Raw genomic sequence first — 144,179 nt, 5'->3', positions numbered from 1 at the left:
AATTAGTATAGGTTTAAGGGGCCTTAGTTCCCAAGTTACATTTTTCTGTTTAGAGTGAGGATGCCTCCTTACTTGGCCCTCCTGGTTGTTGCAAATAGGGGTTACCTGTCCTCTTGTTTGTCCCACGTCCTCCGACTCTCGGGCTGTGTGGTTCCCTGGGGTGGAAGACTTGCTCGGTCCTCGTGTACTGGCTCCCCTTGTCGGTCTGCCCATCCACACTGGTGTGGGGTGGGGTGCTGATTCCCTGGAGTCTTGGGTCGGGGAGGCCGTGGGGGTGGCGGGCTGGGGTTCCCCTGCTCCTAGGTTGGATTGCGTCTTCTCCGAGGGGCTCATGGCTGGGGAGGGGCTCACCTGGCATCTTCTCTGTTCCTGTGACTGGGGCAGTGGGACCGCATCGGCGTCGAGTTAGTTAACTAGCTCCAGCGCCCTCCCGTGGACGATACCGGAACTCCTACTGCAGGCGTCGGCGCCGAGAGGGCTGACCAGCTCCAGCGCCCTCCCGTGGACGATACCGGAACTCCCACTGCAGGCGTCGGCGCCGAGAGGGCTGACCAGCTCCAGCGCCCTCCCGTGGACGATACCGGAACTCCTACTGCAGGCGTCGGCGCCGAGAGGGCTGACCAGCTCCAGCGCCCTCCCGTGGACGATACCGGAACTCCCACTGCAGGCGTCGGCGCCGAGAGGGCTGACCAGCTCCAGCGCCCTCCTGTGGACGGTGCCGGAACTCCCACTACACGCGTCGTTCTCAGGACCTGTTGGCCTGAGACAGTCCCGCAGCGCAATTACCGGCCACAACTTCGTTTTACTCGGCGCCGACGGACGGGGTGCAGCGTGGGCGGTCTTTTTCCGGGGCTCGGGTGTGATACGAGTCCGGTCACGGCTGACCCAGAAGCCGTCCCTGAAGGTTCCCCTCTCCCCCTTGAAATGCGGTTTCCATTGTCCGTGAGACAACCTAATGCACTACTGAATGCTACATACTTTTCAAAGACTTGTGAACGTCAGAAGCAATATAGCAATGCAAAGGGCCTTAAGAATAAGTTGAGGGTGATATGAAGGATCTTCCAGCAATGGAACAGAAACAAAAAGAATAAAGCTAGATCAAGTCCTTTGAATAACCATATACTTAATTTCTTCAACAATTTTCCAAATTAAACAATGAATATTGTGGATAGCAAATTGATTTTGGAGTAGTATATACATAGAACTTTCTTATTTCCCTAATCAAAGACTGGCAGGACAGTCAAGGTAAGAAGGTATAACAATAATCTTACCTCTAGTTTTTTATTGAGTCTGGCCTCCTGTGCCTTCAATCTCTCCTGATACTTTTCATGCACTTCCTTCAAATTGTCTACAATAGATCTCTTGTCAGATGCTGTCTCTGTTAGGGATGCAATCAAATCAAAGTTATAATAGGTAGTAGCTTCCAATTCAACCAATTATTTATCATTCAAAATATACACCTCAGCAGGGAGAAATCAACTAACAATTTTATTTAGTTTCTATTCATTTATCGCTACCTGAAGCTTAAGTTTCCAATTAAAATCCATCTGATTCAATGCAGTAATATCTGCCAGAATTAAATGGAAACTCTCACATACCATTTTGTTTTGTTTATCACACATGTACTGAGAGCCCCAGTCTTAGAACACATACCGACTAACACATGTAGGGTTCTTGGTAATGTTAACTGCTAAGGCTAATGAAATGGCGTCTCTGTAATGCTAACTGCTGATGTAATAGTTTCTCTGTAGCTGCAATATTTGGGTTTTAACTACACATTATGTTGAAATTCTATAAGACAGTAGTAAGACACATTATTCTATCTTGTTTGTCTGGGAACCGAGCTTTTGCAGTTTTTCGGTCGAGGCGAGTGAGGAGGTGGAACGAGTGCGGGAAGTGCTCGGTGATCACTGGACGGAGTCTACGGGAATTCGAGGGTCTGGAGGTTGGCAACGTTTCGGCGGAGGTCATTGAGGAGGAACACCGGAGGCGTGAGCTCCAACGATTTTTGTGCACAAACTGTTAACTTTAACAAGAGTGGCGTCTTTGTCTTTTATATTTGGTTTCTCTACTAACCACACAACAAAATAAGAGATATAAAGTGTAATCATTTAATAGCTGGATAGAATTGGGGACCACGTGAAGTGATGGAGAGATTACAGACCAGATAATGTTCTAAGTGTCGGTTGCCAGAAAACCATTGGCAAGAACTCGAGGAAGAACACTTCCTACTTCTTTTTAAAATTAGGACTACATTATTTGTTACATTGCTAAAACAAGACAGGCTTCCGAATACCATTGCATCTCTATTGGTAGAGTAATCCTTCAATACCGTACCATGTGAATAGCCTGGATTGTGGGACTCCAGGTCGGTCTTACAAGAGATATAGTTAAGCCTGGAAAATTGTAGCTATGGAGGAAAGATTGGATAAGTTTGGGTTGTTTTCTAGTCTTGAGATGTATAAAATTGGGAGGATTAAATGGCAGAAATGAGAAGGACTTATTTCCCGAACGGGGAATAAAAAAAAACTGAGGAGCATAGTAACTGCTGGTAGTATTAAAAGTATTTTCACTCAGAGGATTGTAGAGGGATCTGAAATACTTCCAAGGCATGAATTCCACGCATATTTAAAAAGTAGATGAATATCTAAAGAGCTGTGATCAACTGGGCTACAGAGCCTGAGGTAGGACGTGGAATTAGAATGGGTAGCTCTTTTCTCGACCATCCCAGATACAGTTTTTATGGTTCTATGAGCTTGGCTTAGAAAATAGGCAGGTAAGTTTTATTTTTCGAAACACAATTTAGTTGTTCAATTAATTTTTAAAAGTGTTTATACTTGTAAACTTTCAACTTAAAAAACTTTCTTTTATCAAGTTTTTTTGGAATGTGTCATCTCAGGTGTTTACAGAGAGAACATTTTGAGATGCAGATGTACCCTTTTTAACAATGCAACTCAATGACACATTAGATCCTTCACCCTTTCCAGCTCTTTGCAGATTCAGTCCTGAAAACAAAAAGCAGAAAACTAATTTTGAGCTTAAGAGCTTGGCAGATAAATATCATATTGTCTTTGGAATTTTGCAGTGACAAAGGATCGCAGATCGACATTGTAGACTGCTTTTCTTTTCACAAATTCTGCCTGATTCCGTGCGTGTTACAGCAAGCTACTCACAACATTTCTGAGCCAAATCCCACAGTCTCAGAAGCACAGCAAATTTTACAGTTTATCATTAAACTGCAGAATAGAATGAATTATGTCACTGGATGGAACAATCAGCTATTGAAAGAAAACCTGCTAGAAATTTAGGTAAACTTTTTGAAAACAGAAATCAAAATATCACAGATGCTGGAAATGTAAAGAGAATGACAAAATATTCAGCAGGTGAAGCAGTGTCTAAAAAGAGAGAAACAGAATTGCTGAAATAATATTTCAAAAGTCACTGTCATTGTTTCATGCTCCACCTCCTCAGTAGAAAATACTGTACTACTCATTAAAGAAGTCTGCTAAATAAATGAACAACAGTCACGTGCAACCTAATTTTAAAATAAGTACTTTCAATAGGGGAGAAGGCATCCCATTATGTTTAACTTATAAAACAGTGATACTACCAATATTCTGAGAAGTCCTTTTCCAACTAAGGCTGTATTGCCCAGTGACATTACCTTTGTAGAGAAAGTGGTTTAACCTTGGGCTTCTCAGCAGCAATGGAGGAAGGGGTTTTGATTTGTGGTTTGGTGGAACTGGACACTTTGCTTAGTTTTGCTTGAGTCCTTTTAATCGATTCATCACAGGACTGGTAATACAAGAGAAAGAAAACGGTGAAATGTTCAAAGGTTCATTTTATTGTCAAAGTATGCACGTACAACTCTGATATTTGTCTTCTCCAGATAGTCCTGAAATACAGAAAGACCATGAGAGTTGATGAAAGACACCAACTCTCCCCCACCATCAGTATGAAAAAGAAAAGAAACAATAACAATCCCTGACTCCCTGACTCACAGAGAAAAACAGCGACAATAACAATCTGCAATCCCCTGACTCACAGAGAAAAACAGCGACAATAACAATCCCTGACCTGCTCACTTGCAGAAAAAGCAGAGACAATGGCATTAAATCCACACTGCTCCCCCACAGGAAAAAAAATTACAATAACAATCCCCGACCCCCTCACCTGCAAAACAGACCAATGACAGTAACATCAAAACCCCCAACCCCCACCTTACACACAAAATATTTACAGCTCACCCACCCACCAACCAGCCACAATTAACAAAACACCAAAAACCTGAAGGAAACCAATATGAAGTACAGTCCAAAATTCACATATGTCTCAGAATATTGGAAACAGCTTTCCATCGGCATACGAAGGCAGTGGCTGCAAACTCAACAAATCAGCAAAAGCATTTTCAACTTAATAAATCCAATTTTAGTTGGTCAATTAATCAAGGCTGACAACTGAAAATATTCAGAGGATGGCAAATCAATTTGGCTAAATGCTGTAAAAAATAAATTGTAAAGACTGCAACAATCCAGATTTCTCCAAACTTTCAGAAAGCGTTGCCTCCTGCTGCTTTAACATAGCAGATACAAAGCAGGAGAATAGCAGCAATTGAGGAGAGACAACCGAACACACTATTGAATGCTGCATACATTTCAAAGACCTTTGGAAGTCAGAAGCAATATAGCAATGAGTTGAGGGTGATATAAAGGATTTTCCAACAATGAAACAGAAACAAAAAGAATAAAGGTAGATCAAGTCCTTTGAATAATCATATACTTAATTTCCTCAAACACCAGGAAATCTGCACATGCTGGAATTTCAAGCAACACACATAAACGTTCACCAGCAAACTTTATATGTTACTTAATTTCCTCAACAATTTTCCAAGTTAAACAATGAATATTGTGGAGAGCAAATTGATTTTGGAGTAGTATATACATACAACTTTCTTATTGCCCTCATCAAAGACTGGCAGGGCAGTCAAGGTAAGAAGGTACGACGATAATCTTACCCTTAGCTCTTTAATGAGACTGGCCTCCTCTGCCTTCAATCTCTCCTTCCGAAGCTTCTGCTCTTTCTTCAATTTGTTTACAACAGATTTATGTTTCCTCAGATCATCTTTCAGTGCATGAATCCTGCCCTCAATATCACTCTGCTCAGATACTTTCTCTGTTAGGGATGCAATGAAATCAATGTTATAATAGGTAGTAGCTTCCAATTCAACCAATTATTTATCACTCAAAATACATATCTCAGCAGGGTGAAATCAACTAACAATTTTACTTAGTTTCTATCCATTTATTGCTACTTGAAGCTTAAATTTCCAATTAAAATCCACCTGCTTCAATGCAGTAATAGCTGCAAGAATTAAATGGAAACTCTCACATACCATTTTGTTTTGTTTATCACACATGTCCTGAGATCCCCAGTGGCAGGAAATGCATTTTGATTTTGACACTGTCCTCCTGGTACCATTCTCCTGTAAATATAATCAAAAGCTGTCACTGTACAGTGCAATCAGATCCATAACTCACTAAATGCACTCTTAAAGCTCAGAGTACTACTAACACACAGCTGAGCAAAGCAATAGACTCTTAAATGTCTTCTTAATTGGCCCAGTAAGCCGACAGATGAAGGGCAAACAGGGAAGGAAAGAAATACTGATATCCCCCAAAATACCAATTACGCACATAAAGCCCCAACCTCGTCGGACACTGACCGGCCAGAGTCACGGCCTCGTTGGAGACGTGGCTCACACTCTCAACAGCAAATACAGTTGTGGACTCATTGAGATCATAAGCAGGGAAACATCAGGAAACAATTTAAATATAAAATCAGATTTAAAAAAAATGGAAGCTAATGGTGAGCATTGCATCAATAGGCAGAGAAACACTTGCTGCAAAATAGATTACATGCAACATTTCACTAACCAAAGCTAGAACTCACTGACCACTGCTTTTAAACCTTTTCCTTTGTGTGGTACAAATCTTGCCAGTGTAGTTTTCACGTTGATTTCCAGAGTTCAATTTGATTTGGGCTATTTAATCCCACACCCTGTCAAATACAGCCTCATTAAAGGCAGTCACTCAAATCACCTGTAAATACTGCACTAACTCTGACCATGGAAAGTCAAAATGGGCATGGGGGAACAGATTACTGAAGAGCAAATGCCCCTTAAGAGCACTGTTGGTGACACCTCCCATTACTTTTATGATTGGACAGTAATTAGCCAGATCGGATATACTCTGTTTTTGGTGGATAGAATGTAACTAGGGACATGTAGTTGCCACTGACAGACCTGTACTGGATACGCTTGGTATGCTAGGCATTTAGTTCTGAAGTGCAACTTTAAGCACGGCACATCGGAGGTTACCCATTTTCATTATTATTGCTGTTCCTGCTACTCGCTCATTCTTTGATTTGGCTGAAAACTACCATTATAACAGTGAGGACTTTGGGAGGAAGCACAGATGCATCATTCACTCAGTTCTTCCAGTTGAATATAGTTTCACAAAGTTCATTCCAGGCTCTGGTTTAATTGAAGGTGGGGATCTTTACTGGAAAAGTGTCCTCATGTTAGCTAACCTATCACCATCACGACTGTGTGAACCAGGGTGGCAGAACTTTGATCAGATCCATTGGTTGGGGAACTGCTGAACTCTTCATTGAAGATGAGAAAATCTGCAGATGTAGGAAATCCAAAGTAATACCCAGAAAATGCTGAAGGAACTCAGCAGGCCAAGCAACAGCTACGGAAAAGAGTTAACAGTCGTGGAACAGTCCATGTTTCGAACCTAAACAGGCATCACTCCACAACTCTTCCTACGCTACAAAGATAACTGCATTGGTCCTGCTTCCAGCACCCATGCTGAGCTCATCAATTTCCTCAACTTTCTCCAATTTCCACACTGCCCTCAACTGGCCCATTTCTGACACCTCTCTCCCCTTTCTCGATCTCTGTCTCCATCTTTGGAGACAGTTTATCTACTGATACTCTTTACAAACCCACTGACTCTCACAGCTCTCTGGAAAAGTCATCTTCCCACCCTATCACTTGCAAAATTGCCATTCTCTAGCCTCAGTCCTCCATCTCCACTGCATCTGCTCCCAGAATGAAGCTTTTCATTCCAGAACAACTGAGATATCCTCCTTCTTCAAAAAAAAGGGTTTCCTTTCCTCCACTATCAACACAGCCCTCAACCACATTGCACAAATCACCCTCAACCCTTCCACCTGCTGCCACACGAGGGATAGGGTTTCTCTTGTCCTCACCTATCACCACACAAGCCTCTGCATCCCGCACGTAACTCTCTGCAACTTCTGCTATCTCCAAAGGGAGCCCACCACCAAGCACATCTTTCCGTAGGAATCACTCCCTACACGACTCCCTTGTCCACTCATCCCTCCCCACTGATCTCCCTCCTGGCGCTTATCCTTGCAAGCGGAACAAGGGCCACACCTGCCCCTACACCTCCTTCCTCACTACCATTCAGGGCCTCAAACAGCCCTTCCATGCCAGGAGACACTTCACCCGTGAGTCTGTTGGGATCACCTATTGTATCTGGTGCAAAATGCCAGGTTGTACAGCTGGATCAAAGGCTCGTCTCCACTAGGAAAGTTACAGGCACAGATTGCAGTGTCATTGCCCAGAACAAGAGTCTATTAGTAAAGTAATTGATAGTTGTTTCTGCTGCCAGAAAGTTGTCACGGTGCTTCACCAACAACATCTTAAACCGGATGGAAAAGACAAGAATGAGAATTCCCAACCAACCTTTAACTTTGTTGGCCCCAGCTGCTCGCACTTCAGCCTCCCAATCTTTCAACAGGTTTTGGAAAGCAGGAACCAGATCATTTTCCGCAATTTCAGGACCCACGGTTTTCTGAAGCTTTAAAGGCAAGAGAAAGTAAATGAGTAACAAAGATAGAGCGGGTTTCAATAGCAGCAATCTGTGCATTAACACGTGAACAGAGGAATCACAAAGACAACACCATCTTTCTTTTCCACACTCGTCTCGCTGCTGCCATCAGGTAGAAGGTGCAGGAGCCTCAGGACCCTCACCACCAGGTTCAAGAACAGTTACTAACCCTCAACCATCAGGTTCTTGAACAACAGGGGATAAGTACACTCATTCGATTGAGATGTTCCCACAACCAATGATCTTACTTTAATTACTCTTTATCTTGTTATTTCATACTCTTGTTATTTATTGCTATTTATTTATATTTGCATTTGTACTTTATCTTTTATTGATCCTGTTCAGTTACTATTCTATAGAAATTGCTGAGTATGCCCACAGGAAAATGAATCTCAGGGTTGTGTGTGGTAACCTCACTGTTACGAAAGACCTAGATTAGTACCCTGTTTTCGCTTTCAGAAGGCGTTTTCACTGTTAAGAAAAAAAAATCAGCGGGCGATAAAAGGCAGCAGTCGATAAAAGGCAGCACACGATCTGAGTAGCTGCTCTCCCCCGGATTCGGAATGGCATTGCTTAAACACGAGCCTGTGAGCAGCCATTTGCAAGATGAGTTCTAAGGTATCGGAAAAGCCTGAAAGAGCTCGTAAGGGTGTTACACTTAGTGTAAAACTAGACATAATTAAGCGTTTCGATGGTGGTGAACGAAGTAAGAACAACGTGAGTTTGGCTTGTGGAAGCTGACGGACATGATGTTGAAGAGGTTTTGGCATCCCATGACCAAGAACTGACAGATGAAGACCTGATGCAATTGGAAGAGAAAAGGATAACAATGGAAACCGAATGAGTAATGATAAAGTACGACTTTAATTTTGAAAGGGTACGTCGGTTTAGGAGATATTTGCAGGATGGTTTGAGTCCTTACAAAGAACTGTGTGATAGAAAAGTGCGCAGGGCTCAGCAGTCAAGCAAGCCTTCCACATCAGCCACAGCAGACGACGAACCTCGACCTTCGACACCGAGGCGGGCAGAGGTAGAAGATGAGCTGCCCGCTCTAATGGAAACAGACGATGATGAGATGACACCCCAGTATCCCACCACCCCAACCCCCAGGCCACGGACAGATATCGATTTGTGGAGAATGCAACGGTAGCTGGGAGGCACACAGCACATCTTTAAGAAAGAAGCCGAAATAAACAAGCTAATTAATTAGGTGCCAGCAACACGTAATTGCCGGCCCAGATCAGAGATGACGCAATCGGAAATCGGCACTGATCTGGGCCAACAGTTACATGTCGGGCGGCACCTAATTAATTAGCTTGTTTATTTCGGCTTTTTTCTTAAAGATGTGCTGTGTGCCTCCCGGCTACTGCTGCATTCCTGCCTGCTTCGCAGCAATGTATCGCTCTGCAGATTGGAGGGTGGGGGCCACTGCACCATCCAAACTCTGACTCAACCTAACACACCATCATCAGTGTGCTCGGCGCTGCCTTCCCGATTCTGGTAAGTAATACTACACTGTACATACATTATTTCTCCTTTGTATCGGCTGTGTATTTTTATGTGTTATTTGGTATGATTTGGCAGCTTCATAGCTTAAAGGTTAGTGGAGAGAGTGTTTTTGCCAACAGCACTTGCGTGAGATTTCCTGCCGATGGCGCTTGCGTGAGATTTTTGCTACGGAGAACACTGCCGGCAATGATTGTGGAAAGGTATTTCTACTTTATATAGGCTGTGTGTTTATCATATCATTCCTGTTTTTACTATATGTTACTGTTATTTTAGGTTTTATGTGTTATTTGGCATAATTTGGTGGCTATTTTTGGGTTAGCAAACGCTCACAAAATTTTCCCAAATAAATAAATGGTAATTGTTTCTTCGCTTTACTACATTTCGGCTTACGAACCGTTTCATAGGAACGCTCTACCTTCGAATGGCGGGGGAAACCTGTATGTACTCTGAAAATAGCAACTTCAAAATTGAAAATCTGAACTGTACTTTAGCTACGGACTTCACTGCAAGATTAGTTTATATGTGGTCTTGAGCATAGAAAGTGCCTTTTGTTATGGTTTGTCATTAGCAATGATAGCAGAACATTATAAATACAATAAACTCTGTACCAGTATAATGCAATTGTTTTCCAATAATGGGTTGGTGCCAATTTCACAAGTGCTCTGGCAACCCTTATCTTGTTCTGGCATATTCCCCCTTCCTTTCCAGTCCTGATGAAAGGTCTTGGCCCAAAATGTGACTGTTTATTCACTTCAATAGATGCTGTCTGACCTGCTGAGTTCCTCCTGCATTTTGTGTGAACCCTTTCCCATGAACTTTCCTTCAACTATCACTTTCTAGAATATTCCCCTTCTCCTCTTCCCACCCCCCACCGACGTTCTTGTTCTGGCATCTTCCCCCTTCCTTTCCAGTCCTGATGAAGGGTCTCGGCCCAAAACGTCGACTGTTTATTCACTTCCTTAGATGCAGCCTGACCTGCTGAGTTCCTGCAGCATTTTTGTGTGTGTTACCTTACATAGAGCTTATTTTTGAACACGGGTTAGTTATCTTATAAAGACAAACAATATAAAGTCTTTGCCTGTTCCAAGGGTAACAATCCTAAGCTGACAAAATGGCTGTGTTTTCTGTGTCCTTTTGAACACCGGTCCATCTGTAATTTGCTTTAATTTTCGATCAGGTTTACAGTTTTGAATTATGTAATTTTATCATGGGTGGCGGGGTGGAAATACATCTCTACCAAGAGAGGTGTAAGGCGTTCCTTCCCTCCGCTAGCCTGCAGGTCACCCTTGGGCAAGGTGTAGCACCTGCTTAGCCAACCCCACCCCCCCACCTGCAATCAGGGTCACGTGAAGCCATGGGGTAAGAGGAAAGAAACCCAGAGAAATGTTGCCGTTGTGTTCAGATGTTTATCAATGATTGGATACCTCATGCTCTGGTAAAGAAATAAATGAGAGGGGAGAAAAAGGGAATGGTTAGATAAATGATGTCCATTTAGAAGTAGTATTCTTTAGTGTTACCCAGGTAAAACATAGTCACAGTCATAGTCATACTTAATTGATCCCAGGGGAAATTGGTTTTCATTACAGTTGCACCATAAATAATAAATAGTAATAGAACCATAAATAGTTAAATAGTAATATGTAAATTATGCCAGTAAATTATGAAATAAGTCCAGGACAAGCCTACTGGTTCAGGGTGTCTGACCCAAGGGAGGAGTTGTAAAGTTTGATGGCCACAGGCAGGAATGACTTCCTATGATGTTCTGTGCTGCATCTTGGTGGAATGAGTTTCTGGCTGAATGTACTCCTGTGCCCACCCAGTACATTATGTAGTGGATGGCAGACATTGACCAAGATGGCATGCAACTTAGACAGCATCCTCTTTTCAGACACCACCGTGAGAGAGTCCAGTTCCATCCCCACAACACCACTGGCCTTACGAATGAGTTTGTTGATTCTGTTGGTGTCTACAGCTGTAATGATCTATCCTTGATAATATATCCACAGATAAACCAGCTGCTTCAGTACAGATTTTACACTCATAGAGAACAGAAAGATTTAATCTCAATGCCTTGGGGTGGGACCGGAATTTTCTGGCCTTAAGAGACGGAATTTTAAATTTTTAAAGAAAGGCAAAGTTGAGAAAATATTGTCGTTGATGGCTCTGAATTCGAAAGTATGGTACACAGACAACAACGTGGGCAATTGTAATCAGCCAGTTTCTCAGGTCAAAAAAACAACTAAATAATGTTATTTAATCATTAAACAATGTTTCTTGATTGTTAAATAATATTAACCTGATTGTTATTGTTTGCAATTAACCTATGTAGGCAATGTGCCTTACCTTGAAGATTTGGATTACACTGCGGTGAGAAAAGCACGTTGATTTCAGTAGATCCGAGTGTTTTCCCAGGCTGGGAAAGTCTAAGACTAAAGGGCATAGATTTAATTGGAGACACAGAACGCAACAAGCTGTTCCGGCCCTTCAAACTGCACCGCCAGTAAGCCACCAACTTGTGCAACAATCTACAATGACCCTTTAACATACTAACCGGAATGCTTTTGGACTGTGTGAGGAAACCGGAGCACCAGGAGGAAGCCTGAGGCAACAAGTTTTATACTGAGAACAAAGACCATCTGGTTCAAAAACTATAAACACACAGGAGATTCTGCAGATGCTGGAAACCCAGCACAAAATACTGGAGGAACTCAGCAGGCCAGGCAGCATCTATGGAAATGAAATAAACAGTCGATCTTTCAGGCCGAGACTGCTCTTAAGGGCTATAAATCTGCCGATGACACAACTATTGTTGGCAGAATTTCAGATGGTGACAAGGAGCCGAAGAGGAGTGAGATAGATCAGCTGGTTGAGTGGTGTGGCAACAATCTGGCACTTGTCAGTCAGACCAAGGAACTGATTGTGGACCACAGGAAGGTGAAGTTGAATCACCACCTCCCTACACCATACCTGGTCTGTGTGAAGTCAGCAGTGGGAAGGAACCAGCAAGGTCCAGTCCATCAAAAGCTTTAAGCAGCATTTAATTAATGCACTACATCACAAAATTTACCACAATGACAGTAAAACCAAGGAACTGATTGCGGACCTCAGGAAAGGGAAGTCAAGGGAACATACATCAGTCCCAATCAAGGGGACTGTGGAAAGGGTGAGTAGTTTCAAGTTCCTGAGTGTCAAAGTCTCTGAGGATCGTCCTGGGCCCAACATATCAATGTAATTACAAAAAAAAACGCACAGAAGTGGCTACATTTCATTCAGAGTTTGAGGAGAATTGGCAGGTCATCAAAGACACTCTCAAATTTCTAGAGGTGTACCACGGAGAATGTTCTAACTGGTTGCATTGCTGTCTGGTATGGAGGGAACACGACACAGGATCAGAAAAGGCTGCAAGTCGTTATAAAATCAGCCAGTTCCATCACAGGCATTAGCCTGTCTGGCATCCAGACGCTTTCAAAAGGCAATGCATCAAAAAGGGGGCATCTATTAAGGGCCCCATCACCCAAGATATGCCCTCTTCTCTTTGCTACCATCAAGGTGGGGGTACAGGTGGCACACTCAATATTTCAGGAACAGCTTCTTCTCCTCTGCCATCAGATTTCCGAATGCACAATCAACCCATGGACACTACCTCAGTAATTTTTAAATATCTACACATTTAATATATATGGTAATATTTTAAAATTATATACTGCTTTGTACTGCTGGCATAAAACAACCAAATTTCACAACGTATGCCAGTGATATTAAACCTGATACTGGGATGAGGTGAAAGTAAGGAAATAGCACCCTTCGTGGAGGAGATAGATGAAAGAGTTGGAGAGTTTGCAGAAGATCTCAATGAGAGGCTGTTGGAGATTCAGAAAAGGAAGCGAAGTGTCAGAATAAATTTGTAAATCCAGGTAACTCTGCGGCAAGATAAAAGTTGGTGACAAAGGTGATGAAAATGTTGGGCTCCACACGAGAGTATGAAGCAGCCCTGATATTATTGATGCCAGGGAGAGGAAGGCGAAGGTGTGTACAGGGATATGTTTGGACAACCAAAAGATAGCTGCAGTGAAAGCCCATGTGACTGTATCCTTTTAGTCCCATTACTCCTCAGGCTTTTTTGAAAATTTGTTTAAGCTTACTACTGGCTTTTCGACCTTTCGGCTCATTTTTAAACAGAACTGAAGTTCCTCTTAACTTCCTCCAGTCAAAAGTAAAAAATATCAGTGTCATCAACCTGTGCACGTGCTGAATCCCCAGATCCCTGGCACTAGGCCAACAAGTTTGTTCTAAACCCTTGTCACAGGATTATCCTTCAGATACACTGAAAAAGATCTGAGCTCAATTCAGACCAACTTTGTTCTATTTCACATCCATGTTTAAAAACAAGATAATTAAATGAATCTGGAAAAAAAAATCTCAGCACCTTTTGGCATGTCAGTCAAATAGCTTTTATATTAAAAATACACAGGTGCTTGACTTAATGATTTTTTTAAAACTATATTAGAGGAACTAAAACAACAGGAATTCTGCAGATGCTGGAAATCAAAGCAACACACATCAAAGTTGCTGGTGAACGCAGCAGGCCAGGCAGCATCTCTAGGAGGAGATGCAGTCGACGTTTCAGGCCGAAACCTTTAGTCAGGGCTAACTGAAGGAAGAGTGAGTAAGGGATTTGAAAGTTGGAGGGGGAGGGGGAGATCCAAAATGATAGGAGAAGACAAGAGCGGGAGGGATGGAGCCAAGAACTGGACAGGTGATAGGCAAAAGGGATATGAGAGGATCATGGGACAGGAGGTCCGGGAAGAAAGACAAGGGGGGGGGACCCAGAGGATGGGCAAGGGGTATATTCAGAGGGACAGAGGGAGAAAAAGGAGAGTGAGAGAAAGAATGTATGTATAAAAATAAGTAACAGATGGGGTACGAGGGGGAGGTGGGGCATTAGCGGAAGTTAGAGAAGTCGATGTTCACGCCATCAGGTTGGAAGCTACTCAGACGGAATATAAGGTGTTGTTCCTCCAACCTGAGTGTGGCTTCATCTTTACAGTAGAGGAGGCCATGGATAGACATGTCAGAATGGGAATGGGATGTGGAATTAAAATGTGTGGCCACCCTCTGAATATACCCCTTGCCCATCCTCTGGGACCCCGCCCCCCCGCTGGCTTGTCTTTCTTCCCGGACCTCCTGTCCCATGATCCTCTCGTATTACCTTTCGTCTAACACCTGTCCAGCTCTTGGCTCCATCCCTTCCCCCTCCTGTCTTCTCCTATCATTTTGGATCTCCCACTCCCCCTCTAAATTTCAAATCCCTTACTCACTCTTCCTTCAGCTAGTCCTGACGAAGGGTCTTGGCCTGAAACGCCGACTGCACCTCTTCCTAGAGATGCTGCCTGGCCTGCTGCGTTCACCAGCAACTTTGATGTGTGTTGCTGTTATTAGAGGAACTAATTGTGTTTTCATGGCTTTTGACAGAATCAGAAGGGATTCGAGCTGGAACAGAAAACCTAAAGACTAGTTTTAAAACATAAATGCACCATATCATCATACCAAAGAGATGCACTTTGTGCTGTAGCAATAACACGTACTTCAGAAAATTTGTCTGCCACCATATAGCAAACACGCCAGGATTTACAATCCACTGCCTGCCGGAGGGTCGGCATCACCAACGCTTCCAGGTCTTCCTGGGGCAGCAGCTGGGCTGTGCTCACACAACCCTCAACTGCCAACAGCCTCACCAAATCCTGTGAAAAAGATGTTCAAACCGGGTTTGAGCTGGTTCTTCATTAAAAAACAAAATTAATTTACTGAAGTTAACATTAGGAAGAACTAATCTCATCAAAAAAATCATAAAAATAAATACTGACAATATAACAATTGTTTCCCAGATGATATCCATTCAGATCACCTAGAAAGTAGCAACAGGTTTCATTACTTTGCAATGTGTGCTGGAATCTTCCCAGGATACAAGTACTGGAATGGAGATACTGAACTTGTAAGTTATAACTGCTGAAAAGGCATGTTTAATTGGGGCCCATGCAACTGTCCGAGGCTACACCTTTAGTTTGGAGAAAGTGGGAGAAACCTAAGTCAAACTTGAGAGTAAGAACTAGTTCTACCAGGTGAGGAAAGATGGTGATGAAGGGGAACTGATAAGGTCTGTTGTCTAGAAAGAAGCAGAACTTTAAGGACTTCCTGGAAGGGGATGAAAACGTATAAACACTAAATCCACAGTGAAAATAAAGTGATCTGGGCCAGGCAACTGTAAGTGACTGAAGTGATGGAGAGATGACAGACCAGATAATGTTCTAAGTGTCGGTTGCCAGAAAAACATTGGCAAGAACTCGAGGAAGAATACTTCCTACTTCTTTTTAAAATTAGGACAACATTATTTGTTACATTGATAAAACCAGACAGGCTTCCGAATACCATTGCATCTCTATTGGTAGAGTAATCCTTCAATACCGAACCATGTGAATAGCCTGGATTGTGGGACTCCAGGTCGGTCTTACAGGAGATATTGTTAAGCCTGGAAAACTGTAGCTATGGAGGAAAGATTAGATAAGTTTGGGTTGTTTTCTAGTCTTGAGATGTATACAGTTGGGAGGATTAAATGGCAGAAATGAGAAGGACTTATTTCCTGAACGGGGGATTAAAAAAAAACTGAAGTCCATAGTAACTGCTGGTAGTATTAAAAGTATTTTCACTCAGAGGATGGTAGAGGGATCTGAAATACTTCCAAGGTATAAATTCCCCTCATATTTAAAAAGTAAATGAATATCTGAAGAGCTGCGATCAACTGGGCTACAGAGCCTGAGGTAGGATGTGGAATTAGAATGGGTAGGTCTTTTCTCGACCATCATAGATATAGTTCCCATCATATTTATTCTTATGGTTCTATGAGCTTTGCTTAGGAAATAGGCAGGTAAGTTTTATTTTTTATTTTTAGAAACACAATTTAGTTGTTCAACTAATTTTTAAAAGTATTTATACTTCTAAACTTTCAACTTAAAAGACTTCCTTTTATCAATTTTTTTGGAATGTGTCATCTCAGGTGTTTACAGAGAGAACATTTTGAGATGCAGATGTACCCTTTTTAACAATGCAACTCAATGACACATTAGATCCTTCACCCTTTCCAGCTCTTTGCAGATTCAGTCCTGAAAACAAAAAGCAGAAAACTAATTTTGAGCTTAAGAGCTTGGCAGATAAATATCATATTGTCTTTGGAATTTTGCAGAGCAGAGGATCGCAGATCGACATTGTAGACTGCTTTTCTTTTCACAAATTCTGCCTGATTCCGTGCACGTTACAGTAAGCTACTCACAACATTTCTGAGGCAAATCCCAGAGTCTCAACAGCACAGCAAATTTTACAGATTATCATTAAACTGCAGAATTGAATGAATTATGTCACTGGATGGAACAATCAGCTATTGAAAGAAAACCTGCTAGAAATTTAGGTAAACTTTTTGAAAACAGAAATCAAAATATCACAGATGCTGGAAATGTAAAGAGAATGACAGAAATATTCAGCAGGTGAAGCAGTGTCTAAAGAGAGAGAAACAGAATTGCTGAAATAATATTTCAAAAGTCACTGTCATTGTTTCATGCTCCACCTCCTCAGTAGAAAGTACTGTACTACTCATTAAAGAAGTCTGCTAAATAAATGAACAACAGTCACGTGCAACCTAATTTTAAAAAAAGTACTTTCAATAGGGGAGAAGGCATCCCATTATGTTTAACTTATAAAACAGTGATACTACCAATATTCTGAGAAGTCTTTTTCCAACTAAGGCTGTATTGCCCAGTGACATTACCTTTGTAGAGAAAGTGGTTCAGCCTTGGGCTTCTCAGCAGCAATGGAGGAAGGGGTTTTGATTTGTGGTTTGGTGGAACTGGACACTTTGCTTAGTTTTGCTTGAGTCCTTTTAATCGATTCATCACAAGACTGGTAATACAAGAGAAAGAAAACGGTGAAATGTTCAAAGGTTCATTATATTGTCAAAGTAGGCATGTACAACTCTGATACTTGTCTTCTCCAGATAGTCCTGAAATACAGAAAGACCATGAGAGTTGATGAAAGAAAAGACACCAACTCTCCCCCACCATCAGTACGAAAAAGATAAGAAACAGTAACAATCCCCGACTCCCTGACTCACATAAAAAAAACAGCAACAATAACAATCTGCAATCCCCTGACTCACAGAGAAAAACAGCGACAATAACAATCCCTGACCTGCTCACTTGCAGAAAAATCGGGGACAATAGCATTAAATCCACACTGCTCCCCCACAGGAAAAAAAATTACAATAACAATCCCCGACCCCCTCACCTGCAAAACAGACCAATGACAGTAACATCAAAACCCCCAACCCCCACCTTACACACAAAATATTTACAGCTCACCCACCCACCAACCAGCCACAATTAACAAAACACCAAAAACCTGAAGGAAACCAATATGAAGTACAGTCCAAAATTCACATATGTCTCAGAATATTGGAAACAGTTTCCATCGGCATACGAAGGCAGTGTCTGCAAACTCAACAAATCAGCAAAAGCATTTTCAACTTAATAAATCCAATTTTAGTTGGTAAATTAATCAAGGCTGACAACTAAAAATATTCAGAGGATGGCAAATCAATTTGGCTAAATGCTGTAAAAAATAAATTGTAAAGACTGCAACAATCCAGATTTCTCCAAACTTTCAGAAAGCGTTGCCTCCTGCTGCTTTAACATAGCAGATACAAAGCAGGAGAATAGCAGCGATTGGGGAGAGACAACCGAACGCACTATTGAATGCTGCATACTTTTCAAAGACTTTCGAAAGTCAGAAGCAATATAGCAATGCAAAGAGCCCTAAGAATGAGTTGAGGGTGATATAAAGGATTTTCCAGCAATGGACCAGAAACAAAAAGAATAAAGGCAGATCAAGTCCTTTGAATAATCATATACTTAATTTCCTCAAACACCAGGAAATCTGCAGGTGCTGGAATTTCAAGCAACACACATAAACGTTCACCAGCAACCTTTATGTGTTACTTAATTTCCTCAACAATTTTCCAAATTAAACAATTGTGGAGAGCAAATTGAGTTTGGAGTAGTATATACATACAACTTTCTTATTGCCCTAATCAAAGACTGGTAGGACAGTCAAGGTAAGAAGGTACGACGATAATCTTACCCTTAGCTCTTTAATGAGACTGGTCTCCTGTGCCTTCAATCTCTCCTTCCGAAGCTTCTGCTCTTTCTTCAATTTCTTTACAAAAGATTTATGTTTCCTCAGATCATCTTTCAGCGCATGAATCCTGCCCTCAATATGACTCTGCTCAGATACTTTCTCTGTTAGGGATGCAATCAAATCAAAGTTATAATAGGTAGTAGCTTCCAATTCAACCAATTATTTATCATTCAAAATACATACCTCAGCAGGGTCAAATCAACTACAATTTTACTTAGTTTCTATTCATTTATTGCTACTTGAAGCTTAAATTTCCAATTAAAATCCACCTGCTTCAATGCAGTAATAGCTGCAAGAATCAAATGGACTCTCACATACCATTTTGTTTTGTTTATCACACATGTCCTGAGATCCCCAGTGGCAGGAAATGCATTTTGATTTTGACACTGTCCTCCTGGTACCATTCTCCTGTAATTATAATCAAAAGCTGTCATTGTACAGTGCAATCAGATCCATAACTCACTAAATGCACTCTTAAAGCTCAGAATACTACAAACACACAGCTGAGCAAAGCAATAGACTCTTAAATGCCTTCTTAATTGGCCCAGTAAGCCAACAGATGAAGGGCAAACAGGGAAGGAAAGAAATACTGATATCCCCCAAAATACCAATTACGCACATAAAGCCCCAACCTCGTCGGACACCGACCGGCCAGAGTCACGGCCTCGTTGGAGACGTGGCTCACACTCTCAACAGCAAATACAGTTGTGGACTCATTGAGATCATAAGCAGGGAGACATCAGGAAACAATTTAAATATAAAATCAGATTTTTTAAAAAATCGAAGCTAATGGTGAGCATTGCATCAATAGGCAGAGAAACACTTGCTGCAAAATAGAGTACATGCAGCAGTTCACTAACCAAAGTTAGAACTAATAATACACTAATCTTGCTCAAAATGTTGAAAAGAATGTTTCATCTTCAACTTTATGATTTTTGGAGATCAGTTCATCTTCTACTCACTTAACTATTCACAGTAACAGAAATTTTGACCAGGGGTGCCCAAACGTTTTCCTGCCACTGTATGTCAATTTAGGCAGCTGCAAGTACCATGATGTCTACTTCTGCATAGACTGCAAGTCAACTTTATTTTTTTTTCAATAATATTACTGGTATTGTGAAAATGGTATTCTTCACCATCCACTTCAAGGTTCGACATGTGTGTTTAGAGGTGCTCTTCTGCACACCACTGTTGTAACGTGAGGTGATTTGAGTTACTGTCACCTTCCTGTCAGCTTGAACCAGTCAGTTGTCGTTTTGGGCCAAGATGCTTCATCAGGACTAGAAAAAAAAAGATGAGATCAGAGTAAGAAGGCGGGGGAAGACGTACAAGGTTGTGGGTGAGAGGAGAAACCAGGAGATGGGGAGTGGTGAGGTAAAGAGCTGAGAAATTGGTGAAAGAGATAAAGGGCTGGAGAAGGGGGAATCTGATAGGAGAGGACAGAAGGCCATGGAAGAAAGGGAAGGGGGAAGAGCACCAGAGGGAGGTGATGGGCAGGGAAGGAGAAAAGGTGAGGGAGCAAAATGGGAATGGGGAATGGTGAAGTGGGGGGGGGGGTCTTTACCGGAAGCAGGAGAAATTGATGTTGATGCCATCAGGTTAGAGACTACCCAGACGGAATAAGGAGTTGTTCTTCCAACCAGAGAGTGGCCTCATCGCGGCAGTAGAGGAGGCCATGGACCAACATGTTGGAATGGGAATGGCAAATAGAATTAAAATTGGTGGCCACCAGGAGAAGTGCCACACCTGCCCCTGGATCTCCTCCCTCACTACCATTCGGGGCACAAACAGTCCTTCCAGGTGAGGCAACATTTCACCTGTAAGACCTGGCCCAGATTGGGAGACCACTTTGACGAGCGCCTACAGTCCATCCAGCAGAGGACAACAGGACCTCTCGGTGGCCACCAATTGACCTGGTTGAGGAAGTGGAGGGATAGGTTAGTAAATTTGCAGATGACACAATGATTGGCGGGGTTGTGGATAGTGTGGATAGCGGAACATTGACAGGATGCAAAATTGGGCTGAGAAGTGACAGATGAAGTTCAACGCAGATAAGTGAGAGGTGGTTCATTTTGGTCGGTCAAATATGATGACAGAATATAGTATGAATGGTAAGGCTCTTAGCAATATGGTGACCTTTTATCCAATATTTTCATTTAATTATTTATTACTCTTTCAGTCTTTTTTCAAAGTTTTAGATTTGATCAGAAAGTCTTTCTTTCTTTCTTTTTTGATTGTATCCTCAAAATGGAATGCCCAGTCCTTTTTTTTTTGTTTTGTTTTTTAGTGTAGTGGGTTTTTTTTCCTTTTCATTTAAAACCCAATGATTTTCCCTTTCTCTTCATAAACTGCAAAGAGAATTGTTATTTTCATTTTTTTATTATATATTTTATACTAGTTTAACAATATCTATGATTTTGACAATGTCTATCTTAACCTTGGATTATATTGTTACTGATATATATATTTGAATTAATTCTCTTCTTGATTGTATTTATGCTTTTTTTAAATCAATGAAAAGATTAATGAAGAAAAAGACTCTTGGCAGTGTGGGGGATGAGAGAGATCTTGGGGTCCGAGTCCATAGGACGCTCAAAGCTGCTGCGCAGGTTGGCTCTGTGGTTAAGAAAGCATACAGTGTATTGACCTTCATCAACTGTGGGATTGAGTTTCGAGCCCGGGGGGGTAATGTTGCAGCTATATCGGACCCTGGTCAGACCTCACTTGGAGTACTCTGCTCAGTTCTGGTCGCCTCACTATAGGAAGGATGTGGAAACCATAGAAAGGGTGCAGAGGAGATCTACAAAGATGTTGCCTGGATTGGGGAGCATGCCTTATGAGAATAGGTTGAGTGAACTCGGCCTTTTCTTCCTGGAGCGACGGAGGATGAGAGGTGACCTGATAGAGGTGTATAAGATGGTGATTGATTGTTTGGATAGTCAGAAGCTTTTTCTCAGCTAACACGAGAAGGCACAGTTTTAAGGTGCTTGGAAGTAGGTACAGAGGAGATGTCAGGGGTAAGTTTTTTATGCAGAGAGTGGTGAGTGCGTCAAATGGGCTGCTGGCGATGGTGGTGGAGGTGTTCTAAGAGTAAACCTAAGAGTAAATTGCTAGGTTCTAAGAGTAAACCTAGCCATTATCGGCTGTGAGTTTGACATCACTGGTGGGTAAATTAATGGAAAGTATTCTTAGAGATGGTATATGTAATTATCTGGATAGACAGGGTCTGTTTAGGTACAGTCAACATGGATTTGTGCATGGAAGGTCATGTTTGGCAAATCTTATTGAATTTTTTGAAGAGGTTACCTGGAAAATTGACAAGGGTAAAGTGGCAGATGTTGTCTATATGGACTTCAGTAAGGCCTCTGACAAAGTTCCACACGGAAGGTTAGTTAGGAAGGTTCAATTGTTAGGTATTAATATTGAAGTAGTAAAATGGATTTAACAGTGGCTGGATGGGAGATGCCAGAGTAGTTGTGGATAACTGTTTGTCAGGTTGCAGGCCAGTGACTAATGGTGTGCCTCAGGAATCTGTACTGGGTCCAATGTTGTTTGTCATATACATTAATGATCTGGATGATGGAGTGGTAAATTGGATTAGTAAGCATGCAGATGATACTAAGATACGTAGCATTGTGGATAATGAAGTGGGTTTTCAAAGCTTGCAGAGAATTTGGGTCAGTTAGAAGAACGGGCTGAAAGATGGCAGATGGAGTTTAATGCTGATAACTGTGAGGTGCTACTTTTTGGTAGGACTAATCAAAATAGGACATACATGGTAAATGGTAGGGCATTGAGGAATGTAGTAGAACAGTGTGGTCTAGGAATAATAGTGCATAGTTCCCTGAAGGTGGAATCTCATGTGGATAGGATGGTGAAGAAAGCTTTTGGTGTGCTGGCCTTTATAAATCAGAGCATTGAGTATAGGAGTTGGGATGTAATGTTAAAATTGTACAAGGCATTGGTGAGGCCAAATTTGGAGTATTATGTACAGTTCTGATCACCGAATTATAGGAAGGATGTCAACAAAACAGAGAAAGTACAGAGGAGATTTACTACAGTGTTACCTGGGTTTCAGCACCTAAGTTACAGAGAAAGGTTGAACAAGTTAGGTCTTTAATGTTTGGAGCGTAGAAGGTTGTGGGGGGACTTGATAGAGGTATTTAAAATTATGAGGGGGATAGATAGGGTTGACAAGGATAGGCTTTTTCTATTGAGAGAGGGGAGATTCAAACAAGAGGACATTAGAACAAGAGAGTTAAGGGGCAAAAGTTTAGGGGTAACAGAATGGGAACTTCTTTACTCAGGGAGTGGTAGCTGTGTGGAACGAGCTTCCAGTAGAAGTGGTAGAGGCAGGTACGATTTTGTCATGAAAAAAAAATTCATTAGGAAAATGGACAGGAAAGGAATGGAGGGTTATGGGCCAAGTACAGGTAGATGGGCCTAGGTGAGAGAAAGCGTTCGGCACGGACTAGAAGGGCCAAGATGGCCTGTTTCCATGCTGTAATTGTGATATGGTTATATGGAAAGCAGGAGATTGCAGCTGAGAGGAAAAATGGATCAGCCATGATGAAATGGCAGATCAGACTTGATGGGCCAAATAGCCTAATTCTGATCTGCATCTTATGGTCTTAACCACATTCTCTACTACCCCTTTATGATCCCTCCCCAATCCTATCGCCCTCTTTCTAATCCCACACCACTTCCCCACTACCCACAACACAATTGCGTCGTGTTCTGGTTGCTTCATGATTGGAAAGGTGCAGAGGAGGTTTGTAAACGTAACTTTGCTGGATCAAAGAACAACAGTACAAAAAAGATCGTTACTTATCTTTCCACCCGTTTATTTCTTCGAGCTCAGCCGGCGAGTGAATTGGGACCCGACATCAGGGAGAGAACCTTTCTGATCTCCCCGGCAGTTCAACACATTCACTGCCTGATGTCAGAATTGTCAGAAGTTATAAGGCCACCGATACAAAAGAACAATCAATTTGATAATTATTCCAGCCAAGTCAATGGACTATTGATACAAAGAATAATCAGCTTGATAACCATTCCGGCCAAGTCAATGGACTACTGATACAAATGAACAATCAGCTTGATAATTATTCCGGCCAAGTCAATGGACTATTGATACAAATGAACAATCAGCTTGATAATTATTCCGGCCAAGTCAATGGACTATTGATACCAATGAACAATCAGTTTGATTAATTATTCCGGCCAAGTCAATGGACTATTGATACAATGAACAATCAGCTTGATAATTATTCCGGCCAAGTCAATGGACTATTGATACAAAAGAACAATCAATTTGATAATTATTCCAGCCAAGTCAATGGACTATTGATACAAAGAATAATCAGCTTGATAACCATTCCGACCAAGTCAATGGACTACTGATACAAATGAACAATCAGCTTGATAATTATTCCGGCCAAGTCAATGGACTATTGATACAAATGAACAATCAGCTTGATAATTATTCCGGCCAAGTCAATGGACTATTGATACCAATGAACAATCAGTTTGATTAATTATTCCGGCCAAGTCAATGGACTATTGATACCAATGAACAATCAGTTTGATAATTATTCCGGCCAAGTCAATGGACTATTGATACAATGAACAATCAGTTTGATAATTATTCCGGCCAAGTCAATGGACTATTGATACAATGAACAATCAGTTTGATAATTATTCCGGCCAAGTCAATGGACTATTGATACCAATGAACAATCAGTTTGATAATTATTCCGGCCAAGTCAATGGACTATTGATACCAATGAACAATCAGTTTGATAATTATTCCGGCCAAGTCAATGGACTATTGATACAATGAACAATCAGTTTGATAATTATTCCGGCCAAGTCAATGGACTATTGATACAATGAACAATCAGTTTGATAATTATTCCGGCCAAGTCAATGGACTATTGATACCAATGAACAATCAGTTTGATAATTATTCCGGCCAAGTCAATGGACTATTGATACAATGAACAATCAGTTTGATAATTATTCCGGCCAAGTCAATGGACTACTGATACAATGAACAATCAGTTTGATCGACACCCCAGCCACCTGAATTAAAGTAAGGAATGTCCTACCTGGTTTGCTGGAGCCACAACATAATTACAAAGATAAGTCAAATTTGTGTTTTAATTAAGAAAGCAATGTTCTGTCTAATTTCCATCAGGTACTGCTTTTTGTCAAAATCAAAAGGTGTGAAAAGCCCAGAGACATCTTCTGTGGATCTGGACGAACCTTAACCCTTATCTTGCTCCAAAGAAAGCAGCTGTGAGACATTATTCAAACACACTGCAGTCACAGACATAGTCAGTACCGAGTCCATTGTTTACAGGGATCTGAGAATCCCCCATTCCCTTAAACTTTATCAGGTTTACCAGGATGCTCCCCAGATCAGACAGCATGTCTTTATGGGAATGGGTGAATGAGTTAGGGCTTTTCTCCTTGGAGCGAAGGAGGGTGAGAGGTGACTTGATGGAGGAGATGAAAAAGGCATAGATCAAATGGGCAGTCAGAGACTTTTTCCCAGGTTGGAAGTGGCTAATGGGGAAGGGGGGCATCATTTTAAAATAATTGGAGGGAAGTATAGGGGGGATGTCAGAGGTAAATTCTTCACACAGAGTAGTGAGTGTATGGAACACCCTGCCAGGGGTGGTGGTAGAGGCAGATACATTAGGGACATTAAAGAGACTCTTAGATGGGCACATGGATGACAGAAGAATGGAGGGCTCTGTGGAAGGGAAAGGTTAAATTGACCTTAAAGTAGGTTAAAGATTAGCACCACATCGTGGGGTGAAGGGCCTGTACTGTGCTGTCAGGTTCTATGTTCTGTCCCTCCACAGCTATATATTCTTACCATCATTAAGGACCCCCACCACCCAGGACATGCCCTCTTCTCATTGCTACCATCAGGGAGGAGGTACAGGAGCCTGAAGACCCACAGTCAATGATTCAGGAACAGCTTCTTCCCCTGTGCCACCGGATTTCAGAATGGACATTGAGCCCAGGAACACCACCTCACTGTTTCTTGCAGTCTTTTTGCACTACTCATTTAGTTTAATTTTTAGTATGTTTCCTATTGCAACTTACAGTGTATTTATGTCGCAAGTTTCACAACAATTTTCCCAATATATGTCAATGATGTGAAACCTGATTCTGATCAAGTGTGCTGATTCATCACTGGTGATACGGAACAGAATCAGAATTTGGTTCATATCACTGGGGTACGTCGTGAAACTTGTTGTTACGTGGTAGCAGTACAATGTGATACATAATAAACAAAACTGTGAATTACTGTATATATATATATATATATAAAATAGTTAAATTAATTAAGTAGTGCAAAAAGAGGGGGAGAAAAGTAGTCAGCTCGTGTTCATGGTTTCATTGTCCATTCAGAAACCTGATGGCTGAGGGGAAGGAGCTGTTCCTGAGTTGTTGAGTTTGTGCCTTCAGGCTCCTGTACCTTCTCCCTGACGGTTGTAGTGAGAAGAGGGCATGCCCTGGGCGATGGGGGTCCTTGATGGTGGAGGCCGTCTTTTTGAGGCATCGCTCCTTGAAGATGCCCTGGATGCTGGGGAGGTTAGTGCTCATGATGGAGCTGACTGAGTTCACAACTTTCTGTAGCTCCTTTCGGTCCTGTGCAGTGCCCACCCCCACCACCATACCAGATGGTGATGCAGCCGATTAGAATGCTCTCCATGGTACATCTGTAGAGATTTGCAAGTGTGTTTTGCAGACATACTAAATCACCTCAGCTTCCTCATGATATATAGCCGATGTTGTGCCTTCTTTGTAACTGCATCGATATCCTCACAGATGTTGACACCCAGGAACATGAAATTGCTCACTCTCTCCACTTCTGATCCCTCTGTGAGGACTGATGTGTGTTCCCTCATCTTACCCTTTGAGGTCTGCAATCAGTTCTTTGGTCTTACTGACGTTAAAACTAGTGATCTTGTAGTTAGGGACCCTCTTGGAAAGATTGATCACAGTAAGATTTAGTTTCCCATACAAATGGAGGGTGCAAAAGTTTGATATAACACTAGTGTATTATGCCTAAACAATGGAGACTACAATGGGATGAGGAAGGATTTGGTTAGTGTCGACTGGGAACACAGGCTATATGGCGGGACTACTGAGGAACAGTGGAAGACTTTCAAAGAGATTTTTCATGGTGCTCAATAAAAGTATATTCCAGTAAAAAGCAAGGACAGTAAAAGTGGGGAGAGCCAGTCTTTGATGACTAAGGATATAAAAGAAGGCGTCAAACTAAAAGCCTGTGAATAGAAAGCCTCCAAGAGTAGTGGGAAACTGGAAGACTGGGAAAATTTTGAAAAGCAACAAAGGGCCATCAAGCAGGTAATAACGAAAGGGAATAAAGAAAGAAAATAAAGAAAATATAAAAACTGAGAGTAAAAGTTTTTATAATTATATAAAGTGGAAAAGGGTGGCTAAAGTGAACGTAGGTTCCTTGGAGGGATGAGAAGTGGGAATTGATATTGGGTAACGAGGAAATGGCAGAAGCTTTGAATGACTATTTTGTGTTGGTCTTCATGGTGGAGGACATGTTTAACATGCCAAAGAGAGATGTTATGGAAGTGATGGGAGGTGAAGACCTCGATACAATAGCTATCTTTAAAGAGGTAGTGCTGAGCAAACTTGTGGGCCTGAAGATACATAAGTCCTCTGGACCTGATGGAATGCATCCTGGGGTCCTGAAAGAGATGGCAGAATTTATAGTAGAGGCTTTGGTGAGAATCCACTAAAATTCTCTGGACTGTGGGCAGGTTCTGGTGGATGAGAAGACGGCGAATGTCACGCCACTGTTCAAAAACTGATGTCGGCAAAAGCAGGTAACTACAGGTCAGTAAGTTTAACATCTGTAGTTCGGAAAATGCTTGAAGCTATCATTAAAGAAGAAATAGCAAGACATCTGGCAAGAAATGGATCCATCAGGCAGATGCAGCATGGATTCAGCAAAGGCAGATCCTGTTTGACAAACTTACTGGAGCTCTTTGAGGTTATAATGAGCGCAGTGGATACAGGAGAACAGATGGACGTTATTTACTTGGATTTCTGGAAGGTGTTTGATAAGGTGCTGCATAAAACACTTATCCATAAGATAAGGATGCAAAGAGTTGGGGTGATGTATTAGCATGGATACAGGATTGGCTAACTGAAAGAAAGCAGAGTTGGGATACATGGGTGTTACTCTGGTTGGCAATCGGTGGTGAGCGGTGGTGCCATACGGGTCGGTGCTGGGCCTGCAACTGTTCACGATATATATTAACCATCTCGAAGAGGGAATCGAGTGTAGTGTATCTAAGTTTGCTGATGATACCAAATTGAGTGGAAAAGTAAATTGTGTAGAAGATACAGAGAGATACGTATAGATAGGTTAGGTGAGTGGGCAAGGGACTGGCAGATGGAGTACAATGTTGGTAAATGCGAGGTCATCTACTTTGGAGGGAAAAATGGAAGAGCAGATTATTATTTAAACAGTAAAAAGTTCCATCATGCTGCTGTGCAGAGGGACTTGGGAGTAATTATGCATGAATCACAAAAGGTTGGTTTGCAGGTGCCGCAGGCTATCAAGAAAGCAAATGGAATGTTGGTCTTCATTACTAGAGGGACTGAATTGAAGAGCAGGAAGGTTATGCTGCAACTCTACAGGGTACTGGTGAGGCTGCACCTGGAGTACTACATGCAGTTCTGGTCTCCTTACTTGAGGAAGGATTTACTGGCTTTGGAAGCGGTGCAGAGGAGGTTCACTAGGTTGATTCCAGAGATGAGGAGTTTAGACGATGAGGAGAGATTGAGTAGCCTGGGACTGTACTCGCTGGAATTCAGAAGAATGAGAGGAGATCGTATAGAAACATACAAAATTATGAAGGAAATAGATCAGTGTGACAACAGACCAAATTATCAGAAGATTGATGCCAATAAGAGGACAATGGGGGAACATTCAGAAATGTTAATGGGGGACGAGAGATATTAACAAAAATTTTCAAGACCGGTTGCTTTGAAACTGAACTGTTTGAAGTTTGATGGACAGACAATACCCCAGCAGGGAGATAAAAGGGACAGGTTCGCTAAGGCAACAGACACACCACGACACCACGAGGTAACGAGACCCGGGAAGCGGTGTGCCCCCACAAGTTGGTGAAAGTTTTGGAGGTCTGCTCGCGGGCCCAGCCATAGACGCGGTACGGTCGGCGGGAACCCGGTGTGTGTGTCCGCCCTTGCCTGGGTGCTGGGCTCACCGCAGAAGAACGATCGTATCTGGAATGGAGGGGTCACAGTCGGTGACCTCAGAAGACATTACAAAGGGCTCGCCCAAAAGCTAACTGCGAGGAATATCGAAGGTTTGTTTGGAATCCGATTTGCATATTCATTCATTCTCTCTCTCTCTCTCTCCCCAACGGCACAACAGCGATTACTGAGAACTGAACTAAATTGAACTGAACTCTGTGTCACTTGAGACTGATCATTTTACCCCTAGACTGCGATAGAGCTTGATTGATCCTATTATCCTAGTTCTGTGTACATGTGTGTTTTATCATTGCTAACCTGTTGCATTTATATCCTTATGATTAGAGTACTGTGTTGCTTATTTCTTTAATAAAACATTCTTAGTTCCAGTAATCCAGACTCCAACTAAGTGGTCCATTTCTGCTGGTTTGGCAACCCAGTTATGGGGTATGTAACATCAGATAGAGGCAAGAAAATTGTTTCCACTGGAAGGTGAGACTAGAACTAGGGGACGTAGCCTCAAGATTTGTGCGAAGTGATTTCGGATGGAGATGAGGAGGAAGTGCTTTTCCCAGAGGGTGGTGAATCTGTGGAATTCTCTGCCCAATGAAGCAGTGGAAGCTACCTCAGTAAATATATCTAAGACAAGGTTGGATAGAGTTTTGCACAGTAGGGGAATTAGTCATAGTCATACTTTATTGATCCCGGGGAAAATTGGTTTTTGTTACAGTTGCAATAATAAATACTAATAAAACCATAAATAGTTAAGTAGTAATATGTAAATTATGCCAGGAAATAAGTCCAGGACCAGCCTATTAGCTCAGGGTGTCTGACCCTCTAAGGGAGGAGTTGTAAAGTTTGATGGCCACAGGCAGGAATGACTTCCTATGACGCTCTGTGTTGCATCTGGGTGGAATGAGTCTCCGGCTGAATGTACTCCTGTGCCCAACCAGTACATTATGTAGTGGATGGGAGACATTCTCCAAGATGGCATGCAACTTGGACGGCATCCTCTTTTCAGACACCACCATCAGAGAGTCCAGTTCCATCCCCACAACATCACTGGCCAAACGAATGAGTTTGCTGATTCTGTTGGTGTCTGCTACCCTCAGCCTGCTGCCCCAGCACACAACAGCAAACATGATCGCACTGGCCACCACAGACTCATAGAACATCCTCAGCATTGTCCGGCAGATGTTAAAGGACCTCAGTCTCCTCAGGAAGTAGAGATGGCTCTGACCCTTCTTGTAGACAGCCTCAGTGTTCTTTGACCAGTCCAGTTTATTGTCAATTCGTATCTCCAGGTATTTGTAATCCTCCACCATGTCCACACTGACCCCCTGGATGGAAACAGGGGTCACCGGTACCTTAGCTCTCCTCAGGTCTACCACCAGCCACTTAAAGTCTTTTTCACATTAAGCTGCAGATAATTCTGCTCACACCATGTGACAAAGTTTCCTACCGTAGCCCTGTAATCAGCCTCATCTCCCTTGCTGATGCATCCAACTATGGCAGAGTCATCAGAAAACTTCTGAAGATGACAAGACTCTGTGCAGTAGTTGAAGTCCGAGGTGTAAATGATGAAGAGAAAGAGGGACAAGACAGTCCTCTGTGGAGCCCCGGTGCTGCTGATCATTCTGTCGGACACACAGACGTACTGTGGTCTGCCAGTCAGGTAGTCAAGAATCCATGACACCAGGAAAGTATCCACCTGCATCGCTGTCAGCTTCTCCCCCAGCAGAGCAGGGAGGATGGGGTTGAACGCACTAGAGAAGTCAAAAAATATGACCCTCACAGTGCTCGCTGGCTTGTCCAGGTGGGGTAGACACGGTTCAGCAGGTAGAGGATGGCAGCCTCAACTCCTAGTCGGGGCTGGTAGGCGAACTGGACGGGATAAGTGTGGCCTGACCATAGGCCAGAGCAGCTCCAGAACAAGTCTCTCCAGGGTCTTCATGATGTGGGAGGTCAATGCCACCGGTCTGTAGTCATTGAGGCCGCTGGGTTCCGAGGAAAAGGCAGGTAGGTGGAGATGAGTCGATGGGCAGATCAGCCATGATCTTATTAAATGGTGGAGTAGGCTTGATGGGCCAGATGGCCTACACCTGTTCCTTTTTCCTATTTCTTATGTTCCTATGTAGGAGGTGGCAGTCTGGTGCTTATGGTCTCACTCCAAGGCTTGACTGATGAGAAATTTCCACTTTGTATAAGGTGCTGTTCTGGTCTCGGGGACCCATCTATGTTCTCCTGAATATCAGGCAGCTTTTTGTGTAGGGCATAGAATGGAATCGAGATATAAGGACATGAGTTCAGTGGGGCAGTAGCAGGCAGAGACAACAGGCCAACCCGGAGAGTCCGATCTGTGGATCTTTGGTGGGAGGTAGAAGCGAGCAGTGCAGGGTAAGGGAACTATGAGTTTGGTAACAGCGGTTGGGAGTTCTCCAGAGTGGATGAAGTCAGTGATGTGTCGGAGACAGTTTTCTGATGGTGTGGGGTGGGGTCTTCCTCGAGGGGTAGGTGTGAGGAAGTGTCTGAGAGTCACCGCCTGGCCTCAGCAAAGTAGAGGTCAGTGGGCCACACTACAACAGCATCCCATTTGCCTGCCAGTTTGATGGTCAGGTTGGGATTGGTGCGGGGAGAGCAGAGGGCAGTGCGTTCAGTAGAGGAGTGAAGGAGTGATGAAGTCGAGACGGTTGATGTCCCTTCGGCAATTCGAGATGAGAAGATCCAGAGCAGGCAGAGAACCAGAGCGGGGAGTCCAAGGAGAGGAGGAGGTGAGTGAGGGTAATTTCAGAGATGTGACAGCAGATCTTTTACACAGAGAGTGGTGGGTGCCTGTGGTGGTGGCTGAGATAGATACAATAGAGATTTTTAAGAGATGTTTAGATAGGCACAAGAATGTGAGGAAGATGGGAGGATATGGACATTGTGTAGGCAGGAGAGATGAGCTTAGTTAGCTATTTGATTACTAATTTAATTGGTCTGGCACAACATTGAGGGCCAAAGGGCCTGTTCCTGTACTATACTGTTGTATGTTCTATTAAAGGACTCCTGTCCTCAGCTGCAGGGATATCGTTGAAGGAACGTCTGAGGGTCACGCCAATGGGTCTTTTCACTGCTTTAGCCTTCAGCACAAGCAGGGCTTTGGTTCGGAGGTTGGGAACGTGAGCTGGCTTTCAAGTTAGCAACCAAACCTGCTGGCAGATGTTTGCCCTGGCCAGACAGCTTGGTGTCAGCGTGAGTAAGAGAGAGAGAGAGAGGATTCCAGTCTTTCTGCATGTAAGGATGTAATGCTGAGGCATTATAAGGCAGTAGTGAGGCCTCACCTGGAGTCTTGTGTGCACTTTTGGGCCCCTTATCTCAGAAAGGATGGACTGATATTGGATGTTTGAATAGGCAGCTCAGGCAATGCATCACCAAATGATTAGATAGGGCGTCAGAGGTTAAAGGGAAAATGGGTTTGAGAGGGAAATGGATCAGCCGTGATGAAAGGGCAATGCAGACTCGATAGGCTGCTCCAATGTTTTAAGTTCTTCCGGTCTTTCATATGGAGACTGTCCTCCAGTCCGCTGAAGGAGTCTGTTAATGAGCTAGACCTGGAGGTCCTCCATTGGTCAGAATGGACCATGGATGTTGTGTCCGAGCTGTCTACATGATGTGCAAGCCAGGGAAGTACAACACGGAGAGCAAGTTTTTGCCCACACAGCAGGCTAGCTCTCTCCATGCAGCTGACAAATGCAAAGGAATGGCAGAGATCCACAGTTTGGCACCGGCAATGTCAGAGGAGTTTCCAGTTAGTGCTGAACTCAATGTAGGGACTCCAGCTTCAGAATTTTCCCTCTGGGTTTACTCCTGAGCCTCTCCCCAATCTGGCAAGGTGGTCTTGTTGGACTGTGAGGGAACGGCAAATTGGAATCACCAATTGCAAGTCTTGTGGAAGAATTCAAATGCACTCACTGAATCTGAAGATACTGTTATTCGAACAGTGGCCCCCTGTGTGGCAACGGAGAGGAAGTGGACTCCATCTGAAGCCGTTCAGAGTGCTAAGTCTGCTCTTCACTTCAGAAATGTGGGTGGCCAAGTCCAACATGGGAGAGCCGGGCTCGGGCTTGTCCCAAAGGCTCCTCAATGGCACAGGGCAACACCAGTGCAAAAGGGATGGCTCATGGTGGAGGAGTTGAGAAGACAGGAGGAGGCAGAGCGACACGCCAGAGCCCTCTCAATGACCAAGCAGGACCACTGGACTAATTGGGAGAGCCTGGAAAAGAGGAAACTTAGCTGGCGTGACATCTGGGAGATGGAGGGATCCCGGCTAAGTTTTGTCACCAGAGCCACTTATGACCTCCTACCCACACCCCAGAACCTGAACCAGTGGTGGGGAGAAGACCCCGCTTGCTCTCTTTGTCAAGCACCTGGATCACTAAGGTACATTTTAACAGGATGCACCACGAGCCTCACCCAGGGGCGGTACACTTGGCGGCATAACCAAGTTCTCAGACAGCTGGCATCAATCTTGGAATAGAGGCGAATCACCACAAATGCTCTCCCACAAACATCGGCAGTAAATGTCCACATCACACGATTTGTACCAGCAGGCCAACCTCCAGAGCACCATATAACATCGAAAGATGTAAGCATGCTGCAGGTTGCTCGGGATTGGAAAATGGACATGAACTTGGAAAAAAAGCTTGTGTTTCCCCCAGACATTGCGGCTACAGCACTCGGGCCAGACATGGTCCTGTGGTCCACAACAGCCAAGCTGGCATATGTTGTGGAATTGACAGTACCATGGGAAGATGGTGTCGAAGAAGCTTATGAGAGGGAAAAGACCAAGTACTCCGAACTGGCAACTGAAGCTGCCCAGAATGGCTGGAAGACCAAGATTTTCCCTGCAGAAGTGGGATGCAGGGGATTCGTTGCCACATCTACGACCAGTCTATTGAAGAAGATGGGGGTGAGGGGTCACTCCCTCCAACAAGCAATCAAGTCCTTGTCAAATGCAGCAGAAGAAAGCAGCAACTGGATTTGGATTAAAAGGAAAGACAACAACTGGGCTGCAAGATGAAGACAGGAGGGTATGGAACTGAGGGGGGTGTATCTGGGACACCAGGTAGCACCGTTGAGCCCTCTGGAGACGTCGTGGGCTTATCAACGAAACGTCAAAGGAGAGTGCCCACCTGATGACCCCGATGACGTACCTACCCTCCCCCCTTGTCACCACTCCAAGCCCACTGCCAGCATCGAGAGTGCCAACTTACCATAAAGAATTGAAACATCAAGTCCTAGTAGCTCTACTTCTAATGGAGAGCATTCTAACCGGCTGTATCACTGGTCTGGTATGGAGGGGCCACTGCACAGGATTGGAAACAACTGCGGATGGTTGCAAACACAGGCAGCTCCAACACAGGAAATAGCCCACCCCCCTCCCCCTCAGCATCAAGGACATCTTCAAAAGGTGATGCCTCAGAAAGACAGCATCCATTAATAAGGACCCCCCCATCACCCAGGACATGCCCTCTTCTCATTGCTACCATCAGGGAGGAGGTACAGGAGCCTGAAGACACACACTCAGTGATTCAGGAACAGTTTCTTCCCCTCTGCCATCAGGGGGGAGGTACAGGAGCCCGAAGGCACACACTCAGCGATTTAGGAACAGTTTCTTCCCCTCCACCATCAGGGAGGAGGTACAGGAGCCTGGAGACACACATCCAATGATTCAGGAACAGCTTCTTCCCTCTGCCATCAGATTTCTGAATGGACACTGAACCCATGAACAACACCTCGCTGCTTTTTTTGCTCTCATTTTGCACTCTTTAAATTTTGTATCAGGATCAGGTTTAACATCGCTGGCATACGTCATGGAATTTGTTAACTTTGCGGGAGCGGCACAATGCAATAACAAGTGAATTACAGCAAGTATATGTACAGTATATTAAATAGATAAATTTAAACAAGTAGTGCAAAAAACAGAAAATTTACAAAAAAAAGTAATGAGTTCATGGGTTGAATGTCCATTTTGAAATCTGTGTATATAAGCTATCTTATGTTTTTATATTTATTCCGTTTTTTTTAAATTACAGTGTTCTTTATCTTATTGTGTTGGTTATCTTGTGTTTTTTTTTTGTCCTGTATCAGATCTGGAGTAACATTTATTTTGTTCTCCTTTACACTTGACATTAACCAATCGTGGACTTCTCCTGCGTTCCGAGAACCAATCAGTAACTTCACTGAGGAACGGAATCGACTTGCAGCATCTAAGGTCCCTCTTTTGGGCAACACTCTACGAGCAAGCTGGGTGCATCGGAAGCTTTCAAACTCCCCTTACCTTCGAACGTTACTTGCTGCTGGCGTTCCACCTGACCGACCTCCTTCGGGAGAGGAGCCCAAACAAACGTGCGGTAATCTCCAGCTGTACTCCGTCCAACCTGCGGCAAAACGGAAGGATAGCTAAAAGCCAAAGAACTGTGCAGGCAGATCACAAAACTACAAGACATAAAGCACTGTGCAAAAGGCTCAGGTATATAGTGGGGTGCCCAAGACTTTTACACCGTACTGTAGTAAATTTATGTATCACACAGAATCAGGTTTATTATCACCGACGTGTGTCGTGTAATTTGTCCAATTAGCAGCGACCGTTCAACGCAACACGTAATGAAGAAGAAAAAAAGAAAAATAAATAAGTAAATCAATTACAGTATATGCATGTTGAATAGATACAAAATTGTGCAGAAACAGAAATAATATAGATTAAAAAAGCGAGGTAGTGTCCAAGGGTTCAATGTCCATTTGGGAATCGGATGGCAGAGAAAGAAGCTGTTCCTGAATCGCTGAGTGTGTGCTGTCAGGCTTCTGTCCGTCCTACCTGACTGTAACAGTGAGAAAAGGGCATGCCCTGGGTGCTGGAGATCCTTAATAATGGACGCTGTCTTTCTGAGACACCGCTCCTTGAAGATGCCCTGGGTACTTTGTAGACTAATACCCAAGATGGAGCTGACTAGATTTACCACCCTCTGCAGCTTCTTTCGGTCCTATGCAGTAGCCCCCACCTCCCCCCACCCCCATATCTGACAGTGTCAGAATGCTCACCACGGAAGTTTTCAAGTGCATTTGTTGACATACCAAATCTCTTCAAACTCCTACTCTGTAGCTCTCAATTCTGTACTGCTGCCATGAAGAATAAAATTTCACGACATATGTGAGTGACAATAAACCTGATTCTGATGTGGGTGTCTATTGTGGACTGAGAGTAGAAGGGGGCAGGGAGAGGGGAATCATGGTTGGGAAAAGGGAAAGGGAGAGGGGAGGGAGCAGGAAGCACCAGAGGGACATTCTGTAATGATCAATAAACCAATTGTTTGGAATCAAATGACCTTGCCTGGTCTCTCAGGGCTGGGTGTGTTTGCACCTGCCTCTGGCACTCCTTCTCTGCCACCTGTCCCACACCCCTCCCACAGTGCTCCGTCCTCGCCATTCCCAACGTCCTTTCCTCCCATCGGATTTACAAACTCACTCTCCGCTCCACATTGACAAATACAGTACTGTGCAAAAGTCTTGGGCACCCTACCTATATACAGTACATATATATATACCTATGATTTTTGCACTGTACTGTAGTTAAGCAGCATTTGTAAAAAAAGACAAAACTAGTCAATCTAGATTATTTCATCCTCTCCCCGCCCATCAGACAGATGGATAAAGTGCCACGTGGTTCCAGGTCAGTTTTTAATCTGCTGTTATAGGACTACTGAACGATCCCCTAACAGGATAACATAGACTCTTAACCTCACAATGTACCTCATTGTAACTGTTCACTTTATTATCCGCTGGCGTTGCACTTTCTGAGTAACTGTAATATATTCTGTATTCCGTTATTGTCTTCCCTCAAATGTCGTGTTGGAATGAAATAATCTCTGCGGAGGGCACACAAAGCAAGTATTTTCACTGTCTCTTAGTTCATTCGTTATGGGCCACGTCGCCTGACATCATCATGCGCCGTGTTGCATGACGTGGGCGATCATGGTCTTTCCACGACCATGATTGTTCTCGGCAAGTTCTTCTACAGAAGTGGTTTGCCATTGCCTTCTTCTGGCCAGTGTCTTTACAAGACAGGTGACCTCACCCCAGCCACATTATCAATACTCTTCTGAGATTGTCCGCTGGCGTCAGCAGTCACATAATCAGAACTTGTGATCTGCACCGGCTGCTCATACGACCATCCACCACCTGCTCCCATGCTTTCATGTGACCCTGATCGGGGAGTGGGGGCTACGCAGGTGCTACACCTTGCCCAGGGGTGACCAGCAGGCCAGCAGAGGGAAGCTGCGCCTCACACCTCCTTTGGTAGAGATTCATCTCCATCCTGCCACCCACATGACCCTCAGTACATGTGACAATAGTAAGGGGTGGGACTCCACGGTAGCCTAGTGGTTCACGTGAGGCTATTACAGCTCAGGGCATTGGGATTGGTGTTAAAATCCCGTATCCTCAGTCAGCACGTTTGTGTGGTCTTCCTGTGTGCTCGTGGCTTTCCCCCTGGTGCTCCGGGTCCCTCACACAGAACAAAGACGGGTAGGTTAATAAGTTAATTCCCATTCCCGCATGTCGATCCATGGCCTCCTCTCGTGCCAAGATGAGGCCACCCTCGGGGTGGGGGAGCCCCAACACTCATATTCCATCTGGGTAGCCTCCAACCTGATGGTATGAACATTGATTTCTCCTTCCGGTGAACAAAATTCCCTCCCCCCCCCCGCCCATTCCCAGCTCTGACCTTTCACCGCCCCCCCCATTCCCGGCTCTGACCTTCCCCCCCCCCGCCCATTCCCGGCTCTGACCTTTCACCCCCCCACCCATTCCCGGCTCTGACCTTCCCGCCCCCGCCCATTTCCGGCTCTGACCTTTCACCCCCCCGCCCATTCCCGACTCTGACCTTCCCCCCCCCCCCGCCCATTCCTGGCTCTGACCTTTCACTTCTTCTCAGCTGCCTTCCCTTTCTCCAATGGTCCACTCTCCACCTCCAGTCAGACTCTTCCTTCTGCAGCCCCCTTGACCCTTCCCACCCACCTGGCTTCACCTAGCCTCCCCCCCCACCATTTTATTCAGGCATCGCCCCCCCCCTTCCTTCTCAGTCCTGAAGACGACTCTCCGCCCAAAGCATCACCCGTTTTACTCCTTTCCATGGGTGCTGCCTGATGTGCTGCAGTTCCTCCAGCAGTTTGTGTGGGTTTACAATCGGTGGGGGCTGCTCGAAGGGCTATCTCGTGCTGTGTCTCTAAATCGATAAACCAATTACTATTTTGTATTTGCTGGGTGGGGAGGGAGGTTCTTACCTTGAAAATTCCAATCCAGTCGTTCTTATGGGGTGTGATCCTGGGGTTGCATTTTACAGCAACGTCTCTCGTGTACTGCATTTCTACGTTGACAGAGATTACTCGGACGAAGGTGCTGGAGTACAGTGAAGGGGTGCCAGTCAATGACTCTTTGTTCATGGTGTCCAGACTGAGCAATAAAGAGAGAAACAAAATGTATTTAGCCACAGTGTCTGAGATCTCTTTCCTAGGGGGAGAAAAACACCTTTATGATGCAAGACCACAGACGTAGGAACAGAATCAGGCCATTTGGGACTGCAGTTGGGAGGGTGAGTAGTTTCACGTTCCTCGGTATACACATCACCAAAGATCTCACCTGGATTGTACACACCGGCTATGTGGCAAAAAAAAAAGCACAACAGCATCTCTTCCACCTCAGGCGACTGAAGAGGTTCGGCACGAGTCCCCAAATCCTCAAGACCTTCTGCAGGGGCACCATTGAGAGCATCCTGACTAGCTGTATCACTGCCTGGTACGGGAACTGCACCAACCTTGATTGCTGGTCACTGCAGAGAGTAGTACGGACAGCCCAGCTCTTCTGTGGATGTGAACTTCCCTCCATTGAGGACATTTACAGCAGCAGGTGCAGAAAGGAAGATCATCGGGGACACCAGTCACCCCCCACCCAACCATAAACTGTTTCTGCTGCTTCACTACCACAGCATTAAAGCCAAGATCAATAGGCTACGGGACAGCTTCTTTCTTCAAACTGGTGGTGGCACCCGTTAGTCTCACGAGACTATGGATCCACGCCTGGAAGGTTTCCAGGGCGCAGGCCTGGGCAAGGTTTTATGGAAGACCGGCAGTTGCCCATACAGCAAGTCTTCCCTCTCCACGACACCAACGTTGTCCAAGGGAAGGGCAAGGGCCGATACAACTTGGCACCGGTGTCATCGCAGGAGTTGCCAGAATGAGGTTGAAGGCAGTGTCGGATTGCCTTAGGGACTCCAGCTCCGGATCTGTCCTCAGGATTTACTCTCGAAGCCTTTCCCATGAGTGGGTATGGCCACAAGGCAGCCGAGGTTTGAAAGCAGAGTTTTCCCCCTCTTAGACGGACTGTCTTCCCAGCCTGATGAGCTCGATCTACTTGAAGCACTGGTTTTAAGGCAGTAGGACCCGCCTTCGCCCCTTCTCCTGTCAGTACAAACAGTTCCGCTGGGCTTAGAGGCTAAACCACACGAGAAGGCCAGGAGTTGAACTTGGTTGTCAGAGGCTATTTGAGTCATATGCCGTAAGGAGCACCTTTAGGTAGTGGGAGCTTGTCCCCATTACCACTCCTCGGCTTGACAACCTTAGGAACCAAACTTCTTCAAACTATTAGACTTTTAAATTCACATGTCTGTACACTGCGATAGAGTCAAAGATTTTTACTCCCTCACGTTGTGGGATGGATGCAAGATTTAAATAGAAGCAAATTAAATTCAAATCTCCTCCACCATTCCATCGAGGCTGATATGAACCCAAGAAACAGGAGCAGGAGTAGGCCATCTGGCCAGTCGACCCTGCTCCACCATTCAATAAGATCATGGTTGATCTGGCCATGGACTCACTGACTTTTCCCCATAACCCTTAATTCCCCTGCTCTGCAAAAATCTATCCAACCTTGTCTTCAATATATTTACTGGGGTAGCTTCCACTGCTTCATTGGGCAGAGATTTCCACAGATTCACCACCCTCTGAGAAAAGCAGTTTCTCCTCATCTCTGTCCTAAATCTACTCTCCTGAATCTTGAGGCCATGTCCCCTAGTTCTAGTCTCACCTATCAGTGGAAACAACTTTCCGGCCTCTATCTTATCTATCCCTTTCATAATTTTATATGTTTCTATAAGATCTCTTTTCATTCTTCTGAACTCTCGTCCCAGTCCCAGGCGACTCAATCTCTCCTCAAAATGTATTATTCCCCTCAACCCCATTCCCCTGCCTCCTCCTTGTATCTTTTGACACCCTTGCTATTTACAAGACGGGTGACCGCAGCCATTATCAATACTCTTCAGAGATTATCTGCCTGGCGTCAGTGGTCGCATAACCAGGACTTGTGATCTGCACCGGCTGCTCATATGACCATCCATCACCTGCTCCTGTGGCTTCATGTGACCTAGATCTGGGAGGGTGTGGGGGGGGGGGGGGGCTAAGCAGGTGCTACACCCTGCCCAAGGATGACCTGCAGGCTAGTGGAGGGAAGGAGTGCCTTACACCTCCTTTGGTAGGGACGTATCTCCACCCGCCACCCGGAAAGCGGCAGTGGCAAATTACTTCTGAGGAAAAGTATGCCAAGAACAATCATGGTCAAGGACTGTGATTCTGTGAAATAAATTCCATAGATTCATCATCCTCTGCCAAAAGAAATTCCTTCTCATCTCTGTTCTAAAGGGAGGACTTTCTATTCTGCGGCTGTGCCCACCATGTTCACTCTGTCAAGGCCTTTCACTATCTGACGGGTTTCAGTCAGATCCTCCCGTCTCAACTCTGGCGAGTACAGGCCCAGAGCAGAGCATTCCAATGCTCCTCACACGTTAACCTTCCATCCCTGGGATCATCCCCGTGAACCTCCTCTCTAATGTCAGCACATCCTTGCTCAGATAAAGCTCCCAAAATTGCTCACAATACTCCAAGTGAGGCCTCACCAGTGCCCTACAAAGCCTCATCATCACATCCTTGCTTTCGTATTCTAGTCCTCTCGAGATGAATGCTGACATCACATTTGCCTTCCTCCCCGATGACGTATCCAGCAACTTATCCTTTAGGTAATCCTGTGCGAGAACTCCCAAGTCCCTCTGTACATCGGGTTTTTAAAATTTTCTCCGTTTCGAAATAGCCCATGCCTTTACTCCTTCTACCAAAGTGCATGTCTGTACACTTCCCGACACTGCATTCCATCTGCCACTTCTTTGTCCGTTCTCCTAATCTGTCCAAGTCCTCCCTGCTTCCTCAACACCAACGGCCCCCACTACCCATCTTTGTATCGTCCACAAACTTGGCCACAAAGCCAGCAGTTCCGTCATCCAGGGGTGAGAGCGGGAGAGGTGAGGGAAGGATCTGAACACACGGATTGCTTTTTAAAAAACTTAATCAAATCTGATCCTCATTTATCACCAAAGAAAATGAGACCAACTTGGATCAGTCTGTGCAAGGAAAGAAATTCAAACACAAGTGACATGAAAGGGAATGAAAAAGAAATTGCAGGGAACAAACTGTTTAAAACAGCCAGAAACACTGCAGCAGACCAGCATTCAAGATGGACAATGGTGGCAGACAGGATCTCATGAAAACCTGACATTCTCCTGACATTAATCATTCCGCATCTATTCAGTCAAAAAGTTGGGACTAGGAATCAGACACAGTTTCTCATATGGAGAACAACAGATCTGACAACACACAAGGTGTACATTATGTGTGTGTGTATGAGAGATAGAGAGACACACACACACACAGAGCAAGGGAGGTTAAAAATTTGCAGAACACTGTAGTAATTTTACGTATTGTACTGCACTGTAGCCATACAAAATAAAACAAGTTTCATGACATATATGAGTGACGATAAACCTGATTCCGATGTGGGTCTCCATTGTGGACTGAGAGTGGGAAGGGGGGCAGGGAGAGGGGAATCATGGTTGGGAAAAGGGTGGGAGTGGGAAGCATCAGGGAGACAATCTGTAATGATCAATAAACCAATTGTTTGGAATCAAATGACCTTGCCTGGTGTCTCAGGGCCGGGTGTGTCGGTACCCCCAGACACACCTTCTCTGCCACCTGTCCCCACACCCCTACGGCGGTATTCCACACGCAAAATTCCCAACATCCCTTTGCTCCCGCCGGATTTAAAAGCACGCTCTCAGTGCACATTGACAAACACAGTACTGTGTGCAGAAGTCTTGGGCACCCCAACTATATACAGGCGCCCGAGATGTTTGCACAGACTGTAAACAGCAGAATTAAGCCATTCAGCCCATCGAGTCTGTTCTGGAAGAGGAGAGAAAACAGGGGTACAGTTGAGCAGCGATAGGATCAATGTTCAGGCTGTGATACAACAAAAGGGTGTACATTTCATAGTGTGCCCAACTTGCTGGAACACAGATGGAAAAATCATATAACTCCCATGAACGGAAAATCCACCAGGGTGGGGCAGAAAAATCTGTAGCAGTAAAATTATATCCCAACAACTGCCCAACACATTAACCAAAGAGAATAAATGAAATGTCCAAATCACTTCTACTGTTTTTGTGTGGGGGCGATAGGGGAAGGGGGGGTTGTGGATTGATGTTCAATCTGACGTTTCCCTGTGGACGATCAGTTAGTTTTTGTGTGAGGGAGGGGATTGATGTTCAATCCGACGTTTCTGTGTGGTCAATCAGTTAGTTTTTGTGAGGTGGAGGGGATTCGGCGGGGGGGGCGGGGTTTAGGGTTTGATGTTCAATCTGACAGTTCCATGTGGACAATCTGTTAGTTTTTCTGTGAGAGAGGGGATTGGCGGGGCGTGGTTCAGGGTTTGAGATTTCTGTAATTCAACAAACCCCTCACATTCTTTCTCCTAGTTCGACAACCTCAGCTTTCAACAAACTCCCTCTGCCCATGAATGGGCATTCTAGCCATGCCCAGGGTTTGGTCTCCTACCCGATGTATTCAGTGAGAGGCCACCTCCTGTGTCAGTACATGTATCCATACAGCACTCTATTTCCTCACTATACCAGACATGCATTGCCTGAGTACTCACCTGGATTCAGTGGCCTTCATCCTCTCGGCAGCCCAGCCACTTTCAACAACATGAACAACCTCAGCCTGTTTGGCAAGATGCCTCCAGTTTGTTGTGGCTTCGTCGTGGCAAACTGCCTCTCCAATGCCATGATGAGTCGGACTATGTTGCCCGTCATGCTGCCTCCAGAAGAAAGGCAAACGGATCATGTTTCAGAGCAGCTAAAAGACGTTCCTATCTCTGCTCCCACCAGAGCCTCCTCACCCATGGCTCCAGGGGTGGGCTGAAGGAGATACCCCTCGCCCAGCCGTCAACTTCAGGTACCTCAATAAACTCAGAACCACCAATGCATCTGAAAGCTGCCTCATGTGCTCCAGGGAGTGAAGAGGCAATGAATCTGAGCAAACCAAAGACCTCTTCTGCAGGTCTCCCTGGTTTTCAGTCACTTCGTTACCCACTGAAAAAACAGAATGGGGAGATCAAATACGAATGCAACGTGTGTTCGAAGCCCTTCGGTCATCCATTTAACCTAAAAGTATGTACTTTGTTTACAATCTTTCTACTTGTAGGAACAGGCACAGGCTTGCACTCTCAACTCGGGCTACTCTTTGCACTGGAACTCTCATGTGCTTCCTCACTGCTGCCAGGGGTGGGACATGCAGAAGCACATCACTACTTGTGTGAAGGGCATTGTTCCCTCCTTCCCTCCTCCAAGAAAGGGATTATTTGTGCCTGTTGCACCGCTGCCATTCCAACCCACCATTCCAGTGGGACTCAACTGTCAAACAGCTGGACATCAGCTCCCAGTTGTGGAGTCTTGACTGTCGGTGTGACAGGGGGTGGCTCGTCAAGAATCCTGTCAGGGCTCTCTCTCTCTCTCTCTCTCTCTCTCTCAGTCTTTTCTCCAGAGGGAGAGAGAACGATCAGAAAACTCGGGTCTGACGGGGAGATTTCTCTCTCTCTCTCGCTGATCTTTCGGCAGAATGAAACACTCTCTGAACGAGCTGTCCCGAGGCTCCTCAAAGGAGGATCTTCCAAAAGGGAGTTCGGGGGCTGCGACTGCCAGCCACGGGGAAGATGACTGCGAGACGCCGCAAGACGCTTCCCAAACCGACACCGTAATTCTCTGCCATGCCCGTGAAGGCCGGGCCAAGACAATGAGGCGGAAGAGGTAACGACCAAATAAATGGCAGGCAATCCGGTATTGGGTGGGTGGGGTGCGTCCATTGCCGGTAGTGTTATCGGCGGGTGGGAGGGTGTTTGTGGGTCGGTCCGCTCATCATCCAAGTCGGGTTCTTAAATTTAGCCTCAGAATACACGGTCGACCCTTGGGAGCAGAGATGAAGGAAAACATTTCCACCATGGACCAGATGGGCCAAAGGGCTCGCTTATGCACTGCAGTTCATAAGGAAGCGGGGTTTGGGGTTTGATGTTTAATCTGACATTTCCATGTGGACGATCTGTTAGTTTTTGTATGAGGGAGGGGATTCGGGGCGGCGGTGTTTGGGGTTTGATGGTCAATCTGACGCTTCCATGTGGACGATCTGTTAGTTTTTGTGTCAGGGAGGGGATTCGGGGGGGGGGGGTTGGGGTTTGATGTTCAATCTGACGTTTCCGTGTGCACGATCTGCTAGTTTATGTGTGAGAGAGGAGATTTGGGGTGGGGGTTTGAGGTCTGATGTTTAATCTGAAGTTTCCATGTAGACGATCAGTCCGTTTTTGTGTGAGGGAGGGGTTTTGTTGTTTGATATCAGTCTGACGTTTCCGTTTGGACGATCTGTTAGTTTTTGTGTGAGGGAGGGGATTGGGTGGGGTTTGGGATTTGAGATTTGAAGTTCAATCTCACGTTTCCATGTAAACGATCAGTTCGTTTTTGTATGAGGGAGGGGATTCGGGCGGGGGGGTTGGGTTTGATGTTCAATCTGACGTTTCCGTGTGCACGATCTGTTAGTTTATGTGTGAGGGAAGGGATTCGGGGGGTTTCAGATTTGATTTTCAATCTGATGTTTCTGTGTGGATGATCTGTTAGTTTTTGTGTGAGGGAGGGAATTCGGTGGGGGGGGTTGGGTTTGATGGTCAATATGACGTTTCCATGTGGACGATCTGTTAGTTTTTGTGTGAGGGAGGGGATTGGGGGAGGTTTGGGGTTCGATGTTCAATACAACGTTTCCATGTTGACGATCTGTTAGTTTTTGTGTGAGGGAGCGATTGGGGGGGGTTTGGGATTTGATGTTCAATCTCCCGTTTCCGTGTGGACGATTTGTTAGTTTTTGTGTGAGGGAGGGATTTGGGGTTTGATGGTCAAATCTGAGTTTCCCTGTGGATGATCTGTTAATTTTTGTGTGAGGGAGGGGATTGGGATTTGATGTTCAATCTGACGTTTCCATGTGGACGATCTGTTAGTTTTTGTGTGAGGGAGGGATTCAGGGGGTGTTTGGGGTTCGATGTTCAATACGATGTTTCCCTGTGGATGATCTGTTAGTTTTTTTGTGAGTGTGGGGATTGGTGGGGGGGGGCAGTTAGGGTTTGATGTTCACTCTGACGTTTCCGTGTGGACGATCCGTTAGTTTTTCTGTGAGAGATGAGATTGGGGGGGGGGTTGGGGTTTGATGTTTAATCTGAAGTTTCCATGTAGACTATCAGTCCGTTTTTGTGTGAGGGAGGGGTTTTGTTGTTTGATGGTCAATCTGAAGTTTCCCTGCGGATGATCTATTCGCTTTTGTGTGAGGGAGGGGATTGGGGTGGATTGGGATTTTATATTCAATCTGACGTTTCTGTGCGGACAATTCTATCTCCTGTGACCAGAATTCCTATCTCCTTTACCACAGCATTGGAGAGGGATAGTCACAGACAAGTTAGGAAAACGTTTAATTGGAGTAAGGGGGAATATGAGGCTATCAGGCAGGAACTTGGAAGCAGAAATTGGGAACAGAGATTCTCAGGGAAATGTACGGTGAAGTGTGGCAAATGTTGAGGGGATATTTGCGTGGAGTTCTGCTTAGAGACGTTCCAATGAGACAGGGAAAGGACGGTCGGTAACAGGAACCGTGGCGTAGAAAGGCTGTTGTAAATCTCGTCAAGAAGAAAAGCTTACGAAAGGTTTAAGAAACTAATGATGGAGATCTGGAAGATTATAAAGCCAGCAGGAAGGAGTTTGAGAATGAAATTAGGAGAGCCGGAAGGGGCCATGAGAACTTCGGAGCACCCCGAGGTGTCATGGCGCCTTGCCGTTGGCGGCGTTACCGTGGCCCCCGTTTGAGGTTGCGAGGAGAGCGAGTCCCACCTGACGCGGAATTATTGGGAGCCCTTTCGGTTCCCGAGCCAGGCGCTCGGCCTGTGGCGGAGTCTAACTGGCCGGCCAACCATGCCTGGTGTCGGTGACTGGCCTCGGCCCCATTCGGACCAAAACCGCAGCCGAATCTGTTGCTTTGCCTCGGGTCTGACGGGGAGATTTCTCTCTCTCTCTCGCTCTGATCTTCCGGCAGAATGAGACGCTCCCTGAACGAGCTGTCCCGAGGCTCCTCAAAGGAGGCTCTTCCAGAAGGGAGCTCGGGGGCTGCGACTGCCAGCCACGGGGAAGATGGCTGCGAGACGCCGCAAGACGCTTCCAATCCGACACCGGAATTCTCTGCCGAGCCCGTAAAGCCCGGGCCGAGATGATGAGGCGGGAGAGGTAACGACCAAATAAATGGCAGGCAATCCGGTATTGTGTGGGTGGGGTGCGTCCGTCCGTCGCCGGTAGTGTTGTGGGCGGGAGGGAGGGTGTTTGTGGGTCGGTCCGCTCACCATCCAAGTCGAGTTCTTACATTTAGCCTCAGAATAGACGGTCGACCCTTGGGAGCAGAGATGAAGGAAAACATTTCCACCATGGACTAGATGGGCCGAAGGGCTCGCTTATGTACTGCAGTGCTGCCTGCGGAGGGCCCTGCTCGGCCAGAGGGCGCCGAGTCTGTGGAATGCGTTGTCACAAGATGGCGGACGAGGCCAAGACATTGGGTGTGGCCAAAGCGGGGTTGGTGCCGCCTTGTTGAGTCAGAGCTTCAGAGGTTATGGGGAGAAAGCTGGAGACTGGCGTTGAGAGGGAAAATAAAGGATCAGGGATTAAATATTACGTTTTCCTGTACTAGGAACTTGCTGTGGTGTGTTTGTCAGGACTCAACATATGAAAAACATGCAAAAATTATAAAGAATTGACTTTATTTCTTACATCCTTCACATACATGAGGAGAAAAAAAATCCTTTACGTCATGTCTCCGTCTAAATGTGCCATGTGCAAATTATACACTAATTTCCTGTGCTCCTTACCTGATGGTTGAGGGGTAATGAATGTTTCTGAACCTGGTGGTGTGGGTTCTAACGTTCCTGTCATTCCTTCCTTATGTTTGAGAGGGTAATAAGTATTCCTGAACCTTGTGGTGTGGGACCTGAGGCTCCTGTTACCTCCTTCCTGATTGTTGAGGGGTAATAACTGTTCCTGAACCTGGTGGTGTGGGTCCTGAGGCTGCTGTACCTCCTTGCTGATGGTTGAGAGGCAATAAATATTCTTGAAACCTGGTGGTCTGGGTTATGAAGCTCCTGTACCTCCTTGCTGATGGTTGAGAGGCAATAAATATTCTTGAAACCTGGTGGTGTGGTATCTGAGGCTCCTGCACCTCCTTCACTTCTCGTTGAGGAGTAACAACTGCTCCTGAACCTGGTGATGTGGGTCCTGACATTCCTGTACCTCCTTCCTGATGGTTGAGGGGGTAATAACTGTTCCTCAATATGTGGGTGTGGGACCTGGGGCTCCTGGACATCCTTATTGATGGTTGAGGGCTGCTAACTGTCTCTGAACCTGGTGGTGTGGGACCTGAGACTCCTGTACCTCCTTCCTGATGGTGAGGATTAATAAATATTCCTGAACCTGGTGGTGTGGGTTATGAAGCTCCTGTACCACCTCCCTGATGGTTGAGGGGTAATAACTGTTCCTGAACATGGTGGTGTGGCTCCTGAGTCTCCTGTACCTCCTTCCTGATGGTTGAGGGGGGTAACAACTGCTCCTGAACCTGGTGATGTAGGTTCTGAAGCTCCTGTACCTCCTTCCTGATGGTTGAGGGGTAATAACTGTTCCTGAACCTGGTGGCGCGAGTCCTGAGGCTCCTGTACCTCCTTCCTGATGGTTGAGAGGCAATAAATATTCTTGAAACCTGGTGGTCTGGGTTATGAAGCTCCTGTACCTCCTTGCTGATGGTTGAGAGGCAATAAATATTCTTGAAACCTGGTGGTGTGGGATCTGAGGCTCCTTCACTTCTCGTTGAGGAGTAACAACTGCTCCTGAACCTGGTGATGTGGGTCCTGACATTCCTGTACCTCCTTCCTGATGGTTGAGGGTAATAAATATCCCTCACTCACTCTCCCCCTACCTCCTTCACTCTCCCTGTCCCTCTCTCAATCTCCCATTTCCTCCCTCACACTCCCCCTCCCTCCCGCACTCTCCCTCCCTCCATCACTCTCCCTCCCTCCATCACTCTCCCCTCCCTCCCTCATTCTCCCCTCTCCCCGCTTCACTCTCCCTCTTCCCCTCACTCTCACTCTCCCTCTCCCCCCTTCCTCTCCCTCTCCCCCCCTCACTCTCACTCTGCCCCCCCCCTCACTCTCCCTCCCTCCCTCACTCTCCCGTCACCCTCTCTCCCTCACTGTCACCCTCTTCCACACTCTCCCTCCCTCACTCTCCCTCACTCCCTACCTCACTCTCCCCCTCTCCCTCCCTCCCCCTCACGCTCCCCCCTCTCCCTCACACTCTCCCCTCTCTCCCTCCCTCCCTCTCCCCCCTCTCCCTCCCTCACTCTCCCCCCTCTTCCTCACTCCCTCTCCCCTGTCCCTCCCTCCCTCACTTTCCCCCCTCCCTCCCTCCCGCACGCTCCCTGTCTCTCTCACTCTCCCCATCCTCCTGCCTCCTTCACTCTCCCCTCCCCTTCCCTCACTCCCTCCCTCACTCTCCCCCTCCCTCACTCTCCCCCCTCCCTCACTCTCCCCCTCTCTCTCTCTCACTTTCTCACTTTCTCCTCCCTCCCTCACACTCCCCCCTCCCTCCCTCACACTCCCCTCTCCATCCCTCACCCTCTCTCCTTCCCTCACTCTCCCTCCCCCTGCCTGACTCTCCCACTCTCCCTCCCTCCCTCACTCACCTCCTCTCCCTCCCTCACTCACCTCCTCTCCCTCCCTCACTCACCCCCTCTCCCTCCCTCACCCACACCCTCTCCCTCCCTCACTCTTCTTCCCCCTCCCTCCCTCATTCTTACTCTCCCTCCCTCACTCCTCCCCCTCTCCCTCCCTCCCTCACGCTCCCCCCTCTCCCTCACACTCTCCCTCTCTCCCTCCCTCCCTCTCCCCCTCTCCCTCCCTCACTCTCTCCCCTCTTCCTCACTCCCTCTCCCCTGTCCCTCCCTCCCTCACTTTCCCCCCTCCCTCCCTCCCGCACGCTCCGTCTCTCTCACTCTCCCCCATCCTCCTGCCTCCTTCACTCTCCCCTCCCCTTCCCTCACTCTCTCCCTCCCTCACTCTCCCCCTCCCTCACTCTCCCCCTCCCTCACTCTCCCCTCTCCATCCCTCACCCCTCTCTCCTTCCCTCACTCTCCCTCCCCCTGCCTGACTCTCCCACTCTCCCTCCCTCCCTCACTCACCTCCTCTCCCTCCCTCACTCACCTCCTCTCCCTCCCTCACTCACCCCTCTCCCTCCCTCACCCACACCCTCTCCCTCCCTCACTCTTCTTCCCCCTCCCTCCCTCATTCTTACTCTCCCTCCCTCACTCTCCCCCTCTCCCTCCCTCACTCTCCCCTTCCCCTCTCTCCTTCACTCACCCTCTCTCCGTCCCTCCCTCACCCCCTCCCTCTCCCCCTCCCTCCCTCCCTCACTCTCCACTCTCCCTCACGCTCCCTGCCTCTACCCATCTCGTTCCCTCCCTCTCCCTCTCTCTGTCCCTCCTTCACTCTCCCCCTCCTTCCCTCACTCTCTCCCTCCCTCACTCTCTGCCCATCCCTCAATCTCCCCCCTCCCTCCCTCAATCTCCCCTCCCTTCCTCTCTCCCCTCTCTCTCTGACACCCCCCTCCCTCACTCTCCCTTCCTTCATGACTCTCCCCTACCTCCCTCATTCTCCCCTCTCCCCCTCCCTCCCTCCATCCCTCAATCTCCCCCTCCCTCAATCTCCCTTTCCCTCCCTCTCTCCACCTCTCTCTCTGACTCTCCCTCCCTCACTCTCCATCCCTTCATGACTCTCCCCTACCTCCCTCATTCTCCCCTCTCTCCCTCCCTCACTCTCCCTCCCTCCATACCTCATTCTCCCCCTCTCCCTGCATCCCTCACTCTCTCCCTTCCTCCCTCCCTCACCCTCTCTCCCTCCCTCATTCTCCCCCTCTCCCCCTCACTCTTCCCCCACTCATTCACTCTCCCCCTCCCTCACTCCCCCCTCTTCCTCCCTCCCTCACTTCCCCCTCCCCCCTCATTTTCCCCCTCCCTCCCTCACACTCCATCCCTCAATCTCCCCATCTCCCTCCCTCACTCCCCCCGCCTCCCTCACTCTCCCCCTCCCTCAATCTCCCTCTCCCTCCCTCTCTCCCCCTCTCTCTCTGACTCTCCCGCCCTCACTCTCCCTCTCCCTCCATCACTCTCCCCTATCCCTCTCTCACTCGCCCTCTTCCTTCCAACATTCTTCCTCCCTCCCTCAGTTTCCCCCTCTTCCTCCATCCCTCACGCTCCCTGTCTCCCTCTCCCTCTCTATCCCTCACCTTCTCTCACTCTCCCCTCACTCTCTCCCCCTCACTCCCATCTCTTCCTCCCTCCCTCCCCTCTCCCCCCTCATTTTCCCCCTCCCTCACTCACTCTCCCTCCCTCATTCTCCCTATCTCCCTCCCTCCCTCACTCTCCCCTCCATCTCTCAATCTCCCCCTCCCTCCCTCACTCTCCCCTCCCTCCCTCAATCTCCCTGTTCCTCCCTCTCTCCCCTCTCTCTCTGACTCTCCCGCCCTCACTCTCCCTCTCCCTCCATCACTCTCCCACTTTTCCTTCCTCACTCTCCCACTCTCACTCCCTCCCTCACCCTCCTCTCCCTCACTCAGTCTCTCCGTACCACCCTCACTCTCCCCCTCTCCCTCCCACCCTCACTCTCCCCTGTCCCTCCCTCAACCTCCCCCTCTCCCTCCCTCACTCTCCCCCTCTCCCTCCCTCACTCCGCCCTCTCCTCTCACTCTCACCCTCCCTCCCTCAGTCTCCCCTCTACCTCTCTCACTCACTACCCCTCCCTCCCTCAACCTCTGCTCGCTCCCTCACTCTAACCCTGTCCTTCCCTCCCTCACTTGCCCACCCTCCATACCTCACTCTATCTCCCTCCATTTCCCCCTCTCCCTCCCTCCCTCACGCTCCTCGTCTCCCTCACTCTCCCCATCTCCCTCCCTCACTCTCCCCATCTCCCACCCTCACTCTCCCTCACTCTCCCCATCTCCCTCCCTCACTCACCCCTCCATCCCTCAATCTCTCTTTCCCTCCCTCTCTTGGACTCTCCCTCCATGACTCTCCCCTACCTCCCTCATTCTCCCCTCTCTCCCTCCCTCACTCTCCCTCTCCCCCCTCTCCCTCCCTCACTCTCCCTCCCTCCATACCTCATTTTCCCTCCCTCCCTCACTTTCCCCCTCTCCCTCCGTCCCTCATGCTCACCGTCTCCTTCTCCCTGCATCCCTCACTCTCCCTCCCTCCCTCACCCTCTCTCCCTCCCTCACTCTCCCCCCACTCATTCACTCTCCCCCTCCCTCCCTCACTCTCCCCCTCCCTCCCTCACTCTCCCCCTCCCTCTCTCACTCTCCCCCTCCCTCTCTCACTCTCCCCTCCCTCTCTCACTCACCCCCTTCTCCCTCTCTCACTCTCCCTCGCAACGTGACCTCCTCTCCCTCTCTCAGTCTTCCCCTCTCAGTCCCTCACTCTTCCCGTCACTCCGTCACTCTCCCTCCCTCCCTCACTCTCCCCCTCCCTCCCTCACTCTCCCTCTCACTCTCCTCTCCCTCACTCTCCCTCCCACCCTCACTCTCCACCTCTCCCTCCCTCACTCTCCCCCTCTCCTTCTATCCCTCACTCTCCCCTCGCTCCCTCACTCTCCCCCTCTCCTTCCCTCACTTCCATCTCCCCCACCCCCTCTCTGAGACCACGGACCGTCACATGTCCCCTGACCATATTCCCCGCCCCCCCCCCCCCCCCCGAGACCACGGACCATCACACATCCCCTGACCGTGTCCCACCCCCTCTCTGAGACCACGGACCATCACACGTCCCCTGATCGTGTCCCATCCCTCTCTGAGACCATGGACCAACACACGTCCCCTGACTGTGTCCCACACCCTCTCTGAGACCACGGACCGTCACATGTCCCCTGACCGTCCCCCACCCCTCTCTGAGACCACGGACCATCACACATCCCCTGACCATCCCCCACCCCTCTCTGAGACCACGGACCATCACACGTCCCCTGACCGTCCCCCACCCCTCTCTGAGACCTCGGACCATCACACATCCCCTGACCGTGTCCCGTCCCTCTCTGAGACCACGGACCGTCACACATCCCCTGACCGTGTCCCACCCCCTCTCTGAGACCACGGACCATCACACGTCTCCTGACTGTGTCCGACCCTCTCTCTGAGACCATGGACCATCACACGTCCCCTGACTGTGTCCCACCCCCTCTCTGAGACCACGGACCATCACACGTCCCCTGACCGTGTCCCGTCCCTCTCTGAGACCATGGACCATCACACGTCCCCTGACCGTGTCCCACCCCCGAGACCATGGACCGTCACATGTCCCCTGACCATGTCCCATCCCTCTCTGAGACCACGGACCATCAAACGTCCCCTGACTGTGTCCGACCCCCTCTCTGAGACCACGGACCGTCACACGTCCCCTGACCGTGTCCCGTCCCTCTCTGAGACCACGGACCGTCACACATCCCCTGACTGTGTTCCGCCTCCCCCACCCCATCTCTGAGACCACGGACCTTCACACGTCCCCTCACTGTGTCCCACCCCCTCTCTGTGACCACAGACCATCACATGTCCCCTGACCGTGTCCCACCCCTCCCTGAGTCCACGGACCATTATGACCAGGATGGATTAGAGGACTCGTCTAGGGAGGCTATTTGGGTGTAATTGAGGAATGGAAAAGATTTAGTAACGCTTATAGGGGTGTATTATAGACCACCTAATGGGGAGCGAGAATTGGAGGAGCACATTTGTAAGGAGATAGCAGATGTCTGTACTAAGCACATTGTTGTGATTGTGGGAGATTTTAATTTTCCACCCATAGACTGGGAACCCATTCTGTAAAAGGGCTGGATGGTTTGGAGTTTGTAAAATGTGTGCAAGATAGTTTTTTGCAGTAATGCATAGAGGTACCAACCAGAGACGGGGCAGTGTTGGATCTCCTGTTAGGGAATGAGATAAGTCATGTGTTGGGGAGCAGTTCAGGTCCAGTGATCACAATGCCATTAGTTTCAATATAATTGACACAACAATTGTGGGCCGTATCTCGGGTAATGATGAGTTTGAGTACAGAGAGGAAATTAAGAACCTGGTGGCATGGTGCAAAAACAATAACCTATCCCTCAATGTCAGCGAGACGAAGGAATTGGTTGTTGATTTCAGAAGGAGTAGCGAACCGCACGACCCAATTTACATCGGTGGTGCGCAAGTGGAAAAAGTCAAAAGCTTTAAGTTCCTTGGGGTCAATATCACAAATCACCTGAATTGGTCCAACCAAGCAGAGTTCACTGCCAAGAATGCCCACCAGTGCCTTTACTTCCTGTGAAAACTAAAGAAATTTGACCTGTCCCCTAAAACCCTCACTAATTTTTATAGATGCACTATAGAAAGCATTCTTCTAGGGTGCATCACAACCTGGTATGGAAGTTGTCCTGTCCAAGACCGAAAGAAGCTGCAGAAGATCATGAACACAGTGCAGCACATCACACAAACCAATTTTCCGTCCGTGGACTCTCTTTACACCGCACGCTGTCGGAGCAGTGCTGCCAGGATGGTCAAGGACACGACCCACCCAGCCAACAGACTTTTTGTCCCTCTTCCCTCTGGGAGAAGGTTCAGGAACTTGAAGACTCGTATGGCCAGGTTTGGGAACAGCTCCTTTCCAACTGTGATAAAACCGCTGAACGGATCCTGACTGGATCTGGGCTGTACCCTCCAAATACCCAGACCTGCCTCTCGGTTTTTTTGCACTACCTTACTTTCTATTTTTCTATTTTCTATTTATGATTTATAATTTAAATTATTAATATTTACTTATTTTAACTATTTTTAATATTTATAATACTTAGTATCTGTAATCCAGGGAGTGTGAAGCGCAGAATCAAATATCGCTGTGATGACTGTACGTTCTAGTACCAATTGTTTGGCGACAATAATGTATAAAGTATAAAGTATAAAGTAATTATGGAGAAGGATAGGACTGGACCCAGGGTTGAGATTTGTGATTGGAGAAAGGCTAACTTTCAGGAGGTGCAAAAGGATTTAGAAGGAGTGGATTGGGACAATTTGTTTTATGGGAAGGATGTAATATAGAAATGGAGGTCATTTAAAGGTGAAATTTTGAGGGTACAGAATCTTTAAGTTCCTGTTAGGTTGAAAGGAACGGTTAAAAGTTTGAGAGAGCCATGGTTTTCAAGGGATATTGGAAACTTGGTTCGGAAAAAGAGAGAGATCTACAATAAATATAGACAGCTTGGAGTAAGTGAGGTGCTCGAGGAATATAAAGAATGTAAAAAGAATCTGAAGAAAGAAATTAAAAAAGCTAAAAGATATGAGGTTGCTTTGGCAAGTCAGACGAAAATAAATCCAAAGGGTTTCTAAAGTTATATTAATAGCAAAAGAATAGTGAGGGATAAAATTGGTCCCTTAGAGAATCAGAGTGGATGGCTATGTGTGGAGTCAAAAGAGATGGGGAGATTTTCAACAATTTCTTTTCTTCGGTATTCACTAAGGAGAAGGATATTGAATTGTGTAAGGTAAGGGAAACAAGTAGGGTAGTTATGGAAACTAAGATGATTAAGGAAGAGAAAGTACCGGCACTTTTAAGGAATATAAAAATGGATAAGTCTCCGGGTCCTGACAGGATATTCCCTAGGACCTTGAGGGAAGTTAGTGTAGAAATAGCATGGGCTCTAACAGAAATATTACAAATGTCATTAGAAACGGGGATGGTGCTGGAGGATTGATGTATTGCTCACGTTGTTCCATTGTTTAAAAAGGGTTCTAAGAGTAAACCTAGCAATTATCGGCCTGTGAGTTTGACGTCAGTGGTGGGTAAATTGATGGAAAGTATTCTTAGAGATGGTATTTATAATTATGTGGATAGACAGGGTCTGATTAGGAATAGTCAACATGGACTTGTGCGTAGAAAGTCATGTTTGACAAATCTTATTGAATTTCTTGAAGAGGTTACTAGGAAAGTTGACAAGGGTAAAGCGGTGGATGTTGTCTATGTGGACTTTAGGAAGACCTTTGACAAGATTCCACATGGAAGGTTAGTTAGGAAGGTTCAATGGTTAAGTATTAATATTGAAGTAGTAAAATGGATGGATTCAGTGGTGGCTGGATGGGAGACGCCAGAGAGTTGTAGTGGATAACTGTTTGTCAGATTGGAGGCCGGTGACTAGTGGTGTGCCTCAGGGATCTGTACTGGGTCCAGTGTTGTTTGTCATATACATTAATGATCTGGATGATGCGGTGGTAAATTGGATTAGTAAGTATGCAGATGATACTAAGATAGGCAGAGTTTGGATAATGAAGTAGGTTTTCAAAGCTTGCAGAGAGATTTAGGCCAGTTAGAAGAGTGGACTGAAAGATGGCAGATGGAGTTTAATGCTGATAAATGTGAGGTGCTACATTTTGGTAGGACTAATGAAAATAGGACCTACATGGTAAGTGGTAGGGTATTGAAGAATGCAGTAGAACAGAGGGATCTAGGAATAATGGCGCATAGTTCCCCGAAGGTGGAATCTCATGTGGATAGGGTGGTGAAGAAAGCTTTTGGTATGCTGGCCTTTATAAATCAGAGCATTGAGTATAGGAGTTGGGACGTAATGTTGGAATTGTACAAGGCATTGGTAAGGCCAAATTTGGAGTATTGTGTACAGTTCTGGTCACCGAATTATTGGAAAGATGTCAACAAAATTGAGAGAGTACAGAGAAGATTGACGAGAATGTTACCTGGGTTTTATCTCCTAAGTTACAGAGAAAGTTTGAACAGGTTGGGTCTTTATTCTTTGGAGTGTAGAAGGTTGAGGGGGGACTTGGTAGAGGTATGTAAAATTATGAGGGGGATAGATAGAGTTGACGTGGATAGGCTTTTTCCATTGAGAGTGGAGGAAGATTCAAACAAGAGGACATGAGTTGAGACTTAAAGGGCAAAAGTTTAGGGGTAACATGAGGGGTAACTTCTTTACTCAGAGAGTGGTAGCTGTGTGGAACGAGCTTCCAGCAGACGTGGTTGAGGCAGGTTCGATGTTGTCATTTAAAGTTAATTTGGGTAGCTATATGGACAGGAAAGGAATGGAGGGTTATGGGCTGAGTGCAGGTCGGTGGGACTGGGTAAGAGTAAGAGTTCGGCACAGACTAGAAGGGCCCAGATGGCCTGTTTCCGTGCTGTAATTGTTATATGGTTATTATATGTTCCTGAACCTGGTGGTGTGGGTCCTGGGGCTCCTGTACCTTTTTCCTGATGGCTGAGGGTTAATAACTGTTACTCAACTTGGTGGTGTGAGTCCTGAAGCTCCTGTACCGCCTTCCTGATGGTTGAGGGGTAACAACTGCTCCTGTATCTCCTTCCTGATTGTAGCAATAAGGGTGGGGGAGGGGTCCCTGATGATGGATGCTGCTTTCCTGTGACAGCATTTCATGTAGATGTGCTCAATAGTGGGGAGGGTGTTACCCATGATGGACTGGGCCATCTCCATTACTTCCTGTAGGATTTTTATTTCAAGGGCATTGGTGTTTCAATACCAGGCCATGATGCAGCCAATCAATATACTCTCCACTACACATCGATAGAAGTTTGTCAGAGTTTTAGATAGTTTGTATTTCAGCTATTCTAAGCAAAATATGTAAATGCTGTAAATCTAATAAAAAAATATAAAATGTTCAAAATACTCAGCAGGTCGGGCAGCATCTATGTTGAGAGATAAAAAGGTTATCTCGCCAGTTGAGCGACACAGTTGAGGAAATCAGCCGGTCAGGCAGTGTCTATGATGAGAGATAAAGGGGTTATCCAGCTGACTAGGTGACACAGTTAAGGCACTCAGCTGGGCTGGCAGTATCTATGGGTCTATGGAGGGGAATAAACAGTCCAGGTTTTGGGCCAACCTCCAAGAGGACCACAACCCTGTCATAGGGTTTGGCGGCTTGCGTGCCTCAATGACCTGGAGAACGACGTTGTCTGGAGACAGGGCCTTGTGTTTCGGCTTTTGGCAGGGTCACCCATGCCATACTGGTCAAAGGGTAAGGCCAGACTAAGAGTGGTCCGCCAGTCCCCAAATTCGAGGGTTCAGCTCAGGGCTGACAAACCTGAGTGGTAAAGCAAAATTGTTATGGGAACAGCGATGAAGAGTCCTTCTACACAGACAGAGATGGAGGACCGTCAATGCTGCTCTCAGCGCCAGCGGTGTAACAGGCAGTGAGTAAATAGGTTTTGTTCAGAGACCCTTCACTATTCATCCGCCATTTTGTGTGTGTCCTTCAAGATTTCCAGCAACTGCAGAATCCCCGTGTTTCTGATTTCACTAGTTGAGGAACTTCTGTCAAAGTCAAAGTCCAAAGTGAATTTATTATCTAAGTACCTATCTGTCGCCATGTCTCGTACTACCTTGAGGTTCATTTTCTTGCAGGCATTTACAGGAAAATAAAGAAATACCATCGAGTTTATGAAAAGCTGTAAATAGCACAGACTGACAAACAACCGATGTGCAAAAGAGGGCATACTGCGCAAATATAAAAAGTAAAGAAGTAATACTGAGAACATGAGTTGTAGAGTCCTTGAAAGTGAGTCTGTGGGTTGTGGAATCAGTTCGGTGTTGAGGCAGGTGAAGTTATCCACACTGGTTCAGCAGCCTGATGTTTATAATGTGATTGAACCTGGCAGGGTGGGACCTCAGGCTCCTGTGCCTCCTGCCCGATACTTTGGTCAAAACATTTGGAGTACTTTCAGCACCTGTTGCTTTTAGTTCTTCTGAACTCCTACCCGACATAAAGGCTGCACTGTGGGTGGGGTGTCAGCAGTCTGCTCGTCGAGGAGTGGGGATGGCATGGGAGACTAGAAGTGCAGCAACAGCACCAGAACGATCCCTTCAAAGTGTCATCGTTCAATGGTAGAATTGATTGTACTTCAGGAGGCTGTGGGTTTCAACGCTCATCAAGCAAAGGACTTAGTTTCCCTGTGGCACTGAGAGGCCTGTTGCCCTGTTGTGGGGCTTTTGGACAAAATGGGAAATGGAGATCCCACCTCCCCTTACAGCAGGGCATTATAGTGTATTTAATATTGGAGTAATGTTGTAAATATATTTTTGATTAAGCATTCTTTGTTGTTTACATAATCCATTACGGGTTATGCAAATGGCACACGTTATTACGCCACCGCATCACATGTGAGCGCCTCACAAAAGCAAAATGAAGTAGACACGTTTTCTCGCATATTTTTCTCTTGTTTGATTTTTGAGTTACAAACATGACAGGCATAATCTTCTACCAACATTATTAAAAGGTGTTTTTTGAGTCCTTGGTATGTGATTGTTTTACAATCATAATCAGAACCAGATTTAATACCACTGATATATGTTGTAAAATATGTTGTTTTGTGACAGAAGTACATTGCAATGCATAAAATATACTATAAATAATAATAATGATAAGTACTTTATTGATCCGGAGTAGGAAATTCTTTCGTTGCAGCAGCAACATTTAAAAACACACTCATCAGTGTGCAGACTTAACTGATAATAAAGTACAGAATAATAATATACACAATAGTAATAAATTGCAATAAGGAATATATATCCTACTGTGCATCAGTCTTAGACACACAGAGCTTGGGTGCTTGAGATTTTTGCACGTACTACATTTGTCAACGTGTAGCAGAGAGCAAGTTTGTAAATCTGGCAGGAGCACAAGATGTTGTGAATGGCCACGGGAGGGGTGTGGGACAAGCGGCAGAGGAGTGCCAGGAGCGGTGGGCAGTGCGGGTGCAGACACACCCAGCCCCGAGACACCAGGCAAGGTCATTTGCAGGGGCGGCGCTAAGGTGGTGCTAGCTGGGGCTATAGCCCCATCAGAAATTGCAATAGCCCCACCAAGACATTGACTGCAGCTGCTTTGCTTTCTCTGTATAGTTTTGAATACAGCTTGTTTCTCCAGTTGATGTAGTGAAACAGCGCCCCCAATTGCCATAGCACCCACGCAGCAATAAAGTTATAAACTCTGTCGGGTGCACTCTACACTTCTGCTTATCCGCTCGTTGTCACTGTCTCGCTGTCGCTGTCCTCAGATCAGTTCAGCTGATCTCAGGTCACTGGAGGTGGTGACGTCACTGACTCCATCCCGGCACAGACCCGTGGTCTCGCGAGACGAACTGATGCCACGCGCGCACGTGGTGCTTTTACACGCGATGGCGGGCCGGGCACGTGCACGGTTTTGGCGGGCGTGAGAAGTGGATGGATTTTTAGTCAGAAAACGAGCTCATCCAGAGGGATCAGCCTGAGCCGGTCTGAATTGAAAGTGAGATGCAGAAAGGAGTCAGTGGGGATGAGGACGACAGCAGTTCATCGGAGGAGGAGAGGGAGAGGAAATGGAGCGGGATTGGGAAGAGAAGGTGGATGAAGCCGCTGTCAGTCAGCCAGCAGCCTGAGGAAGGGCCCTTCGCAACAGTCTGGCGATCAGCAAAGGAGTTTGAATATTCACTCACAAAAGATGCTACGTTCTGCTTGGCGTGCAGGCATTTCCTGCGTGGAGGACATGGGCTCCATTCTGAGTCTCCGGTTACCGCAACTGGCGGAAAGCGACAGCAGCTTTCAAAACCCACCGTGTCAGTGCGGCCCATAAGTTTGCGATGGAGGCGCGGGCCGAATTCAGATTGAGAAAACAAGACGGTGCAAGACTGGGAAATATGCTTGATAAAGGACATGCAAAGATTGTCCAAGAAAATGGTGAGTATATGCGAGCAGTGGTTGGGTCTCTGCGCTGCACTGCGAGCCGAGGCGTTGTCCGGCGAGGACACCGGGAGAATGATGGATCTGGCAATAGGGGAAACTTCGCTGAGTTGCTCCCTGTAATTGGGAAGTTTGATTAGACTGCAGCTAAAAAAATAGAGGACAATCCTGGAAATGCAAACAACACCCATCACGATATCCGAAATGAAATTATGGGTATTATGGCAGATATGGTCAGACATCAAATACGTGCAGAAATTAAGGAGGCTGGATATTTTGCCGTCATGGTGGGTGAAAGTAAAGACTTGAGTAAAAAGGAGCAAATATCAGTGGTGGTGCGGTGTTTGAATAACGAAACAGTGCTTGAAGAATTCTTGCACTTCACTCCAGCTGAAGGGTTGGACGCAGAGTCGCTTCTTAAAGGCATCGAACAGACACTGGCCCGGCCGGTGTGTTATTGATGAGAACGCGTGTCTGGGTCAGTGTCGGTCCTCATGCGAACCGAGTTTCTCTCGCCTCAGACGCGTCAAAAACTCCTTCAGGAACAGCAGCGGCGATGCTCGGAACAGCAACTTGGCTCTGTTGGCCATAAACAGCCGGAGGACCAGGCACTTGACATCCAGAAAATCATTGATCACAACAACAGGCGGATTCTGCTTCTCTGAAAACATTCATGGTGAGTGCAGTTGATTTTTTAAAAATTTGGGCCAAGACTAATGCTGATTATTGTTATTATTTTGTGGTGGATACCCCATAGTCCTTATGTTTCCTGCAGATCCTAAAATATTACGTTTACTGCTATTAAGCCTACTGGTTTTGTTTAGACTTCCAAGCGGTGATTCTGTTGATTTTTGTTTAAATTCAATAGCCGAATTAATTGAGGTATTGCATGGTCAGAGTACGCCTGGTAAAGCCTTGCATCTGTTGTTTGCCTGATTTGACTTTAATAACGGTGTATCTTTTGGCATTGCTGTCTATGTAATGCGAATAGCAGTGGGTTGGTGTGGTGAACACGCATTTGACACTGATTGCGGGATCGGTGCGTGATTCATGTTGTCCGCTGTTGCTCGGATGCTCTGTTTGTTTGTTTTGTTTATGCTCCGTGTAGCCCCGCTTGTCTCCGATGCCGTTGACACGGTAACAGTTCACTTCTATATTAGATCTATCAATTGCTGTTGCTTGTGGATCAACGGAGGCATTTGTAGTCGGCACATAATGCTTGAAACTGACTTTTTAACGCCACGCGTCTGGCCTTGCGAATACCTGTTACCGTACAGTGCATCCCTCAGCACCATCACTGAATCATTTTGCCCCTCCGGAGCACCAGCAAGAAAAAATCTCCGGCGCCGCCACTGGTCATTTGTTCCCAAACAATTGGTTTATTGATCATTACAGAATGTCCCTCCCCTCTCCCCCAATCATGATTCCCCTCTCCCGGTCCCCCCTTCCCACTCTCAGTCCACAGGAGACACCCGTATCAGGATCAGGTTTATCATCACTCCCACATGTCATGAAATTTGTTTTTTTTGTGGCAGCAGTACAGTGTAATACATAAAATGACGACCGTACACTTCAGACGTCTTGGACACTAATATATATATATATACATAAGACATTTGCACAGTACTCTTCATATAAGTTGACTTGTAAATTTAATTGTTTATAGCATTTATTTTAAATAAATTAAATATGTAGTGCAGAAAGAGAGCAAAAACGGTGAGGTAGTGTTCCTGGGTTGATGGTCCGTTCAGAAATGTGATGGCAGAGGGAAAGAAGCTGTTGCTGAATCGCTGAGTGTGAGCCTTCAGGCTTCTGGATGGTGGCAATGAGAAGAGGCCATGTCCTGGGTGAGGATGTCGGTGTTCTCACATCACAATAGTGGCTGCACTTCAAACGTAAGCTGCAAAGAACCACCGACACTTCTAGACCCACCGCCATTCCGACCCACCAGTCCCGTGGGGTCAACTGTCAAACTGCTGGACATCAGTTCCCAGTTGTGTCGGCGTGACCGGGGTGTCTGGTCAGGAATCCTGTCAGGGCTCTCTCTCTCTCTCTCAGTCTTTTCTCCAGAGGGAGAGGGATCGATCGGAAAACTCGGGTCTGACGGGGAGATTTCTCTCTCTCTCTCGCTCTGATCTTCCGGCAGAATGAGACGCTCCCTGAACGAGCTGTCCCGAGGCTCCTCAAAGGAGGCTCTTCCAGAAGGGAGCTCGGGGGCTGCGACTGCCAGCCACGGGGAAGATGACTGCGAGACCCTGCAAGACGCACCCGACACCAGAATTCTCTGCCGAGCCCGTAAAGCCCGGGCCGAGATGATGAGGCGGGAGAGGTAACGACCAAATAAATGGCAGGCAATCCGGTATTGTGTGGGTGGGGTGCGTCCGTCCGTCGCCGGTAGTGTTGTGGGCGGGAGGGAGGGTGTTTGTGGGTCGGTCCGCTCACCATCCAAGTCGAGTTCTTACATTTAGCCTCAGAATAGACGGTCGACCCTTGGGAGCAGAGATGAAGGAAAACATTTCCACCATGGACTAGATGGGCCGAAGGGCTCGCTTATGTACTGCAGTGCTGCCTGCGGAGGGCCCTGCTCGGCCAGAGGGCGCCGAGTCTGTGGAATGCGTTGTCACAAGATGGCGGACGAGGCCAAGACATTGGGTGTGGCCAAAGCGGGGTTGGTGCCGCCTTGTTGAGTCAGAGCTTCAGAGGTTATGGGGAGAAAGCTGGAGACTGGCGTTGAGAGGGAAAATAAAGGATCAGGGATTAAATATTACGTTTTCCTGTACTAGGAACTTGCTGTGGTGTGTTTGTCAGACTCAACATATGAAAAACATTCAAAAATGATAAAGAATTGACTTTATTTCTTACATCCTTCACATACATGAAGAGAAAAAATCCTTTATGTTTTACAGAGAAACATAGAAAATAGGTGCAGGAGTAGGCCATTCGGCCCTTTGAGCCTGCACCGCCATTCAGTACGATCATGGCTGATCATCCAACTCAGAACCCTGTACCTGCCTTCTCTCCATACCCCCGATCCCTTTAGCCACAGGGCCATATCTAACTCCCTCTTAAATATAGCCAGTGAACTGGCCTCAGCTGTTTCCTGTGGCAGAGAATTCCACAGATTCACCACTCTCTGTGTGAAGAAGTTTTTCTTCATCTCGGTCCTAAAAGGCTCCCCTTTATCCTCAAACTGTGACCCCTCGTTCTGGACTTCCCCAACATCGGGAACAATTTTCCTGCATCTAGCCTGTCCAATCCCTTTAGAATTTTATACGTTTCAATCAGATCCCCCCTCAATCTTCTAAATTCCAGTAAGTATAGATTAGGGGACCAAAACTGCACACAGTACTCCAGCTGTGGTCTCACCAAGGCCTTGTATGACTGCAGTAGTACCTCCCTGCTCCTGTACTCGAATCCTCTTGCTATGAATGCCAGTGTATGGGGTCTTTTTTGTATGTTAAATTTAAAATGGCTTCTTTGTGATGTTAAATGCTGAGAAAGTCTCGAGCTAGACATTTGCTTAGGTTAATACAAATTGCAGGGTGTTATTAGCCATTGGGTGTTCATGTGTCATTTTTTTCAGATCTCTCTCTCTCTCCCTCCCTCCCTCCCTCTCCCATTCTCTCTCTCTCCCTCTCTCTCACTCTCTCTCTCTTTCCCTCCCCCTCCCCTCCTTGTATCTCTCTCTCCCCCTCTCTCCCTCCCTCCTTCTCCCACTCACTTGCCACCTCTCTCACTTCCCCTCCTCTCCCCCTCCCCTTTCTCACCCCCCCTCTCCCTTTCCCCCTCTCCCTTTCCCCCTCTCCCTTTCCCCCTCTCCCTTTCCCCCCTCTCCCTTTCCCCCCTCTCCCTTTCCCCCCTCTCCCTTTCCCCCTCTCCCTTTCCCCCCTCTCCCTTTCCCCCCTCTCCCCCTTCTCCCTCTCCTCCCACCCTCTCTCCTCTCCTCTCACCCTCTCCCCCACTTTCCCATCCCCTCCTCTCCCCCTCACACTCTCTTTCCCTCCCCCTCCCCTCCCTTGTATCTCTCTCTCCCCCTCTCTCCCCCTTCTCCCACTCACTCCCCACCTCTCTCACCCCCCTCTCCACTCTCCTCTCCCCCTCCCCTTTCTCACCTCCCTCTCCCCACCCCTACCCCCCTCTCTCTCCCCCTCTCCCCCACTCTCTCCCCTCCCCTCCCCTGTATCTCCCCCTTCTCTTCCCTCCCTCTCTCCCCCCCTCCCTCTCTCCCCCCTCCCTCTCTCCCCCCTCCCTCTCTCCCCCCTCCCTATTTATATCCCCCTCCTTCTCCTTCCTTCCTTCTCCTTCTCCTTCTCCTTCTCCTTCTCCTCCTCCCCCCTCCCCCCTCCCCCTCTCCCCCCTCTCCCCCCCTCTCCCCCCTCTCCCCCCTCCCCCCTCCCCCCTCTCCCCCTCTCCCCCTCTCCCCTCTCCCCCTCTCCCCCCTCTCCCCCTCTCCCCCCTCTCCCCCTCTCCCCCTCTCCCCCCTCTCCCCCCTCTCCCCCCTCTCCCCCCTCTCCCCCTCTCCCCTCCTTCCCTCTCGCTCCCTCCATCTCCCTCTCTCCCGCTCTCTCACACACCCCTCTCTCACCCCCCCATCCCCCTCTCCCCCTCTCCCTCCTTCCATCTCTCCTCTCCTCCTCTCTCCCCCTCTCCCCTTCTCTTTATATCCCACCTCACTCACTTCCTCCCCCTCTATATCCCTCCCCCTCCCTCCCCCTCTTCCTTCAACTTCCCTCCCCTCCCTCCCCCCCCCCCTCCTCCCCTCCCTCCTCCCCTCCCTCCTCCCCACCCCCCCCCTCCCTCCTCCCCTCCCTCCTCCCCTCCCTCCTCCCTCCCTCCCCCCTCCTCCCCCTCCCTCCTCCCCCCTCCCTCTCTCCCCCCTCCCTCTCTCCCCCCTCCCTCTCCCCCCTCCCTCTCTCCCCCCTCCCTCTCTCCCCCTCCCTCTCTCCCCCCTCCCTCTCTCCCCCCCTCCCTCTCTCCCCCCTCCCTCTCCCCCCTCCCTCTCTCCCCCCTCCCTCTCTCCCCCCTCCCTCTCCCCCCTCCCTATTTATATCCCCCTCTCTCCTTCTCCTTCTCCTTCTCCTTCTCCTTCTCCTTCTCCTTCTCCTTCTCCTTCTCCTTCTCCTTCTCCTTCTCCCCCCTCTCCCCCCTCTCCCCCCTCTCCCCCCTCTCCCCCCTCTCCCCCCTCTCCCCCCTCTCCCCCCTCTCCCTCTCCCCCCTCTCCCTCTCCCCCCTCTCCCTCTCCCCCCTCTCCCTCTCCCCCCTCTCCCTTTCCCCCCTCTCCCCCTTCTCCCTCTCCTCCCACCCTCTCTCCTCTCCTCTCACCCTCTCCCCCACTTTCCCATCCCCTCCTCTCCCCCTCACACTCTCTTTCCCTCCCCCTCCCCTCCCTTGTATCTCTCTCTCCCCCTCTCTCCCCCCTTCTCCCACTCACTCCCCACCTCTCTCACCCCCCTCTCCACTCTCCTCTCCCCCTCCCCTTTCTCACCTCCCTCTCCCCACCCCCTACCCCCCTCTCTCTCCCCCTCTCCCCACTCTCTCCCCTCCCCCTCCCCTGTATCTCCCCCTCCTCCCCCCTCCCTCTCTCCCCCCTCCCTCTCTCCCCCCTCCCTCTCTCCCCCCTCCCTCTCTCCCCCCTCCCTATTTATATCCCCCTCTCTCCTTCTTCTCCTTCTCCTTCTCCTTCTCCTTCTCCTTCTCCTTCTCCTTCTCCTTCTCCTTCTCCTCCTCCCCCCTCCCCCCTCCCCCCTCCCTCCTCCCCCCTCCCTCCTCCCCCCTCCCTCCTCCCCCCCTCTCCCCCCCTCTCCCCCCCTCTCCCCCCCTCTCCCCCCCTCTCCCCCCTCTCCCCCTCCTTCCCTCTCGCCGTCCCTCTCTCTCGCTCCCTCCATCTCCCTCTCTCCCGCTCTCTCACACACCCCTCTCTCACCCCCCATCCCCCTCTCCCCCTCTCCCTCCTTCCATCTCTCCTCTCCTCCTCTCTCCCCCTCTCCCCTTTCTCTTTTTATATCCCTCTCACTCACTTCCTCCCCCTCTATATCCCTCCCCCTCCCTCCCCCTCTTCCTTTCAACTTCCCTCTCCTCCTCCCCTCCCTCCTCCCCTCCCTCCTCCCCTCCCTCCTCCCCTCCCTCCTCCCCTCCCTCCTCCCCTCCCTCCTCCCCTCCCTCCCCCCTCCCCTCCCTCCCCCCTCCCTCTCTCCCCCCTCCCTCTCTCCCCCCTCCCTCTCTCCCCCCTCCCTCTCTCCCCCCTCCCTATTTATATCCCCCTCTCTCCTTCTCCTTCTCCTTCTCCTTCTCCTTCTCCTTCTCCTTCTCCTTCTCCTTCTCCTTCTCCTCCTTCTCCTTCTCCTTCTCCTTCTCCTTCTCCTTCTCCTTCTCCTTCTCCTTCTCCTTCTCCTTCTCCTTCTCCTTCTCCTTCTCCTTCTCCTTCTCCTTCTCCTTCTCCTTCTCCTTCTCCTTCTCCTTCTCCTTCTCCTTCTCCTTCTCCTTCTCCTTCTCCTTCTCCTTCTCCTTCTCCTTCTCCTTCTCCTTCTCCTTCTCCTTCTCCTCCTCCTCCTCCTCCTCCTCCTCCTTCTCCTCCTCCTTCTCCTCCCTCCTTCTCCTCCCTCCTTCTCCTCCCTCCTTCTCCTCCCCCCTCTCCCCCCTCTCCCCCCTCTCCCCCCTCTCCCCCCCTCTCCCCCCTCTCCCCCCTCTCCCCCCTCTCCCCCCTCTCCCCCCTCTCCCCCCTCTCCCCCCTCTCCCCCTCTCCCCCCTCCATCTCCCTCTCTCCCGCTCTCTCACACACCCCTCTCTCACCCCCCATCCCCCTCTCCCCCCTCCCTCCTTCCATCTCTCCTCTCCTCCTCTCTCCCCCTCTCCCCTCTCTCTTTTTATATCCCTCTCACTCACTTCCTCCCCCTCTATATCCCTCCCCCTCCCTCCCCCTCTTCCTTTCAACTTCCCTCCCCTCCTCCCCTCCTCCCCTCCTCCCCCCCTCCTCCTCTCCCTCCATCCCCCTGCCTAAGAGAGAATTGCCCCTTGCAGCAAGAAATTGCCCTTTTTTACCCCCTATTTCTCTGTTCATTGAGATACAGTGGGGAATGGGCCGTTCCGACCCCACTGAGCCGCGCTGCCCTGCAACCCTCTGGATTTAACCCTGGCCTCATCACAGAACCACCCACCTACCCAACGGTAGGTCTTTGGGAGTGTGGGAGGGAACCGGAGGGACACCCGCACGTCCACGGGGGAGGGGACGGTACATCTCCTTACGGCAGTGGCGGGAATTGAACCCGCCGGCGGCGGCACTGTAATGTGCTGTGCTGACCACTACTCTACCTTGGTGGGAGGATGATTACCTGTCTGTGTTAGAATGTTCCCAGATGAACCAGGGGTTGGGGGCGGGGAAGAGGGAGAGGAAGAAAAAGAGGAAATGAGTGAGAGAGAGGGAGAAAGGGATCGGAATGTGGAGAGGGAGTGTGGGAGAGAGGGAGAGAGGGAATGAGGGAGAGAAGGAGAAAGGCAGAGAGAGGGGAGAGGGAAACGGAGAGAGATGGGGAGGGAGTGAGGGAGAGGCAGAGAAAGAGAGAGAGAGAGACTCTGATCTCACATTACAGCACCTATGTTAAAGATGAAAGATAACAGAACAATTTATTTAGTTCTAATGCCCTTATAGTGATTCTTTTCAACTACACACAACTTTTATCCCTCCCTCTTCACACCCACGTTACTGACTTCCAGGTAACGAATACACATCAGCCCTGTCTTGCTTTCCATTTAGCTGTGCTTCATGCTTCTTAGGAACCCATTGTTTGGGGTTGCATTTTGAGTCTACTGTACAGTCCATACTCAGATTGGCAGCTGCAGTCAGTTGCTGAAGTTATTTGCTCTTCATGCGAACTCCACTGATCCACACTGATCGTATGGAGGCCATTGGCCATTGTCGGTGGGAAAAATATGGGGTATTTTATGAGGAAAGATATGAGGTTCAAGTAACTACTGTTGCCTTTTTGCTTTGAGGCAGTGTTCTTGTGGATGTGTCTGTCTCTCTGTATCTTTTATTTCAGATGAATATGGATTAATCTTTCCAACTGCAAGCAATCCAGTGGTGAGTATGTGCAGTTCCCTTCAACTCCGCGTGTAACCTGCATCCTATTTCTGGTTGTATACGTCCGTTTGTTCATTCGTTACGTGCCCTTCCTGGATGATGTGGGCGATCACGGTCTTTCCGTGGCCATGACTGTCCTTGGCAAGTTTCTCTACAGAAGTGGTTTGCCATCACCTTCTGGGCAGCGTCTTAACAAGATGGGTGAAATCCCAGCCATTATCAATACCCTTCAGAGACTGTCAGCGGCCGCATAGCTTGTGATATAGGCCGGCTGCTCATGCCTGTTCCCATGGCTTCACCTGACCCTGATTCGAGGCTTGGGGGGTGCGGGAGAGTGGGGGGGGGGGGGGGCGCTGCTAAACAGGTGTTACACCTTGCCCAAGGGTGACCTGCAGGCTAGCAAAGGGAAGGAACGCCTTCCACCTCCTTTGGTAGAGACGTGTCTCCACCCAAGTGTATACTGAGCTGTCGCAAAACCTGCGAAGATAATTGCCTGGTGTTGATGATCTACAGCCTCGGCGAGGCCACCTTCAGGATAGAGGACAAGCTATCCCATCTGGGAAGCCTCCAGCATTGACCTGGAACTTAGGATATAGAACAGTACGTGAGTTCAAAGAAGAGATAGGCCATCCCTACTTTGTGCAGTTTCTGGTGATCTCTTTCGTATCAGGGTGCACAGGTGACCCATTCTGAATTAAGTTAACAGGGAGTATTCCTATTCTAGGTGCTCTAACTTTATGGAGCCAATTCGTATTCTTAGGCTTAGTTATTAGGCTGAATTTGGGGAGTAAGTGTTGCTTTTAGGCCTAGTTCGTAGGCTTCATTTAGACTGTTAAAGCCCTTTTGGCCCTCAGCGTTGTGCTGATCCAATGAAATGGTCAATTAAGCCAGTCTCCTCTGCCTACCCAATGTCCATATCCCTCTATTTTCCTCGCAGTCAGGGGCCTATCTAAACATCTCCAAAAAAATCCCTAACGTTTCTGCCTCTACCACCACCCGAGGCAGTGCATTCCAGGGACCCACCACCTTCTGTGTGGGGAAAAATAAACTTGCCCTCACATCCCCTTTGAAGCTACCCACTCTTACTTTAAGTGCATTCCCTTTGGTATTAGACGTTTCAACCCTGGGAAGAAGATACTGTCTGTCTACACTCTCCATGCCTCTCATAATCTTATGCATCTCTATCAGATCTCCCCCGCACCTCTGAAGTTAGTTTTCTTTAACTTCCAGTAATTTTTCCCCTCCCCCTTACCTCTTCTTCAATTCTTCACTCTGGCATCTTTTCTCCACTTCACCTGCCTATCACCTTTCCCTGGTTTCCCAATTCCTTCTTTTTCTCCCATGGCCCTCTCTCCTCTCCTATCAGATTCCTTCTTCTTCAGCCCTTTACCTTTCCCATCTATCACCTCCCAGCTCTTTATTTCATCCTCCCCCCCCCCCTCCCCACACACACACACACACACACACACACACACACACACACACACACACACACCTGGCTTCACCTATCACCTTCCAGCGTGTACTCTTTCCCCTCCACACCACCTTACCCCCCCCCCCCCGCTTTCCTTTCCAGACCTGAGAAGGGGCCTCGGCCCAAAACGTCGACTGTTCAATCCTCTCCACAGATGCTGCCTGACCTGCTGAGCTCCTCCAGGATTTTGTGTGTGCTGCTGCTCTGGATTTCCAGCGTCAGCAGGATCTCTTGTGTTAAAGTTAGCGGGGGACCGCAGCACCTGTTATAACAGATTTTGTGTTCATGTGTGTAGGGAGCTCGGTGTGTATTCCGTGGCTCACAACTGTTTAGGCTGAACAAATAAACCTGTCCCCATGCTCAATTGGGTGATTCATCCGGGGGAACGATGGGAGCATCCATGTTGGGAAATAAAGAGTTGCCACTTCCGGCCGAGACCCTTTGTCAGGACTGGAAAGGAAGGGAGAAGAGGCCAGGATAAGAAGGAGGGGGAGGTGGGGGGAAGGAGGACAAGCTGAGACAGATCTTCCCCGGCTGGAGAAGGAAACAGGGGCAAGAACTTCACAGAATTTGCCCCAGAAGATGGGTTGGAAGGTTGCATCATCCTCATTCACCAAAGTTCGTGCCTCCTCTCCTGAGCCTGCACTAGGAGATGAATGCCAAGACCCCAGAGTTGGTGCACAGGAGATTTGTTCGAGGGCTTCAGCTGCAGGGAGAGAGACTGGGGAAGCTGTTGCATTGAGCAATGGAGGAGTAAACAAGGTTATTCTATAAATAAAGGACAGATTTTACTGTAAACATCTGAAAACGTTGCCACAGTGCTGGGGAAGGGAGCCATTTCAGCGTGAGGAGTACAAAGTCTGGCCATAGTAATCTCTGCGGCATTCAGTAAATGCTAGAGGAACTCAGCACGTCAGGCAGCATCTCTGCCGGCCGGTGGTGTGGTGGCATCCGCACCAGACTTCGAGCCGAGTGGCGGTTCGAGTCCAGCCGGCTCCTTGCACGCCTTCCATCCGTGCTGGGTTGAGCGTCAAGCTGGCGACTCAGCCTGGTAAAAAAAAAACAGACAGATGTGAACGAAACGGCAAGGTTACCGCCCAATGCGCCATGAGTCACGGAGAGGAACAACTAAAACATTCGACGTTTCGGGCCGAGGGCCTTCATCAGGACTGGAAATGAGATGAGAAGTCAGAGGTGAGGGGAGGAGAAGAAGAAGTACAAGGTGGCAGGTGATAGGTGATAGAAGGGGTGGGGGTGAAGTAAAGAGCTGGGAGCTCGATTGGTGAAAGAGATAAAGGGCTGGAGAAGGGGGAATCTGATAGGAGAGGACAGAAGGCCATGGAAGAAAGGGAAAGGAGAGGAGCATCTGAGGGAGGTAAGGAGATGAGGTGAGAGAGAGAAATGGGGATGGGAAACGGTGAAGGGGAAGGGTGTTGGGGGGGCGGGAAATTCGCAGAAGTTCGAGAAATCAATGTTCATTCTATCAGGTTGGAGGCTACCCAGAGGGAATATAAGGTGTTGCTCCTCCAACCTGAATGTGGCCACATTGTGGCAGTAGAGAAGGCCGTGACTGACATGTCTGAATGGAAATGGGAAATAGAATTGAAATTGGTAGCCACCGGGAGATCCAGATGGAGTGTTTATTGCTCGGCGAAGCAGTCTCCCAGTCCACATTGGGTCTCACCGATATACAGGAGGCCGCACCCGGAGCAACAGGTAGTCGACCCCAACAGACTCACAAGTGAAGTGTCGCCTCACCTGGAAGGACTGTTTGGGCCCTGAATGGTAGTGATGGAGAGTGTGGGGGCAAGTGTGGCACTTGTAAGTGCCAGGAGGGAGATCAGTGGGGAGGGACAAATGGACAAGAGAGTCGTGTAGGATTCGATCCCTGCTGAAAGTAGAAAGTGGGGAGAAGGGAAAGATGTGCTTGGTGGTGGGATCCCGTTGGAGATGGCGGAAGTTGCGGAGAATTATGTGCTGGACGCGGAGGCTGGTGGGGTGGTAGGTGAGGACAAGAGGAAATCTCTCCCTGCAGGGGCGGCATGAGGATGGGGTGAGAGCAGACATTCGTGAAATGGAAGAGAGGTAAGGGCAGCTTTGATGCTGGAGGAAGGGAAGCACCTTTCGTTGAAGAAGGAGGACATCTCCTTTGTTCTGGAATGAAATGCCTCATTCTGAGAGCTGATACGGCAGAGCCAGAGGAACTGAGAGAAGGGGATGTCACTTTTACAAGTGACAGACTGGGAAGAGGTATAGTTCAGGTAGCTGTGAAAATGAGTAGGTTTATAAAAGATATCAGTAGATAAACTTTCTGCAGAGATAGAGACAGAGAGATCAAGGAAGAGAAGGGAAGTGTTGGAAATGGACCAGGTAAATTTGAGGGCAGCGTGGAAGTTGTAGGCAAAGTTGATGAAGTGGACAAGTTCAGCACTGGTGCAGGAAGCAGCACTAATGCAGTTATTGATGTAGTGTAGGAAGAGTTGGGGCATGATACCAGTGTGGGTTTGGAACATAGACTGTTCCACGTAGCTGATGAAAAAGCAGGCATAGCTGGGACCCCCGCGAGTGCTCGTGGCTTCACCTTTTAGTTTGAAGGAAGTGGGAGGAGCCAGAGGAGAATTTGTTGAGGGTGAGGAACAATTCTGCCAGAGGGAGGAGACTGGTGGTGGAGGGGAACAGGTTGGGTCTGGTGTCCAGAAAGAAGCAGAGAGCTTTAAGGCTGATGGGGGCTGGAGGTGTGTAGGGACTGGACATCCGTAGTGAAAATGAGACGACCAGGGCTAGGGAACTTGAAGTCATTGAAAAGATCAAGAGTGAGTGATGGGTTTACCTGGACAAGTAGGTTTGTGGATCTTGGGTAGGAGGTAGAAATGGGAGGTGCAGGTTGAGGGAACAATGAGGTTGGTGGTGGTGGGTTGGAGATCCCCAGAGTCCATATGGTTGGTGATGGTGTGGGGGACAATGGCCTGGTGCTCCTTAGTGGGGTCCTGTTCCAGGGGTAAGTAAGAGGAGGTGTCTGAGAGTTGGCGCTGGGGCTCAGCAAGGTAGAGGTCAGTACGCCAGACTACTACAGCACCTCCCTAATCTGCAGGTTTGATGGTGAGATTAGGATTAGTGCGGAGGCAGTGCAGAGCGGAGTGTTGAGAAGGAGTGAGGTTGGAAATGGAGAGGAATGTTGAAGTCGAGACGGTTGGTGTCCCATCGGCAGTTGGCAGTGAAAAGGTCCAGAGCAGGCAAAAGACCAGGGTGGGGTGTCCAGGAAGAGGAGGAGGGTTAAAGATGGGAGACGGGGTCACTGGTGTGGGGTGGGGCATCCTTGCCTAAGAAATAGGCTCGGAGACGGAGGTGGTGGAGGAAGAGCTCGGCATCATGGTGGGCGCGGAACTCACTGAGGTGTGGGTGCGGGGGGACAAAAGTGAGGCCCTTACCGAGGACAGAACAGTCTGCCTCAGAGTGGGAGGTTGGAAGGAATTGTGAAGACCTGGCACGAACGAGAGCTGGGATTGGAGTGGGGGAGGGGGTTGGTAGTGTGTGAGGAGAGGGGAGGATTGAGGTGTTCAGGGAAGGTGATAGATGGGTGAATAGAAGAGAACTCGTAGGGGGGGAGCCAAGATGGAATATATTGTGTGTGGCTACTCTGAATTTGTAGTATCTGTTGAACCTCTTGTGTTTAATCTCTGGTGTGTTTCTGGTTTTTAATTGTGAGGAGAGTTAATTTGCTCCAAAAACAATAATTCGACCTCAGGGATAGAAGAGCTTCAGGAGTCTATTCAGCAGTGGCGGGAATTGAACCCAGGTTGCCAGTACAGTAAAGCGTTGTGTGGACCGCTACGCTACCGGGCCGCCCCGCGGTTCACTTGGAATCCAGCACTGTGTATGGAGTGTATGATCGACAGGATTGTGTTAAAAACAAATCCAGTGCACTCCTTGGCTGGCGGGGTGGAGACACGTCTCTACCAAAGGAGGTGTGAAGCGTTCTTTCCCTCCGCCAGCCTGCAGGTCACCCTTGGGCAAGGTGTAGTACCTGCCACCTGCCTAGCCCCCCAATCTGGGTTATGTGAAGCTAAGGGAGCAGGTGGTGGATGGTTGTATGAGCAGCCGGTGCAGATCACAAGTCCAGGTTATGCCACCAATGATGCCAGGCAGACAATCTCTGAAGAGTATTGATAATGGCTAGGGGGTCACACGTCTTGCAAAGACACTGGCCAGAAGGCGGCAGTGACAAACCACTTCTGTAGAAAATTTTGCCAAGAACAATCATGGTCATGCAAAGACTGTGATTGCCCACATCACACGACACGGTGCATAATGGTGACGTCATATGACACGGCACATAATGATGAAGCAGTTTAATTTCCAACTGACAAATGCTGGAAATCCAGAGTAACACAAGCAAAATGGAGCAACTCAGGAGATTAGAGAGCTGGATAAAGAGCCAACATTACGGGCTGACCTCCAAGAGGTCCACAGCCTTGTTGTGGTTTGAAGGCTTGCATGCCTCAATGACCCAGAGAGCTATGCTGGCTGGGGTCGGGGCTTTGTGCTCCAGCAGTCCTCCGGATTTGGGGGTTCAGCTCAGAATTGTTACGGAAACAGTAGTGAAGATTCCTTCTACGTCTGAGTGCTGACGATACTCCTGAGTCTCCAGCCGGGGCTTGCATGGCTGACAGTAGTGAAAACGGAGAGAAGCCACCGACGTGATGAAGGGAGTCCTGAAGATCGTCAGAGACGGAGGACCTTCATTGCAGAAGGTAAAGTAAGTTTCAAGCGGAGACCCTTCATTAGGACTCACTAATACTTTGTGATTTGTGAAACCGACCATTGTGTGTGGGACATTCTGACTCTGCCCAGCTGAAACTACATAGGGGGAAGACATCAGATCGGTATCAGCACTTTGTGAAAGATATATCCCTGCCTCTTAAGGCCCAGTTCAGGACAGATCTGTTTCATCACTTAAACCTCTGTTTAGTTGTATATTCAGGGTGCCATGCGTCAACCCTGTAACAGAAAGGGTTGTGCTAGTTGGGACGTGCTACCATTGTAATTAAGTGATTCTGTCAATCTGCCTGACTCTATTCAAACTGTTCACATTAAGTAGGTGATTAGTTAATCAATCATTGGTGTCCACGAAGTCAAAGTCAAAGTAAAATTTATTATCAAAGTAGGTATGCGTTTCCATTTACAACCCTGAGATTCATTTTCAATAAATCTATGGAATAAAACCCTTAACAGAATCAATGAAAGACCACGACAACTTGGGGGTCAGCCAGAGTGCAAAAGGCAACAAGTTGTGCAAATCTGAAAAGAAAGAAACAATAAATAAGCAATAAATATCGAGAACATGAGATGAAGAGTCCTTAATAGTGAGTCCACAAGTTGCGGGAATATTTCAGTGATGGAGCAAGTGAAGTTAAGTGAAGTTAACCCCTTTGGTTCAAGAGCCTGTACTACCTTCCTGATGGTTGAGGGGTAATAACTGTTCCTGAACCTGGTGGTGTGAGTCCTGAGGCTCCTGTACCTCCTTCCTGATGGTTGAGGGGTAATAACTGTTCCTGAACCTGGTGGTGTGAGTCCTGAGGTTCCTGTACCTCCTTCCTGATGGTTGAGGGGTAATAACTGTTCCTGAACCTGGTGGTGTGGGTCCTGAGGCTCCTGTACCTCCTTCCTGATGGTTGAGGGGTAATAACTGTTCCTAAACCTGGTGGTGTGGGTCCTGAGGCTTTTGTACCTCCTTCCTGATGGTTGAGGGGTAGTAACTGTTCCTGAACCTGGTGGTATGGGTCCTGAGGCTTCTGTACCTCCTTCCTGTTGGCAGCAATGAAGGAGGGAGTCAGATGATGGATGCTAATTTCCTGTGACAATGTTTCATGTAGATGTACTTTACCTGTGATGGAGTGGGCAGCATCCACTACTTTTTGTAGGATTTTCCATTCAAGGGCATTGGTGTTTCCCTACCAGGCTGTGGTGCAGCCTGTCAATATACTCTCCACCACACATCTATAGAAGTTTGTCAAAGTTTTAGAGGTCACGCTGACTCTCCACAGGCTCTCAAGGAAGTAGAGGCGCTGCCGTGCTTTCTACAATGGAATTTACAATAAAAACTCCACGTAAACACAGATTGCCAAACAACCAATGTGCAAAAGAATGCAAGTTGTGTATTAAAGAAAAGCAGGGAACTTGAGTTGTAAAATGTCCTTGAAATGTGAGTTTGCAGTTTGCAGGAAATCTGAAAAATAGTGTCTGGAGAGTAAGAATCTCTCGGATTCACCTGCACCCTACATGAGGACTGAAAAGGGTTCTCGGCTTGAAACATCGACTGTGTATTCAATACCTTAGATGCTGCCTGACCTGCTGTGTTCCTCCGACAGTTTGCATGTGTTGTTCTGGGTTTCCAGCTTCTGCAGAGCCTCTCGTGTTTATGAAGACCCTCCCCATTCCTGCATTTGTTGCTCCGGTGTTTCTCCATTCTCCAGTCCGCCACCTTCCTTCCTTCCTCCTGCGACGGCGGCAATCTACTGGTCTCCAGTCTACAATCACAGACTGAACTGGCATTGTTTCTTTCGCAGTTCACCGTGCAGCCACAATCTTTGGGTTGAAAGAGGTTGGTGAAGAGGAGCAATGGACATTGTACTGGTCGGACAATTTCGTGTCATGGGATAAAGCCATGTCACTAAAGCAGTACCAGGTAATTGACCCACAGAAGAGCCAATGAGAAGCTCCCATTCCGCCCCCACCCCCAGAACCTGCACCATTGTGAAACTCCACTCAGCTTTTAAATTTCATGATGTTGATGCTGTAATTACAAGGCATTCCTTCCCTCCGCTAGCCTGCATGTCAGCCTTGGGCAAGGTGTAGCACCTGGTTAGACCCCCCCCCCCCCCCGCCCCACTGATCAGGGTCACGTGAAGCCATGGGGGCAGCTGGTGGATGGCCGTATGAGCAGCCAGTGCAGATCAGAAGTCCTGATGATATAACCACTGACGCCAGACAGACAATCTCTGAAGAGTATTGACAATGGTTTGGTGGGGAGGGGGTTAACCATAGAACATAGAATAGTACAGCACAGTACAGGCCCTTCGGCCACAATGTTGTGCCAACCCTTAAACCCTTCCTCCCATGTAACCCCACTACCTTAAATTCCTCCATATACCTGTCTAGCAGTCTCTTAAATTTCACCAGTGTATCTGCCTTCACTACTGATTCAAGCAGTGCATTCCACGCACCAACCACCCTCTGAATAAAAAACCTTCCTCTAATATCCCCCTTGAACTTCACACCCCTTACCTTAAAACCATGTCCTCCTGTACTGAGCAGTGGTGCCCTGGGGAAGAGGCGCTGGCTGTCCACTCTATCTATTCCTCTTAATACTTTGTATACCTCTATCATGTGTCCTGTCATCCTCCTTCTCTCCAAAGCGTAAAGCCCTATCTCCCTTAATCTCTGATTATAATCCATACTCTCTAAACCAGGCCCCATCCTGTTAAATCTCCTCTGTACCCTTTCCAATGCTTCCACATCCTTCCTAAAGTGAGGCGACCAGAACTGGACATGGTACTCCCAAGTGTGGCCTAACCAGTTTTATAGAGCTGCATCATTACCTCGCAACTCTTAAACTCTGTCCCTCGACTTATGAAAGCTAACACCCCATAAGCTTTCTTAACTACCCTATCTACCTGTGAGGCAACTCATATTGTCCCCACCTTCATCAAGTTCCCTCTCATTGGTGAATACCGAAGAGAAGTATTCATTGAGGACCTCGCTCATTTCCACAACCTCCAGGCACATCTTCCCACCTTTATCTCTAATCGGTCTTACCTTCATTCCTGTCATCATTTCGTTCTTCACATAATTGAAGAATGCCTGGGTTTTCCTTTACCCTACTCGCCAAAGCCTTCTCATGCTCCCTTCTTGCTCTCCTCAGCCCCTTCTTAAGCTCCTTTCTTGCTACCCTATATTCCTCAATAGACCCATCTGATCCTTGCTTCCTAGACCATGTATGCTGCCTTCTTCCACCTGACTAGGTTTTCCACCTCACTTGTCACCCATGGTTCCTTCAGCTGATCATTCTTTATCTTCCTCACCTGGACAAATTTATCCCTAACATCCAGCAAGAGATCCCTAAACATCGACCACATGTCCATAATACATTTCCCTGCAAAATCATCATCCCAATTCACACCCGCAAGTTCTAGCCTTATAGCCTCATAATTTGCCCTTCCCCAATTAAAATGTTTCCTGTCCTCTCTGATTCTATCCTTTTCCATGATAATGTCAAAGGCCAGGGAGCGGTGGTCACTGTCCTCCAGATGCTCACCCACTGAGAGATCTGTGACCTGACCTGGTTCGTTACCTCATACTAGATCTAGTATGGCATTCCCCCTAGTCGGCCTGTCAACATATTGTGACAGGAATCCATGCTGGACATACTTAACAAACTCTGCCCCGTCTAAACCATTGGAACTAATCAGGTGCCAATCAATATTAGGGAAGTTAAAGTCACCCATGACAACAACCCTGTTATTTTTGCACCTTTCCAAAATCTGCCTCCCCATCTGCACCTCGGTATTTCTGCTGATACCAGAGTGCCTATAGAATACTCTCAATAGAGTAACTACTCCCTTCCTGTTCCTGACTTCCACCCATACTGACTCAAAAGAGGATCCTGCTACGTTACACACCCTTTCTGTAGCTGTAGTAGTATCGCTGACCAGTACTGCCACCCCTCCTCCCCTTTCCCCCCTCTCTATCCCTTTTAAAGCGCTGAAATCCAGGAATATTGAGAATCCATCCCTACCATCTTGTAAAGACAATACCCAGAAGAAGGCGATGGCAGACCACTTCTGTAGATAACATTTGCTGAGAACAATCACGGTCAGGAGACCATGATTGCCCACGTCATACGACATAATGGCTATGATGTGCCTAAGACTTTTGCACACAGTACTGTATTTGTCATCGTGGAGCAGAGAGCGAGTTTGTAACTCCGGTGGGAACAAAGGATTTTGGGAATGGCGAGGGTGGAGCACCCCAGGAGGCGTGTGGGACAGGTGGCAGAGAAGGAGTGCCGGGGTGGGGGGGTGCAGACACACCCAGCCCTGAGACACCAGGCAAGGTCACTTGATTCCAAAAATTGGTTTATTAATCATTACAGAATGTCTCTCTGGTGCCTCCCCCTCCCTTTCCCTTTTCCCAACCATGATTCATTCCCCTCTCCCTGCCCCACTTCCCACTCAGTCCGCAATAGACATCCGTATCAGAATCAGGTTTATCATCACTCACACATGTCATGAAATTAGATTTTTTTTTTTGTGGCAGCAGTACATAAAATCACTACAGTACTGTGCACCCTTGATCTTTAGATGTGCTCCTAAGACTTTTGCACAGTACTCTACCTCATTATGATCTTGCATTTTGTCATTTACCTGTGCTGCATTTTCTGGGCAGCTTTTACACTTTATTCTGTACTTTGATTATTTTACCCTGTTCTGCCTCATTGTACTGATCTGTGTGAACAGTAGGCAAGACAAGCTTTTCACTGATTCTTGGTATGTGCATGAAAATCACAGGAGGTCAGCAGTTTCTGACATACTCAAACCACCGTCTGTCACCAGCAATCATTCCACGGTCAAAGTCACTAAGATCACAAATTCTTCTCCCTCTATTCTGATGTTTGGTCTGAACAATGACTGAACTTCTTGACCATGTCTGCATGTTTTTATGCATTGAGTTTCTGCCACATGCTTGGCTGATGAGATATTTTATATTAAGGAGCAGGAGCACCTAGTAAAATGGTCACTGAACGTATGCCACGTCATACTGGTATACCGTCTGTATGGATTGATAATTCTTCTCCTCACACAGAAAATGAATTACTTTCTTGGGATGCACGAAATCTGTATGAAGGATTTGCTGGTCATGAACTTAAATCGCATGCTAAGGCAATACCCAGAAGATTACAACATCTTCCCAAAAAGCTGGCGTTTACCATCTGAGTAAGTTTAAGGACCACCTCGAAATGGAGTGGGGCTCTGTTCATGCGTGTGTGTGTTTCGAACTTTCAAAGTACATTTATTATCAAAGAATGTGTAAATTATACAACCCTGAGATCTCCTTGCTTCTCAGCAGTTGCAAAGGAAGAAATCCAAAAGAACCCAATTAAAACTAAAGACCAACACCCGACGCACGGAGAAAGGGAAAAAGCACAAATTATGCAAACAGTAGAAGCAAGTGACAACATTGTGAACCAAAATCTGTATGGTCTCTCTGAACCATAAAGTGTGTGTGTGTATAGGTTATGAAAAGATTAAAGATTAGCCTTACTTGTCACATGTACAGTACATCGAAACATACAGTGATATGTGGTCTCAGGCACAGAGCCAAGAGTGCATCGAACCGGCAGAGCCCGGGTCCCGAGAGCGAGGAACGACCTGAGATTTGGACGATTTAAGTGCCGGGCCAGATTGAAAAGGTCAGGAGGTGATGAATGGGCTGGTATTCAGCTCGCTGCTTGGCAAGGTTTACTGAGCAGTGCGCTGAACTGAGGCCGTGGCCTGCAACGAACAGGCTCCTGGACTGGCTGCAGTGACGACTGGCTTCGTGTCAGTGCACTCACTTCTGTCAACTTCAGTTCTGAAAGTTATTTGCTTACTTTTATTGTTGGCACGATTTAATTTTGTTTCTGCCCATTGGGTGTCTGGCAGTCTTCACTTTTTTAATGGGTTCTTTTATGTTTCGTTGTTCTGTGGCTGCCTGTAAGGAGACGATTCTCAGGATTGGATGTCGTATACCTACTTTGATAATAAATGTACTTTGAACTGCGTCAATGACACTTAGCACCACTTTCCCATCTCTATTACATCAAAGGTTAAAGTTCAAAGTAAATTTATTATCAAGGTACATATATGATATGACCTTGAAATTTGTTTTCTTGCAAGTACGATAGAATTTGTGAAAGACTATAAATAACAAAGGCTGACAAACAACCAGTGTGCAAAAGAAGATGGATTGTGCCAAGTTGCAGAGTTCTTGAAAAAGAGTCCATACGGTTGTAGAATGAGTTGAGGGTGGAGGTGAGTGAAGGTATCCATGCTGATGGTTGAGGGGTAATTACTGTTTCTGAACCTGATGGTGTGGGACCCCAGTCTGCTTGGACCTCTTTGTCCAATGAGCTGAGAGCCTGGGTGTGGATCTTGGATGCTGTTTTCTTGTGGCAGTTAAGTGTACTCAATGGTGGGGAGGATTTTGCCTGGTATGGACTCTCTATAAACTCTTCCATTAATGCACATTGGTCTGAAGTTGAGATACATTTCAAAAAAAACCTCAACATATCTCATCTTAGCAATCTTTGTTGAACATACACCCAAGTTGCAATGGTCCATTAAGTTAACACCTAATGGAAAGAGATATTAAATGACCATTACCAGTCTCTCCTCCCATGTACCCACCCTCACCCCCTCCCACTCTCCCTGTCACTTCCTCTGTTGCTTCCTCTTCCCACTCATACCCACTCTCTCTCCCAATACTCCCCCCACTCCCCTGCCACTCTGCTCTTGCACTCCCCCGCTCCCAATCCCCCATGCATGCCCTCCAACACACACCTCCCAATCCCCCCTTTCACTCTCCCCAACACCCCTCCCACTCCCCCCTCTGAGTCCTGTCTCCCACTCCTCCCTCCACTGCCGCCGCCCCTCCCCTCTCACATCTGTATCATACAGCTCTCCAGTGATGTGGATGCACCGTATAAGATATAGCTGACCAATCTCCCATCATCGCCCAAAGGCAAAAGTACCCCACATGATTGTTATAATGACTGCATCCCTCAACTGCTTAAAAAATTATGGTGTCAAAGGCAAGTGCTCATTCAGTAGTCAACAAATTAGGAAAAGAGATGGCAAGGTGGGACTTGTTAGGCAAAGAGATGGTGTAGTGGGACTTGTTGGGCAAAGAGATGGCGTGGTGGGACTTGTTAGGCAAAGGGATGGCATGGTGGGACTTGTTGGGCAAAGAGGTGGCGTGGTGGGACATTAGGCAAAGGGATGGTATGGTGGGGCTTGTGAGGCAAAGAGATGGCGTGGTGGGACTTGTTAGGCAAAGGGATGGTGTAGTGGGACTTGTTGGGCAAAGAGATGGCGTGGTGGGACTTGTTGGGCAAAGAGATGGCCCGGTGGGACTTGTGGCCTCCAGTTAAATTGACAGCAACAAAAGAGAGTTAATTTAAAATAAGTCTCTGCAATCAGCAGCAAATATATTTCAGCCATGTCTCCTGACTAAAAGCAGTGAGTGAAGGAGAGCTGAACAAGGTACAGAGGGAATGGATCTTTGATGTAGAAAGGAAAGCTAGGGGTCCAAGTTCATAACTCCCTGCAAATGGCCATGCAGATAGGTAGGATGGTCAAGAGGGTGCAGAGAAGTCTTTGCCTTCTTGGTTGTACACTCAGTACCCGAGTCAAGACGACAGTTCACAGCTGTAAAAAGCTTCAGTCAGCCTCCATTTGGAATATTGTTGCAGTCTGGTCACCCTATTGTAGGAAGGATATGGAGGCTAAGACTGCAGGACCATAAGACACAGGTGCAGAATTAGGCCATTTGGCTCATCGAGTCTGCTCCGCATTCCATCATGGCTGATCTATTATCCCTCCCAAACCCACTCTCCAACCTTCTCCCTATAACCTTTGACACTCTTGACTAATCAAGAACTTATCAGCCTCCACTAGTGGTTTGTCGTCCACAGTCATCTGTGGCAATGAATTCCACATGTTCACCACCTTCTGGCTTAAGAAATTCCTCCTCATCTCTGTTCTAAGGGGACGTCCTTGTACTTTGAGGTCTTGAACTCTCCCACGATTCTCCTCTAGGGGAGAAAGTGGTCCAGGGACTGACTTACACAGGCGTGGGGACATTTGGTTGGATTTTGAGGACGGGTAACTAGACCATAGACAGGGGCTTGGCCTCCACAGCTGTCTGTGGCAACAAACTCCGCTGATTCACCACTCTAGCGGTAGCTCAGGAGTTACCAACCTGTTTTATGCCATTGACCCCTACCGTTAACCAAGGGATCCATCGACCACAGAATGGGAATCCCTACAAGACTAGCTGAGAAATTCTTTCTCGTATCCGTTGAATATGGACGTCTCTCTATCTTGAGGCTGTGCCCTTTGGTCTGAGACTCACTTGAGAGAGGATGCAGAAAAGGTTGGCCAGGATGCTGCCTGACTGAGAGAGTATAAATCTCTTTTGTCTCTACATTGAGGTTGGACAAGATTGGGATTTTTTTCTTGGGAGTGCAGGAGGCCGAGGGAAGTTTATAAACGTTGGACAAGATTAGATTATGAGGACAGTCCACGTTTATTGTCACTTAGAAATGCATGCATTAAGAGATGATTCAATGTTCCTCCAGTATAATATCACAGAAACACAGGACAGACCAAGACTAAAAGGGACACAAACCACATAATTATAACATATAGTTACAACAGTGCAATGGAATACCGTAATTTGATAAAGAGCAGACCATGGGCATGGTTAAAAAAAAGTCTCAAAGTCCCGATAGCCCCAACATCTCACGCAGACAGTAGAAGGGAGAGACTCTCCCTACCATGAGCCTCCAGTGTTGCAAACTTGCCGATGCAGCATCCTGGAAGCACCCGACCACAGCCGACTCTGAGTCCGTCCGAAAACTTCGAGCCTCTGACCAGCCCTCTGACACCGAGCACCATCTCTGCTGAGCGCTTCGACCCCGCCCCGGCCGACGAGCAACGAGCAAAGCCGAGGATTCGGGGCCTTCCCCTCCGGAGATTTCGGATCACACAGTAGCAGAGGCAGTGAAACAGGCATTTCAGAAGTTTCACCAGATGTTCCTCCGTGCTCTCACGTCTGCCTCCATCAAATCAGAATTGTACACGGCACCCTACTTGACAGATAACAGATATTCATCACCGGAGTGGTCGCTGCGCGCTGTGTCGTGCCGTCATCTTCTCCTCTGCAATTGGGTTATTTTATCTGGAGTGCAGGAGGATGAGGAAAGTTTATAAAGGTTGGACAAGTTTGGGTTATAGACAATGGACAATAGGTGCAGGAGTAGGCTATTCGGCCCTTCGAGCCAGCACCGCCATTCACTGTGATCATGGCTGATCATCCACAATCAGTACCCCATTCCTGCCTTCTCCCCATATCCCTTGACTCCGCTATCATTAAGAGCTCTATCTATCTCTTTCTTGAAAGCATCCAGAGAATTGGCCTCCACTGCCTCCTGAGGCAGAGCAGTCCACAGGTCCACAACTCTCTGGGTGAAAAAGTTTTTCGTCAACTCTGTTCTAAATGGCCTACCCCTTATTCTCAAATTGTGGCCCCTGGTTCTGGACTGCCCCAACATCGGAAACATGTTTCCTGCCTCTAGCGTGTCCAATCCCTTAATAATCTGAAATGTTTCAATCAGATCCCCTGTCCTTCTAAATTCCAGTGTATACAAGCCCAGTCGCTCCAATCTTTCAACATATGACAGTCCCAGCATCCCAGGAATTAACCTCGTGAACCTCCGCTGCATTCCCTCAATAGCAAGGATGTACTTCCTCAAATTTGGAGACTAAAACTGTACACAATACTCCAGGTGTGGTCTCACCAGGGCCCTGTGCAACTGCAGAAGGACTTCTTTGCTCCTATACTCAACTCCCCTTGTTATGAAGGCCAACATGCCATTAGCTTTCTTCACTGCCTGCTGTACCTGCATGCTTACTTTCAGTGACTGATGAACAAGGACACCTAGATCTTGTTATACTTCCCCTTTTCCTAACTTGACACCATTCAAATACTAATCTGCCTTCTTGTTCTTGCGACCAAAGTGGATAACCTCACATTTAGCCACATTAAACTGCATCTGCCCACACACCCAACCTGTCCAAGTCATCCTGCATTATCTCAACATCCTCCGCACATTTCACACTGCCACTCAGCTTTATGTCATCTGCAAATTTGCTAACGTTATTTAATCCCTTCATCTAAATCATTAATGTATGTTGTAAATAGCTGCGATCCCAGCACTGAGCCTTGCTGTACCCCACTAGTCACCGCCTGCCATTCTGAAAGAGACCCATTAATCCCTACTCTTTGTTTCCTGTCTGCCAACCAATTTTCTATCCCTGTCAGTACCCTACCCCCAATACCATGTGCTCTATTTTTGCCCACTAATCTCCTATGTGGGACCTTATCAAAGGCTTTCTGTAAGTACAGGTACACTACATCCATTGGCTCTCCCTTGTCCATTTTCATAGTTACATCCTCAAAAAATTCCAGAAGAATAGTCAAGCATGATTTCCCCTTCATTAATCCATGCTGACTTGGACTGATCTGTTTCTGCTATCCAAATGTGCTGCTATTTCATCTGTTATAATTGACTCCAGCATCTTCCCCGGCACTGATGTCAGGCTAACTGGTCTATAATTCCCTGTTTTCTCTCTCCCTCCTTTCTTAAAATGTGGGATAACATTAGCTACCCTCCAGTCCTCAGGAACTGATCCTGAATCTATAGAACATTGGAAAATAATTACCAATGCGTCCACGATTTCTAGAGGGTTGTTTTATCTGGGGTGCAGGATAGAAACATAAGGTTTCGGGGCTAAGGACTGGAGGCCTGTCTGAATGTATGAGTGGATGGGTGAGTGGCAGAGTGGAAGGGGAGCTTTCAGAGTCATAGAAAAGTGCAGCACAGAAACAGGCTCTTTGGCCCATCTAGTCCAGCATTTAAACAGCCTAGTCCCATTGGCTGCACCGGGACAACAGCTCTTCATACTTCCTACCATCCATGTACCTATCCAAACTTCTCTTAAACATTGAAATCGAGCTTGCAAGCACCACTTGCGCTGGCAGCTCGTTCCACACTCTCACCACCCTCTGGGTGAAGAGGCTTCCCTTCAGGTTCCTGTTAAACTTTTGAGCTTTCACCTTTAACCTGTGACCTCTGGTTGCACTCCCTCCTAACCTCAGTAGAAAAAGCCAGCTTGCTTTTACCCTATCTCTACCCCTCATAATTTTGTGTACTTCTCATTCTTCCGCATTCCAAGGAATAAATTCCTGACCTATTGAGCCGTTCCTTGTAACTCCTCCAATCTATCTCCCAGACCCAGCAGCATCCTTGTAAATTTTCTCTGTATTGTTTCAACCTTACTTACGACTTTCCTGTACGTTTGTAGGTGACCGAAACTGCACAAAATACTCCAAATTTGCCGTGTTTTGTTGCTTGTGTTGCTCTGCTGAACATGGTGGGCATGCCAGGTTGTCACCGGAACATGCTGCCCCCCAGCACACTTTGGTTGTGTTGTCTGTTAACAAAGTGGCATGTTTCACTGTCTGTTTCGGTGCACCTCCGATAAGTAAATGAACCTGATCTGATCTGAATTGTGGTCTGTAAAAAAATAAGGTTGTATAATCAACGCATAGAGTTGGCGTGATGTTTATCATTGTTTTATGCCCCAAAGCTGGTTTGTTTAAAGATGATCTTAAAGGAGAGTTTAACCTGTCAAATCTCACCCATTTTTGCCAGAATGTGTGTTGATATTTGTCCCTGCTGATCCTTTGTTTTGCCAATGCAAATGACACATTTCACTGTATGTTTTGACGTACCTGTGACGTATCTATGAATCTGAACTTTTAACAGTGAAATTAGCAAATCTGGTTGATGAAGGGTTTACAGAAACGTAAACCACAGTAGACAGTAGTGATGGCTGGAGTTGAGTAGTGTGGAAGAGAACAGGGGTGCAGCGGGCGTGCTGGAATCCCTGCTGGTCTGGGGTGGCTGGTTGCTCCTGTCGGTGCTGTCCTCTAGTGTCCACTCCATGGAATACAAGCTTGATTGCTTGCGGCAGACCCAGCACAAGACAAGCTCAGTTGCCCTCGTCTGCTGATCTGGGGCAAGCTGAGGAACTGCTGCATGCTTATTCCTGGCTCCAGGTCAACATCCCAAGCACCCCATCAAACTTCAGGCCTGTGCGATAATTTTTGGTGACTGTATGTCCTATCATAACTGTATGTACTGTGTGTGTCTTTGTGTGCTTGTGCTTTGCAACTTTGGCCCCAGAGAAATGCTGTTTCATTTAGCAGCATACATGTGTACGGCCAGATGAGAATTAAACTTGAGCTCAACCTTGAACTTAAAGACCTTATGACCTTCTTCTCTCAGTACTAATGAGTGCTTCTCGCTGCAGATATCTTGATTTTGCGGCCTACTATGAAGCTGAGAAACCCAAGACCTTCATCTGCAAGCCAAATCCTGAATATGACTGGCGCAGCATCTTTTTGACCCAGGACATCAGAGATATGCAGTCCGGGAAGGACGTGATCTGCCAGGTCTACATTCCGAAGGTACTTTACTGCATTCTTGACTCTCTGCCTAGAACGTTAACTCTTTATCTGCATTCTGGTTTCCCTCTTGCCCCTTCTCTTCTCCTCCTCTCCCTCTGGAGCCCCTTCTCCTTCCCTTTCTTCCGTAACCAACGGGAGTTGTTGTCTTGTTATTTCATCTTCTCATTATTTATTGCCATGGATTTATATTTGCATTTCCACAGTTTGTTGCCTTCTGCACTCTAGTTGACCTTTCACTGATCCTGTTGTAGTTACTCTTCGATAGATTTGCTGAAAATTAATCTCAGGGTTGTACATGGTGACGTACACGTATTTTGATAATAAAATTTACTTTGAACTTTGAACATAGACCACTCTCCTCTCTTATTATATTCCTCCTTCAGCCCTTTCCATTTTGCATCCAACTCCTTTTGGCCTCTGATCATCCACACCCACCTACCTTCCCTAACCCCCCCAACTCACCTGGCTTCACCTAGCACCTGCCACATTCTCCTCCCCCTCCCAACCCACCTTCTTATTCTGGCTTCTTGCCCCCTTCCTTTCCTGTCCTGGTGAAGAACCTCAGCTCAAAACATCAACTATTTATTCCTTTCCTTCGATGCTGCCTGACCTGCTGAGTTGCTCCAGCATTGTGTGTGTGTGTGTGTCTGAATTTCCAGCATCTGCTGAACCTCTTGTGTTTATGATTTACTGCACCCTTTCCTGCTGAGTATAGGCTGTCATAGAGGTGGTTCCTAAAATAGACTTTGCTTTATTCGTTATGTTCTGCGTCATATGACGTGGACGATAGTCATAGTCATACTTTATTGATCCCAGGGGAAATTGGTTTTCGTTACAGTTGCACCATAAATAATTAAATAGTAATATCTAAATTATGCCAGTAAATAAGTCCAGGACCAGCCTATTGGCTCAGGATGTCTGACCCTCCAAGGGAGGAGTTGTAAAGTTTGATGGCCACAGGCAGGAATGACTTCTTATGACACTCTATGTTGCATCTTGGTGGAATGAGTCTCTGGCTGAATGTACTCCTGTGCCCAACCAGTACAGTGTGTAGTGGATGGGAGACATTGTCCAAGATGGGATGCAACTTGGACAGCATCCTCTTTTCAGACACCACCGTCAGAGAGTCCAGTTCCATCCCCACAACATCACTGGCCTTACGAATGAGTTTGTTGATTCTGTTGGTGTCTGCTATCCTCAGCCTGCTGCCCCAGCACACAACAGCAAACATAATCGCACTGACCACCACAGACTCGTAGAGCGTCCTCAGCATCGTCTGACAGATGTTAAAGGACCAGATGTTAAAGGACCTCAATCTCCTCAGGAAATAGAGACGGCTCTGACCCTTCTTGTAGACAGCCTCAGTGTTCTTTGACCAGTCCGGTTTATTGTCATTTCGTATCCCCAGGTATTTGTAATCCTCCATCATGTCCACCCTGACTCCCTGGATGGAACAGGGGCCACCGGTACCTTAGCTCTCCTCAGGTCTACCACCAGCTCCTTAGTCTTTTTCACATTAAGCTGCAGATAATTCTGGTCACACCATGTGACACAGTTTCCTTCTGTAGCCCTGTACTCAGCCTCATCTCCCTTGCTGATGCATCCAACTATGGCAGAGTCATCAGAAAACTTCTGAAGATGACAAGACTCTGTGCATTAGTTGAAGTCCAAGGTGTAAATGGTGAAGAGAAAGGGAGACAAGACAGTCCTCTGTGGAGGCCCAGTGCTGCTGATCACTGTGTCAGACACACAGTGTTGCAAGCACACGTACTGTGGTCTGCCAGTCAGGTAGTCAAGAATCCATGACACCAGGAAAGCATCCACCTGCATTGCTGTCAGCTTCTCCCCCAGCAGAGTAGGGCGGATGGTGTTGAACGCACTGGAGAAGTCAAAAAGCATGACCCTCACAGTGCTCGCTGGCTTGTCCAGGTAGGCGTAGACACGGTTCAGCAGGTAGACGATGGCATCCTCAACTCCTAGTCGGGGCTGGTAGGCGAACTGGGGGGGATCTGAGTGTGGCCTGACCATAGGCCGGAGCAGCTCCAGAACAAGTTTCTCCAGGGTCTTCATGATGTGGGAGGTCAATGCCACCGGTCTATAATCATTGAGGCCACTAGGGCGCGGCGTCTTCGGCAGAGGGACAAGGGAACCCTCCGGAGCCTCAGGCTCAGGTTGAAGACGTGGCGAAGTACTCCACATAGCTGAGGGGCAAAGGCTTTGAGCACCCTGGTACTGACACCATCCGGTCCTGCAGCCTTGCTTGGGTTGAGACGTTTCAGCTGTCTTCTCACCTGTTCAGCTGTGAAGCCCACCGTGGTGGTTTTGTGTGGGGAAGGGGTATCGTCATGAGAGCAGGGTGGGGGGCTGTGCGGAGGGGTAGGAGGGGAGAGCGGAATATGTGTTGGTTGGGGGCCGACAACAAATGACTCATGTGGGGGATGGGCAGGGGCCACAATATCAAATCTGTTAAAGAACAGGTTAAGTTCATTGGCCCTGTCCACACTGCCTTCAGCTCCTCTGTTGCTAGTTTGCCGGAACCCAGTGATGGTCCTCATCCCACTCCAGACCTCTCTCATGTTGTTCTGCTGGAGCTTCCACTCAAGCTTCCTCCTATACCTGTCTTTAGCCTCCCTGATCCTAGCTTTCAGGTCCCTCTGTATTGCCCTCAGCTCCTCCCTATATCCATCTCTAAATACCCTCTTTTTAGCGTTCAGGATGTCCTTAATGTCCTTTCTTACCCATGGCTTGTTATTTGAATAACAAAGGACAGTTCTTGTCAGAACATTGCAGTCCTTTCATGACCATGATTGTTCTTGGCCAATTTTTCCACAGAAGTGGTTTGCCATCGCCCTGTTCTGGGTAGGGGTGGGTGACCCCCAGCCATTATCAATACTCTTCAGAGATTGTCTGCCTGGCACCAGTGATTGCATAACCAGGACTTGTGAACTGTACCGGCTGCTCATACGACCATCCACCCCCTGCTTCCACGGCTTCACGTGAACCTGATCCAGGAGCTAAGCAGGTGATGCACCTTGCCCAAGGGTGACCTGCAGACCTTACATCTCCTTTGGTGGAGACCTATCCCACCCCGTTACTCAACCAAGATAATGGAAATTTTATTACTGCTCTGGTGGTAATTTTGTGTTTGGACTGGGTATGCACAGCATTCGGTCACCGTGAATGATAGGCTGGTGGGAATGGTGGAAATTTGGGTAAGAAGGAAATCGGGGGATTTGAAGATGTGTGGGTTGAGTGGGATAGTGGGGGGCATAATTCACGAATGGAATAAGGACTTGAGGGATAGGCTGGGCAGGAATTTCCATTAGCAAATCCCTTTTGTAATTGTCGAGCCAACTTCACATGCTAAACTGATTATGCATTGGAGTGGGATTGATCAGAGGGAATTTTGAGGGTTTCTGCGTCGAGGGCTGGAGTAGGGGTAAGTCCGAAGGAAAGGACCAGATACTGATAAACACAAGAGTTTCTGCAGGTGCTGAAAATCCAGAGTAACATATCCAAAATGGTTGGGGAAGTTAGCAGGTCAGGCAGCACCTATGCAGAGGAAAAAAGAGTCGACGTTTCAGCCCAAGACCCTTCATCTGGAATGCAGACACACATTTCAAAAATTAGTTACAAATGCGGATGGCGACCGAGGGTTCAGCACCGGATGCCTGCGTTCTGATCACTGATGGGATCCCTCTGCCTCTAGGGAAGGAACCTGTGGCAGCCTATCGCTGTGTGGCGGCTCAGGTGGCCAGAGGGTAGGCCTCTACAGTGTCTCTTTCTCTTTTGACAATGTCAAAGGATGTTACCGAGGTTCTGTGTTCACGGACCGGACTACTGGGTTCTTGTACTCTGGTCTTTTTCAGTCTGATGGATTTTATATTTTGGGTTTTTCCCCATTCTTTCCTGTCTTTTATTTGAGTGGGCAGAGGGTGGGGGGATTTGGGGGTTGATGTTCTGTGTTTTGTGCAGGGGAAGGGGGATTTGGGGGGGTTGATGATTGTGTTGCTGTATTTTCTACGGGGGGGGGTGGGTGCATGGGTTTGATGTTTCTCTTTCAACGACCTCCATGTTTTTTCCTTTGTTCCGTGGCTATCTGGAGAAGATGAATCTCAGAGTTGTACACTGCATACATACTTTGATAATAAGTGAAACCTTTGAACCTCACAGTGTGTTAACTCTCCCTCTACTTGTGCAGCCCTTCACTTTGGATGGTTTCAAGTTTAACCTCAGGCTCTACGTCTTGGTTACTTCCTGTGACCCTCTGCGGATATACCTCTACAATGAGGGCCTGGTCTGCTTTGCCACTAAAAAGTATTCCGAACCGACCGAAAAGAATTTAGTAAGTGACACATTGACTTATCTTTAAGACATACAGTTAATTCTCTGAAAGTACGATCCTACTTTTATAAGAGGTTAATTCTTGCCTAACTCACTGTTGTATGGAAGTAATCGACTCGGGTGGGATCTTGCTGTTACGTTCCCAACCCCAGCCAAAAGCTGACTACTCTGAGGGGGGCGGGGAGTGGGAGGTTGGTGTGGTTACAGGAGCATCTCCTAACGAGTCTAGTTCGCAAAGTTTACAAGACAAAGTCAGGAAAAGCCCTCCCCACCATTGAGCACGTCTACAATGAGCGCTGCCATAAGAAAGCAGCAACTATCATCAGGGGCACCCACCATCCAGACCATGCTCTCTTCTCATCAGGAAGAAGGCACAAGAGCCGTAGATCTGTCACCGTAAGTTTCAGGAACAGTTATCACCCTACAACCATCAGGCTCCTGAACCAGTGTGGATAACTTCACTCAGTTCAACACTGAGCTGGTTCCACAACCTATGGACTAACTTTCAAGGGCTCTACAACTCATGTCCTCAATGCTTCTGTCTATATGTATTTGTGCAGTTTGTCTTCTTTTGTACAGGTTATTTGGCCGTGTCTGTGTGTTGTTTTTCGTCAGTTCTATTGTATAAGACCATATGAGATAGGAGCAGAATGGGCCATTCAGCTCATCGAGTCTGTCACCATTTCATCATGGCTGATCCACTTTCCCTCTCAACCCCAATCTCCTGCCTTCTCCCGGTAACCTTTCACACCCTGAGTAATGAACAATCTGTCACCTCTGCCTTCAGTATACCCAATGACCTGGCCTCCACAGCCCTCCATCTGCACAGTTAATTCCACAGATTCACAACCCTCTGGATAAAGAAATTCTCTTCATCTCCATTCTAAATGAACGTCCTTCTATTCTAAGGCTGTGCCCTCTGGTGCTGGAATCCCCCACCATAGGAAACATCCTCTTCACATCCAATCTGCCTACGCCTTTCAATATTCAATAGGTTTCAATGAGATCACCTCTCAGCCTTCTAAATTCTCATGCGTACAGGCCCAGAACCATCAAGCGCTCCTCCTGTAGTCATTCTGGTGAACCGCCTCTGAACCCTCTCCAATGTCCGCTCATCCTTTCTTAGATAAGGACTCACAAAACTCCAAGTGAGGCCTCACCAGTGTTTTATAAAGCCTCAACATTAACTCCTTGTTTTTATATTCTAGTCCTCTTGAGATGAATGCTAACATGCATTTACCATCATCACCACAGACTCAACCTGCAAATTAACCTTTAGGGAACCCTGCATGAAGGCTCTCTCATCCCTTGCACCTCAGATTTTTGGATTTTCCGCCTACTTAGAAAATAGTCTACCCTTTTGTTCCTTCTGCCGAAGTGTATGACCGTAAACTTCCCGACACTGTAACTGTTATACTCTGTTCTGTGTCTGCCACTTTGCGTATTCTCCTTATCTGTCCAAGTCCTTCCGCAGGCTCCCTGCTTCTTCAACACTACCTGCCCCTCCACCTATCTTCATATCATCCGCCAGTCGGCCACAAAACCAACAATTCTGTCTTCATAGACAATACAGAAAGAAGCAGTTACTCCCCACCCCCAACACTGATTCCTGTGGGACGCCAGTGGGTGCTGTGAACGCCTGCACGAAAATGAATCTCAGGCTAGTATATGGTGATATAGTCGTACTTCGATAATCAATTTACTTTGAAATTTGAACTTCGAAGATTTTATAAGATAAGTTTCTCACATGTACATCGAAACATCAAAACTGGGCTGAGAAGTGGCAGTTGGAGTTCAACCCAGATAAGTGTGAAGTGGTTCATTTTGGTAGGTCAAATATGATGGCAGAATATAGCTAATGGTTAGACTCTTGGCAGTGTGGAGGATCAGAGGGATCTTGGGGTCCAAAGCCATAGGACGCTCAAAGCAGCTGCGCAGGTTGACTCTGTGGTTAAGAAGGCATACGGCGTATCGGCCTTCATCAATCGTGGAATTGAGTTTAGGAGCCGAGAGGTAATATTACAGCTATATAAGACCCTGGTCAGACCCCACTTGGAGTACTGTGCTCAGTTCTGATCGCCTCACTACAGGAAGGATGTCGAAACTATAGAAAGGGTGCAGAGGAGATCTACAAGGATGTTGGGGAGCATGCCTTATGAGAATAGGTGAACTTGGCCTTTTCTCCTTGGAGTGACGGAGGATGAGAGGTGACCTTATAGAGCTGTTTAAGATGATGAGCGGCATTGATTGTGTGGATAGTCAGAGGCTTTTTCCCAGGGTTGAAATGGCTAGCACGAGAGGGCATAGCTTTAATGTGCTTGGAAGTAGGTACAGAGGAGATGCCAGGGGTAATTTATTTACTCAGAGAGTGGTGAGTGAGTGGAATGGGCTGCCGGCGGTGGTGGTGAAGGCAGAAATGACAGGGGTCCCTGCCTTTTTTGCACCGTGGACCGGTTTAAGATTGACAATATTCTTGCGGACCGGCCAACGGTGGGGGGGGTCGGTGTTCAAGTTTGACAGTGTGTGACAGGGAATGAGGAAAGGTGCAGCTGATTCATATCGTTTCATATCGCGAAATCATATCATTTCCTCGCGGCCCGGTAGCACATGCTTTGTGGCCTGGTACCTTTCCGCGGCCCGGTGGTTGGGGACCACTGTTTTAAGAGACTCCTGGATGGATACATGGAGCTTGGAAAAATAGAGGGCTATGGATAAGCCTAGGTAATTCTAAGGTAAGGACATGTTTGGCACAGCTTTGTGGGCTGAAGGCCTGTGTTGTGCTGTAGGTTTTCTGTGTTTCTATCCTCATAATCCAATCCAGGCAGCATCCTGGTAATCCTCCTAAATATTGAGGAAAATTGATGATTCCACCGTAAAACAGATTGAAAATGGGAGGTTGTGTGATATAACACTCAAGGATATATCTAGCCAGGGTTATTGGCCCTGCATCTTGCCCGGAGTTAACCTGCCTTGATTTCAAGAAAAAGCAATAGAGTCATAGAAAAGTACAACACAGAAACAGGCTTTTTGGCCCGTCCAGTTGGTGCCAAACCATTTAATCTGCCAAATCCCATCAACCTGCACCCGGACCATAGCTCTCCATACCCCTCCCATCCAAACTTCTCTTAAATGTTGATATCAAAATCATATTCACATGAGGTTACGTGTTGTATGGGAGGGATAGGAAGGTAGGCAGAGGGGGTGGTGTAGCTCTGCTGGTAAAGAATAGCATCAAATCAGCAGAAGGGTGTGGCATAGAATCAGAAGATGTTGCATCCTTGTGAGTTCAGATAAGAAACTGCAAGGGTAATGGCAGTTATATACAGTCCTCCCAACAGTAGCTGAGACATGGAGCACATATTACAACAGGAAAAGGGAAAAGGTGTTTCAAAAGGGTAACGTTATGGTAATCATGGGAGATTTTATCATGCAGCTCGATTGGGAAAATTAGGTTGGTAATGGATTTCAAGAGAGTGAGTTTGTTGAATGCCTAGGAGATGGATTTTTAGAGCAGTTTGTCATTGAGCCTGCTGGGGGATCACCTACACTGGATTGGGTGTTATGTAATGAACTGGAGGCGATTAGGAAGCTTAAGGTAAAGGAACCCTTAGGAGTCAGTGAACACAATATGATTCAGATAGGGAGAAAGTAGAGTCTGATGTAGCGATATTTCAGTGGAGAAAAGGAAATTTGAAAGGAAAGTAAAGTAAAGGTATGAGAGAGGAATTGGCCAAAGTAAATTGGGAGGAGATGCTGGCAGGGAAGACAGCAGAGCAGCAATGGCACAAGTTTCTGGGGAAAAAATGGGGAAGGTGCAGGATAAATGTATTCCAAAAACAAAGAAATACTCGGATCGCAAAATGCTACAACCGTAGCTGACAAGGGAAGTCAAAACTAATGTAAAAGCAAAAGAGAGGGTATACAACAGAGCAAAAATTAGTGGGAAGATAGAAGGTTGGGAAGCTTTTATAACCCTAGAGAGAGCAACTAAAAGAATCATTAGGAGGGAAAAGATGAAATATGAAAGCAAGCTAGCAAATAATATCAAAGTTGATAGAAAAAGCATTTTCAAGTATATAAAAGGCTATAGAGTACTTGGTGACACAGGACAAGATAGGACAAAGTCAACACGGTTTTCTTAAGGGAAAATACTGTCTGACGAACCTGTTGGAATTCTTTGAGGAGATTATAAGTAGGATAGATAAAGGGGACGCAGTGGACGTTGTATATCTGGGCTTTCAGAAGGTGCCACACATGAGGCTGCTTACCAAGTTAAGAGCCCATGGTATTACTGGGAAGTTATTAACATGGTTAGAGCATTGGCTAATTAGTCAGAGGCAGCGAGTGGGAATAAAAGGATCCCTTTCTGGATGGCTGCCAGTGAGTAGTGGTGTTCCGTAGGGGTCGGTGTTGGACCACTTCTTTTTATGCTGTATATAAATGTCTTAGATGGTGAAATAGATGGCAAGTTTGCAGACAATACGGAGATTGGTGGAGGGGTAGGTAGTGTGGAAGAAGCAGGTAGGATGCAGAAGGACAGATAGATTAGGAGAATGGGCAAGAAAGTGGCAAGTGAAATACGATGTTGGAAAATGCATAGTTGTGCATTTTGGTAGAAAGAGATAAATGTTCAGATTATCTTCTAAATGGGAAGAAAAATTCAAAAATTTGTGATGCAAAGGGACTTGGGAGTCCTTGTACAGAACACCCTAAAGGGTAACTTGCAGGTTGAGTCAGTGGTGAGGAAGGCAAATGCAATGTTAGCATTCATTTCAAGAGGTCTAGAATACAAGAGCAGGGACATGATGCTGAGGCTTTATAAGGCACTGCTGCGGCCTCACCTTAAGCACTGTGAACTGTTTTGGGCTCCTTATCTAAGAAAAGATGTGCTGGCATTGAAGAGGGTTGAGAGGAGGTGCACAAGGATGAGTCTGGGAATGAAAGGGTTAACATATGAGGAACATCTGATGGGCCTGTACTGGCTGGAATTTAGAAGGATGAAAGGGGATCTGATTGAAACCTTTCGAATATTGAAAGTCCTAGGCAGAGTAGACGTGGAAAGAATGTTTCCCATGGTGGGGGAGTCTAGGACAGGAGGGCAGAACCTCAAGGTAGAAGGGCATCCGCTTAAATCAGAGATACGGAGAAAGTTCTTCAGTCAAAGGGTGGTGAATTTGTGGAATTTGTTACCACAGGCAGCTGTAGAGGACAGGTCGTTGGGTGTATTTAAGGCAGAAATTGATCAGTTCTTCAATGGCCGTGGCACCAAAGGTTACGGGGAGAAGGCTGTGTGGTGGGGTTGAGGAGGGGAGGAAAAGGATCAGCCATGATTGAATGGCGGAGCTGACGATGAGCCAAATGGCCTAATTCTGCTCCTGTGATTTATGATTTTATGGTAGTACAGAGAATTTAACACCGTGAACGTTAGGACTGAGAAATGCGTTCAAACAGAGAGATCCGTAACTTCTTGAAAAAGAAATCACAGGTAGGTAGGGTCGTAAAGAGAGCTTTTGGCACACTGGCTTTCATAAGTCAAGGTATTGAGTACAGAAGTTGGGATGTTATGTTGGAACCACTTCTTTTTACATTATATATCAAGGATTTCGATGATGGAGTTGATGGCTCCGAGGCTAAGTTAGCGAACGATCCGAAGATCGGTGGGGGTGGGGGGGGGGCAGGTAGTATGGAGGAAGCAGAGAGGTGCAGAAGGATTTAGACAGTGTAGGAGAATATGCAAAGAGGTGGCAGACGGAAAACAGTGTTGGGAAGTGTATGGTCATGCACTTCGGTAGAAAACTTAAAAGCATAGACAATTGTATGACTGGAGAGAAAACTCAAAAATCAGAGGTGCAAAGGGACTTGGGAGTCTTCAAGCAGGATTCCATAAAGGTTAATTTGTTGGTTAAGTCAGTGATAAGGAAGGTGTGAGCATTCATTTTGAGAGGAATAGAACATAAAAACAAGGATATAATGTTTTATATGGAACACTCACAGAATGCTGGAAGAACTCAGCAGGCCCAGGAGCATCTATGGAGTATTTGGGGCCCTGAATGGAAGTGAGAGAGGAGGTGTAGGGCAAGCGGGTGGAACAAGCATTGCACCTGACACTACACCTCGTCCCTCACTGCCATTCAGGAGGCAACACTTCATCTGTGAGTCTGTTGGGGTTCATCTACTGTATCTGATGCTCTTGGTGTGACCTCCTGTATGTCAGTGAGACCCGACGCAGATTGGGAGACCGCCTTGCAGAGCACCTACACTCCGTCTGCCAGAAAAACCCATTTCAAGTCTACTTCCCATTCCCATTCTGACATGTTAGTCCTCGATTGCCACGATGAGGCCATACTCAGGTTGGAGGAGCAGCACCTTGTATTCCGTCTGGGTAGCCTCCAACCTGATGGCATGAATGTCGATTTCTCTAACCTCTGGTAATTGCCCCCAACTTTATCATTCCCATTCCCTTTTCCCTCTTTCACCTCATCTCCTTACCTGCCAATCACCTCCTACTGGTGCTCCCTCCCCTTCCCTTTCTTCCAAAGTCTTCTGTCCTCTCCTATCAGATTCCTCCTTCTCCAGCCCTTTATCTCTTTCACCAATTGACTTCCCAGTTCTTTACTTCACCCCCTCCCCCTCCCAGTTTCACCCATCACCTACCACCTTGTACTCCTTCCTCTCCTCCCCCCCACCTTCTTGCTGTAACTTCTCATCTGTCCTGATGAAGGGTCTTGGTCTGAAACGTCAACCTCTTGCTGTTTCCCATAGATGCTGCCTGGCCTGCTGAGTTCCTCCAGTATTGTGTGTGTGTTGCTCAGATTTCCAGCATCTGCAGGGTTTCTCCTCCTTGAGGCTTTAGAAGGCACTGGCAAGGCCTCCCTCCCTTGGGGTATTGTGAGCTGTTCTGGGCCCCAGAAAGGATATGGTGACACTGGAGAGGGTTGAAAGGAGGTTGACAAAAATGATTCTGGGATTGAAAGGCTTATTATATGAGGAGCATTTGATGGCTCTGGGCCTTAACTGACTGGAATTTAAAAGAATGAGGTGTTGGGGGAGGGTGTGAAATCTCATCAAAACCTATCGAATATTGAAAAGCATTGACAGAGTGGATGTGGAGAGGATGTTTCCTATAGTGGGGGAGGCCAAGACCAGAGGACACAGCCTCAGAGTAGAGGGGCGTTGATTTAGAACAGAGATGAGGAGGAATTTCTTTAATTTGTAGAATTCGTTTCTACATGCTGTGAAGGCCAAGTCGTCGGGTATACTTAAGGCAGAGCTTGTTAGGTTCTTGATTAGTCAGGGCATAAATGGATACGGAGATTGGGGCTGAGAGGAAAATAGATCAGCCATGACGAAATGTCAGACAAGACTGGATGGGTCAAATGGCCCAATCCTGCTCCTACAACTTACAATCTTGTGACGTGGACTACTCCGAAAAGAAAAACTCAGCCCATTTTTCATAACCAGAATTGGAATCAGAATCAAGTTTACTATCATTGTCATTTGCCATGAAATTTGAGATTATGCGGCAGCAGTACATTGCAGTACGTAATAATGAAAGTTATAAATTACAAAAAGAAATATATTTTAAAAATTAAGTAAGTTGTGCAAAACAAGACCAAGAGACAAATGTTATTGAGGTACTGTACATGGGTTCATTGTTCATTCTGAAATTAATGGCGGAGGGGAGCAATCTGTTCCTAAATTGTTGAGTGTGTGTCTCATCCCTGACAGTAGAAATGAAAAGAGGCTTTACCTGGGTGGCGAGGCTCCCTCAAAGATGGATGTTGCCTTTTGAAGATGTCCTCGAAAGTGGGGAGGATTGTGCTCAGGATGGCTGATTTATTATCCCTCTGGACTGTTTTCTCCTGCCTTCTCCTGTTAACCTTTGATGCCCTGACTAAACAAGAACCTATCAACCTCTGCTTTAAATACACTCAATGACTTGTCCTCCACAGCCGTCTGTGGCAACAAATTCCACAGATTCACCACCCTCTGGCTAAAGAAATTCCTCACCTCTGCCCTAAAGGGAAGTTCTTCTATTCTGAGGCTTTGCCCTCTGCTCTTAGAGACAGCCGTCCCCCCTCCCACTACAGGAAACATCCTCTCCACGTTGATTTTCAATATTTGATGGTTTTCGTTGAGATCCCCCATCATCCTTTTAAACTTCAGCGAGTACAGGCCCAGAGGGAGCAATGTTCCTCAAATGACAACCCTTTCATTCTCGTGAACCTCCCCCAGACCCTCTCCAATACCAGCTCACCAATTCTTAGATAAGGGGCTCAGAACTGCTCACAATACTCCAAAGTTCGGTCTGAGTTTTAAAGCCTCAGCCTCGCATCCTTGCTCTGACTGACAGCACCCATCCTTATGCACTGCGCTTCAGATGAGCGATCCTTTGACTTGGCGATGTTTTGGGGCTGCAAAAACTGCTTTAAGATGCAAGGCATCGTTCAGTTTCACCTTCTTGCCACCTGCCGACTGCTCTTCATCACCGCAGGAAAAGTGAAGCCGAGAGGAATGAGGAAAATAGCATTTGAGCAGCTTCTGGTTGGGGTGGCGTTAGTGTGACACGATAACTGAGGGCAATGTCCCTGACTGAGAAACCAACATCTTTATCTTCTGCCTCTCACAGGATGACGTCCGCAAGCACCTCACCAATTACGCCATCAACAAGCGTATGATGAACGTTGTCCCAGATGAAAAGAAAGGCAGTAAAAGGTGAGACCATATGCAGCAGGGTGCACCCTTCACCACAAGCAGGCACATTATAGAAGGTCAGCGTTGGAGTGATTTTTGGGGTTAGGACATAGACATTTAGCAATTGAATTTGGCTACCAGTCTTCATATCTGAATGTGTGTTGTGGATTTTATTTGGAGTGCAGATCTGAACTTTATATGTAGGCATCCGTTAGTCTTATAAGACCATGGAAGGTTCCCCTTGGAAGTTTACACCTTGGAAGCTTTCCAGGGCGCAGGCCTGGGCAAGGTTGTATGGAAGACCAGCAGTTGCCCATGCTGCATGTCTCCCCTCTCCACGCCACCGATGTTGTCCAAGGGAAGGGCATTGGGACCCATACAGCTTGGCACTGGTGTTAACGCAGAGCAGTGTGTGGTTAAGTACCTTGCTCAAGGACACAACACGCTGCCTCGGCCAAGGCTCGAACTAACGACTTTCAGATCACTAGAGGGACGCTTTAACCACATGCCAACACGTGACCAAGTCCGAACATGTGGCCAGCTCTGAACAATGGGTTCCTAAAAGCCATGAATCCCAGCTGACAATGATGATTAAAATTCATTTGGATGTGTGTGGTGTGGCTGTGAATCAGGAGGTGTGAAGGTCGAATGTAGTTTCGAAGAAAGCATTGTCCATGCGTTGTAAGTATGGAGTTGCCCTTTGCCGTTTGGCACATAAAATATCGAGCCCCACATCAGGCCGGCCAGACCTTTCGACCAGAAGTGTCTCCATAAAATGCCTTCTCTACCTTGCTTTGTCGAATAAAAAAGCTGCTTTGTATCTACCAGTAATTTTCTTCGCTGGCTTCATTCACGCAACAACCTTAGTGAGCAGGCACATTGTAGAAGGAAGGGGAGCACACAGCAGCAGCTTAGTGAAGCCCTTAACTCTGTTGCCACTACTTCAGGTTGTCATAACTGGCGGAATGCTCCCAATGGCATGCTATAAGACCGTCAGATATAGGGGCAGAAGTGGGCCATTTGGCCCATTGAGTCTGCTCTGCCATTTAATCATGGGCTGATCCAATTCTTTCAGTCATCCCCACTCCCCTGCTTTCACCCTATACTCTGGCTAATCAAGAACCTATCTATCTCTGCCTTAAATGAACTCAATGACTTGGCCCCCACAGCCACTCATGGCAACAAATTCCACAGATATACCACCCTCTGACTAAAGTAATTTCTCTGCATCTCAGTTCTAAATGGATGTCCTTCAATCCTGAAGTCATGCCCTCTTGTCCTAGAATCCTGTACCATGCCCTCCAGTAACTTCTGACAACCAAGTCTAGCTCCTGGCCTTCACATGTGGCTTAGCCACTAAGCTGGGCAGAATCATTTCTACTGACAGGAGAAGGGGCAAAGGTGGGTTAATGGCATCTTAAATCCAGTCGCTTCAGGCAGATGGGACTCATCAACCATGGCTGGCCCCTCATCTAGGAGAAGGAAAACTCTGATCTCAAACCTCCCATTGCCCTGCGACTACACCCACTCATAGGGAAGGCTTCAGGAGTAAACCCTGAGGGAGAACATCTGCGGCAGTCCCACGTTGAGTTCAACACTGACTGGCAACTCCTGCGATGCTGCTGGTACCAGGCTGTGTTGCTCTCTGCCGTTCCTTTGGGTTCATCAACTGCGTGGAGATGGGGAGCTTGCTACATGGGCAACAGCTTGCTCTCCATATCCGGGCTTAGTAGCTAAGCCACACGTGAAGGCCAGGAGCTGTGACTTGGTTGTCAGAGGCAATATTGAGGCACTCGCCATTGGGAGCATTTAATAGGCAGCGGGAGCTCGTCCCCATTACCACCCCATGGCTATAACAACCTTAAGGAATGGAGTGAAGCTGAAATTGTTGCAATGGACGACTGGAAGCGGACCCAAGTGCAGAACACCGACACGGAGGTAGAATTAACAGAAGTGTGTTTATTAATAGTTGCGAGGAAGGTCGGAGAGTGAGGATTAGATGCTTACATGAACAACAAACCGGAGTAGCCCGGACCCAGAGCTTGGTTATGGAGCTTGGACACAGAGCCTGGACACGGAGCCCAGACTCGGACACGGACTCGGATGCAGAGCCCAGACTCAGACTGGGACATGGAGCCCGGACTCGGACACGGAGCCCGGACTCGGACACAGAACAACAAAACCAGACAACGACAGACAATTTGTACCTTGATTCGGAGTAGCAGCAAACGGCCAGGAATACTCAGCAGGACACGAAACTACAAAACCAAACATCGACAGTCCGTTCGTATCTTGACTCGAAATAGCGGCAAACGGCCGGCAATACTCAGCTGGACACGAGACGACAGAATTCCCAAAGCAACCCCAGGCACCGAAGCAACTTAGAGTCCAGTATTCTCAGCGGCCCAGAACGTGCTTTGCCGCACTGGCTGAGGTGACGGTCCAGTCCCAAGTAGATGTAAGCCGGAGTTATTATGTTTCCAGTTCGGATGAGAATCAGGTGCCTTAGTCATGGAGCCAGGTAAAACACGGGGAAAAGGAAATGAACAGAAATGAGGAATCAACTGACTGGACCGTGACTGAAATAACAGATAAAAGTGAGTGGAAAGACGATGCTAAACACTCTCTCATTCAAATCTGCAGACAGGAGTCATTATTAATGATCAAACTAAATATATGATCAATAAATAATGACAATAATGAGCAGGAGTCAATTATACGTCCCTTGCCACAGTGAATGTACCTGGATTGGAATATCTGTTAGGATGTCCGGCTAGTTGGGATCGTCCCAATCTGGTATTTCGTGTCCAGCAAGAACCATGGATCTAGAAAAAAGAAATGTGAGCTAAATCCCATGAAGGCAGACAAATTTACATAAGTGATCGGATAAATCTGGAATAAAGGTCTGTAAGACATGGCAACTATTGAGCTGTTGCTAAAAAGCTCTTTAGTGAGGGAAATCTCCCATTTCCTCTTCATATTTGAGGCCTACAACACTGCTGTGGCCTTACCATTGCTTGCAATGGGCCGTAAGTTCATGGACCCTATGCAGATTACAGAGAAGGAGGTGCTTGCTGTCCTGAGGAAAATCAGGGTGGGTAAATCCCCAGGGCCTGACAAGTTGTTCCCTCAGACCCTGGGGGAGGCTAGTGCAGAAACTGCAGGGGCCCTAGCAGAGATATTTAAATAATTCTTAGTGACAAGAAAGGTTCTAAACATAAACCAGGAAATTACAGACTGCTCCATCTGACATCAGTAGTGGGATAGTTATTGGAAAGTATTCTGAGGGACTGGATATATGAGTAAACAACAGGAATTCTGCAGATGCTGGAAATTCAAGTAACACACATCAAAGTTGCTGGTGAACGCAGCAGGCCAGGCAGCATCTCTAGGAAGAGGTGCAGTCGATGTTTCAGGCCGAGACCCTTCGAAGGGTCTCGGACTGAAACGTCGACTGCACCTCTTCCTGGATATATGAGTATTTGGATAGACATGGGACTGATTCAGGATAGTCAGCATGGCTTTGTGCATGGTAAGTCATGTCTAACCAATCCTGGAGAGTTTTTTTAAGCAAGCTACCAGGAAAGCGGATGAAGGCAAAGCAGTGGATGTTGTCTACATGGACTTTAGCAAGGCATTTGACAAGGTCCCGTATGTGAGGTTGGTCAAGAGGGTTCAGTCGCTCGGCATTCAGCATAGGTTGTAAATTGGATTAGACATTGGCTTTGTGGGAGAAGCCAGAGAGTGGTAGTAGAGGTTTGCCTCTCTGACTGGAGGCCTGTGACCAGTGGTGCGCTGCAGGGACCAGTGCTGGGCCCATTGTTGTTTGTCATCTCTATCAGTGTTCTGGATGATAATGTAGTTAACTGGATCAGTAAATTTGCAGATGACACCACGTTTGAGGATATAGTGGACAGTGAGGAAGGCGGTCATGGCTTGCAGAGGGATCTGGATCAGCTGGAAAAATGGCAGCTGGAAATCAATGCAGACAAGTGCGAGGTGTTACATTTAGGTAGGACCAGCCAGGGAAGGTCTTACACAGTGAATGGTAGGGCACTGAGGAGTGCGGTAGAACAAAAGGATCTGGGAATAGAGATCCAAAATTCGTTGAAAGTAGTGTCACAGGTAGAAAGAAAGCTGTTGTCACATCGGCTTTCATAAATCAATGTATCGAGTACAAGAGATGGGATGTTATGTTGAAGCTGTATAAGACACTGGTGAGGCCTAATTTGGAGTATCGTATGCAGTTCTGGTCACCTACCTACAGGAAAGATGTATAGTAAATAAGGTTGAAAGAGTAGAGGAAAAATTTACAAAAATGTAGCTGGGTCTGGAGGACCTGAGTTATAAGGAAAGATTGAATAAGTTAGGACTTTCTTCCTCAGAATGTAGAAGGTTGAGAGGAGATTTGACAGAAATATTCAAGATTATGAGGGGTAGAGATAGGGTAAATGCAAGCAGGCTTTTTCCACTGAGGTTGAGTGTGACCACAACCAGGGATCATGGGTTAGGGTGAAAGATGAAAAGTTTAAGGGAAACATGAGGAGAAACGTCTTCACTCAGATGGTGGTGACCAGTGTGGAATGAGCTGGCAACACAAGTGCTGCATGCGTGCTCGGTTTCAACGTTTCAGCGAAGTTTGGATAGGATGGAGGACTATGATCCTGGTGCAGGTCAATGGGTGTGGACAGTTTAGCAGGTTTTGGCATGGACTAGATGGGCCAAAAGGCCTGTTCCTGTGCTGTACTTTTCTATGACAATGACTCTAGAAACACTGATTCGTTACGTCAGGCTTGTTACACGGAGCTTGGGAGGGTGAGACTAGAACTAGAGCTCGTGGGTTAAGGGTGAAAGGTGAGAAGTTTAAGGGGAACATGAAGGGAAACTTCTTCACTCGGAGGGTAGTGAGAGTATGGAGCAAGCTGCCAGCAGAAGAGATAGATGGAGATGCGATTTCAACATTTAAGATACATTTGTACATGGATGGTAGGGCTACAGACTGGGTGCCGGTCAATGGGACCAGACAGATTAATGATTCAGCATGGACTAGATGGGCCAAAGGGCCTGTTTGTTTACTGTAGTGCTTTCTGACTGTGAATGTAAACCACCAGACAACTTCACAAGATGGAATATCATGGGTTCAGGGTGCAGTCAACCTTTTCAAAGGCAACTATGAATCGGCAAGAAATCGCTTCCAATAAATCCTGTCAAAAACGGGGGGAAATAATCAAGAGAGCTGATATTTCCTTCAATGGATACGCAGTCTATCTTGTGGCTTGCAGTGCTATTGACCTGTCACACAATAACACAAATGGTGGGGCAGAGTACTTGATCAGCGAAGTCACTCGGCAATGCCATCCGATGGATGAACGGTGGCCTGCGATAGATTAGAACTGACGGCTGTGTAAAATGTTGTTTCTTGCAGAAAGCTGTCTTTCTTTAACCAGTACATGGAGAGCAATGCCTATGACCTGGAGGTGCTGTGGAGCAGTATTGAAGATGTGATCATCAAAACCATTCTGTCTGTGTATCCGGCCCTGAGGAACACCTACTTCACCTGCTTCCCAAATCACGTGTCTGGGAGTGCTTGCTTTCAGCTCCTCGGCTTTGACATCCTGCTGGACCACACCTTGAAACCCTGGCTGATGAAGGTACGCGCGCCTCTGGGATACATAAAGATTAAGCAGGTAATTTAGGTGACCGCATAAAACATGCAAATGTAACATCATGATGGGATGGCCAGTAATATCATGAAGGATCGCACCAACCCTGCTCACTGTTTGTCCCCACTCCCATCAGGGAGGAGGCTCTGTAGCATCCACACCAGGACCACCAGACTCAAAAACTGTTACTTTCCCCTAGCAGTCCTCCAAGAGGACCACAACCGTGTTGTAGGGTTTGGAGGCTTGCGCGCCTCAATGACCCGGAGAGGTCTGCACGCTGGAGCCGGGGCTTTAGGCTTTGGCTCTGGATAGGGTCACCCATGACAAACAGGTCAAAGGGTAGAGGCCAGACTGAGAGCGGTGTACCGGTCCTCCAGATTCGAGGGCTCAACTCAGCACTACCAGCACTGACCACTAAAACAAAACTGTTACGCAAACTGCAATGAAGAATCCTACATCTGAGTGTGGCGGTGTTCCTGAGTCTCCACCTGGGACTTACATGTCCGACAGTAATGAAAACCGAGCGGAAGCTACGGGCATGATCAAAGAATCTCTGAACACCACCAGAGATGGAGGACCTTCACTGTTGTCCTAAACACCAGCACTGCAATGGGCAGTCAGTATGTCCCCAAGTACTGAGGCTGATCAACACCCCCATCCACTAACCCACCCCTCCACAGACCCGCAACCACCACTACTTTATCATTTCTTGTCAGAGTCACCTTATGTACAGAAACTCCTGTACCCAGCGTCACTTTATGGACATACAATCAAGCTACGCATATAAGCTATCTAATGTATTTATATTTACTGTTTTTTCCCATTATTATTGTGTTTTTTTCCACTTTTCCACTATTATTGTTATCGAAAAGGTGTTATATTTGGATGTGTGCAGAGTACAGAATAAGGTCGATGAACTTGTGGCACAGTTGCAGATTGGCATATATGATCAGAATTAGAATCAGGTTTATTATCACCGGTATGTGTCATGAAATTTGTTAACTTAGCAGCAACAATTCAATGGAAGTGTTCAGGAACAGTTATTACCCCACTCAACCATCAGGAAGAAGGTACAGGGTCTTGAACCAAAGGGGATATCTTCGCTTAACTTTACTCACCACAGCATTGAACTGCTCCCACAGCCTATGGACTCACTTTGAAGGACTCTTCATCTCATATTCTTGATATTTATTGTTTGTTTATTTATTTATTCTGGATGTTTTGTTTGATTCCTTTTAAATACTGTGAATGTCCTCAAGTAAGTGAATCTTAGTGAATCAACATATGCCAATGGTCATATGTACTTTGATAATAAATTTACTTTGAACTTGACTTTGAGTAGAAGAGCAGAACACAGTGCAGAAGCAGTTTGACAATCACAGCCTTAAGGTAAAAAAAAAGTTAAACCAAAAAAGTTAGACCGTTATCCCAAAATCTGCTCCCTGTGGAAACAGATAGATGGGTTCATAAAGAGAGATTTTGGCACATTGGTCTTCATTAATCAAATTGTTGAGTACAGAAGCTGAGTTGTTAGATTGAAGCTCTTGAAGATATTGGTGAGGCCTACTTTGGAGTATTCTGGTCACCTAACTACAGGAAAGATATCAATGATTTGAAAGATAGCAGAGAATATTCACAAGGATGTTGCTGGGTCTCGAGGGCCTGAGTTACAGGGAGAGTTATTCTCTAGAGCACAGGGAATCAAGGAAGATTTGATAAAGGTCTACGAAACCATGAGGAACATAGAGTAAATGGAAGCATGCTTTTGCTGCTGAGGATGGGTGAGACTAGAACTAGAGGTCATGGGTTAATTGAGAAAGGTGAAATGTTTAAGGGGAACATGAAAGGGATCTTCTTCACTCAGAGAGTGGTGAGAGTGTGCCAGCGGAAGTGGCGGATGCGACATTTAAGAAAAGTTTAGATAAGTATGTGGATGGCAGGAGTATCGAGGTCTATGGTACAGGTGCAGATTGATAGGAATTGGCAGAATAATATTTTGGCATGGACTAGATGGGCCAAATGGCCTACTTCTGTCTTTTAGTGCTCTTAGACTATGACACAATGGAAGATATGCATCTGTAGATGGGTGGAAGACCATAGTCGTTTATGATAGTTCCCATAGACAAAGACCTGGCATTTGTCCATAGTTAAATCCACATTAAAATGGTTCCAGAGAGGAAGACACCAGAGGGTGATTAAAAACAAGAGAAAATCTGCAGAGGCTGGCAATCCAAAGCAACACACACACACACACACACACACACACACACACACACACACACACACACAGACTCTCACACACACACACACACATACACACACACACACACACACACACACACACACACACACACAGAATAAGGAGTTGTTCCTCCAACCTGAGTGTGGCCTCATTGCGGCAGTAGAGGTGGCCATGGACTGACATGTTGGAATGGGAATAGGAAGTAGAATTAAAATTGGTGGCCACCAGGAGAAGTGCCACACCTGCACTTGGATCTCCTCCCTCACTACCATTCGGGGCCAAACGGTCCTTCCAGGTGAGGCGACATTTCACCTGTTGGGGTCATCTGTTGTATCCGGTGCTCCTGGTGTGGCTTCCTGTATATCGGAGAGACCCGGCCCAGTTTGGGAAACCGCTTCAACGAGCACCTACAGTCCATCCACCAGAGAAAAACGGGACCTCCCGGTGGCCACCAATTGACCTGGATGAGGAAGTGGAGGGATGGGTTAGTAAATCTGCTGATGACACAAAGGTTGGAGGTGTTGTGGATAGTGTGGAGGGCTGTCAGAGGTTACAGCAGGACATTGATAGGATGCAAAACTGGGCTGAGAAGTGGCACCCTACCTGGGTCACCTTCTTAATGGCTCTGGTCCAGGGCTCCAGCCAGCATTGTTCAATGGTCTTTACCCCCAGACCCGTGCCTTTGTTTTTTTCAACTCGGCCTGGTTCAAAGCAGCTAAGGTAGCTGACCCAGGCACTGAGCCTAATGAGGTTGTAGATTTCTTCTCCAAGTCTGCCACTTTACATTATAAATAGCCGCTTGTCTGAGAGTGGTCCCGGGTTAGCCGGTCGTTAGCTGAAACTCCTTGCGTCCACATTCAATTGCTCTGATTCGATAATCCCAGAGCTAGAATCGAAGAGTTCACAAAATGGAGGGTGTGCAAGGACAGTCTCACAAAATGGCCACCTCCACCTCCTTTCAGCATGTGGCAAGAACAAAGACAGTTTGTTTGCCTACTTCCACTGCCCTTGATTCATTTGAATTCACTGATTTGTAGACTGTTGTTCTTTTTGGCCAACACTATTAATTTTTAATTATTAATGTTGCAGGTTAAGCATTCCCTGAGCTCTGTGATGGACTCCAATCTTGATCAAGAGGTGAAGGAGGATCTTCTTTATGATACACTCTGCATGATTAACCTTGCAGCTTGTGGCCGGCAGGAAGACATGGAGGAAGAGAGGCCGCGAAAGAAGGAACAGCTGCCTAAGATCTGGTGGTCGCGGGAGTACAGGTGACTGAAAGACTGAAGAGTGCCACGTTGGGCAACGATAATTAATGAATATTCCTGCTGTCAAATTCAGCTGCACACACAAAGTGCTGGGGGAACTCAGCAGGCCAGGCAGCACCCATTTAGAACAGAGATGACGAGAAATTTCTTTTGCCAGAGGGTGGTGAATCTGTGGAATTCATCGCCACAGATGGGAGTGGAGGCCAAGTCATCGGGTATATTTAAGGCAGAGGTTGATAGATCCTTGATTAGTCAGGGCATGAGGGGTTATGGGGAGAAGGCAGGAGATTGAGGCTGAGATGGGAAGGGATCAGTCGTGATCAAATGGCAAAGCAGCTTCGATGGGCCAGATGGCCTAATTCTGCTCCTCTTACGCAAATGAACAAACAGTCGCCATTTTGGGCCGAGACCCTTCTTCAGGACTGGAAAGGAATAAAAAGGTGTGGGGAGGGAGGGGAAGGAGGATAGCTAGAAGTTGATAGGTAAAGCCAGGTGGGTGGGAAAGTTGAAGGGTTGGAGAGGAAGGAATCTGATAGGAGAGGAGAGTGGACCGTGGGAGAAAGGGAAGGAGGAGGAGTGCCCAGGGGAAGGTGACCAGCAGGTGAGAAGAGGTGAGAGGCCGGAGTGGGAAACAGAAGCAGAGGGAAGGGGGAAGGACTATTTCCCCAGAAGGGGAAGCCGATGTATGCGTTCAGAATAAAGAAGTGGGCAGGAAAATCACTGAAGACTGTACCCACCCTGCAAACTCACTTTTCCAAAAGCTCCCTTCGGGAAATCACCTTGGGTTTCTGAAAACGAGACCTCATGCCCTCTCAAAAGATTTTTTCCCCTCAGGCAGTTCATCTGATCAACCATCCTAGTTACTCCCCCCTCGACCCCCAACCCCCTCTTACTATTACCCTGTCACTGCACTGAACTGTAAACATTATAAACCACATTTTGATACGCTGTCTACCTTGTAAATCCATACTGGTATTTATATATTTATGCACATTATATTCCATATCCAAACTTTAACCTCTGGCTTACCTTTGTCTACTTCCTTATTCTTTAATAGAGGGTCTTGGCCAGAAACATCGACTGTTTATTCCTTTCCGTAGATACGGCCTGACCTGCTGAGTTCCTCCAGCATTTTGTGTCTGTTACTTTGGATTTCCAGCACCTGCGGAATCTCTTTTCTTTATTCTGTATAATTGTTGTACGTTGTTGGATTTTGTCGCCTGTCATGCCCTGATCAACACCATGCAGTGAATTCCAAATACGTGCAAACTTATCTGGTGCATAAAATTGATCCTCGATCTTAATGTTAGCCTCTCCTATCCTTTTATAAAAACCTCCCCTCCAAAGTATCACTGCTATTCCCTGCACATTTTAAAGTTCCACATTTTCCCACTGCTCAGGCATAGCCGCCGAGCGCTTCTGTGCCATCCGCCACCAGCGTGATATTCTGGTGGCCAAAGATTTTAATTCTGATTCCCATTCCCAGGTGTCAGTCCACGGCCTCCTCGTGCCAAGGTGAGTCCACCCTCAGGGTGGAGGAGTAACACCTTATATTGTGTCTGGGTAGCCTCCAACGTGACAGTATGAATATCGATTCCTCCTTCTGGAAAACAAATTTCGACCCTCCCCCATTCTTCACTATTCCTTCCTCCATTCCTTTCTTCTCACGTGCCTATTACATCCTTCTGTGTCCCCTGCTCCTTCCCTTTCTCCTGTTGTCCACTCTGCGCTCCTATCAGATTCTTTCCTCTCCTGCCCTTGACCTTTCCCACCCACCTGGCTTCACCTATCACCTCCCAGCTATCCTCCTTCTCCTCCCCTCACCTTCTTATTCAGGCATCTTCCTCTTCCTTTCCAGTCCCGATGAATGGTCTCAGCCCGAAATGTCGACTGTCTATTCCCTTCCACAGATGCTGCCTGACCTGCTGAGTTCCTCCAGCATTTTGGATTTCCAGCAACTGCAGACTTTCTTGTGTCAGAAGTTCCTCCTGCTGCTTAGAGCTGCAACAAAGGGGAAAGGAGGTGGATTCAGCAGGCATGCAGAGGTGGAGTGAGGACTGTGGGCTAGACTGCGCTCAAGAGGACTAGAACATATCACCAAGGAAGTAATGCTGAGGCTTTATAAGGCACTGGTCAGACCGCACTTGGAGTATTGTGAGCAGTTCTGGGTGGCAGGCGGAGTTACGTTTCTACCAAAGGAGGTGTAAGGTGCCCCTTCCCCCCTCTAGCCTGCAGGTCACCCTTGGACAATATGTAGCACCTGGTTAGCCCCCTGATCAGGGAGTAGGTGGTGGACAGTCGTATGAGCAGCCGGTGCAGATCGCAAGTCCTGGGTATGTGACCACTGACGCCAGGCAGACAATCTCTGCAGGGTATTGATAATGACTGGGGTCACCCGTCTTTTAAAGACACTGGCCCAGAAGAAGGCAGTGGCAGACCACTTCTGTAGATAACTTTGCCAAGAGCAATCAATAGACAATAGGTGCAGGAGTAGGCCATTCAGCCCTTCGAGCCAGCACCACCATTCACTTTGATCATGGCTGATCATTCACAATCAGTACCCTGTTCCTGCCTTCTCCCCATATCCCTTGACTCCACTATCATTAAGAGCTCTATCTAGCTCTTTCTTGAAAGCATCCAGAGAATTGGCCTCCACTGCCTTCTGAGGCAGAGCACTCCACAGATCCACAACTCTCTGGGTGAAAAAGTTTATCCTCAATTCCGTTCTACGTGGCCTGCCCCTTATTCTCAAATTGTGGCCTCTGGTTCTGGACTCCCCCAACATTGGGAACATGTTTCCTGCCTCTAGCGTGTCCAATCCCTTAGTAATCTTGTATGTTTCAATCAGATCCCCTCTCATCCTTCTGAATTTCAGTGTATACAAGCCCATTCGCTCCAATCTTTCACCATATGACAGTCCCGCCATCCTGGGAATTAACCGCGTGAACCTCGACTACGCTCCCTCAATAGCAACAATGTCCTTCCTCAAATTTGGAGACCAAAGCTGTACATGATACTCCAGGTGTGGTCTCACCAGGGCCCTGTACAACTGCAGAAGGACTTCTTTGCTCCTATACTCAACTCAACTCAACTCCCCTTGTTAGGCCATTAGCTTTCTTCACTGCCTGCTGTACCTGCATGCTTACTTTCAGTGACTGATGAACAAGGACACCAAGATCTCATTGTACTTCCCCTTTCCTAACTTGACACCTTTCAAATAGTAATCTGTTCTTGCCACCAAAGTGGATAACCTCACATTTATCCGCATTAAACTGCATCTGCCCACTCACCCAACCTGTCCAAGTCATCCTGCATTATCTCAACATCCTCCGCACATTTCATACTGCCACCCAGCTTTGTGTCATCTGCAAATTTGCTAATGTTACTTTTAATCCCTTCATCTAAATCATTAATGTATTATAAATAGCTGTGGTCCCAGCACCGAGCCTTGCAGTACCCCACTAGTCACCGCCTGCCATTCTGAAAGGGACCCATTAATCCCTACTCTTTGTTTCCTGTCTGCCAACCAATTTTCTATCCGTCAGTACCCTACCCCCAATACCATGTGCTCTAATTTTGCCCACTAATCTCCTATGTGGGACCTTATCAAAGGCTTTCTGAAAGTCCAGGTACACTGGCTCTCCCTTGTCCATTTTCATAGTTGCATCCTCAAAAAATTCCAGAAGATTATTCAAGCATGATTTCCCCTTCGTAAATCCATGCTGACTCGGACCGATCCTGTTACTGCTATCCAAATGTGCCGCTATTTCATCCTTTATAATGGACTCCAGCATCTTTCCCACCACTGATGTCAGGCTAACTGGTCTATAATTCCCTGTTTTCTCTCTCCCTCCTTTCTTTAAGAGTGGAATAACATTAGCTACCCTCCAGTCCTCAGGAACTGATCCTGAATCTATAGAACATTGGAAAATAATTACCAATGCATCCAAGATTTCTAGAGCCACCTCAAGTACCCTGGGGTACAGACCATCAGGCCCTGGGGATTTACCATCCTTCAGTCCCATCAGTCTATCCAATACCACTTTCTGCCTAATATGAATCTCCTTCAGTTCCTCCGTTACCCTAGGTCCTCCGGCCACTATTACATCTAGGAGATTGTTTGTGTCTTCCCCAGTGAAGACAGATCCAAAGTACCTGTTCAACTCATCTGCCATTTCCTTGTTCCCCATAATAAATTCACCCGTTTCTGTCTTCAAGGGCCCAACTTTGGTCTTAACTGATTTTTTCCTCTTCACATACCTAAAGAAGCTTTTATTATCCTCCTTTCCATTCTTGGCTAGCTTGCCTTCGTATCTCATCTTTTTTCCCCATATTGCCTTTTAAGTTATCCTCTGTTGCTCTTTAAAAGTCTCCCAATCCTCTGGCTTCCCGCTCATCTTTGCTATGTTATACTTTTTTATTTTTATACTATGCTTGACTTCCCTTGTCATCCATGGTCGTCCCTTACTCCCCTTAGAATCTTTCTTCCGCTTTGGAATGAACTGATCCTGCACCTTCCCAGAAGTACCTGCCATTGTTGTTCCACTGAAATCCCTGCTAGGGTATCTTTCCAGTCAACTTTGGCCAGCTCCTCCCTCATGGCTCCATAGTCCCCTTTGTTCAACTGCAATACTGACACTTGCGATTTTCCCTTCTCCCTCTCAAATTGTATTTGAAAACTTATCATATTATAGTCACTACCTCCTAATGGCTTCTTTACCTCGAGTTCCCTTATCAAATCCAGTTCATTACACAACACTAAATCCGGAATTGCCTTCTCCCTGGTAGGTTCCAGTACAAGCTACTCTCAGAATCCATCTTGGAGGCACTCCACAAACTCCCTTTCTTGGGGTCTGGACCAACCTGATTTTCCCAGTCTACCTGCGTGTTGAAATTCCCCATAACAACCGTAGCATTACCTTTGCGACATGCCAATTTTAACTTTTGATTCAACTTGCACCCTATATCCAGGCTACTGTTTGGGGCCCTGTAGATAACTCCCATTAAGGTCTTTTTGCCCTTACAATTTCTCAGTTCTATCCATACTGACTCTACATCTCCTGATTCTGTGTCGCCCTTTGCAAGGTACTGAATTTCATTCCTCACCAACAGAGCCACCCCACCCCCTCTGTCCACCTGTCTGTTCTTTTGATAGGACGTATACCCTTGAATATTTATTTCCCAGCCCTGGTCCTTTTGCAGCCATGTCTCTGTTATTCCTACAACATTATACTTGCCAATTTCCAACTGAGCCTCAAGCTCATCCACTTTATTTCTTATACTCCGTGCATTGATATATAATACTTTTAATCCATTAGAGTACTCCCCTCACCTTTCACATCGATTCCTATTGCACTTGGCCGTATTCTCCGATCCCTTCCTGAGCTTTCTGCCCTGTTAATTCTGTTGTCTTTCTTAACTTTCCTTATTCTCTCTTTCCCTTTAACTCCATCCTTATATTTCCTCTCTTCCCCCCCCACTATTTAGTTTAAATACACCAGTGTAGCAGTGGCAAACTTGCCTGCTAGAATGCTGGTCCCCCGCCTGTTTAGGTGCAACCCGTCCCTTTTGTACAATTCATCCTTGCCCCAAAACAGATCCCAGTGGTCTAAGAATCTAAATCCCTGCTTCCCATGGGGCCATGGCCCAATCATGGCCATGGGACCAAGATCGCCCATGTCATACAGCACGGCACATAATGATGATGTCATATGACCCAGCACATAATGATAGAAACATAGAAACGTACAGCTCAATACAGGCCCTTTGGCTCACAGAGCTGTGCCGAACCTTGGGTTACCCATAGCCCTCCATTTTTCTGAGCTCCATGTACCTATCCAGGAGTCTTTTAAAAAGACCCTATCATATCCGCCTCCACCACTGTTGCCGGCAGCCCATTCCACGCACTCACCACTCTCTGTGTGAAAAAACTTACCCCAACATCTCTGTATCTACTTCCAAGCACCTTAAAACTGTGCCTTCTTGTGCTAACCAGTTCAGCCCTTTAACATCAAAAAAAAGATGGGCTGGCATTGGAGAAAGTCCAGAGAAGGTTCAAAAGAATGATCCTGGGAATGAAAGGGTTAAGTTTTGAGGAGCGTTTGATAGCCCTGGGCCTGTACTTGCTGGAGTTTAGAAAAATGTGGGAGGATCACATTGAAATCTATCAAATATTGAAAGGCCTAGGCAGAGTGGATGTAGAAAGGCCGCTTCTTTCTGTACGGGAATCTAAAACCAGAGGACACAGCCTGAGAATACAAGAATGTCCCTTTCGAACAGAGACAAGGAAGGATTTCTACAGTCGGGGGTGGCGAATCTGTGGAAATAATTTCAAAATATGGCTGTGGAGGCCACGTCATTGAGTAAGTGGAGGTTGATAGGTTCTTGTTTAGTAAGGGGAGGTCAAAGGTTATGGAGAGAAGGCTGGAGAAAGAAAATATCTCAGCCGTGATGGAATTCTGGAGCAGGCTCGATGGGCTGAATGGCCTCATTTTGCTCCTGTGTTTTCTGGTCTTATGGCAAGAGATCGATTTTCAAAAGGAATAATTGACACCTCCTCTTTGCTTTCATATTAGAGCTGACGAGACACGAAACAACCAGGCTACCTGGGTGGAACAGGTGGAGAAGTACGAAGACGAAAACATGGGGAACTTCAAAAGGATCTACCCGAGCTCCACTTCAGAGAAATACGAGAAGTTCTTGGAAACAGTTGACTCCAAGTCTCGGGAAGAATATATCAGGCAGGTTTATACTGCCCCTCCCAGTCCTGCCCCCTCCCTCCCTCCCTCCCTCTCCAGTGACCCACAGCCACCCAGTGTGCCATCACCTGTCAAACGGTGAAAGGCCTCGAAAGAGTGGATGTGGGAGATGCTTCCTATGGAGGGAGAGTCTTGGACCAGGGAACACAGCCTCAGAACAGAGGCGGAGGAGTGTCCTCTTAGAAAGGAGGAGAGGAGGAATTTCTTTAGCCAGAGAGTGGTGAATCTGTGGAATTTGCTCCACAGGTGGCTGTGGAGGCCAAGTCATTGGGTATATTTAAAACAGATGCTGATAGATTCTTGATTGGTCAGGGCATGAAGCGATAAGGGGAGAAGGTAGGAGATTGTGGCTGAGAGGGAAAATGGATCAGCCATGATGAAATGGCAGAGCAGACTTGATGGGCCAAATGGCCTAATTCTGATCTGCATCTTATGGTCTTAACCACATTCTCTACTACCCCTCTATAATCCCTCCCCAATCCTTTTACCCTCTTTCTAATCCCACATCACTTCCCCACTACCCACAACACAATTGTGTCGCGTTCTGGTTGCCTCATGATTGGAAAGGTGCAGAGGAGGTTTACCAGGATGCTGCCCAGATCAGAGAGCATGTCTTTATGGGAATGGGTGAACGAGTTAGGGCTTTTCTTTTTGGAGCAAAGGAGGGTGAGAGGTGACTTGATGAAGGAGATGAAAAAGGCATAGATCAAATGGGCAGTCAGAGACTTTTTCCCAGGTTGGAAGTGGCTAATGGGGAAGGGGGGCATCATTTTTAGGTAACTGGAGGAAAGTATAGGGGGGATGTCAGAGGTAAATTCTTTACACAGAGAGTAGTGAGTGCATGGAACACCCTGCCAGGGGTGGTGGTAGAGGCAGATACATTAGGGATATTAAAGAGACTGTTAGATAGGCACATGGATGATAGAAGAATGGAGGGCTCTGTGGAAGGGAAAGATTAAATTGACCTTAAAGTAGGTTAAAGATTAGCACCACATCGTGGGTGAAGGGCCTGTACTGTGCTGTCAGGTTCTATGTTCTGTCCCTCCACAGCTATATATTCTTACCATCATTAAGGACCCCCACCACCCAGGACATGCCCCCTTCTCATTGCTACCATCAGGGAGGAGGTACAGGAGCCTGAAGACCCACAGTCAACGATTCAGGAACAGCTTCTTCCCCTGTGCCACCGGATTTCAGAATGGACATTGAGCTCAGGAACACCACCTCACTGTTTATTGCAGTCTTTTTGCACTACTCATTTAGTTTAATTTTTAGTATGTTTCCTATTGCAACTTAGTGTTTTTATGTCGCAAGTTTCGCAACAACTTTCCCAATATATGTCAATGATATGAAACCTGATTCTGATCAAGTGTGGTGAGTCATCACTGGTGACACGGAACAGAATCAGAATTTGGTTTCATATCACTGGGGTACGTCGTGAAACTTGTTGTTGCGTGGTAGCAGTACAATGTGATACATAATAATCAAAACTGTGTATATATATAATAGTTAAATTAATGAAGTAGTGCAAAAAGAGGGGGAGAAAAGTAGCGAGCTCGTGTTCATGGTTTCATTGTCCATTCAGAAACCTGATGGCTGAGGGGAAGGAGCTGTTCCTGAGTTGTTGAGTTTGTGCCTTCAGGCTCCTGTACCTTCTCCCTGATGGTTGCAATGAGAAGAGGGCATGCCCTGGGCGATGGGGGTCCTTGATGGTGGAGGCCGTCTTTTTGAGGCATCGCTCTTTGAAGATGCCCTGGATGCTGGGGAGGTTAGTGCTCATGATGGAGCTGACTGAGTTCACAACTTTCTGTAGCTCCTTTCGGTCCTGTGCAGTGCCCACCCCCCCACCATACCAGATGGTGATGCAGCCGATTAGAATGCTCTCCATGGTACATCTGTAGAGATTTGCAAGTGTGTTTTGCAGACATACTAAATCACCTCAGCTTCCTCATGATATATAGCCGATGTTGTGCCTTCTTTGTAACTGCATCGATATCCTCAGAGATGTTGACACCCAGGAACATGAAATTGCTCACTCTCTCCACTTCTGATCCCTCTGTGAGGACTGATGCATCTTCCCTCGTCTTACCCTTTGAGGTCTGCAATCAGTTCTTTGGTCTTACTGACGTTGAGTGCAAGGTCAGGTACACTTCCCATTCCTATGTCAAAGAGCACCCCACCCCCCTCAATGTTAGACTCGCCGGTGATTCTTGCCCCCGGTACTGCTCCCTCTGGAACAGCGGAGCGTGCTGGCCCTACTGGGCATGAGGTTGGAACATTGAAGGGGTGGGAGAGGGCATTGTTAATATTGGTGCAATGGCTTGGTATTGAAAATCTCGCTATCTCTCCAGGCAGATGCACGGGGAAATTCAGCAGAGTCAGGAGCAGAAGGAAATGCTCCTCAAAGAACGGGGGTTCCCTGAAGAGAACCTGCAAGAAGAGTCCCAGTTGCAGGAGAATCCGACCCTGTTGATCTTGGTGAAGCCAAAGTCACCAGAAGGACTGCAGACGTCATCATCCTCCACTCCTGTAAGAGTTTCTCTTGGTTGACGTGCTAAGTCGCCTTAGGTGGGACTAATGATTTAATCTACGAGATGTAGATGATTTCAGCTGAGCTGACATCTTGTAGATGATTTACAGCTCAGCTCAAAGCAACCTCTCAGCTAGGTCAAGATTGGGAATTAAATATCCAAGGATATCAGGTTATACGGTATGATAGGCAGGAAGGTAAGGGAGGTGGGGTAGCGCTCTAAGGATGAGATCAGTGCGACAGTGAGAGACGATATAAGATCTAAGGAGCAGAACGTTGAGTCCATCTAGGTAGAGATTAGGAATAGTAAGGGAAAAAAAATCCCTGGTGGGAGTTGTCGATCAGCCACCAAATAATCACATTACAGTGGCACAGGCAGTAAACAGAAATATCTCAGGCACGTGAGAATGGAACGGCAGTTATCCTGGGAGACTAACTTGCACATAGATTGGGTGAATCAAGTTGGTCGAGACAGTCTTGTGGAGGACTTCATTGAACGCATAAATGATGGCTTTCTTGAACAGCGTGTTACTTAACCTACAAGAGAATGTGTTATCTTAGATCTGGTCCTGTGCAATGAGAAAGGTAAAATTAGTGATCTTGTAGTTAGGGATCCTCTCGGAAAGAGTGATCACAGTATGACTCAGTTTCCCATACAAATGGAGGGTGCAAAAGTAGTCTGGGAATACAGGCTATATGGTGGAGCAGTGGAAGTCTTTCAAAAAGATTTTTCATGGTGCTCAACAAAAGTATATTCCAGTTAAAAGCACGGACAGTAAGGGTGGGGAGAGCCAGTCTTGGATAACTAAGGAAATTAAAGAAGGCGTCAAACTAAAAGCGTGTGAATAGAAAGCCTCCAAGAGTAGTGGGAAACTGGAAGACTGGGAAAATTTCAAACAGCAACAAAGACCCATCAAGCAACTAATAAAGAAAGGGAATAAGGAAAGAAAATAAACTAAAATTCTCCAGACTGTGGGCAGGTTCTGGTGGATGAGAAGACGGCGAATGTCGCGCCACAGTTCAAAAAATGATGTAGGCTAAAGCAGGTAACTACAGGTCAGTTAGTTTAACATCTGTAGTTGGGAAAATGCTTGAAGCTATCATTAAAGAAGAAATAGTGAGGCATCTGGCAAGAAATGGATCCATCAGGCAGATGCAGCATGGATTCAGCAAGGGCAGATCCTGTTTGACAAAGTTACTGGAGTTCTTTGAGGATATAACAAGTGCAGTGGATAGAGGGGAACAGATGGACGTTATTTACTTGGATTTCTGGAATGTGTTTGATAAGGTGCTGCATAAAAGACTTATCCATAAGATAAGGATGCAAAGAGTTGGGGTGATGTATTAGCATGGATACAGGATTGGTTAACTGAAAGAAAGCAGAGTTGGGATACATGGGTGTTACTCTGGTTGGCAATCAGTAGTGAGCGGTGGTGCCATACGGGTCGGTGCTGGGCCTGCAACTGTTCACGATATATATTAACGATCTCGAAGAGGGAACCGGGTGTAGTGTATCGCTTAAGTTTGCTGATGATACCAAATTGAGTGGAAAGGTAAATTGTGCAGAAGATACAGAGAGATACATATTGATAGGTTAAGTGAGTGGGCAAGGGTCTGGCAGATGGAGTACAATGTTGGTAAATGTGATGTCATCCACTTTGGAAGGAAAAATGGAAGAGCAGATTATTATTTAAACGGTAAAAATTTCCAGCATACTGCTGTGCTGAGGGACTTGGGAGTACTTGTGCATGAATCACAAAAGGTTGGTTTGCAGGTGCAGCAGGCTATCACAAAAGCAAATGGAATACAGTATTGGCCTTCATTACCAGAGGGACTGAATTGAAGAGCAGGGAAGTTATGCTGCAACTGTACAGGGTACTGGTGAGGCTGCACCTGGAGTACTACATGCAGTTCTGGTCTCCATACTTGAGGAAGGATATACTGGCTTTGGAGGCAGATTGATGGTCAGGTTGGGATTGGTGCGAGGAGAGTCGAGGGCAGTGCATTCAGTGGAGGAGTGATGAAGTTGATGTCCTGTCAGCAATTCGAGATGAGAAGATCCAGAGCAGGCAGAGAACCAGAGCGGGGAGTCCCAAGGAGAGGAGGAGGTGAGTGAGGGTAATTTCAGAGATGTGAGAGCGGATCTTTTACACAGAGAGTGGTGGGTGCCTGCGGTGGTGGCTGAGATAGATACATTAGAGATTTTTAAGAGACATTTAGAGAGGCACATGAATGTGAGGAAGATGGGAGGATATGGACATTGTGTAGGCAGGAGAGATGAGCTTAGTTAGCTATTTGATTACTAATTTAATTGGTCTGGCACAACATTGAGGGCCGAAGGGCCTGTTCCTGTACTATACTGTTGTATGTTCTATTAAAGGACTCCTGACCTCAGCTGCAGGGATATCTTTGAAGGAACGTCTGAGGGTCACGCCAATGGGTCTCTTCACTGCTTTAGCCTTCAGCCCAAGCGGGGCTTTGGTTTGGAGGTTGGGAACGTGAGCTGGCTTTCAAGTTAGCAACCAAACCTGTTGGCAGATGTTTGCCCTGGCCAGACAGCTTGGTGTCAGCGTGAGCGAGAGAGAGAGAGGATTCCAGTCTTTCTGCATGTAAGGATGTAATGCTGAGGCTTTATAAGGCAGTAGTGAGGCCTCACCTGGAGTCTTGTGTGCATTTTTGGGCCCCTTATCTCAGAAAGGATGGACTGATATTGGATGTTTGAATAGGCAACTCAGGCAACGCATCACCAAATAATTAGATAGGGCGTCAGAGGTTAAAGGAAAAATGGGTTTGAGAGGGAAATGGATCAGCCATGATGAAACAGCGGAGCAGACTCGATAGGCTGAAAGGCCTAACTCTGCTCCAATGTCTTAAGTTCTTCCGGTCTTTCATATGGAGACTGTCCTCCAGTCGGCTGAAGGAGTCTGTTAATGAGCTAGACCTGGAGGTCCTCCATTGGTTGGAATGGACCATGGATGTTGTGACCTAGCTGTCTACATGATGTGCAAGCCAGGGAAGTACAACACGGAGAGCAAGTTGTTGCCCACGCAGCAGACGAGCTCTCTCCGTGCAGCTGATGAATGCAAAGGAATGGCAGAGATTGACAGTTTGGCATCAGCCCAAAGCGACTGGTTTTAAGGCATCAGTAACCCACCTGGGTGCCTTCTCCTGGCAGTAGAAACTGTTCCGCCAGTCTTAGTAGCTCAGCCAGACGTGAAGGCCAGGAGCTGGACTTGGTTGTCAGAAGCCTGCCCTGCCGTGCAATGTGATCATGTCTGCTCTATGCTGACTACAATTCTTTTTTTCTTGTACTGGTTTACGTATTAATAAACAGCCAGTAGGTGGAGATTGTGTCTTTCTCAGGTTTTGGCAGTCCATCAGGGTCAAGCATATTTTGCTTCCAACCCACAACACACACACCAAGTGCTGGAGGAATTCAGCAGGTTAGGCAGTAACTCTGGTGAGGAATAGAGTCGATGTTTCAAACCGAGACCCCCTCATCAGGACTGGAAAGGAACTGGGAAGAAGCCAGAATAAGACTGGGAGGTGGTGGGAGCGTGGAGGGAAGGAGTACAAGCTGGCAGGTGATAGGTGAGACCAGGTATGGGGGAAGATGGATAAAGTTGGAAGCTGGAAGGGTTTAGGTCAGGGGTTCCCAATATCATAAAACCACAAGATATGGGAGCAGAATTAGGCCATTAGTCTGCTCTGCATTTCATCATGGCTGATCCATTTTCCCTCTCAGCCCCAATCTCCTGCCTTCTCCCTTTAACCCTTCATGCCCTGACCGAGCTCTGCCTTAAATATACAAAAATACTCGGCCTTCACAGCAGACTGTGGCAATAAATGCCACAGATTCACCACTCTCTGGCTAAAGAACTTTCTTCTCATCTTCCTATTCATCTCTAAAAGGACACCTTGCTATTATGAGGCTGTCCTCTGGTCTTAGACTCCCTACCATAAGAAACATCCTCTCCATGTTCACTCTGAGACCCCTTGCTTAATTGTACTGGTCCATGGCAAGTAAAAGGTTGGGAACCCCTGGTAGAGGTGGAAGAGTTAAAGGGCTGAAGGAGGAGGAATCTGATGGGAGAGGAGAGTGGACCATGGGAGAAGGGGAACTAGGAAGGGAAGAGGGTAAAGATGGGAAGGTCTTCATTGAGTTCACAACATCCAATCTGCTCTGGTACCACAGTATTTATGTGGGCTGTCCTGCTGAGACTCTGGACAATGTTGGCCCCTCCAGGACATTGATAGCTGGGTCTTAAACAACTGTTGGGTCATTGAATATCAGGGGTAAGCAGTTAGATGCCCTCTTGCTGGAGATATCATTACCTGGTGTACTGGTGGCATGATAACTTGGCTTCCTGGTGTCTGGCTATAACACTGAAGAGTCCCAAGCCTACTGTCTCCTCTGTACCACTGGGACCTTTCTTACCTGTCTGCTGTAGTAGTGAAATCTGCCCCAAAACCTTGTAAATTATAATTCTTTTGAGGACAAAGAAATCTGGCTGTGGGAAACAAGCTTCGATTGTGTAGAGCTTTTTATTGATGGCATGAACTTCTATTTTTCCAACTACCGGTAATTTTTTTCCCTCCTGCTTCCAATTCCCCATTCTGGCCTCTTTTCCACATCTCCCTATCACCTCCCCTGGTACCCCTCCTCCTTCCCTTTCTCCTGTGGTCCACTGTCCTCTCCTATCAGATTCCTCCTTCTCCAGCCCTTTTACCTTTTCCATCTATCGCCTTCTAGCTTCTTACTTCATCCCGCTCCCCCACCCACCTAGCTCCACACATAATCTTCCAGCGAGTCCTCCTTCCCTTCTCCCCACCTTTTTTATTCTGGCTTCTTCCCCCTTCCCTTTCCAGTCCTGATGTAGGGTCTTGGCCCGGAAACGTCAACTGTTTATTCATTTCCATAGATGTTGAATGACTTGCTGAGTTCCTCCAGTATTTTGTGTGTAGAATTCCATTTGCCTTTGCCATTATGTACATTACTCACAGCTAACTTTCTGTGACGGACCCCCCCCCAGCTCTCCCTGTACAGTAACATTCTGTGATGTCGCTCTCTCTCTCTCTGTTTAAAGGATATTTTACTTTCTTACTCCTTTCACCATCATCATTATGTGTCATGCCGTATGATGTGAGCAATCATGGTCTTTGGCACTGTGGGCAATGGCAAACCTCTTCTGGGCCAGTGTCTTTACAAGACGGGTGACCCTAGCCATTATCAATACTCTTCAGAGACTGTCTGCCTGGCATCAGTGGTCGTATAACCAGGACTTGTGATATGCACTGGCTGTTCGTACAACCAACCACCACCTGCTTCTGTGGCTTCATGTGACCCTGATCAGGAGGGCTAAGCAGGTGCTATTCCTTGCCCAAGGGTGACCTGCAGACTAGTGGAGGGAAGGATCACCTTACACCTCCTTTGGTAGAGATGTATCTCCACCCCACCACCCAGCTACACCATTAACCACACATTATAGTCCAGCTCCCCTGTGGCATTTACCCTTCAGGGAAATATCTAAAATAACTCACACAAAATGCTGGAGGAACTCAGTAGGCCAGGCTACAGTGAATTCTAAATCACAACTGTCTATGTTAAAAAGAAATTACTTCATTGCCCCTCTGACCCAGGCCCAGGCTGATTCCAGACCGAACAGGAGGCCTGAGCGGAAATCCAGGAACTGGAATCTCAGTAGCCAAAGTGAAGAGATTTATGGCAACTTGAGAATTATCCTCAATCTCTTTCCTCCAGTTATTGACCCTCCTGCCACTGAAAGCAGTTTCTCTTGACCCACCGTCCAGTATTTGATTGCCTCTAATAAATCTGCCTTTATCACCTGTCTCAAAGGGCAGTAGCACTGGGGCTTCTCACATCTCACCACATTAAATGGTCCCCTCTCCCTGGGCCAGCTGCTCACTGACCTGTTCCGGTATCAGGAATGGCATTATTAGTGTCATGTTATTCTATAATATCATGGAAATAAATCTTTGACTACATCGTGTTCTTGTCACTGGTGCCATTGTCAAGGATTCTCCTGCACGCCTCTCTGAGTCTTTGAGGCGAAACTGAATGGTATTCTGAGCGTCACAAGTTCAGGAAGTTCATCTGACACTGACTGCCAAGATTGTTTTTTTACTGAGTGTTTTAAAATGCCAGCTGTTTTCAAAGTTTTTTTTCTTCTGTATTCTTCAGACCAGCCAAGTGCTAGGAATTGTCTCCAGCCCAAGCCAGCGAGCAGGCGGCTGGGAGGAGAAGAATGTGGGCCACAGCTGTGAGTTGTCTCCAGGAAGAGCAGATGTTGAGCCAGAGCTGGTTTCTGAACAGAAGGCTGATGGCACAGAACACTGCTCGCTGCTCCAGAACCAATCCCAAGCAGAGCAGAAAGAACCAGGCCAGAAGCAGCAGCAGACAGAGGTTCCATCGGAGATCCCTGCTGAAGCACAAGAGGGAAATGCTGTGAGTGAGGCAGTGAACCAACCGGAGGCCAATGTGCAAAAGTTACAACAGCAGGCCCAAGTCCTGGATAACCAAGAGGCCGAAGACGGGGATCAGCAGCAGGTACAAGATCTGGTCCCACTGGAGCCCCAAGCTGTGAAAGAGGCCAAAGACCTGGCGCAGCAGGAGGCAGGAGATGAAAATGGGCAGGAGTCACAATCTCCACCTCTACTGGTAATGTTGCAACTCTAACAAAACCCTAGTTAGACTACGCTTGGGAGTATTGTGTTCAGTTCCAGTCACCTCATTACAGGAAGGATGTGGAAGCTTTAGGTAAGGTGCAGAGGAGATTTACCAGGATGCTGCCTGAACTGGAGGGCATGTCTCGTGAAGATAGGTTTAGCCAGCTGAGGCTTTTCTCTTTGGAGCAAAGAAGGATGAGGGGTGACTTGATGGAAGTGTGTAAGACAGATCAATTGGACAGCCAGAGTTTTCTTCCCAGGCAGAAATGGCAAATGCCAGGAAGCATAATTTCAAGGCGATGGGAGGGAAATATAGAGGGGATGATAGAGGCAGAGAGTAGTGGGTGCATGGAACACCCTGTCATGGGTGGTGCTAAAGGCAGATACATTAGGGGCATTCAGGAAATGCTTAGATGGGCACATGATGATGGAAAAATAGAGGGTTAAGTAGGAGAGAAGGGTTAGATTGATCTTAAAGTAGGTTAAAAGTTGGTACAACATGGTGGGTAAAAAGGAATGCACTGTGCTGTGGTGTTCGATGATCTATGTTCTAAATCACACATAGGCAAGTTGAGAATTTGAATTGACCAAGGCCTGTGTCAACAGGAAGCCCAAGTCATAGTCACAGAGCTATCAGTCCCTTTGCCCTAATGCCAACCACGATTACAGGGACTTGAGGACCTGAGTTATAGGAAAAGGCTGAATTGTTTGGGACTTCATTCCCCGGGGTGTAGGAGGTGGAGGGGAGACTTGATTGAGGTATACAAAATGATGAGAAGTATCCATAGTGTAAAGGCAGGCAGGCTTTTCCCACTGAGATTGGGTGGCACTGAACTGGAGGTCATAGGTTAAGGGTGAAAGGTGAGTGTTCAAGGGGAACCTGAGGGGAATCTTCTTCACTCAGAGTGTGGAATGAGCTGCCAGCGGAAGTGGTAAATTGTGGTTAGATTGCAATATTGAAGAGAAGTTTGGATGGGTCCATAGATGGGAGGGTAGGGATGGCTACAGTCCAGGTGCTGGACGACAGGACTCGGCAGATTAATAAATTGGCGCGGCCTGGATGTGCTGAAAGGCCTATTTATGAACTAAATGACTCTTTGGCTGCTAATCTGTACTCAAATACTCTACCACTGAGCTTATAAAATTAATTTTAAAATGACAAAATTTTAGAAAATACTAGAAACTGGAGCAGACCATGAATTTTTTGGCCTCTGTAAGACCATAAGACATAGGAGCAGAATTAGGCCATTTGACCCATTGAGTCTGCTCTGCCATTCCATCGTGGCTGATTTACTATCTCTCTCAACCCTGTTCTCCTGCCTTCTCCCCATATCATTTGACACCCTGACTAATCAAGAACCTGCCAACCTTCGGTTTAAATATACCCAATGACCTGTCCTCCGCAGCCGTCTTGTGGTAACAGATTTCACAGATTCACTACCCAATGACTGGATGCATTCTATGACCCTTATAGGATTCCATGCGTTTACAGGCTCTCTCAGGGTTAAGACAGGGTTCAGTTCCTGAGAACGGTCTGTAAGATGGAAATGAACAGAAATAGTGCACGGGACAGGGTCACAGAAAAATCTACGACAGGGGAGCGAACAGGTGTGGCAAGAGCAGCTGCCAGCCCGTCTCACTGACCCAGTGAGAGGCCGAATTGAATTTGATTGAATTGAATATTATTTCTTACATCCTTGACATACACGAGGAGTAAAAATCTTTATGTTACATCTCAGTTTGAATGTGCAATGTGTAAATTGTAGTAATTTGTAATAAATAGTATGTCCAGTAAGTTATACAACAGTACAGTCAATATAGCTCAGAAATACAGTTGTGTCAGCGTGAATTAATCAGTCTGATGGCCTGGTGGAAGAAGCTGTCCTGGAGCCTGTTGGTCCTGGCTTTAATGCTGCGGTACCATTTCCCGGATGGTAGCAACTGGAACAGTTTGTGGTTGGGGTGACTTGGGTCCCCAATGATCCTGCAGCCCCTTTGTACACACCTGTCCTTGAAAGTGTCCTGAATCATGGGAAGTTCACAACTACAGATGTGCTGGGCTGTCCACACCACTCTCTGCAGAGTCTTGTGATTGAGGGAGGTACAGTTCCCATACCAGGCACTGATGCAGCCAGTCAGGATGCTCTCAGTTGTGCCCCTGTAGAAAGTTCTTAGGATCTGGGGACTCATGCCGAATTTCTTCAACCGTCTGAGGTGAAAGAGGCGCTGCTGTGCTTTTTTCACCACACAGCTGATATGTACAGACCACGTGAGATCCTCGGTGACGTGTATACCGAGGAACTTGAAGCTGTTCACCCTCTCAACCCCAGATCCATTGATGTCTCCATTCCTCCTGTAATCTACAACCAGCTCCTTTGTTTTTGCGACATTGAGGGAGAGGTTGTTTTCTTGACACCACTGTGTCAGGGTGATGACCACTTCTCTGTGGGCTGCCTTGTTATTATTTGAGATCAGGCCAGTCAGTGTATAGAGAGTCTGTTCAGTGGTCCCATCACTGCTCGGCCTGAACCGGCCCCCTGATTGTAGTGGCTTGGCTGGATCGAGAATGCAGTGTGGGGAGTGAACACCAACTTACAGAATCACCAACGCCATCTGGGGCACAGGCCTTTGACAGCAGCTCACCAGAGTCCTCCATCCTGGGAGTCTTTCAACCTGTTCCCAGGTGTGGCCCATCTTCTTGGCATATCCTTCCTCTCCCAGGGATGGAGCTTCTGTTGGGGTTTCTGTAGCTCTGGGTTTTTAACCCCATGCCCAGGTGGGAGGGTTGGTGGGAGTGAAAGCAGTTGGGAAAGCTCCATTCCCACAAGGTAGAAGATTCCTGCGGTGTCGGAGAGTCATAGAAAAATACGGCAGAGAAGCAGGCCCTTCAGCCCATCTAGACCATGCTGAGCCATTTTAAACCATCTATTCCCATCGACCTGCACCGGGACCATTGCCATCCATATCCCCTACCATCCGTGTACCTATCCAAACTTCTCTTAAACGTGGAAACCGAGCTCGCATGCACCACTTATGCTGGCAGCTTGTTCCAAGCTGTCCCCACCCTCTGAGTGAAAATGTTTCCCCTCATGTTTCCAGGTTGCAAATGCAGTTACTGCTTTGCCCATCCTGAAAGAAACTGTCCGAGTTTTGAACAGATACTAATGGGTCCCTTGCAATTATTTCCCGAGAACATTAAACTGATCCAACACCGTGCCTTTTCTTTAAAATATCTCAGTCAGGTTAGACTGGAATGTCTAGACAGAGCGGACGTGGAGAGGATGTTTCTGAAAGTGGGAGAGTGGAGTACCAGACAGTGCAGCCTCAGAAATGAGGTTCGTCACTTTAGAGTAGAGATGGGGAAGAATTTCTTCAGCCAGAGGGTAGTGAATCTGGAATTCATCGTCACAGGAGGCCAAGTCATTGGGGATATTTAAAACCAGAGTTTGATAGGCTCTTGATTAGTCAGGGCATCAAAGGTTATGGCAAGAAGGCAGGAGAATGTGGTTGAGGTTATAAATCAGCCATGATGGAATAGAAGGACGTCCCTTTAGAACGGAGATGAGAAGGAATTTCTTTAGCCGAAGGGTGGTGAATCTGTGGAATTCATCGCCACAGACGGCTGTGGAGGTGTACTTAAAATGAAGGTTAAGAGGCTCTTGATTAGTAAGGGTGTCAGAGGTTACAGGGAGAAGGCAGAAGGCTGGGGTTGAGATGGACAATAAATCAGCCATGAAGGAATGATGGAGCAGACTCGGAGGGCCAAGTGGCCTAATTCTGTTGCTAAGATTTATGGTCTATCTACGAATAGGTTATGAGGTCAGCACAACATCGTGGGCTGAATGGCCTGCAAAATTATGTGTTCTAAACCTTTCATCTATATTTCTGTTTTCTTCAGAATACCCAGTCGGAGATCTTTGAGGAGCTTGACCAGAAGAGTACAATTGTTGCGGAGGAAACCGAACCAGTGGATGCGTGCAGCACGCTGCCAGCCGAAAGCACAGAGCAGAATGGGAGCTCGAGGCAATTCCTCCCTGAGGTCCAGAGTCAGCCCAGGAGCCAAGGTGGCCTCGAGGCCCAGGCATTCCCCCAAGAGGGGCAAAAGGCCGCAAGAGAGACGCTGAGCGCAACGGGCAACCCGCATGCCGCCTCGAAGGCCATCAAGAAGTTGTCTAAGGTTCTGAAACGCAACCGCAGCCAAGTGGGCCTGGCAAGCAATGTGAATTGTTCCGGACAGACTGATGCTGCAGGGCACGCTAATGTCACTGAGGAGATTTCAAATGCACCTCGGGATCAGCGTGATTCCTGTTGCAACTGCTGGGGTTACAGTAAGTGAAATACAACCTTTTAGCCTTCTAAACTCGAAATCTGGGTTTCCTCACTTGCAGGGACTCCACAGTTTGTGTTCTCAGTATTACTTGTTTAGTCTTTGTATTTGCACAGTTTGTCTTCTGTTGCACATTGGTTGCTTGTCAGTGATTGTGTGTACAGTGCCTCTAAAAAAGCATTCGTCCCCCTTGGAGGTTTTCATGTTTTGTTGTTTTACAACACCGAATCATAGTGGATTTAATTTGGCTGTTTTGACACTGATCAACAGAGAAAACCTCTTTTGTGACCAAGTGAAAACAGATCTCTACAAAGTGCTCTAAATTAATTACAATTATTAAACACAAAACAATTGACTACATAAGTATTTTTCCCCTTCAAGTCACTATTTAATAGATGCACCTTTGGCAGCAATTATAGCCTTGAGTCTGTGTGGACTGGTCTCCATCAGCTTTGCACATCTGGACACTGCAATTTTTCCCCTTCCCCTTCCTTCTTTACAAAACTGCTCAAACTCTGCTGGATTTGCATGAGGATTCCATGGGGCAACACCGTAGCGTAGTGGTTAGCGCAATACTTTACAGTACCGGTGACCCCAGTTCAATTTCAGCCGTTGCCCGTAAAGAATTTGTATGTTCTCCCCATGACCACGAGTGTTTCCTCCAGGTGCTCTGGTTTCCTCCCACAGCCCAAAGACCTACCAGTTGGTAGGTTGATTGGTGGTTGTAAAACTGTCCTGTGATTGGGCTGGGATTAAATCGGGGGATTGCTGAATGTGTGCTAGATTTTATTACAGCCTTGTGGGCTGAGCAAAACTGAATTATTAGTTGTTGAATTAAGTGTTTCAGGAAACAATTAAGTGCCCAACGTGTCACCAGCACCAGACTACCAGCCATCAAGGATGTATTCCAAGTTCAAAGTACAAAGTACAGTAATTATCAAAGTATGCTTACGGTGCACAGCCTCGAGGCTCATCTTCTTGCAGGCAGCCACAAACAAAGAAATGTCAGAGAACCCACTTAAAGAAAGCACCCCACGAAACAAGACCATCAGACGTGCAAAGTCACGCAAACAACAGAAACAACAAACGAGTAACGCTCAGAACATCAAACATCAGAACGCAGGATCCCCAGAAGTGGGTCCACACCCACGAGCCACCGGGGGGTGAGTGAAGCCGGTCCAGGAGCTTACCCACCATCAAGGGCCGGGAAAGGGCCAGTAACGTCAGGGAGGATCCCACCCACCCTGCTCACGGACTGTTTCCTGTCAGAGTCACCCTGCTCATGGATCATTTCCTGTCAGAGTCACCTTCTGTACAGACACTCAGTGATTCAGGAACAGCCTCTCCCCTGTCATCAGATTTCTGAATGGACATCGAACCTGTGAACACTAACTCACTATTTTCTTTTTGTCTTTTTGCACGACTTGTTTAATTGTTTAATTTTTTAATTTTTTATATATTTACTGTAATTTACAGCTTTATTTTCTATTGCAAGGTACTGCTGCCGCACAACGACAAATTTCATGGTATATACTGATTGATTGTGATTTTGAGACACTCCTGTGCCTAGAGTCACTTTATGCACGTACAGTCAATCCATGTATATAAGCTATCTTATGTATTTATATTTATTGTGTTTTTATTATTATTATTATTGTGTTCTTTATCTTATGGAGTTTATCTTAGTAGTGAGTTAAGCATCGATTTGTCGAACTTCTAGTTTTCTTCTTCACCATTCCCCATTCTCATTTCTCTCTCTCACCTTATCTCCTTACCTGCCCATCACCTCCCTCTGGTGCTCCACCATCGTCCCCTTCTTCCATGGCCTTCTGTCCTCTCCTATCAGATTCCCCCTTCCCCAGCCCTTCATCACCTCCACCAATCGACTTCCCAGCTCTTTACTTCACCCCACCCCCTCTTCCGGTCTCACCTATCACCTACCACCTCGTACTTCTTCCTCTCCTCCCCCACCCTCAACGTCTTCTCCCTTCCTTTCCAGTCCTGATGAAGGGCCTCAGCCTAAAGCCTCGACTGTTTACACTTTTCCGTAAATGCTGCCTGACCCTACTGGGTTTTTCTGGCACTTTGTGTGTGTTGCCTTGGATTTCCAGCATCTGCAGATCTTCTTGTGTTTGGCTTGGTGTGTTTTATTTATCTCCTGCATCCCATCCAGAGTTACGATTATTTCGTTCTCCTTGACACTTGTGTACTGAAAATGACACTAAACAATCTTGAATGTTTTTCGTTAGCTAAAGTATTCAGTTCATACCCCAGACAGGATCTGCTGCAGGAGCTGGTTACGGGACAGTGCCGTGGAACGCGACTGCAGGAACCCGCCCGAGCACCAGCAGAATCAAGTTGCCGAGAGGTTTCCCAACGCGTCTGCCTATCCCGAGAGGGTGACCGAGGACAGGAGCAGAGGGAAGCTGTGCGTGTCCTCCGAGCCCCCAACTTTGCACCTCCGTGGCTCTACCTGTTCCACAAAACCCAGGATTAGACAAAGGGACCTCAACAGTCATGGCAGGTAAAAAAAAAAAAAGGTGAACGCCAGAAGTTTTCTCTAGGGTTTCCTCTGGGTGCTCCGGTTTCCTCCCACTGTCCAAAGACATACTGGTCAGTAGTTTAATTGGTCATTGTAAATTGCCCCATGATTAGGCTGGTGTTAAATCGGGAGATCGCTGGGCGGTGAGGCTCGAAGGGCCGGAAGGGTCAATTCTGTGCCGTCTCTCAATCAATGAATCAACCAACCTAACCCTCCCCTCCCGCATAGCCTGCCATTTTCCATCATCCGTCAGCCTATCTAAGTGTCTGTAAAGCACCACAGTCAGCGTAATGCCTTCAGTGCCACCAGGTTCAGGAACAGTTATTACCACTCAACCATCAGGGTGAAGGTACAGGAACCTCAGGACCCACACCACCGGTTCAGGAACAGTTATTACCCCTCAGCCATCGGGAAGGACGTACAGGAGCCTCAGGACCCACACCATCAGGGTCAGGAACAGTTATTACCCCTCAGCCAGGGGTGCAGTGCTGCTGGATCTCACCGGAGTGCCACTCCGGCACCTCTGTAAAAAAATGTCAAAATATACAAGCGGGGAATTTAACAGCGGCCGCTATAGTTGATTGGAAAGAGGCTCTTTTTCTCTTTGTGTTGATAGGAAAAAGAGTAGTGAGCAATGAACGAGACGAAATACATTTCCAAATCTCCCAAATGGCTGCTCTCCTCCCCTGTTAACATTTCTCACTTACAAAATACAATATTTTCTATTCGTACAGATACAATTATAATTTCTGTAAAGATTCAAGCTTCTTTCACTTTTTACATACTTAAAGACTAAACAGGATCTGTATTGGTCTAACCATGTAATACCCGATGTGTGAGGATATTGTGAATATCCAGACACACAGGTACACTTCCTGTCCAACCATTTCTGCGAGAGAAACGGTACGAGGCAGAGTTGCCAACCTACCGCTTTTGATACTAATATTCACCAATATTCGTGGCTTTACCAATCGTTCATCAGGCGTTCTTGTTTCATACTTGATTACTTGGTTCCAGTTTAGGTGGCTGAAAGTGTAAAAAACTTATTTGCTTTGTTTCTGTTATTTTGATACCTGCTTAGGAACACTGCTCAGCACTGCGGGCCCTGCTGTCTGCTCTGAATCAGCCGTAGAAGTAAGCCTACATCTGTGGTGGTCGCCAATACAAAAGTAAATTTTTCTCACTAACAACCCTATGGCTTCTAAGCAAACGACGTTACCTTACTTGCTTGATAATTATATTTTATGATAATTAGTAATACTTTGTCATATTATTAAATTAAGTATTATATGTTTTATTGTACCAGTTATACACTGAAGTGTAGTGATAGGCTATAATCTTGTTAATGTCGTAACTATCACTATATTTCTGTGGAGCTTGGGAATTCATGTATTTCTTTCATCTTGGTTCAGTGCCTGACATTATAAGAAGCCCTATTCACATATATATGTCACACCCAATTTGTGTACCTGCTCAAGGCGAGTGAAGAGGACGGACGAGTGCGGGAGCGGTCGGCGGTTCCGGGATGGCGGATACTGGAATTCGACGGTTCGGAGGTTGTTGGAGGTTCGGAGGTCGTTTGTGGACGGATCGGGGAGGTGTGAGCTCCAACGACTTAATTTGGTGCACAAAACTGACAAATTTACTGAGTGGCACCTTTGTTTTTTTTTTGTGTCCACTAACCACACCACCAAAAAGAGTTATAAAGTGTAACTTAACTGTACATTGTGTATTGTCTGATATTTTACAGTGTGGGCTTGTATCGGGGTGCATTACGTAGCGTCTACGCAAACGTGAGTACACAGTTTGGTAGGGCCTACGGCAGTTCCCCTAGACGGACGTGAGTTGATCGAGCCGAGCGTTACATATCTATCTAGCTGAGGTGCCTGAGACTTTTGCACACACCGCTGTATTTGTCAACATGGAGCGGAGAGTGAGCTTGTAAATCTGGCAGGAGCAAAGAATGTTGGGAATGGCGAGGATGGAGCACCGCAGGAGGGGTGTGGGACAAGTGACAGAAGAGGAGTGCCAGTGCACTTGGATGGCATGGTTGCAGACACACCCAGCCCTGAGACACCAGGCAAGGCCATTTGATTCCAAACAATTGGTTTATTGGTCATTACAGATGGCTCTTTGGTGCTTCCCACTCACTGCCTCTCCCTTCCCCTATTCCCAACCATGATCCCCCCTCTCCCAGTCCACAATAGAGACCCACATCAGAATCAGGTTGATCATCACTCACATACGTAATGAAATTTGTATTTTTTTTTTGCAGCAGTACAGTGTAATCCATAAAATCACTACAGCGCTGTGCAAAAGTCTTTGGCACGCTATTTATATATATGTTTGTGTGTGTGTGTGTCTGTCCCTAAGAATTTGGCACAGTACTGTACATACTTTGATAGAAAATTTTTCAAAGTTCCAAGTTCAAAGTAAACTTTCACTTTTCATCTTGCAGGCGGTAACAGTCCACGTTGGCAATGATCTGCAGAAAAACCGCTTCAGCCGTTTCTAGGAGATTCAACGCCTCTACAGTGCACTGATGCCCCTGTCCACTTACGCTCCAGCCTCTTCCGTCTTGGACGTGATACGACGCTGCTTAAATTTGAGAAGAAATCATTTTATAACTTACTAATCTACTGTGTGGAAATTTTAGTCCTTAACTTCCTACTTTTTGTAAATGTATCTGTTTCCAAAACGTATTAAATATATTTAAAGCTTGCAAACCACTGTAATGTTGCATCAGTTCTTTTGCCTCCCCAGTAGATAACGTGTTGATGATATTTTACCTGTATGGTTGAGGGAGGGAGAGATAGCGGTGGGAACATTGACACATAGAAACAAAAAAAATTTACAGCACAATACAGGCCCTTTGGCCCACAAAGCTGTACCGAACATGTCCCTACCTTAGAAATTACCTAGGGTTACCCATAGCCCTCTATTTTTCTAAGCTCCATGTTCCTACCCAGGAGTCTCTTAAGAGACCGTTTTGTTTCCGCCTCCACCACCACCGCTGGCAGCCCATTCCATGCACTCACCACTCTCTGCATAGAAAAACTTACCCCTGACATCTCCTCTGTACCTACTTCCAAGCACCTTAAAACTATGTCCTCTCGTGCTAGCCAGTTCAGCCCTGGGGAAAAGCCTCTGACTGTCCACACAATCAATGCTTCTGATTATCTTGTACACCTCTATCAGCCACCTTTCATCCTCCGTCGCTCCAAGGAGAAAGGGCTGAATTCACTCAATCTATTCTCACAAGGCATGCCCTCCAATCCAGGCAACATCCTTGTAAATCTCCTCTGCACCCTTTCTATGGTTTCCACATCCTTCCTATAGTGAGGCGACCAGAATTGAGCGCAGTACTCCAAGTGGGGTCTGACCAGGGTCCTAAGGAGCTGCAACATTACATCTCGGCTCTTAAACTCAATCCCACAATTGATGAAGGCCAATGCACTGTATGCGTTTGTAACCATAGAGTCAACCTGCGTAGCAGCTTTGAGTGTCCTATGGACTCAGACCCCAAGACCCCTCTGATCCTCCACACCGCCAAGAGTCATCATTAATACTATTTTCTGCCAACATATTTGACCTACCAAAATGAACCACCTCACACTTATCTGGGTTGAACGCCATCTGCCGTTTCTCAGCCCAGTTTTGCATCCTATCAATGTCCCACTTTAACCTCTGACAGCCATCCACACTGTCCACAACACACCCAACCTTTATGTCATCAGCAAATTTACTAACCCACCCCTCCACTTCCTCACTTCCTCATCCAGGTCATTTATAAAAAAATCACAAAGAGTAGGGGTCCCAGAACAGATCCCTGAGGGACACCGCTGGTCACCGGCCTTCATGCAGAATATGACCCATCTACAACCAGTCTTTGCCTTCTGTGGGAAAGCCAGTTCTAGATCCACAAAGCAACGTCCCCTTGGATCCCATGCCTCCTTACTTTCTCAATAAGCCTTGCATGGGGTATCTTATCAAATGGCTTGCTAAGATCCATGTACACTACAACTATGGCTCTACCTTCTTCAATGTGCTTAGTCACATCCTCAAAAAATTCAATCAGGATGTAGGGCACGACCTGCCTTTGACAAAACCATGCTGACTATTTCTAACCATATTATGCCTCTCCAAATGTTCACAAATCCTGCCTCTCAGGGCCTTCTCCATCAACTTACCAACCACTGAAGTAAGACTCACTGGCCTATAATTTCCTGGGATATCTCTACTCCCTTTCTTGAATAAGGGAACAACATCCGCTACTCTCCAATCCTCCGGAGCCTCGCCTCATTGATGATGCAAAGATAATTGCCAGAGGTTCAGCAATCTCCTCACTTGCTTCCCACAGTAGCCTGGGGTACATCCCGTCTGGTCCCGGTGACTTATTCAACTTGATGCTTTCCTAAAGCTCCAGCACATCCTCTTTCTTAATATCTACATTCTCAAGCTTTTCAGTCCACTGCAAGTCATCCCTACAATCGCCAAGATCCTTTTCTGCCAAGACTATATGGTCAGTAAAGAAACGAAATAAAAACAAGGGCCCAATCTTATCAAACAGACTGTTGCGCAAAGTTGGAACTCACTGATAAGTCGATCGTTCGCCCTTCGGATTCTCGCTCCACGTCCGGCGGTCTCCCAACATGTGTAGATGTAATCTAAGGCGGGGGGCGGGGGTTGTTGTCCCTGATGATGGAGACTGGTTCCCTGTCACATCGCTCTGGGTAGTTTTTTTCTGGATATCCGTTCTGACACGTGATGTCCGGCGCCGAGAGGAAAACTTCCAGGAGCTGAACTGGCAGGGGAGAGAAGGTGATGAAGAGCTAAGATCAAGCGTTCTTTACCGGAACGCTCTGATCGCCGGTGGTCATTTCAGCACACAGAGAGCGTTGGCAGGGGAGCGGCCTCGGGCTGACACGGGGTGGAATGTGGAGGGAATCGGCTCCGAAATCTGGCCCTTTCCCCCTGTGCAGCGGCGATGGAGGGAAGGATGGCTGGAGAGACGAACGCATCAGAGAAGAGGAAGGCTGGAGAGACCAGCGCTTCGATTCGTGGGGCTGGGGTCAAGAAGACGGTCAGACTGAGCGTTCGAGATTTGAAAGAAGGCAACGGTTTCAGTAGGGAGACCTTCATTTGCAAGGTGCTACCGGATTGCCGTGGCTTCAAGGTGAACGATCTTTACAGCGTCCGGGATTTCGCCGGTTACTACGACGTCACCTTCGGGCATGCCCCAGGGTGGCAGACGTTACGTGACTGCTTCAGTGAGAAGGGGAGCGAGGCGCCGCTGTCGCTACTAAAAGCGCAGCCCCTCTACGCCGACGTAACGCAGCAAGAGAGAACGGTTCTGGTACAAATGTTCAACCCCTATGTACCGGTCGTTGGCATCCTCACATTCCCAGCGCGATATGTGGAGAGCGTGGGCAAGTGTGAGAACGTCAACGACAGTCTGGGAGTATGGACAAGTAAAGGGCAGGTCAGGGTGAAGCTGAGGGTGGACACCAGCGGCTGTGTCATCCATCCATCCTCAGTGTTCGCAACAGGAGGGAACCGGGGCTTCCTGGTTTATGCCGGGCAACCCAAGGTGTGCCGGAACTGCGGTAAGGCGGAGCACATCGCAGCCCAGTGTAAGGCTGTGCTGTGCAGAAACTGCAAGGTGGAGGGACACGGAGGCCAAGTCCTGCCACCTCTGCGGGCAGGCGGACCACCTGTACAGGGCCTGACCGAAACGGGCGGGCTCCTACGCACAGGTGGCCGGGAGAGATGATAACATCGGAAAGGCCCGGGATGAGGAAGAGGCACAAAGATCTTTCTTTCTTTTTAAATCTTTTTATTGAATTAGTACACAAAGAGTAAAATATATAGCAACCAATACATTGTTAGGATATAAATATAAAAGTAATATTAATACAAAAGAAAACAATACAACGTATGTTAATTATAGAATAACAAGGTAATATAATTGCATACTAATTCTTCATAGATACCAACAGAACGAAAAAAAACAGAAAGAAAACCTACCGTGCAACTAACCTAACAAAGCAAAGCAATAGGCTAACTGGGTATATACTGGACTTTAAACAATTAAACAATCGCGTCCTCAAACCCGGCAGATAAAATCCACGAAGGGAATGTATACGTAGTCAGAGAGAAAAAAAATAGTTACATTAAATGAAAATATTGAATAAATGATCTCCAGGTCTGTTCAAATTTAACTGAAGTATCATAAAGATTACTTCTGATTCTTTCCAAATTTAGACACAGTATCGTTTGAGAGAACCAAAAAAACGTAGTTGGGGCATTAATCTCCTTCCAATGTTGTAGAATACATCTTTTCGCCATTAAAGTAAGAAATGCAGTCATTCTACGCGCTGAGGGGGGTAAATTATTAGAAGGTTTAGGTAATCCAAAGATAGCAGTAATAGGATGGGGAGAAATATCACTATTCAGAACCTTTGAGATAATATTAAAAATGTCTTTCCAAAAAGTTTCCAGAGTAGGACAAGACCAAAACATGTGGGTAAAGGAGGCTATCTCCCCATGACATCTATCGCAAAGAGGGTTAATATGAGGGTAATAACGAGCTAATTTATCTTTAGAGATATGTGCTCTATGGACAACTTTAAATTGAATTAAAGAGTGTTTGGAACAGATAGAGGAGGTGTTAACAAGTTGTAAAATATAGTTCCAGTCCTCAGCCAGGATAGTAAGACCGAATTCCCTTTCCCAGTCAGTCCTAATCTTGTCGAGTGGAGCTTTCCTAAATTTCATGATAGTATTATAAATAGTAGCCGTTACACCTTTCTGAAACGGGTTAAGGTTGATGATAACGTCTAAAATATTTCTGGGGGGTGGGGGTAAGGCCGGAAAGGAAGAGAGTATGGTATTTAGGAAATTTCTAACTTGCAAATATCTAAAAAAATGTGTTCTTGGTAAATTGTATTTATTAGATAATTGTTCAAAAGATATAAGGGAGCCATCTGAAAATATGTAAGGGATGTAAGGGATAAATTTGTCCTGGTGAGGAAAGAGAAGCAGAATAAACAGTGTAAAGACAGTAAGGTAGAAGGGCTGAAATGTGTATACCTCAATGCAAGAAGCATCAGGAACAAAGGTGATGAACTGAGAGCTTGGATACCTACATGGAATTATGATGTAGTGGTCGTTACAGAGACTTGGCTGGCACCAGGGCAGGAATGGATTCTCAATATTCCTCAATTTCAGTGCTTTAAAAGGAATAGAGAGGACGGAAAAAGGGGAGGAGGGGTGGCATTACTGGTCAGGGATACTATTACAGCTACAGAAATGGTGGGCAATGTAGCAGGATCCTCTTTTGAGTCAATATGGGTGGAAGTCAGGAACAGGAAGGGAGCAGTTACTCTACTGGGGGTATTCTATAGGCCCCCTGGTAGCAGCAGAGATACAGAGGAGCAGATTGGTAGGCAGATTTTGGAAAGGTGCAAAAATAACAGGGTTGTTATCATGGGTGACTTTAACTTCCCTAATATTGATTGGCACCTGATTAGTTCCAAGGATTTAGATGGGGCAGAGTTTGTTAAGTGTGTCCAGGATGGATTCCTGTCACACTATGTGGACAGGCCGACCAGGGGGAATGCCATGCTAGATCTAGTACTAGGTAATGAACCGGGTCAGATCACAGATCTCTCAGTGGGTGAGCATCTGGGGGGCAGTGACCACCGCTCCCTGGCCTTTATAATTATCATGGAAAAGGATAGAATCAAAGAGGACAGGAAAAATTTTAATTGGGGAAAGGCAAATTATGAGGCTACAAGGCTAGAACTTGCGGGTGTGAATTGGGATGACGTTTTTGCAGGGAAATGTACTATGGACATGTGGTCGATGTTTAGAGATCTCTTGCGGGATGTAGGGGATAAATTTGTCCCGGTGAGGAAGATAAAGAATGGTAGGGTGAAGGAACTATGGGTGACAAGTGAGGTGGAAAATCTAGTCAGGAGGAAGAAGGCAGCATACATGAGGTTTAGGAAGCAAGGATCAGATGGGTCTATTGAGGAATATAGGGAAGCAAGAAAAGAGCTTAAGAAGGGGCTGAGAAGAGCAAGAAGGGGGCATGAGAAGGCCTTGGCGAGTAGGGTAAAGGAAAACCCCAAGGCATTCTTCAATTATGTGAAGAAAAAAAGGATGACAGGAGTGAAGGTAGGACTGATTAGAGATAAAGGTGGGAAGATGTGCCTGGAGGCTGTGGAAGTGAGTGAGGTCCTCAATGAATACTTCTCTTCGGTATTCACCAATGAGAGGGAACTTGATGATGGTGAAGACAATATGAGTGAGGTTGATGTTCTGGAGCATGCTGATATTAAGGGACAGGAGGTGTGGAGTTGTTAAAATACATTAGGACAGATAAGTCCCCGGGGCCTGATGGAATATTCCCCAGGCTGCTCCACGAGGCAAGAGAAGAGATTGCTGAGCCTCTGGCTAGGATCTTTATGTCCTCGTTGTCCATGGGAATGGTACCGGAGGATTGGAGGGAGGCGAATGTTGTTCCCTTGTTCAAAAAAGGTAGTAGGGATAGTCCGGGTAATTATAGACCAGTGAGCCTTACGTCTGTGGTGGGAAAGCTGTTGGAAAAGATTCTTAGAGATAGGATCTATAGGCATTTAGAGAATCATGGTCTGATCAGGGACAGTCAGCATGGCTTTGTGAAGGGCAGATCGTGTCTAACAAGCCTGATAGAGTTCTTTGAGGAGGTGACCAGGCATATAGATGAGGGTAGTGCAGTGGATGTGATCTATATGGATTTTAGTAAGGCATTTGACAAGGTTCCACATGGTAGGCTTATTCAGAAAGTTAGAAGGCATGGGATCCAAGGAAGTTTGGCCAGGTGGATTCAGAATTGGCTTGCCTGCAGAAGGCAGAGGGTGGTGGTGGAGGGAGTACTTTCAGATTGGAGGATTGTGACTAGTGGTGTCCCACAAGGATCTGTTCTGGGACCTCTACTTTTCGTGATTTTTATTAACGACCTGGATGTGGGGGTAGAAGGGTGGGTTGGCAAGTTTGCAGACGGCACAAAGGTTGGTGGTGTTGTAGATAGTGTAGAGGATTGTCGAAGATTGCAGAGAGACATTGATAGAATGCAGAAGTGGGCTGAGAAGTGGCAGATGGAGTTCAACCCGGAAAAGTGTGAGTAGTACACTTTGGAAGGACAAACTCGAAGACAGAGTACAAAGTAAATGGCAGGATACTTGGTAGTGTGGAGGAGCAGAGGGATCTGGGGGTACATGCCCACAGATCCTTGAAAGTTGCCTCACAGGTGGATAGGATAGTTAAGAAAGCTTATGGGGTGTTAGCTTTCATAAGTCGAGGGATAGAGTTTAAGAGTCGCGATGTGATGATGCAGCTCTATAAACTCTGGTTAGGCCTCACTTGGAGTATTGTGTCCAGTTCTGGTCGCCTCACTATAGGAAGGATGTGGAAGCATTGGAAAGGGTACAGAGGAGTTTTACCAGGATGCTGCCTGGTTTAGAAAGTATGCATTATGATCAGAGATTAAGGGAGCTAGGGCTTTACTCTTTGGAGAGAAGGAGGATGAGAGGAGACATGATAGAGGTGTACAAGATAATAAGAGGAATAGATAGAGTGGATAGCCAGCGCCTCTTCCCCAGGGCACCACTGCTCAATACAAGAGGACATGGCTTTAAGTTAAGGGGTGGGAAGTTCAAGGGGGATATTAGAGGAAGGTTTTTTTACTCAGAGAGTGGTCGGTGCGTGGAATGCACTGCCTGAGTCAGTGGTGGAGGCAGATACACTAGTGAAGTTTAAGAGACTACCAGACAGGTATATGGAGGAATTTAAGGTGGGGGCTTATATAGGAGGCAGGGTTTGAGGGTTGGCACAACATTGTGGGCTGAAGGGCCTGTACTGTGCTGTACTATTCTATAAGTCAGAAAACCATGATATACCATTAGTCTTCCATATTTGAAAGGCACGGTCTGTAGAGGAGGGGAGAAAAATATATTGCCAATAATAGGAATCGCTAGCACAAATTGATTAAGATCAAAAAATTTTCGGAATTGGAACCAGATACGTAAGGTATGTTTAACTATTGGGTTGCAAACCTGCTTATATCGTTTCAAATCGGAGGGAAGAGAAACCAAGTGCATAGCCTTGAACAGAATGTAATTCCAATACTACCCATTTAGGAATGGATGGTGTATCTTGGTCAAGTAACCAAAATTTCATGTGTCGAATATTAATTGCCCAGTAATAAAATCTAAGGTTAGGTAGTGCCAAGCCTTCATCTCTCTTAGCTTTCTGTAGATGTATTCTACCCAACCTCGGGTTTTTATTTTGCCGAATAAATGAAGAGATTTTAGAGTCTACTTTATCAAAAAAGGATTTTGGAACAAAAATTGGTAATGTCTGAAATATATATAAAAATTTTGGCAGAATAAACATCTTAACAGCATTAATACGACCAGTCAAAGTTAAATAAAGTGGACACCATTTAAAGGAAAGTTGTGTGATATTGTCAATTAAGGGTAAATAATTAGCCTTAAATAAATCCTTACGTTTACAGGTAATTTTAATCCCAAGATATGAAAAATGATTATTAACCAATCTAAATGGCAGGTTCTGATATAAGGGAACTTGCTTATTAATAGGGAAAAATTCACTCTTATTAAGATTTAATTTGTATCCTGAAAAAAGACTAAATTGGGCTAATAAATCTAGAGCTGCTGGGATAGATTTTTGAGGATTGGAAATATATCATCAGCGTAAAGTGATACTTTATGAGACTTTAACCCACGACTTATATCAATAATGTTAGTAGATTCTCGAATAGCAATTGCTAGTGGTTCTAATGCTGTATCAGCTAACAAAGGGCTAAGAGGACACCCTTGTCTGGTACCTCGAAATAGAGGGAAAAAAGGTGAGTTTTCAGTATTAGTACGAACTGACGCCATAGCTGTGTACATACATCTATTGATGCTTCTGGACACATCTTCAGTGATGTTCCTGAAATCATCCGGTGTTTCGGGTCTTTCAACATCATACAACCTCCTCCAGGTGACCCAGCCGGGGCTGATCAGACCCCAGCTTGTGTCCAGATGGCTAGCTACTTATGACTCCATGGCTCCCCTCTTTTGAGCCACAGCCATCTTGAGGCCCTCTCTGCCGTATCCGTGGTACTGCGGATGGCTCTCCTCTTCCCCTCTCCCTCCATGCCCAAAATGCTGAAGGCTCTAACTAAAGAATGGGCTACGAATCCCCTACAACCAACCTCCACTGGGAGACACCTCGCTCTCCATCCGGCCTGCTGACAGTTGCTGACCAGTCCTGCGTACTTGGAGAGCTTCCTTTCAAAGGCCTCTTCTAAGCTATCTTCCCATGGGACGGTCAGCTCCAGCAGCACCACTTGTTTAGTCAACTCAGACACTAGGACAATGTCAGGTCGCAGGATGGTGGCTGCGATATGGTTGGGGAACTTCAGCTGCCCTTCGAGGTCCACCAACAGCTGCCAGTCCCTTGCAGAGGTCAGAATGCCTGCAGATGGAGAATGGTATAACAATTTAATCCAGGTTATAAATTTCGGGCTGAAGTTAAACATTTCAAGCACCTTAAATAAGTAGGGCCATTCAACCCTGTCAAAGGCTTTTTCAGCGTCTAGGGAAGTGACGCATTCAGGATCGGTTTGTGACGGGGTATAGGCAATATTTAGAAGTGTACGAATATTATAAAAAGAATAGCGATTCTTAATAAAACCCGTTTGATCTTCTGAAATAATATAAAGAAGTGCTTTTTTCTAGTCTATTTGCTAATAATTTAGAAAAAATCTTGGAGTCAACATTTAACAAGGATATTGGTCTATAAGATGCGCATTGAGCGGGGTCTTTATCCTTCTTTAATATTAAAGAGATCAATGCTCTATAAAAGGATTCTGGTAGTTTACCAAGTTTTAATGAGGCCTCCAGAACCCTGGATAACCAGGGGACTAATGAGGGTGCA

The 144,179-nt window shown here is 46.9% G+C and overlaps 1 protein-coding gene across 1 annotated transcript; it reads left to right on the top strand.

Annotated features, from left to right (window-relative positions):
* Nucleotides 1-62,235: 62,235 nt before the first annotated feature.
* Nucleotides 62,236-132,174, top strand: LOC140203622 (uncharacterized). Its single transcript, XM_072269670.1, has 14 exons — nucleotides 62,236-62,559; nucleotides 68,270-68,307; nucleotides 76,348-76,466; nucleotides 79,643-79,773; nucleotides 86,977-87,133; nucleotides 91,335-91,478; nucleotides 100,107-100,192; nucleotides 105,597-105,858; nucleotides 109,166-109,347; nucleotides 115,920-116,088; nucleotides 118,458-118,631; nucleotides 124,835-125,311; nucleotides 129,218-129,647; nucleotides 131,921-132,174. The coding sequence occupies exons 1-14, from the start codon at nucleotides 62,378-62,380 to the stop codon at nucleotides 132,172-132,174; spliced, it is 2,805 nt and encodes a 934-aa protein (XP_072125771.1). The 5' UTR covers nucleotides 62,236-62,377.
* The last annotated feature ends 12,005 nt before the right edge of the window (nucleotides 132,175-144,179 follow it).

This window comes from Mobula birostris, chromosome 10, assembly GCF_030028105.1.
Source record: "Mobula birostris isolate sMobBir1 chromosome 10, sMobBir1.hap1, whole genome shotgun sequence".
Lineage (NCBI taxonomy): Eukaryota > Metazoa > Chordata > Chondrichthyes > Myliobatiformes > Myliobatidae > Mobula > Mobula birostris.
The sequence above is the reverse complement of the archived record's forward strand: the minus strand, read 5'-3'. Positions and strand labels throughout refer to the sequence as shown.

What these genes read in the sequence shown, in the direction of transcription:
- LOC140203622 (XM_072269670.1), top strand. Translation starts at nt 62,378, where the DNA reads ATGAGACGCTCCCTGAACGAGCTGTCCCGAGGCTCCTCAAAGGAGGCT. An exon ending in AACCGACCGAAAAGAATTTA is followed by an intron (nt 91,479 to 100,106) that starts GTAAGTGACACA and finishes TGCCTCTCACAG; the next exon opens with GATGACGTCCGCAAGCACCT. An exon ending in TTGCAACTGCTGGGGTTACA is followed by an intron (nt 129,648 to 131,920) that starts GTAAGTGAAATA and finishes TTCATACCCCAG; the next exon opens with ACAGGATCTGCTGCAGGAGC.